Below are 144,179 nucleotides of genomic sequence, written 5' to 3'. Positions count from 1 at the left end.
TTAGGTGGTAGTGTGGGGGTTAAAATAAAATAAAAAAAAAGTGCTAAAAAAAATATATATAAACAGGGGACAAAAAAAACAAGAAATTCACACACACCATGGGTGCTAAGAAGAAAAAAAAAGAGAACAGGAGTCTCCATGGCCAAACTGGCCATTAACAGGTCCAGGCAGCGGGCCGTGGAGGGGGTCGTTAGGGCCGACTGCCTGCCCCTCTTCCGCGGTTACGTTAGAGCCCAGGTGTAAAAAAAAAATATAAATGAACTGGCTCCCCCTCACTGTTTTGATCACACAGCACTGCCCTTTGATGTGAAGGGCAGTGCTTGTCACTGGCCACCCGGGTGTTTTCCTATCTTCCTGGTGGTGGAAATTGAATAAAGATTGGTGCACTTTGTGTCTTCCACTGTGTCTCACACCTGCACGCACACACCATGAGTTCTGAGGATAAAATAAGCACTACCGCACTTAGGTGGTAGTGTGGGGGTTATAAGAAGAAAAAAAATAAATGAACTGGCTCCCCCTCACTGTTTTTGATCACACAGCACTGCCCTTTGATGTGAAGGGCAGTGCTTGTCACTGGCCACCCGGGTGTTTTCCTATCTTCCTGGTGGTGGAAATTGAATAAAGATTCGTGCACTTTGTGTCTCTCACTGTGTGTCCCACCTGCACACACACACCATGAGTGCTGGGGATAAAATAAGCACTACCGCATTTAGGTGGTAGTGTGGGGGTTAAATTAAAAAAATGAAAGTAAAAAAAAAATTTAAAAAAGGGAAGTGAAAAGAAAAAAAAAGAAAAAAATGAACTGGCTCCCCCTCACTGTTTTTGATCACACAGCACTGCCCTTTGATGTGAAGGGCAGTGCTTGTCACCGGCCACCCGGGTGTTTTCCTATCTTCCTGGTGGTGGAAATTGAATAAAGATTGGTGCACTTTGTGTCTTTCACTGTGTCTCACACCTGCACACACACGCACCAAAAAAATAAATAAATAAATAAATAAATTCCCCCCTGCCTCTCTGGGGAAGAGGCGCTGGCCCTTGGAGAAAAAAAAAAATAAATGAACTGGCTCCCCCTCACTGTTTTTGATCACACAGCACTGCCCTTTGATGTGAAAGGCAGTGCTTGTCACCGGCCACCCGGGTGTTTTCCTATCTTCCTGGTGGTGAAAATTGAATAATGATTGGTGCACTTTGTGTCTTCCACTGTGTCTCACACCTGCACACACACACCATGGATGCTGGGGATAAAATAAGCACTACCGCAGTTAGGTGGTAGTGTGGGGGTTAAAATAAAATAAAAAAAAAAGTGCTAAAAAAAATATATATAAACAGGGGACAAAAAAAACAAGAAATTCACACACACCATGGGTGCTAAGAAGAAAAAAAAAGAGAACAGGAGTCTCCCTGGCCAAACTGGCCATTAACAGGTCCAGGCAGCGGGCCGTGGAGGGGGTCGTTAGGGCCGACTGCCTGCCCCTCTTCCGCGGTTACGTTAGAGCCCAGGTGTAAAAAAAAAATATAAATGAACTGGCTCCCCCTCACTGTTTTGATCACACAGCACTGCCCTTTGATGTGAAGGGCAGTGCTTGTCACTGGCCACCCGGGTGTTTTCCTATCTTCCTGGTGGTGGAAATTGAATAAAGATTCGTGCACTTTGTGTCTCTCACTGTGTGTCCCACCTGCACACACACACCATGAGTGCTGGGGATAAAATAAGCACTACCGCATTTAGGTGGTAGTGTGGGGGTTAAATTAAAAAAATGAAAGTAAAAAAAAAATTTAAAAAAGGGAAGTGAAAAAAAGAAAAAAGAAAAAAAAAGAAAAAAATGAACTGGCTCCCCCTCACTGTTTTTGATCACACAGCACTGCCCTTTGATGTGAAGGGCAGTGTTTGTCACTGGCCACCCGGGTGTTTTCCTATCTTCCTAGTGGTGGAATTTGAAAAAAAAGAAAAGGAAAAAAAAAAAATCCCCCCCGGTCTCTCTGGGGAAGAGGCACCGGCCCTTGGAGGGGAGGGACTCTCCAGCAGCGCGCCGGTGGCGCTGCCTCTCTCCGGGGGACGAGCCAACGGTGCCTCTCGACTGTCCCGCACCGTGGCCCGATCTACCTGAACCCCCAGGGGCTACAGCAGGGTCTCCTGCTGCCTCAACTCCTCCGGCCCCTGGGGAGGACTTTAACAACCACACGGGTCACGGTTTGGGTCATCGAGCGGTGGAGGGGAGGAGGGTGTTATCCTCGCTCCTCCTCCCTCCCTCCCAGACTGTGTTTCCGGGGGCCTTGGCCCTGGGAAAAACAAAAAAGAAAAATAAATAAATGAACTGGCTCCCCCTCACTGTTTTTGATCACACAGCACTGCCCTTTGATGTGAAGGGCAGTGCTTGTCACTGGCCACCCGGGTGTTTTCCTATCTTCCTGGTGGTGGAAATTGAATAAAGATTTGTGCACTTTGTGTCTCTCACTGTGTCTCCCACCTGCACACACACACCATGGGTGCTGGGGATAAAATAAGCACTACCGCATTTAGGTGGTAGTGTGGGGGTTAAATTAAAAAAATGAAGAAACAAAAAAAATTAAAACAAGGGAAGTGAAAAAAAGAAAAAAAAGAAAAAAGAAAAAAAAATGAACTGGCTCCCCCTCACTGTTTTTGATCACACAGCACTGCCCTTTGATGTGTAGGGCAGTGTTTGTCACTGGCCACCCGGGTGTTTTCCTATCTTCCTGGTGGTGGAAATTGAATAAAGATTCGTGCACTTTGTGTCTCTCACTGTGTGTCCCACCTGCACACACACACCATGAGTGCTGGGGATAAAATAAGCACTACCGCATTTAGGTGGTAGTGTGGGGGTTAAATTAAAAAAATGAAAGTAAAAAAAAAATTTAAAAAAGGGAAGTGAAAAAAAGAAAAAAGAAAAAAAAAGAAAAAAATGAACTGGCTCCCCCTCACTGTTTTTGATCACACAGCACTGCCCTTTGATGTGAAGGGCAGTGTTTGTCACTGGCCACCCGGGTGTTTTCCTATCTTCCTAGTGGTGGAATTTGAAAAAAAAGAAAAGGAAAAAAAAAAAATCCCCCCCGGTCTCTCTGGGGAAGAGGCACCGGCCCTTGGAGGGGAGGGACTCTCCAGCAGCGCGCCGGTGGCGCTGCCTCTCTCCGGGGGACGAGCCAACGGTGCCTCTCGACTGTCCCGCACCGTGGCCCGATCTACCTGAACCCCCAGGGGCTACAGCAGGGTCTCCTGCTGCCTCAACTCCTCCGGCCCCTGGGGAGGACTTTAACAACCACACGGGTCACGGTTTGGGTCATCGAGCGGTGGAGGGGAGGAGGGTGTTATCCTCGCTCCTCCTCCCTCCCTCCCAGACTGTGTTTCCGGGGGCCTTGGCCCTGGGAAAAACAAAAAAGAAAAATAAATAAATGAACTGGCTCCCCCTCACTGTTTTTGATCACACAGCACTGCCCTTTGATGTGAAGGGCAGTGCTTGTCACTGGCCACCCGGGTGTTTTCCTATCTTCCTGGTGGTGGAAATTGAATAAAGATTTGTGCACTTTGTGTCTCTCACTGTGTCTCCCACCTGCACACACACACCATGGGTGCTGGGGATAAAATAAGCACTACCGCATTTAGGTGGTAGTGTGGGGGTTAAATTAAAAAAATGAAGAAACAAAAAAAATTAAAACAAGGGAAGTGAAAAAAAGAAAAAAAAGAAAAAAGAAAAAAAAATGAACTGGCTCCCCCTCACTGTTTTTGATCACACAGCACTGCCCTTTGATGTGAAGGGCAGTGTTTGTCACTGGCCACCCGGGTGTTTTCCTATCTTCCTGGTGGTGGAAATTGAATAAAGATTCGTGCATTTTGTGTCTTTCACTGTGTCTCACACCTGCACACACACACCATGGGTGCTGGGTGAAAAAATAAGCACTACTGCACTTAGGTGATAATGTGGGGGTTAAATTTAAAAAAAAAGATAAACAGGAGACACACAGCAAAAAAAAATAAAAAAAATAAAACCTGGAGAGCGCCGCAGGGAGTGGAGTGCATCATTTCTCCCTCCAATTCTATTTTGATTTAGTCCCTACCCTCCCCTTCACTGTTTTGATCACAAAAAAAAAATGAACTGGCTCCCCCTCACTGTTTTTGATCACACAGCACTGCCCTTTGATGTGAAGGGCAGTGTTTGTCACTGGCCACCCGGGTGTTTTCCTATCTTCCTGGTGGTGAAATTTGAATAAAGATTCGTGCACCTTGTGTCTCTCACTGTGTCTCACACCTGCGCACACACACCATGGGTGCTGGGGATAAAATAAGCACTACCGCACTTAGGTGGTAGTGTGGGGGTTAAAAAAAAAACACAAGAAGCACTGCCCTTTGATGTGAAGGGCAGTGTTTGTCACTGGCCACCCGGGTGTTTTCCTATCTTCCTGGTCGTGGAAATTGAATAAAGATTGGTGCACTTTGTGTCTTTCACTGTGTCTCACACCTGCACACACACACCATGGGTGCTGGGGAAAAGAATAAGCACTACCGCACTTAGGTGGTAGTGTGGGGGTTAAAAAAGAAAGGGGAAAGAAAAAGAAAAAAAAATAAGGAAAAAAAAATAAGGAAAAAATAAATAAATAAATGAACTGGGCTGTCCTAGAGGTTGCCGCAAGGTGTGGCAGGATAGCCCACTGGTCGGAGGTGCAATGGGATGGGTGAGAGCCCAATGGTACGTAGGGGCAGACCGAGAGCCAGAAGGCGGGTAGCCGTCCTCAGCGCTGTCATTCCGGACAGGTACCGGGGCGGGCTGCCCCAGAGGTGGTCGAAAGGTGCTGAGGGTGGTTAGTGAAGTTGGAAGGTGGGTAGGCCATCCTGACCACTGTCACCCCGGGGGGGTACCGGGGCGGGTTGCCCCAGAGGTGGTCGAAAGGTGTGTCAGGGCGGACCGAGAACAGGAAGGTGCATGGGGTGGATTGAGAACTGGAAGGTGGGTAGGGGGGCTGCCTGAGAGTGGTCGGAAGGTGGGAGGGGCGGGGTCTTGCTGGGTCTGTATTGTCTGCACTTTTTTGTACGTAACAGTACTGTCATTGCTGTTGTCTCTTTATATTTTTATGTGAAACTGGGATTTGAGGTTTGTCCTCATGTCCCTGTAAACTGTTTGAACAGTAGGGTTTGGGGCCTGGCTTTGCTGCTCCTCTCCCTTGTAAAATTGCTGTCTCTTGTATGCAGCTGTAAATGTAACTGTTTGTTGTAAACTGTTTTTGTAATTTTTTTAATAAAATTAAAAAAAACAGAAGATTGAAAAAAAAAATAAATGAACTGGCATAGCAGGCAGGGCAGCGGTAGACGTCCAGTACGTGGCCACCACCATCCGACGCCTTAAAACGGCGGTGCTCGGACCCGACGTAGTGCACCAGTTGGAGGACGCTCAGGTGTGCGGTGGGATCCCGTCCGCGCTCACCCCAGCCCGGCCGGAATTTCACATTGGCGCCAAGGTCCCGTACTTCCCGCGGGAGCCTGTGCCCCACAACCTGAGCCGCCTCCGAAATTTTAATTTTGTTTTGTTTAGGGAGGTGAAAAGGAGAGCCCTGTACCGACTGCTGCTGCACACCATCCACCTCTTCTCCCTCATCCAAATTTGAGAAAAGACATTCTGGCTATTGAGGGAGTGCAGCGTAGGTTCACGAGGTCAATTCCTGGAATGGCAGGATTATCCACTTGTCCACATTTCATGAACAAACATATTTTAAAAACCTGCAAACATAAGTCCTGATTAGCATCATTTTTTTTTGGAGTAGTAAATGTGGGCTGTATGCATCTATATCCACTGAATGTATGGAGAGAGCTGCTGACACACAACAGCAAGTTTTCAAAGACTCTGGAATTGGATGCAAGGGTGCATCGATTCTCGGATGCAGCCATTAGAATTCCTGGTGGAGGGAGTTTAGAGAGGGAGGGATGTCCTGCACCCATAGAGGAGAAAGGTCTCCACGACACTCGCCTAGCCCTCTCTCCTGCAGTAGCTGGTGCTGTTCTGCATGACCTAGTGTCTTCCTTCCATTCCTTTTGCAGACCAAGAGAGATCTTCAATAAGATGCACACGACCAATCCTTATGTCTCCTAAAAGATATTCAATTTTATAAAATGGTGGACTGAGAGTAGTGTGGATCTTGCAGCAACTTCTGAGATTCAGGCTTATTTCTAGATTTATGTCAAAATTTCTTACAGTTAACAAATATTTGGAGGGAGATAGACCAAGCAAGGCAGATAGCACTAGATTAGTTTGGGATGATAGTCGGCATGGACTGGTTGGTCCAAAAGGTCTGTTTCCATACTGTATGACTCCATGACTCAGTACAGTAGCATAACACTTAAAAGGATTCTTACAGAGGTTCCAAAATATATTTTGATAGAGTATTGGTGAAGATTTGATAAAATGTCCCAGAAATTCTTGTGATGTATGTTAAAGGTTTTGTTTAAAACTCCACCAGAAAAAGAATAGTACAAGGTGGCAGGCAACTATATTGTGCTCAAAATCCTCTGTAACAATTTGTTTCCTCTCAGTCAACTGGACACTGTTGTGTTACGAGCATTAGGTAGAGTGCTAGACGTCAAAACTTCCAGTTCATTTATTTATTTATTTTTTTCTTTTTTGCAGGTGTGAGACACAGTGAAAGACACAAAGTGCACCAATCTTTATTCAAACTCCACCACCAGGAAGATAGGAAAACACCCGGGTGGCCAGTGACAAACACTGCCCTTCACATCAAAGGGCAGTGCTGTGTGATCAAAACAGTGAGGGGGAGGGTAGGGACTAAATCAAAATAGAGTTGGAGGGAGAAATGATGCACTCCACTCCCTGCGGCGCCCACCTCTCCCTGAACAACTCCAGGGTGTTGGTGGACACCGCGTGCTCCTACTCCAAGGACACCCGGGCTCTAATGTAGCCGCGGAAGAGGGGCAGGCAGTCGGCCCTAACGACCCCCTCCACGGCCCGCTGCCTGGACCTGTTGATGGCCAGTTTGGCCAGGCCCATGAGCAGACCCACGAGGAGGTCTTCAGACCTGCCCTCCTTCCTCCGTACCAGGTGCCCAAAGATCAGGAGCGTGGGACTGAAGTGCAGCCAAAAACAGAGGAGAAGGTTTTTAAGGAAATCAAAAAGGGAGTGCAAACGCCCACACCCAATATATACGTGGTCCACGGACTCCACAGAGCCACAGAACAAGCAGTTGGGCTGGGAGTCCGTGAACCACCGCAATCTGCGGTTGCAGGGGACTGCTGCGTGCAGCACCCTCCACCCCAGATCCCCGAGAGAAAGGGGGAGGACTCCCGCGTAGAGAGCCCTCCACTGGGGATCCCCACCGCCCAGTGGCAAATGGGCACGCCAAGGCGTGTCCGGACGGTGGATGAGGGAGAAGAGGTGGACGGTGTGCAGCAGCAGTCTATACAGGGCCCTCCTTTTTATATCTTTGAAGGAGACAAAATTAAAATTTCGGAGGCGGCTCAGGTTGTGGGGCACAGGCTCCCGCGGGAAGTACAGGACCTTGGGGCCAATGTGGAATTCCGGCCGGGCTTGGGTGAGCGCGGACGGGATCCCACCGCACACCTGAGCGTCCTCCAACTGGTGCACTACGTCGGGTCCGAGCACTGCCGTTTTAAGGCGTCGGATGGCGGTGGCCACGTACTGGACGTCTACCGCTGCCCTGCCTGCTATGCCAGTTCACTTATTTTCTTTTTTTTTATTTCCACCACCAGGAATATAGGAAAACACCCGGGTGGTCAGTGACAAACACTGCCCTTCACATCAAGGGACAGTGCTGTGTGATCAAACAGTGAAGGGGAGGGAATTCCTTGTTAATTTTTTTTTTTCTTTTTTTTTGTGCGGTAGTGCTTATTTTATCCCCAGCACCCATGGTGTGTGTGTGCAGGTGTGAGACACAGTGAAAGACACAAAGTGCACGAATCTTTATTCAAATTCCACCACCAGGAAGATAGTTTTCTTTTGCTCTCTAAAATAATGGCAAGTTCTCTATTCTTTCATTCTCTCTTGTTTAGAACTCATCCCTGGAACCATTCTTAGAACCCTCTGTGCTTTCTGCAATGCCTTCACACTATTCCTAAAGTGTGATGTCCAGTTCTGGTCACAATACTCCAGTTGAGGCAAAACCAGTCTCATTATCATAGCCTCCCTGCTCTTGTGATTTGTGTCACTATTTATGAAACCCAGGATACTTTATTAACCATGCCCACAACTTGTTCTGTCACCTTCAATGACTCAAGCACATGGACAAGTAGGAGATTTTGCTCCTGGAACCTCTTTAGAACTGTATTCTTTCTGTTGTATTGTCTCTCTGATTTTCCTCCCAAAAACTAATACGTTCCTGGGTTGAATTTTACCTGCCACGTCTATCCATGTCACTGTCATTCACTCGCTCACTCCTCCCCTAGCTATTAGCGCTGTTGCTTAGTCCTAGTACTTGAAATCATTCCAACTAATGCATACTGTAAAATGGGCATTTATGTTTGTGTGAGAATTCCCACGTAAATTCCCATGTGACCTGCTTTAGACCAAGAGGGGTGATGTTCCACGCTGCTTTCTGTTTGGCAAAATTGACAGCCCGAGAAAAGTTGTAAACCAAGAGGAACAGTGCAGCCAAGAAGCGCCAGATTATTTTCCATACTCTTCTGAGAATGTCCTGCTTTAAAATTCAAGCTCGATTATTGTGAAACGTATTCACATAAAATCTATGAAATGCTTGAATTGGCGTATTAGGACGTTTGCAAAGTCGAGTGAGCTCATAGGTCAATGTGATTCATACTGCAAAACCCCACAACAGGGATTTAGTTGCAGCTCTGGACTGTGTGTGTGTGTTTGTGTTTTGCGCAAGCGCGTATCGCCTTGCTGTGAATGGGCTAACGCTGGGTCCTATCGCTGCTCGCGCCTTCCCCAGCCGGACAATGGGCTTTGATGGCTCGCGCGGGCCGCGTGCTCCGGGTCGCCCGCCTCTCGTGCTCTCTCTGTATCTAGTGGGATTCCTGGTAAGTTACATTGGGAGATGGTCATGTGACTGACTCCCTTGTGGCCCTGCTGGGTTGAGGATGTAGCATATTGCAGCGCTGTGTGAGCCTGTTCCAAGCTGCAAACAGGAAGTAGGTGTTTAAATATCGACTTTACCTCTCCCCTCACTCCAACGTACACATCGAGCAGTATCTTCCATTTCCTTCACCAGTACATTCTCTGCACTGCTGATAGCATTCAGTTTGTGTTAGTAAATCCCCACGATCTTGCGCCCCAAACGTTTTTATCTTTTCAGATGCTGGCCGATTTGTTTTTTAAAAGCACAGACATAACCACATTGTGATAGGGATCCTGGTAAAATATGTCCTGGTGCAGCCTTTCTTTCTGTCGGTCCCCAAACTTAATGAATGATGAAGGTTGATTTTAAAAATTCGAAGGGCATCTCGTGATGTTGAAATATTTTTAATACTCTGCTCATCTGTTCCGGTTATGATCTCATGTAACAAGATGAGAAGCTTTAAGTTGTACCCACCTTTTTGTGAAAAAAAATGAAAAAGCTAGGAAGTGGGTAAATAAAACTGGGAAAATTTGTAACGGCTCTGGTCTGGCTGAACATTTAGATGAATTGACAAGTAGGATTCTGAAAATTTAAAAAGTCATATTTCATCATTTAAAGTTTCAGTTTCATAAGGTGTTAAATCACCATTGGATGTGCAGGATTTGGAACCAAACAGAAAGTGCTAGGAAAACTTAGTAGGTCTTACGAAGCAGCTGTGGACAGAGAAATGTTAACATTTTGAATCATTGAAACTTACAGCATGGAAACAGACCTTTCAGTACAACTTGTCCATGCTGACCAGATATGCTAAATTAATCTAGTCCCATTTTCCAGCATGTGGCCCATATCCCTCTTAAACCCTTCCTATTCATATACCCATCCAGATGCCTTTAAAATGTTGTACCGGCCTCCACCACCTTCTTTGGCAGCTCATTCCATACACAGATCACTCTGCGTGAAAATGTTGCCTCTTAGATCTCTTTTAAACCTTTTACCTCTCACCTTAAACCTCAGTTCAAAACCTCCAACACTGGCAGTGTCCTTATAAATCTTTTCTGAACCCTTTCAAGTTTCATGGCGTCCTTTTTATAGCAGGGAAACCAGAACTGAATGCAGTATTTCAAAAGTGGTCTAACCAATGCATTGTCAAGTCATAACCTGACCTCCCAACTCCTATACTCAAACCACTGACCAATAAAGGCACCCATACTAAACACTTTCTTCACCACCCAGTCTACCTGCAACTCCACTTTTAAGGAACAATGAACCTGCACTCCAAGGACTCTTTATTCAACAAAACTCCCCACTTAAGTATATACTTCCTGCCCTGATTTGCTCTGCCAAAATGTCGTACCCCCCCCGCCCTCACATTTATTTAGATTAACTCCATCTGCCACTCATCGGCCTTTGTGATCACAGTCCTAGTATGACTTGGACTCTGTTCCGACTGGGTTTTAATAATTCTGATAAGGTCCATAGGACTGCTGTGTCGATTTCTATTTACATGGTTGTGTAGCCTGACTGTCCAACACTCAGTGACCAAAATAAATCTTCAAAAGGGTATTATGAAGGCTTCACTTGGGAATTTGATGTTGACATCAAGTCCTGGAAGAAGCTTGATTAGGGTCACTGAATAAGAACTGATGTGGAGTTCTGCAAAAGCAAGCATGTATCAGAGACAGAAGAAGAAAACAAAGGAAAAGAAATCCAGATCCTGTAACTTGTTCAAAAGTCAAGGAGTTGGTCATTCTCTTTAGGAAGTGGAAGGCACGCTCCTGTCAATACTAATGCTGAGGTGGAGTTAGTTGAGTGCCTTAAGTTCCCGGGAATGATGATCACCAATAATCTGCCCTGGGCCACCCACACTAACGCAGTTGTTAAGAAAGCACTATAGTTTCAGGATGCTAAAGAAATTCGACATGTCCCCAAGGACTCTTACCAATATTTACAGATGCACCATAGAAAGCATTTGATTTGGATGCATCACAGCTTGATTGGGAACCGCTGTTCCCAAGACCGCAATAAGCTCCCGAGATTTGTGAACACAGCCCAATCCATCATACAAATCTTCCATCCATTGACTTCACTTACAGTTTCCACAGCCTCAGGAAAGCAACCAACATAATCAAACATCCCTCCCATCCTGGTTATAGCCTGTTCCATCCTCTTCCATCAGGCAGGAGATATAAAAATTTGAATATGTGTACAAATATATTCAAGAACAGCTTCTTCCCCACTGTTGTCAGACTTTTGAATGTTAATACTGGTCTCTCTCTCTCTCTGTACCTTTTCTGTTGCTGTAACACTGTATTCTGCACGCTCTTCTGCTACCCTGATGTACTTTGTATGGTATGATCTGCTTGTGTAGCGCGCAAAAGAATACTTTTCACTGTATCTTGGTACATGTGACAATAAATCAGTCAATCAAGCAGACTTTGATTTATCCTACTGTATTTACAGCAGAATTGTCTGGGTGCAGATTTACCTTAGACATCATGAGCACTCATTGGAATCCCACTAATTGCATGAGATGATGATCGTGGTTAACTGCTTCAAAGGGTGAACAAGATTTACATTAACTTTTAAATTGCATTAATTAAAAATATTTTAATTATTTGAACCACAATAGTAACCTCTCACACTTGAAAACTATTTATCTGAATAGGAAGGGTTTGGAGGGATATGGGCCGGGTGCCGGCAGGTAGGACTAGATTGGGTTGGGATATCTGGTCGGCATGGATGGGTTGGACCGAAGGATCTGTTTCCATGCTGTACATCTCTATGACTCTATGACCTTCATGACATTCTGAACTGCTATTTTCTAGTGCCTTTGTGTAAAATCTTGTGAACAAACAGGCTGGCATTCCTATTTCTCTGTTCCTGTGGTCAGGATCAGATAATTTTTTGCAGTGGGGGCTCTTGCATTTCCTTTTCCAACTCCCATTCACTTTCATCCATTGCTACCTCGCTGTTAGAATGCTTGGCATTCTTGACACCAACTGCATTTTTCTTCCAGCAGAATCCTGCGCCATTGAATTCTGCACCTCTTTATTTTGCATTTTTAATATCTGAACAAATATTGCATCCCTGTAACTGGGCGGTCAGAATTTAACGTACAGTGAATAGTTAAGAAATGGAGCAGGAGTAGACCAAATGTGAGCTTATTGTTAGCTTCATGAAGCTGATCCTGGGTAAGGAGGGGCTGTTTTATGAGGAAATACCCAATGTTTTGGGTCTGTATTCATTGGAATTTAAAAGAATAAAAGTTGACCTTATTGAAACATAGAAGATTCTTACACAACTTAACATGGTAGACACGGAAGGGTTATTTCTCCTTGTGAGAGTCTAGTAGCAGAGGGCTCAATTTCAAAATATAGGCTCATCCATTTAAGACATATATGAGGAATTTCTTCTCTCAGAGTTTGGTGAATCTGTGGAATTCTTTACCACAGAGGGCTCCTGAGGCTGGGGTGCCAAGGGGTGCCAAGTCTGCTCAAGCTGAGATAGAGAGATTCTTAACTATTAAGGGAATCAAGGGGTCACTGGAAAAAGGCAGGGAAGTGGAGTTGAAGATTATCAGATCATCCATGATGTCATTTAATGGGAAAGCGGATCCAATGCGCTGAATGGCCTACTTCTGCTCCTAAGTTTTATGGTCTTACCATGATATATAAATTGCGGCCACAGAAACGGTTAAGCTTAACTGTTTCTTTTCCTCTTTATATCTTTTTCCATCTTATAATTCTTCCCATTTGTGGTCATGTTCTCATTCCACTTATAATGTTTCTAGCTGTGCTGAGCCTGTGGCTCTTGGCATCAATCCTTTCCACAGTCTGACACCCCATTCTGATTTCCTATTGTTCTAATACTATGAGAAAGTACACATGTTTAGAGTTAATATGACAAACTGATAAAAGCTTCCAGTTTGAGTTGGCAAAGTGCATCTGAATGTAAGCGAGTGACATCTTCCAAGAATGTTGTGTTGAGACAAACCAGTCCCCGCTATTTGTGAGAAAGGAGTAGACACGCATATTTGCAGGGTAGGGGAATGGGAACCCTGTATGTGCCAGAAAACAGGAGTCTTTTCAAGATTAACATCAAAGGTTTTATCATTTCTTACTCCATTTCCTTTACAGCATGCCACATGGTCTTGATGGTCAAATGTCCTCTTGTACTGCAGCGACATTATGACTATGTCTCTTGCAGGACAGCTGGCCAGATCGAGAGGCTAGTCAGCTGCCTGCCAAAGGGAGTAGGCCAAGTGAACACTTCCTAATAACCAGGAAACATTGCAGGTTTGTGGCAGAGCTTGAGGAATACAGTTTGTAGATGGGCACTGATTGCTGTTTGGTGGCATTGAGTGGGAGGGCTAGACTGGCCTGTCATGTCAGAAAAAAACATTTGAGGCAGCAAAGGAAAGTCCCCCTGTTTTAGTTTCATTAGCACCATTCACAACTGGATTTGACTATTTCAACCACTTTTGAGCTGCTGAACCCTTGTGATCAACGAATGTTACATTCAAGTCACTGCCACAGTCTGAGGAAGTGGCCATCATTAACTTGTTATAATCATGGCTGTACTTCTCCAAAGCAGGTTACTTAGACAGTCTCAACCCCAATGCATTAAAAATGGAAGGAGATGTGTTCACACTGAAGGTATCTTATTTTTGCAATTCTGTTCATTGTGGGCAATTCAAAATCTACCCAGTAATATTTTTATTTGCTTTAGCAGTCTTTCACCTCTAGGCTTTAGTATTTAAATTGAAACTTAAGGACAAAAGTAATTTTATTTAAAATATTCTTGATACTAATTTCTTAAGGATATCTTTAAGTTGTGAAAAGCTGAATGATGCACAGCGAATTAAATAAGTTTTGAAATATAATTGCCGTTGTCATGTAGAAAAATGAAGTAGATAATTTGCAAATGGCAAGTTTTCAAAATCAACAGTCAACTAATTAACAAAATTGTCAGTTTTTGTGATGTTGAATGCTTCATGTTGTTCTAGAAACTGCAGGAACTTTCTGGTTTTCTTTGAACAGTACTGTAGGATATTTTATATCCATTTAACTGCAGATCCTTTAGGTCTAATCTGAAAGACGACTCTTCTGACATTGTGGAACTCCCTGAGTACTATGCAAAAGTGTCAGCATAAATTACATTTCTAACTAAAATGTGAATGTTGCTATTGAATCAAAGTTGGCACTTCCACCCATGGTGCCTGACATGCTGAGCATTTGCTATTTTCTGTTTTGTCTTTTTATCATTAGCAGCATTTTACTTTGTGTACAACCTTTTCTTCCTATTTGTTTTTATTCCTTTTAATTCCTAACATTTAATAAATCCATTAGTGTTACTCAAATTGACTTTACCAGGACCTCTGCTTACAGCCCCATTAATGGCTAGGTATCAGTTCGGGATCAAAGAGTTCACACAGCCTACTTTGGAAAGCCAACTGCATAGATTTGTAGCAAGAATCTACTGGTATCAAGTAACGACAGTGGCATTTTGTTGTTAACTGTAGCTACAGGATATCTTACATAGGTTTCCCTATTGCAAATACCAATGTAAACTACTTGTCTCATATACACTTTAAATAATCTGTCTCAGGCACACCTGAGCTCCCTATACAATGATTTTACCATGCACACTGCAAGCTAACAACTCCTGAAAGGTAAAAGTCTATCATATTTTACCCAATAAGTTTAAAAATAATGTATGAAATGAGTCACTGCTATTGTTTATTGCTTCTGTTAATTTATGAAGTTATATAATTTGTTCACACTTTGTTCACTGTAACAAAAGTACCAAAGTGGGCGAGATGTTCAAACAAGTTGAAAGTTACAATTCATTCATCAAAGGATAAAAATATTATGTTATCAAGGAATGCAGTTTGACTTTATGTCCCTAATCTTAATTTCACGATGTATTGGGTGTGATGTGCCCAATACCATAATTCCAGCGCATCTGTCTGGCATTTTAATCCAGGCACCCTCTTATGATTTTCCTCCTAGGTTTGGTATTGAATGCACAGCAGCTGAAGTACTGCTGATCCATGTACTGCAATCTCAATTCTAACATTTAAAGTCCCAATTGAAAGATGGCATTTAGAGGAGTTAGAGATTTGGTTTGGAGTAAGCAATCATAAATTATTGCTTTTGGGCATTCAAAAGCATTACTCTGCTTTAATGCTCTGCGTGAAACGGTTTGCCAACTGATGACGATAAGCTGGTCCAGGAATTACATCATGATGATATTAGATGTAAGATCTGGGAGTCCAATCAGTAACCCTATTCTTTGCCCGTTACTATCATTTACACCATCTGAAACATATTCCCACCAATCGTAATGGCTGAGTCTTATTCTACTTTGGTACAACTGGAGCAAAACAAAAGCTTCTCAACGGCCAGTGCAGAGATCTGTGCAGCCTGAGACTACCACTGCTGAAGCCATTATGTAGGAGAGGTAGGAAAATGAGCTGTAACTTTTTGTAGTTGCACAATAGTATAGGTGTTAGAGAAAATTCAATTTGTTAAGTTTCCATTCTTTGGTAGAACTTTATTGAGTAGAATGGTGTAGTGGTAGAAGTGAAAGTGGGCAGTGGATGTGGTTTGTATACGGGTTCAGTACTGTAGCTAAGTGAAAGATATAGAATAAGGTCATATTTGGCAATCCAAGCTGACATGAGAGCAACCAGTACTGTAATGGAGTTGCTATCCTCCGCCTCCTTTTCCTCTTTTACCTCTCTTTTGGATTTATTCATAGTTGATGTGTACTCAATGCCTTGTTTTTTCTTCAGCTTCAGTCCACACTAATGCAGTGTTGAGCAGAGAGCAGCATGCCACAGTCATTTTAGAGGCCAGTAATAATGAGTTTTGAAGGTCATTTTCAGATCTGTACAAGCATGTGAAGATGTGAGCCCATCACCTGTTCAATGGCATATTTAGTTGTTATATGGCAAGTGTTGTAATGATTTGGGACCGCATTAGTCCTCATGGGTGTGATTAGGGGAACGGTGGTGTTGTGGTAATGTTAATGGACTAGTAATTTGGAGACCCTGTCAACACTCTGTGAGTCTAGGTACAAATCCCATCTTGGTACTTGTTGAAATTTATATCAGTTGATAACATCTGGAAATTTCAAAAGCAAGATCTCAGTAATGTTGATGATGAAACTATTCTAAATTGTCAATAAAAATTCTTTGGTTCACTAATATATTTCGGAAAGTAAATCTGCTAACCTCACCCGCGCTATATCTGGCTTGGTCTACCTGTAACTTGAGACCCACAACAATGTGGTTGACTCTTAACTATCCACTGAAATGGACTTGCAAGCCACTGAGTTCAAGGCTAGGTTGAAATGGCTAGCAGATGCTAAATTAAAAATTCTGAAGGGGTATCCTTTCATTCTTCACAGCCTCCCTTTGAAGCTGCTAGCCAGTCTGAAGAGGTCAGAAAGCTTGCGTTGCCTGAGGTTGAAATCCATGGAAATCTGCTTTATTCCTGTATTAACCTTTCCTTGTCATTACACACTAGTCGATGATGGTGTGGAAGCCCTTAAATTTGATAAATGTTCATAATTCATTTGGAGTTGCCACATATGTCCAATTTGATGACCTGAATTCATGCAGTGTGTCATCCTGATTGAGTGCATGTTTGTTCTGACTGTATCATCACACATGAATTTGGCTTAATTGTCAAATCTCACCAACATTTATCAATAGTCTACCTGATCTCTGTGAAACCAACTGGGAAATTCTGATATGTCCCTTGCAGTGCCCTAACCAAACAGTAACTGAACGATACAGCTCTAAGGGAATATCTGACATTCCAGTCAGTAATGTGAACAGTTCAGACTGTCTTTATTCTAATTCACTTTGAGTTCATGAAACGTTGCCAACCAGCTTTGGTCAGGTGATTCCTGTGGACATTTTAAGTTCGGGTTTTAAAAGGGGCCAAAATACTGTCAGTTCATGAAAGCTCGAGCTGGTAAATCAGCTGATAGAATTTAACATTTATTTTACATCATTCTGACCATGGGAAGTCACAGAAAGCCTGAGTGACTCGCAGTTGCACAATTAAATTTGAACATATGACCACTGTGAAACAATGAGCATTTAATTTTGTTTTATGGTCCTGCTTCACAACTACCTGATGAAGGAGCAGCACTCTGAAAGTTTGTGCTTCCAAATAAGCCTGAAGAACTATAACCTGGCATTGTGTGATTTTTAACATTTTTAAATTGGTATCCCAACTCTAAAAACAGGATTACACAAAATCTGCCAAATATTCCACAGTTAAAACCATGTTAACTTCCTCTTTCACAATTGAACTCACTTGCTGCCCAGTGTTCACATTCCCCACTATAAATAGATTCAAGGGATAACTGGATGTGTTTCTGTTGGAACAGACTAAGATGCAGGTTGACCCAATAAACGTATAACTGTCTTTTCTGGTGAGACTTGGGCACGCACAATTGCAATATGTAAGGAATTCCATTTGATTCCTTTATGGACACACTTTCTTTGGCTTGCTGGTTTTCAACATTTTTTGTCTGAAAGAAGATTTTTGTGAATGGCTCAAAACCAAATCCCATTCACCACCTTGGCCACAATGCTTAATAACTGGTTAACGTGATGCTGAATTCTTTACAATCTGCCTTGACTGTGTCTGTATTTGTCTTTATCAAGATACCACCTACTAATGTTATGAATTTTGTTTATATTTCTTAGGACTTGTTTGCTGTAAGTATGGTAGTTCCATTATTAAGTCGACACATCAAACTTCTTGGAGGAAGCTCAACAATAGCAGGACTAGTAGGTTGGTATTTTCTATTCAATTCCATCAGTGCATACAAATGTAAAGTATTCAGTTGATGATTATTAAGTTGAATTGTAGGGGTCAGTTAGCTCAGTTGGCTGGACGGCTGGTTTGTAATGCAGAGTGCGTTCCTGCATAGGCTGAGGTTACTAGAAGGAATCTTTCTCAATCTCATCCCTTGCTTGAGGTGTGATGACCCTCAGACGAAGCCACCACCACTCTAATGAGAGGGCAGCCCAATGGTCCAATAGGATGATGGCGATTTTACATTACAGAACAGAAAAGACCCTTAAACCCAGCGAATCTGGGCTAGGTCTTGTTATGCTGCATAAACTGATTATCCCTGGATTAATGAAGAGGACACTAATTACTTCAACAGTCCTGAGATTGGCCATGGCTCTTCCTGCTTTTCAGTGACATTGTATTTTTGAGTAGATCACTTATCAGTTCAGCACTGAGCTTAGTTGTGACACCCTTAAAATGATCAACTAAGAAACAATAGAATTCCTGCACTCAGAAATGAATATGAAGAAAATTTGAAAAAACAGAAGTTGTCAGTTCATATGCAGAAGATGGGATGGTGGGGTGGTGGTGGGGGTTGCGGAATGTAGGAGTAAATGATAGGTAGGGATAGAGCCCAAAGAGAGAGAGAGAGGAAAGGGTAATATGTGTTTGGTGGTGACATTTTCTTAGTTGCCATCAGTTCTGAAGAATGGTCATTAGACCCAAAACGTTAACTTTGATTTCTCTTCACCACCAGACACATATTCCCCTCCCCTCCCTTGGCCACCTTCCACAGGGACCATTCCCTCCGCGACACCCTGGTCCACTCTTCCTTCACTCCAGCGTGCCCCTGCGGCACCTTCTCCCGCAACTGTTGAATATGTAACACCTACCTATTTACTTCCTCCCACCTCATTATCCAAGGACCCAAACATACCTTCCAGGTGAAGCAGCACTTTATCTGCACTTCTCACAATCTCGCATCCGCTGCACTTAATGTGATCTCCTCTGCTTCGGGGAAATGAAGTGTAGAGTGGGTGACCACTTCACAGAACAATTACTTTCTGCCCGCAAAAACGACCCTGAGCATCCAGTTGCATGCCAATTCAACACACTGCTGTGTTTCCTGGCCAACATCTCTGTCTCAGGTTTGTTGCAATGTCCAGTAAAGCTCAGTGTAAGCTGGAAGAACAGCACCTCATTTTGCACTTGGGAACCCTGCAGCCTCTGGACTCAATATCGAGTTGAATAATTTTAGGTCCTGAACTCTCCATGTCCTTGCCCCTAATGCCACACACCAGACCTTGTTATCACATAGTCTGCCATTACACTCCACTTATTGTTAGGCACTGACAGTCTCCATTAACAGCTATACACCCTCCCAACCAGATTGTTATTGACTCCTTTGTCTGTCCAACTGTTCTTCTTTCTCTCTGTGCTCTATCCCTACCTATTGTTTAGCCCCTCACCCTATCTTCTGCATAAAAACCAACATTTTCCTAGCTACCATCAGTTCTGAGGAAGGGTCACTGGACTTGAAAGGTTAACTTTGATTTCTCTTCAAGGTGTTGTCAGGCCTGTTGAATTTTTGTAGCAACTTCTGTTTTTGTTTCTGATTTACAGCATTTGCAGTTCATTCAGTTTTTATTTTGCAAAGAAAATTTATTAGAAATATAACTGAACAGATCAACCGGCTTTGAAACCTGCTTTATTCACTGAACTATTTTGAGTATCTTATTTGCAGAGAGAGTAGATTTCCAGCTAGTAACTTACTTATTGCTTTTTATTCAGATGGTTGTAATAGTCTTAAGTTCAGGTAATATTTTTGTTACTTTGATTTTAGAGTTCTTGCACATTTCTTGGAATCAAGGTTGGTCAGCTGTATTTGAAATCTACTTTTGACTTGGTGATTTAACATTCTGTAGCAATGACAGCAGCTTTATGTTGGGAATTTTTCGCACCTATTTCCTGTTGATAACTCCAATTTCTTGTCCTCAGTGAGATAAAATTTCAAGTATCTGAAATTCAGCTTCATTTTTCCTAAGCATTTGTTAATCCTGTGCTGGTGAGGCTTTTATTTCAGTTTTAAATATAAATTTTGGTTAAACTTTTTTTCTAGGAGTCATTGGGCCTGCTTTTTAATTCTGAATAAATAAATGTGTTCTGAGTAAGTTAAAATCAGGTCTGAGGTGACTGCACAGAAAATTATTTTCTTCGGACTGTCTTTTCTGTAGAAATTTGTAACGTGCAACCTTTGTATATTTTGATCAGTCATTGATGGGTGTTCACCTAGAGAACTAGAATGTACAGAGAGTATTTGGTCCTAATCTCTACTAAAATTAAAGAGCATCTATAATTTTTCCCTTGACTAATTTTAGTCCGATTAGCTTGTTCATATGTAAGATATAATCATGATATTGATTGCTTTTAAGCTACTGTTAATGACTGTGATTTTTGTGGGGAAAAAAAGAGGGGCTGTAGTTTAAACCCAAATTTGACAGTTAAAATAATGGATGTTTGCAACTCTCATATTTGAATACCTGCAAGTAATCTAATTGCCGAAGTGGAACTTAATTAGCGCAGGTAAATTCAGCAATTAATTTCCTTAGAAGATATATAAGTAGAATTTCATTGAAGGGCTCCAATTGCACACTAATAGTGTCCCCACCTTCAAGTCCCAACTGTTCCAAAGGTATACAGTGCACTATCTGAGCAGGTTGATTAGAAAATATCTGAAATTCCATTGAGTGAGGGTCTCATGGTAAAATGGTACTGTCTCTACCTGTAGGCCTGAAGATCCAGCTTCAAGACCTATCTGCCCCAGATAAGTGTATAACAGATTGATAAAAATAGCTATAATTTAACTGACCTTCTAAATTAAATAATTTTTAACCAGGGTTACAGAGGACTCAACAGTAGCTTAATGGATGCAAGAAAAATTGAATGGCTGATCGAATGGTTTAATTCTGTGCTGCTCCTACACCTTATGGTCTACGAATATATTTTGTTTAATTCATTCACAAGATGAGAACATCATGGCCCTTCCCTAATTGCCTGGAGGGCAGCTAAGATTCAACTACATTGCTGTAGGTCTGGAGTCAGATGGAGTCCAGTCCAGTTGAGAACGGCTGTTAGGAGTCATAGAGATGTACAGCACAGAAACCCTTCGGTCCAACTCATCCATGCCGACCAGATATCCCAACCTAATCTAGTCCCATTTGCTAGCACCTGGCCCATATCCCTCTCAACCCTTCCTATTCATATACCCATCCAGATGCCTTTTAAATACTGTAACCTATTTAACAGCCTCCACCACTTCCTCTGGCAGCTCATTCCATACACGCACTACCCTCTGCGTGAAAAGGTTGCCTCTTAGGTCCCTTTTATATTTTTCCCCTCTCACCCTAAACCTATGCCCTCTAGTTCTGGATTCCCCCACCCCAGGTAAAAGCCTTTGTCTGTTTATCCTATCCATGCCCCTCATGATTTTCTAAGCCTCGATAAGGTCACTCCTCAGCCTTTGATGCTCCCCTTCCCGAAAGGAAATCAGTGAACCAGCTGGACTCATCTGACAATCAGCAATGGATTCATAGTCATCACTAGACTCTGAATTCCAAAGTTTTATTGAACTCAAATTCCACCATCTGCCATGGTGGGATTTGAAGTCAGCTCCCCAAAACATTACCTGCGTCTCTGCATTAACAGTCCAGTGATAACCCTACAAGTAAGGGCTTATAGGTCAAGAGGAGCAGGAGTGCCTCCTCCAGGTCTTGAAGCTATCCTCAAAATTTCCCTGTGTTCCAAACCAAAGTCAACTCCCCCCATCAATCCCAGCGTTCCATGATCTGACCAATATCTGATCCCTGTGACCCCCATCTAATCATAAATGTTCTGACTTCCATGTGCTCCTAATCTTTCTGAAATAACTCCACAGAGGCCAGTATCCCACCAACAAGTCACCCTTTATTTCCATGTGGAAACCCTGACTGGTGTAGCCTCTTCAGAGCCAGCTCTCAGAGTAAACAGAACCTTTGACACACCTGTTTATATGTATCAGCCAGGGCTCCCTGATTGGGACAGATTAACTACCCCAATCAGGGAGCTCACATTCTATGAGGTCTAGCTGGCTGACCTCATTACAATTACTGCATTCCAACCCCTTAAATTGGTTGGGAAATCATTTCAAAAAGATAGTGTCAGGTCCCACTTCTAGCTGCAACAGGACCTCAACTTCCCAGCGCCCTTATCCCCAGTTCCCACTTTCCTAACTCACAGTCGTTAGGGTTTGATAATAGCTGTCAACAGCCAAGATTGCTTTAAACCTAAGTGGGTGCATTTTTATTACAGGTTCTGTATATGGACTGCTGCAACTCTTTTCCAGTACTGTAATTGTAAGTATCACATCTCAGTTATTTTAAAATAGTTTTGAGCATTTTAGAGAATTTTAACAACGTTGCCTTTTTTACTTTCTCAGTCAAACAAAACTTTTCCTGCAAAAGTGATTTTATTGTTCATTAAGTCAAATGTCTTCTTACTATTGCCGATAGTAAGAAGGTTGTAACCAGGTTCCTATACAATTGAAGTAAGAGTTTGGTAGTTGTGTCCTCAAATCCTCTAATGATGAAGGCCAACATACCATTGGTATAATTGCCTGCTGCACCTGCATGTTCACTTTCAGTGACATTGGTGGGAAAGTATCCATGTCACTTCATACATCTACATTTTAAAAAAAATCTCTTAGCATTTAACAAGTATCCTGCACATCTCTTCTCCCTTCCAAAGTGGAAAACCTCACGTTTTCCCACATATTCCATCTGCCATCTTCGTGCCCACACCCATTATTGTCTGTCAGATCCCCTTGAAGCCATTCTGCATCTTCTTTGCACGAGACATTTCCAGCTAGTTTTGTGCCATGTGCAAACTTGAAAATGGTACATTTGGTTGCAAATCATTGATATGTGTTATGGAGAGCTGCGGCCGAAATATTGATCCTCTCAATACACCACTAGACACAACCTGCCATATGCGACAATAATTCATTTGTTCTTACTCTTGTTTTCTGTCTGTTAGTCGAACATTAATCCACACCTCCTATTTCACTTAATTTTGCTAAACAACCTCATGTAGGGGCCCTTGTCAAAAGCATTTTAAAAATCTAAGTCTCCTCCAATTGTCCCCAGTTTCATAGATACCTGTATCCAGCAATTCCGTTCATTGCATATGATATGAAGAAAAGTCTGGAGGCACTGTATGCTACAAAGGGTATGGAGTCCGACAACATTCCCACAAAGATACTGAAGACATGCTCTTGTAAGGTTGTGAATGGTTTTGAAAGCCCTTAATGTCTCAGCAAAAATAATTACATATTTATGTGGAAATATCAGTAGCCTATTTCAGTGTTCATCCTCAGTTCAATCATGGGCCAACCTCGATGTGTAGAGATGACTGGTGAGAGTTAAAAGGAAACCTTGGCTGAATATAAACCTGTTGTTACAAGTTGAATGCTTTCCTGGTTGTTGCCAGATAGCCTGGCACAGTCCACAGTGTGACCTTGGCATAGTACTGCTCATTATTGCACAGTACCATGCTGCAGCCTCAGTATGGAAGTGTGTTTTGAACAACCCCTGCGTTGAATTAGGAAGCAGCATTCTCGTCACTAATTTATTTTTGATTTTTAACATTTTTATTCACAAGTAACAAAACATTGCTCAGCATACCAATGAATGAACCCATTAATATAAGCTTTGTATGAGCTTCTCAAGATACCATAGCAATGCATTGAAGCTTGAGTTGTAACTGTCACTTTTCTTAATATTTGAAAATGATGTTACTGATCATAATATATTATTTGTTTCAAGCAAATGAGAATCAAATCATAGCTTGGACTGTTGACATCTAGCAACAACAATTGGTACACCAATTATTCACATGTTAGTGCTGGCATCTCAGTCTTGTCACAATAAGGGAGAAGGGAATTTGTTTTGGTTATATTTCACACATATTTCAGTTAGCATATTTTCATCCAATACTTCATGGAGTTAGATTCTTCATTGAGTTTCTCGTAATAGCAACTGTGTTTACCAGAGCAAAACTGCAGCCTTTGAATTCCTTCAGGAAGAAATGCTTGTAATGAACATATTAATTCGTCAGGAATCTATAACACCACATGTTCCATCTCTTCATGGTGTGTCAGCGAGCAGCTGTTTGAAGCAATGTTTGAAATTTGTCCTGCTGAAATAAATCATTTGGTTCAATGTGACATGTATCTTTAAATAGAATAGAATTGATTTCCAATTGGGAATGAGAATAAAACTGGTGCAATGCTTCCAGCTAAAGTAACTGTAAATTTGGTGAAGAATTGCTTTCAAGATGCCAGGCGCTTAATGGAATTAATCTTGCACTATTCTATAAAAGAAGTATAGGAGCAGCAATAGGCCATTCAGTCTGTTGAGCTACCCAACCATTTAATATGATCATAGTTAAAAATCTACTTCAATTCCTTCTCTCACTTTGTTATATGTCTTTGCCACTGGTGTTTAGAGTTGTCAGTCTCTAAACATATTCAATGACTGATCTTGCACAGCTACCAAAGGTAGAGAACTCCAAAGATTAACAACTGAGTAAAAATGATTTTCTCCTCATCTTGGTCATAAGTGGCTTTCCACTTATTTTAAATTATCCTGGACTTTCCATACAGGGGTAACATATTATGGCATTTACTCTATCTATCCCTTTTAGCATTTTAAATGTTTCAATGAGATCGTCTCTCATTTTTCAAAATTCTAGAGAATGCAGACCCACTTACACTAATGCCTCTAAATAGGTCTCTTCAACTATTCCAGGAATAAGTCTGGTGAACGTTCATTATACTTGGCAATATTTTTTCTGTCGTAAGGAAACCAGGACTACTTACTATACTCTAAATGCAGTCTAACCAGGTTCCTATACAATTGAAGTAAGAGTTTGGTAGTTGTGTTCTCAAATCCTCTAGTGATGAAGGCCAACATACATTGGTATAATTGCCTGCTGCACCTGCATGTTCACTTTCAGTGACATTGGTGGGAAAGCATCCATGTCATTCCATACATCTACATTTTTAAAAAAATCTCCTAGCATTTAACAAGTATCCTGCACATCTCTTCTCCCTTCCAAAGTGGAAAACCTCACGTTTTCCCACATATTCCATCTGCCATCTTTGTGCCCAGACCTATTATTGTCTGTCAGATCCCCTTGAAGCCATTCTGCATCTTCTTTGCACGAGACATTTCCACCTAGTTTTGTGCCATGTGCAAACTTGAAAATGGTACATTTGGTTGCAAATCATTGATATGTGTTATGGAGAGCTGCGGCCGAAATATTGATCCTCTCAATACACCACTAGACACAACCTGCCATATGCGACAATAATTCATTTGTTCTTACTCTTGTTTTCTGTCTGTTAGTCGAACATTAATCCACACCTCTTATTTCACTTAATTTTGCTAAACAACCTCATGTAGGGGCCCTTGTCAAAAGCATTTTAAAAATCTAAGTCTCCTCCAATTGTCCCCAGTTTCATAGATACCTGTATCCAGCAATTCCGTTCATTGCATATGATATGAAGAAAAGTCTGGAGGCACTGTGTGCTACAAAGGGTATGGAGTCCGACAACATTCCCACAAAGATACTGAAGACATGCTCCAGAACCTACCACATCACTCGCCAAGCTGTTCCAATACCCAACAATGTTGAAAACTGCCACGATATGTCCTATTCACAATAAAGCAGGACAAATCTAACCTGGTCAATTACCGCCTTATCAGTCTACTCTTGATTATCAGTAAAGTGATGGGAGGTGTAATCAACAATGCTATCAAGCTTCACTTGCTCAGCAATAGCCTGCTCATGATGCCTAGTTTGCGTTCTGCCAGGACCACTCAGCTTCTGTCATCATTACAGCCTTGGTTTAAACATGGACAAAAAGTGCATTTCATGATAAGCTTAGTTACACTTAAATAAAAACAAAATACAGAAATCTCAGCGGTTTATATTTCCTCCGATCTGATTTTTAATCACTATTGAACTTTCTTGGTTACGTTTTTAGATTTACAACAGTTTATGTTTGCGATATGGCATCGGCAACTATATTTTTTTTCCCAGACACATACAATTTTTATGTTAAATTGCTGCAAATCTAAACTCCGTCTGAGCCACCGTGGAGTCTTATCTTTAATGCGTTCCACAAATCTCGATGGATCATAGTCCGTAAAAACAATCAACCTTTGCCTGCATGCTTCTAGAATCAACTCATAGAATAGCCCTGTTCATCTCATGATAATCCCTCGAATATTCCTTTGACAGGGATGCATCAATCTTTTGTGCTTTACCAGTTAATTTATTTTGCATGGACATGTTCTGATCTGCTTTTGGCCACCTCATTTGTGTTGCTATCTTCTCAAATGGCATGAAAAATGCTTCCATATCTTTCTCTTTGAATTTTGGCAAAACTTGCACAACTCTAAACGTTTGCTGTCTGAACTGTGGATTATGACTTGAATTATCGTATTCCAGGTTTTCCCAAAAGCTCTGGCTTATCTTGCAGAAGTTGCAGAGATTTTAATTTAAATTCTCATTCCCTCTCCTTCACTTTTTCTGTCTTTTGTGTCCAATTGTGTCATTCCCATTTGCCTGAACTGCAACTCTTAGGATCAGAAGTAGGATATTCAGTCCTCAAAGCTGTTTGGCTATTCAAGGAGATCATAGCAGATCTGTGATCCAACTCCATCTACCTGCCTTTGGCCCATATCCGTTAATACTTTGCTAAACAATAATGTATCAATCACAGATTGAAAACTAACAACTGATCCTGCATCCGTTGTTGTTTGTGGAAGAGTGTTCCCAATATCTACCACCCTTTGTGTGTAGAAAGCTTCTTAACATATCTCTTGAACGGTTTGACCCTAATTCTTAGACAGTGCCCCTCGGTTCTAGAATTCCTAACCCAGTGGAAATAGTTTATTTTTAACTACACTGTCTTTTCCCATTAATATCTTGAAAACTTTGATCATATCACGCCCTAATCTTCTAAATTCAGAGAACTCCAGGTTCACCAATGCATCCAATGTACTCCCGGTACTACTTGCCCCCTCTATTTCCACTAAATTCAACGATTTCATTTCTAAATCTATAATGTTTGCCTTCTTAGTTTGCTCTAGCAACTTTATTTCCAATCTGCTGGCTAAAATCTGCTAATTTAGCTTTAGCCTACCCTGTAATTGTACCAGGAAAACATCTGACAAGTTCAAAAACCTTAAAAGGATTATTTTTAAATCTGAGTACAAACCTCATATCTGATTACCCAGTCCAAGTACCAAAGTCCAATTTCAGACCTACCTTGTCAAGATCCAGGACTTGAGCCCATGATTATGTTACAAAATAGAGACAGACACCCAAATCAAATCAACCCTTCTACGTCTGTATTTGCAACACAATAGAATTAAAACTTTTGAAGACCCTCAATAGTTACTCCAGTGGTTTCTAACCAGACTTTTGAATAACCAACCTCAGACTTTGCCAATAATTAATTCCAGACTCCAGTTTTGAATATTACACAAAAATTAACAATATATTAAATTATATAATACCTTTAGCTGAGAAAACATTAAACAAAACAGGAACCTAATTAATATCTATGTGTTAAATCAGGAACATTTGTTTTCAGTCCTCACTCACATAAAAGACAGACAGATGAGCAAACCCAGTTAAGGACAAATTAAAGAGAATAACTGAACTGGCCAGATTACTGAAATGTGTTTCGTGATGTGGACTCCTTTTTTTCAGATGTCAATCAGGTTACCTTTTCCTTTTGCACAGGTAAACTTAGTGTATACTTCTAAAGATATATAAAGGTATATTTCTAACTGAGTTTTCACCCCTTGAGCTTCCAAAAAGTGGTAAGGGAGCTTAGGCAGGGAGCTTTTAAAATCTTCATGCTATGTTATCAGCGGTCAAACTCTTGTCCTCAGTTCCAAACAAACTCCAACTCTGCCCCTCTCCCTGCTAGACTGACTATCTTTTCCCGTAGCCACAATTACCATTTAATATCTGCCATCTGTTTGAATGTATGGTCTCTCCCAGACTTGTTGAAACCAATTCCCAGGTACTGGCCTTGTTAATAGCCAACTTACGCTATCTGTTTAAATGCATTGCTCTTCCCATTTCTGTCGGAACCCTTTTAATCAAGAATCAGCCTGCAATTAACTTCCAGACCTGGCCTCACAAACAAGCCAAAACTTGTTTGGTCTGTTGTTTTCCTTTTAGCACAAGCTGTTTCCCAAAGTCCAAAGCTTATCTTCAGCTCACAAATCCAAGTTCACAGCTCCAAACTAAATTGATAAATGAATAAAAATTTTAAAACCCAGCAATGGCTCAATTATGTGGACTACAACCTTTTGTTGATCACCTTTCTCTGAGAATGTCCTGTGGATGCTTTGTGACATTTTTCACCCTGGAAACCAGCGCAGTAACATACCATCTTGGAGTCATTGTTACTGCCACAGAAATGCCTGTCTGATCCCCTGACTATTGCATCGTCTCTCACTATTGTTTGTAAACCACTCCAGTCCTTCAGATTGGATGAATCTTAGCCTTAACCTTTTCAGAATTAAAAGTTCCTACTGAAAAATCCAAGCCAGTGGACTAAAGAGTAGAAAAGTTACAAGTTTGCTGACGATACCACCATAGTACGCCAGACCTTAAACAAAGACGGGAAAGGGATAGAGCACTTTGGTCGCATGGTGTAAAGGCAACAATCTCTCCATCAACGTCAGCAAAACAAAGGATCTGATTATTGACTTCAGGAAGTGGAGTGGAGGGAAACCCTTGTCTGTATCAATGGAGCTGATGTGGAGATGGTCAAGAGCGTCAAGTTCTTAGGAGTAACGATCACCAACAGTCTGTCCTGATCCATCCATGTTATCACTCAAGTTAAAAAAACACACCAACGCCTCTACTTCCCTAGAAAGCTAAGGAAATTCGGCATTACCAAAATGACACTTACCGATTTTTATAGATGCACCATTGTCCGGATGCATCGCAACTTGGTATGGCAACTGCTGTGCATAAGAAAGCAAGAAATTATGGAGAGTGGTGAACACAACCCAAATTCATCGTGCAAGTCAGGCTTCCACCTATTGACCTATTCTATGCTTCTCACTGCTTTGGAAAAGGAGCCAATGCAATGAAAGATCCCGCCACCCTCCTCCATCAGACAGAAGATAGAAAAGTTGCAAATACATACCATCAAATTCCAGAACAGCTTCTTCCTGCTGTTATCAGACTTTGAACAGACCTCTCAAATATTAAAGTTGACTTATCTCTGCAACTTCTCTGTAGCTGTAACACTGTTATCTGCATTCTGTTCTGTTACTCTGATATGCTTATGTAAGATATGATCTGCCTGAATAGCATACTAACAGCACATTTCACTGTATCTCAGTACTTGTGATATCCATAAATCAATTCAAAATCAGAATTTGATTGATTCTCAGCCCATCAGAGAGTAAACATTGCCAGGCTTGAAGCCTCTGATAGGCCATTTTTCCAGAGTTAACATGGTGGGGATGAGGGTGGAGCGAAGGGGTTGTTCATTCAGTCCTGTTACCACGTATTTGCAGTTTTTAATTACTTAAACTCTGCTGAGGCTTGTGAATGGAGCCTGGCAAGGGTTTTCCAGTCTTCCTTCTGGTTCACTGCAGGCAAGATGGAAGTGGTGATTCAGATGTGTTTAGTTGCCGACTAGTAAACTCTCAACACAAAGTTCTGGGCAAAACTGCAGTCAGAACACCATGGGGATAAAAGCAGCTGTGAGCAGTCTTGTCAAGGGGCTCTCCCCCCTACATCTTCCACTCCTCCACATTCCCTCACACCCCCAAATCCCCTATGATATCCTGATTACTGTTTTACTGATGTTGATGTTCCATGGAAGATAAGTCTGTATGTTGTAAAGTTTTGAGCACTATGCTGACTCTTTGGTCATGTTTTGTCTTTTATTGAGCCATGAAGTGGCACAGTAGCTCAGTGATTTCCACTGCTGCCTAATAGTGTTATGGAACTGGGTTTGATTCCACCCTGAGGCAACTGTCCGTGTGGTGTTTGTGACCCTGTCTGCATGTGTTTCCTCTGGGTGCTGTGGTTTCCTTCCACAGTGCAAAGACATGCAGGTTAGGTGGATTGGCCATGCTTGGTTGCCCATAGTGTCTAGGAATGACTAGGCTAGGTGGATTAGCCATGGTAAATGCAGAGTTACAGGGATAGGATAGGGGGGTGGATCTAGGTGGGTTGCTTGTCGGAAGATCAGTATAGACTTGATTGGCTGAATGGCCTGCTTCCACACTTTAGGTATTCTATGACTCTATGATTCTAGGGATTCCTTCTAATAACTATATGGTCAGAAAGGAGTTGAAATCTCAGGGCATCAGATGGATCATGGGGATAGAATCCTCCTACTAAATACCACTTACTGCACCTCAGCTATTTCCTGATATCACATGGAGTGAATCGCATTGGTTTAAGTCAGGCATCCTTGATGCCAGGGACCTCAGGTTGAGGCCAGGATGAATTGTTCATTCAGTATTTATGGTTGAAGATGGATGCAATTACTTTGGATCACTGGTAGGTCTGGTCATGGGCAAAGTAACCCTTTAATGCAGCGTTGCCTCTATTTTACTTCTGAGTTCTGACCATTGTCAGGATAAGGTGTTGGGATTCCCCGTGTGTAAACATAAAAAACAGATTTTGTATTCACTGTGACAGTGTGGTGTAGTATTTTCAGTCTGCCCAAGCTTTTAAACAATTTTGGAGATTTGAATCAAGACACTGTTTTAGTTTCTTTCTTCAATGTTTTCTTTTATTTCTGCTTTTGTTGGTTTTTCTTAAATTCTGGTATTTTGTATCTAAGATGGCACTGGAGAATGGTGCAAAATTAAAAATCATACAACATCAGGTTATAGTCCAACAGGTTTATTTGGAAGCACTAGCTTTCTGAGTGCTGCTCCTTCATCAGGTGGTTGTGACAACCACTTGATGCGTTCTGAAAGCTAGTGCTTGCAAATAAACCTGTTGGACTATAACCTGGTGTTGTGTGATTTTTAATTTTATACATCCCAGTCCAACACCAGCATTTCTAAATCTGGAGAATGGTAACTTTTCATTGTACTCCTGTATTCTTGTACATGAGTACACATGATGATAAATCTGATTCTAATTCTAACTTTGTAAATAAGTTTCAGATCCATTCAAGGCTTTATGCTAAATGATGAATGTTCTTGGTTCTGGATTACATATAGTATTTCAAAGCCCCTGTACCAAACCCCAAATATTTGCTGCTTTCAGGCCTTTAATCTTATCTCATTTGGAGCTTTAGCTGAATTAATGAAGGTTACAGTCTAATTTGATCAAGCCATTCTTTCTCATCCTGGTGTACAGAAATTACTAGGGTATTCATTGATCTCTATATTAATTCTGTAGTATCTATTATGTTTTTTCTTAGTTTCTCCAAGGAAGGTAATTTCTTCATTTGCTGGTTCTTTGATTTCTTGGATGATGACCTTTGGTGGCTTTTGCCTCTGCTTTTGAGGATAAAAGTTCCTTGGAGTGACCTATTGATTTAAAATTGTTGACTTTTCCACAAGCATGACAGCCTGTGATATAGGCAGTAAGCTCTTTGAGCTGCTGGAACCTTTTTCCAACTGTAGTGGCAACATGACAAGCTGATATCTGGCATGCTCTCTTGATGCTTCCCTGGGTGCTATTGAGGCACACTTTCATTTTTGCAGCCAGTGTACTGAATAGACTAAAACGCTTCTTCCAATCTATTTGGAGTCCAAAGGATTCAATGCTTTTTAAGACTTGTAGATCTCAGCCTGTCTCAACAACTGACATTAAGCCTTCTTAGAGTATAGGAAGTCCAGGAGAGTTTCACCAAAAACTCTGACCACTATGTTGTCCCTGATCAAGTTGTCTTTTAGCATTCTGTAATTGTAATAACTGCCAAATAGTAGAGATCATAATGAAGTAGTTAATGTCTTCCCTAGAGATTAGCCTACTCCTGTTTACAAACTAAACAATCAAAAACACCATTTAGGCTCCCATAGGTCTCCTTATCTTGCCCACAATGCTGCCCATTGCATGCAACAATATACTGACCTAATCTTTTGATTTTTTGCTATTTCAATGATACATAAATGACTTTCTCCAACTTTATCATTTTTGTTTTACTTGTGTTACGCAATGTTTTCAAACGGTTTTGGAAGTGGCAAGGTTGAATCCACCTTGAACTGAATTTTCTTTTTGTGTACCTCCTTTGCTAGTCACTAGATGGTGACTGTTTTCTAAGGTTTTCCCTGTGTGTTTGTCAGGAGCTTGCCGTGGGGTTTCACTTGCTGTCCTGACTGTGCTGCCCTCTGCTCCTTAATGAGAACAGTGTTTGCCTAACTACTGTGCTGAGACTCCTCATGAAATTGAATACCTCCATCCCATTTCCTGTTACCCTTTATTCGCCTAAGAGAACACTTCCAACTTCATTAATCCATCTATGTAATGGAAGTTTCTCATTTCTTGGACTGTTCTCATGAACTTTTATTGTACCTTTTCTATTCCCTTCACACCCTTCCCAAGGTGTGGTACCCAGAACTGAATGCGAACTTAAGTTGAGGCTGAACCATTGTTTTGTTCAGGTTTAGCATAACTTTATCTTGATTCAAACTTTAAATTATCTCACTGTATATAGAGGCCATAAATGGCAGACTCCAATTTTGTATCTTTTGTTTAAAAAGTGCTGTAATCTGTGTCTGTGTTGTGTGCAACCTAATGTACAATCTAATGCTTGCTCTATATGCGATGGAATTAATCATTGATATGGCTTTTTATATTTTTAAAATTAAATTGGCAAACAAAATAGAGCTGCAACTTTATTCATTCAAGGGATGAAGGCATCGCTGCCTTGGCCAGCATTTATTGCCGATCCCAGATTGTCCAGAGGACAGTTAAGAGTCAACCGCATTGCTTACAACCAGGCAAAACGTTTCTACTGATGCTAAAATTATGATAGAATTACCAACTGCTGTTTTTGATAAATAATTTTTGAAGATATTTATCTTGTTTATTTTTCCATTTCAGTGTTTAAAAGCACAGCTATGCCGCATTCAGATAATGTAAACCCTCAGTGAACCAGCAGAGGGCTCCAATTATCTAGATTTGACCTACCATTGTCTTCTGTCAAATGGAACAATAATCTTTATAATTGTATTCGAGAAGTGAAGCCAAATTGCTGAAAGGAGTATTTTGGATACCATTTGTTAACATTGTCAGCTAAGAAATTTGAAGAACAATAATTTTGTTGTTTCTATTTAATGCCCCAATTAAATGCTGCCATCCATGATGACAGGAAGAACTCTTTTCTTAATTTATCGACTCATGGGGTCTGGGCATCATTGGCTAGGCAACATCCTAGTGCCTATCCCAATTACTCTTGAGAAGGTGGTGGTGACCTTCATTCTAGAACTAATGCAGTCGCTGTGGTGTTAGGAATGGATTTCCAGAACTTTGATCCAATGACAGTGAATGAACGGCGATACGGTTTCAAGCCAGGGTGTATGGTGGTGTTTCCCATTCATTTGCTGCGCTGTGTCCTTCTAGGTGGCAGATGCCACAGGTTTGAAAGGTGCTGTTTAAGGAGTGTTGGTGAATTGTTGCAGTGCATCGTGTGGATGTTATACAGTGCTGCCATTATGCGTTGGTAGTGGAAGATGATTAGATTCTGTCTTAGGGATATGTCACTGACTGGCATTTGTGTGCATGAACTCTTATTAGTGAAATAGCCACGTGGTGATTTTTGCAACCAATCCCAGGGGTAGGATTCTTGACTGTGTAAAGCCACATACAAAGTCCGGATATCATCATGGTTAAAGTATAAGATCATAATAAAAATTACAAAGTTACTTTTTTTTTAATCTAGGGTTCTTGGAGCGATGTTATCGGAAGATGGAATGTATTATTAATTACAATCATACTTAGTGGATTTAGCTACGGTCTACTTGGCATCTCTAGTAGCATCCCATTGCTAATACTGGCAAGGATTGCCACTGGTAAGCATGTAACCTGAATAGTCTTTTGACAGGTTTGAAAATACATTTGACTTGATAAGCTGTATGTGAGTCTCACTACCTTGTGGGTGAGGTGAAAAGTAGTTTTGAACTGCCTGTTTCTGGAAAGATTTTAATCTTTTTAATGTCATATTTGTGGTGCCTTGTGGTAAAGATGTGACTTGGTTTCAATTAGACATTGTACATCTATTTTAAACATTGCACATTGCTTGTGATTTTTCTGTTGATGTCAATTTTGTTCATCTGCAACCAGTGAGTTGAAGTTAGATAGTCTTGTTTACAAGGTGAAAATTACTGGTACTTTTGGGATAAAAATTCTGAAGCTTAATTACCAATGAATAGTTTTGAAGTATAGTCACTTATAATTTAAGCTAATTTGCCCACAGCAAGCTATGATGCCCAGAGCTATACACAGGACTCCATATGTGGTCTGACAAGTGATTTATATAGCTATAGCAAAACTTCCCCTTTTTTTTCCCCTGGATATTTATAAAGGATAGGATTCCATTTGGTTTTATCATTGTTTTTGTACTTCTACATTTTAATGGTGTGTGTTCGTGGACCCTGACATACCTTTGGTCTTCCATTGTTTTTACCATTTTATTAACATTTGGATTTCCTAATACTCTCAGAGAAAAAGGTGAGATACTTGCCAAGCCCCTGACTTGTGCTAAATGCAGGTAATTGATTTGGTTTGCCCTGCTTTTTGATTTGTGGGCCAAGACATAGCTGATGACTTTCCACTTTGTCAGATAGCCACCGGTATTGTTAGCTGTGCTGGAATAGCATGATGTCATATTGAGTCAATGGAATTGATTGAAAGCAGGTAAAGTTGTCATAATGCCAGAGGAGAAAGATGACAAATAGATAATTATTTAACCTGAGGTTCACTACGCCTCAGATGAGAGGCGAGATTGAGAAGTGGGACCTTTATTGGCAACTTCAGCTGGTGCAAAAATTGAACCTGTGCTGTTGGCATCACTCTGCGTCACAAACGGCCATCCAGATAACTGAGCTAACCATTTCTAAACCAAAAGCAAGGTAATGCTTTTCAGTATTTGCTCTGTCAGATTATAAAATTCTTACAAAACAAGAAAGTCTCATTATCCGTCCAGGAGGAACTCCAGTCACCTGCTCTCTGACACTTTTAAAAATGTGACTCCAGGAAGGCTGACAAGTCAATCATTAAATCCCTTCATACACACAGACCAAAGCCCATATGCCACTTGTTCAAAATCCAAACTCTGAAATAAATTAAATTAGTATATATAAATCATCACAATGTCCTCTTGATCTGGAATCTTATTGTTTCAGAAAACTGAGTTGATAGTGTCTGACCTTATTAGAACCACTGTGTCTGTTAAACATGTAAAAGCTAATATATAATAACCTAGATACAGTTATTTGTTGTCCTTCCTTTCTTCAGTTTGAGATATCTGTATTTAATTTTGCTTTGTGTTCAAAATGCATGAAAGGAGTAATGAAAGTGATTAATAATTACAAGAGTATTCACTGTGTCCTATGCATTATGGTGTGTGGTGTTATTTTGTTTGTGTTCCCAAGTCACACTCCACCCAGCACTGCTGCTGGATCTCAGGTAATGTGTTCAAGGCAAATCACAGCTGCTAGCGTTCCTAATTGAAATTATCAAGTGCAATTCTGTCCGTGCATTAATATCTCCTTAATCTCTTTAATTGATTTATTTGTTCTGTACTTTCAGGTATTTTCAAACATACTCAATCTATCCTGAAAGCTCTTCTGTCAGACCTGATTCCTGAACATGAACGCCCCAATGTGATGGGAAGGTTTAGTGCAGCTTCTAGTGTGGGCTTCATTCTGGGCCCTGTACTTAGTGGATATCTTGTTGAGCTGGATGGAGGCTTCTACACCACTTCCTTCATTTGCTGCTTCATTTTCTTTGTAAATGCAGGTGTGTCTCCTCTACAGAATATTGGTATGTTCATGAGTATGTGTAATTAAATATTATGAACCCAGCTGATGATAATACTGGACAACCCTGATCCAGAGTGAAAGCTGGCTTGACAAAGTTTTTTTTTCTTTGTATTTAACATAAAGGTCAATCACTGGACATATTCACAAGAGGCTTTCAATGCATGTTTTTACAAAAAGAACATCAAAGTTTGTTAAAACAAAAGAGAGTCAACCTATTTTACACTTGATGAGAACTATTAGAATAATCTAATTACAAATGTCAGAAAGAAGGATACATCCCTTTTCTCCTAATACCCTTAAAGACTTTCAAACCTCAATGAAGAGTAGCTCCTACCACCCCACTAAAGCTTCTTAGAGTCATAGAGATGTACAGCATGGAAACAGACCCTTCGGTCCAACCCGTCCATGCCGACCAGATATCCCAACCCAATCTAGTCCTACCTGCCAGCACCTGGCCCATATCCCTCCAAACCCTTCCTATTTATATGCCCATCCAAATGCCTCTTAAATGTTTTAATTGTACCAGCGTCCACCACATCCTCTGGCAGCTCATTCCATACACGTACCACCCTCTGCATGAAAACGTTGCCCCTTAGGTCTCTTTTATATCTTTCCCCTCTCACCCTAAACCTATGCCCTCTAGTTCTGGACTCCCCGATCCCAGGGAAAAGACTTTGCCTATTTATCCTATCCATGCCCCTCATAATTTTGTAAACCTCTATAAGGTCACCCCTCAGCCTCCAACGCTCCAGGGAAAACAGCCCCAGGCTGTTAAGCTTCTCCCTGTAGCTCAGATCCTCCAACTCTGGCAACATCATTGTAAATCTTTCTGAACCCTTTCAAGTTTTACAACATCTTTCCGATAGGAAGGAGACCAGAATTGCACACAATATTCCAACAGTGGCCTCACCAATGTCCTGTGCAGCCACAACATGACCTCCCAACTCCTGTATTCAATACTCTGACCAATAAAGGAAAGCATACCAAACGCCTTCTTCACTATCCTATCTACCTGCGACTCCACTTTCAAGGAGCTATGAACCTGGACTCCAACGTCTCTTTGTTCAGCAATAGTCCCTAGGACCTTACCATTAAGTGTATAAGTCCTGCTAAGATTTGCTTTCCCAAAATGCAGCACCTCACATTTATCTGAATTAAACTCCATCTGTCACTTCTCAGCCCATTGGCCCATCTGGTCCAGATCCTGTTGTAATCTGAGGTATTCTTGCTTAGCTGTAATCTGTTTTCTATCATCCAATTCATTTAAATATGATACATTTCCTATAATAATACCAATACAAACAGGATATATTGGTGTCAGTTTTCTAGTAGCTGAACAATATCAGATTTGAAACGATAAATCCTCTTTTATTATAAGGCTCAGCTCTATTAATCCAGCTTCTACATTGACTTCGAAGCAGTGTTTCGCTCAACCTACTCAAAGTCAGGATCCAGAACATTCTCAAAGCAACTATTGACAGACTGAAACCCCTCCCATAATAGCTTGCTTTGACTTCATCAATGTTTGACTCAGGGTAAGCTTGGAGCTGCCAAACCCTTATTGACTGCTTGGTTTGAGCCTTCCACCTTCTCGCCTAATCTGTTATCAGACTTTATTCTTGGAATCTCAGAGTTGTTACCTGCCTTAATCTTGCCTTGACCTGACCTTCCCATAATGTTCACTCCTTGTTCACCAGCTTGTGCTATGGTCCCTGTCACCATGAGGTACTTAGGGAATAATGTAGACATATACATTGTAGTTAAATACCATTATCAGAGATTGTATTGCATTGTGTGGTGTAGACTTTTTTTTAAACGATGTTTTATTATTATAGGTGTTGTCTGGAGGTTACCGTACAAAGCATGGCTGTATACTCCAATGAAAGAACTGCACTTAACAACAGAAGTGAATTGTGAGACCAAGTGCACTACTTCACAAAAGGAAAAAGTTAAAAATAGCACTACTGAACCAATGGTTACAACAACCAATGGAGTTACAAGACACAAAGCATCAAGTTCTGTCTGGAATCAGTGTATGTTGGTGGGAGAAAATATAAAAAGATTAATTTATTCTAATCTGTGGGATGTTTTCCTGGTAAGATTTCTTATGGCTCTAGCTAATCTTCTGTATTACAGCAATTTTTTTCTTGCTGTTGAAGAAAGATTTAACGTGCCACCCAGACTAATAGGATATCTCATCAGCTACGGTGGAATAATTGGAGCCCTATCAGGTTTGATAGCTGGTTCTGTCATCAGATTCTATCATCGCAAAATGATCTTACTGCTGTTACATTCAGGCATCCTCACATGCTGCATGATGGTGATGTACTCTGTTGCAGCTTCCATACAGGTAGTTGTACTGTGCTCAACTGTTTTAGGGTTTTCAACCACTATTGGCCGTGTGTGCATCACTGACATGGAACTGAGCCAAGGCGGGCAACAGGCTAGAGGGACGATGATAGGAGCTGGACAATCAGTCACTGCTATTGCACGTATACTTGCCCCATTGTTTTCTGGGATTGTTCAGGAATTCAGTGTGTGCGGTCCACCAAGACTTGGTGCTGCCTTAGCTTTAATGGCCATCCTCCTTATGGCATCGACACATTCAAAACTCAATAAACCCACAGAGGCTAAAGTGAAGTTACATTAAGGGATTGCAGAACATATCATGAAGTAATGTGACCTTTTTGAAAAAAACCGTCAAAAGATGTAATATTTCATTTACTTTATAAAATTGGATGATGTTTTTTATTCCTTGTTTTCCTTGGTATTAAAGCAAGGTGCATTCTACTTCCATTGATGCTGGTGTCTCTGCTACCTCTCGGGCAGGAGTTTTGATAGTGGACGTCAGCAAGCAGTGTTGCCATGATGGTGAGAACAGATTATCGCAATTAAAAACAAAGTGCTGGAGAAACTCAACAGGTCTGGCAGCATCTGTGGACAGAAAAACGGAGTCTCAAGTCCAACATGACTCTTCTTCAACCTGACCTAATCTTGACCACAAATTCTCCACCACTCTCCTTCCTACCGCCAAGTCCCACTTTAATTTGATCAGGAGTGAGGATGCTTGCTGATTTTACCCTCTGAAAGCTGCAAGTTCTGAAGCTTGTTTTAGTGTCTTAACTATTGGCTTAACCCATCAGAAAACTCAACAGAGAGCTGGGAATCAAACCATTAATGTCATGGTTTTAATGGCTAAGTTGCACACCACATAAGTTTTCTGAGTCACTCAGGGGAGGGGAGATTCCCCCAGATGCAGTGCAAAGACAGACATGTAATGTGAGGTATGGGGGTGCACTATGCAAAAAGCCTGTTTCGGTGCTCCAGCACTTTGTTCCAGGTGTTTTGAAAAAAAAAATTAAAGCAAAAAACCCTCCAGCCCACAAACCTCCACTTTACAAGCCCTGTCCATGCTAAATTATGCCACCACCTTGGTTCCACTTACTTCTGTCGCCCTTTCTAGTTCCTATGTCAACTTATTGCCAAACACCCCCTGGTGTACACTGCTTGCCAATTCACCCAGTGTTAACTATAGGCAGACTAGGTAGTGAAAATAAATAATATTCTTGAGCATCCATTGAGCTTTAAAAAAACTTCTCAATTTCAATAATAACTTTACTACATTTAACTTCCTTTAACCCTTATGAAAATAAGCATTTGTGTTTTATAAAATCTCAGATCATAATCTTTGTAAACTCATAGAACTGTCAAACTGTGAACCAGCTGGCATACCATTGTGATAATAATTGGTTTTGAAATCAGTCATAGAGCACTAATCTAATGAAGATCATCTAGTTTATGTCAACGGATAGCGTTTGCTATTTCACTTCACTTCAGACAGATTTTTCAAATATTTATGGGGAAGATTTAAATCTCTTGACAACTTCCTTGAGAACACCCTTCACAGCACCAATTAGCTTGACAATTCCAATGTGTTTATCCACTAACTATCCAAAGGATACTTACCCTCTCCTAAAGGACACTTGACTTCTCCCAGAGGTGTCTGGGTTCCATATTCAAAAGGATATTTTGTCTGCGTAGGTTTCCTTCAGGTGCTCCGGTTACCTCCCACAATCTAAAGATGTGCAGGTTAGGTGAATTGGCCATGCTAAATTGCCCATAGTGTTCAGGGATGTGTAGGTTAGATGCATTAGTCAGAGGTAAATGTCGAGTTTTAGGGTAGGGGAATGGGTTACTCTTTGGAGGGTCGGTGTGGACTTGTTGGGCCACATGGCCTGTTTCCACACTTTAGGGATTCTATGATTCTCTGATTCTGGTTACCTAATAACCAAGCCAGCGGTGTATCACTTCTATTAGACAGTGGATGCATGTGGATGACTGATAAAGACATTCAAAGAGCTTCTGATAGTCAGCATCTTGTTGCACAGTTGAAGAACATGTATGTAGGGAGGATACTCAATCACCCACTGCTCACTACACTATATCTCAACAAGGGGCATTGCCTTTAGAAGACAGAAATTTGCACAATGAATATTTATTACTTTCTGATATATTTGAATTTTACGTATTGTCTGTACTTCCTGTATTTATAAAATGGCAACAACTGTGTTAGTTTTATTTTGTAACGTAAGTATGAGAAATCTATTTATTGTGTCAACACTATGTTTCCGAACTGAAGAATAAATCCTCATTTATATGTTGTCACATCCCAAAGACACTTGTTACTCATTGGGTTCGACTTTTTGCGAAGAGTAATCACTATTGCATAAATAAGGTGGCTCTTCTGGCAGTATATTCCAAAGTATCATCCATTTTGCAAATCTTGCTCTATATCTCTTAATTTTCACTGTCTGTCCACACTATCTCTTCAACCACAAGACATCTCATTTAACTGTTTACCATACCAATTCTGGTCTTGCTGTTGTATAATTCCTTAGCCCTGCTAACATTGGGCCTAAGGTATTACTAGATTCTGGATTAGTGGTGCTGGAAGAGCACAGCAATTCAGGCAGCATCCGAGGAGCAGTAAAATCGACGTTTTGGGCAAAAGCCCTTTACCTAGTTTTTACCTAAGGTATTACTACCCACCCAGCCAGCCATCCACCCTCTCACCCCCACACTTCCTGAGATCTGAACTTTTGCTTGCTCACACCTAAACTGCTCATTTCAATGAGCTTTTACCACTCACTCTTCACTGCCCTGCATCACATCTGTTTAGTATTTTTCTCTGACAAAACCATAACTGAGAAGATTTATTTTCAACAGTTCATCAGAATTTTGTTTCTTTGTCCTGTCATCACCAGAAACCTTCTCCCCATTGGTCTCACACCTTATTACTTACCTCACCCTAGCCCATCCTTCTACCTCGGTTTAGATCAGAGTGGCGCTGGAAAAAGCACAGTAGGTCAGGCAGTATCCAATGAGCAGGAAATTCGACATTTTGGGCAAAAGCCCTTCATCAGGAATAGAGGCAGGAAGCCTCCAGGGTGGAGAGATAAATGGGGGGGGGGGGGGGGGGGGTGATGATGCTGGGAAGAGGGTAGCAAAGAGTACAATAGGTGAATGGGAGTGGGGATGGAGGAGATAGGTCAGAGGGGAAGGTGGAGTGGATAGGTGGAAGGGAGATTGGCAGGTAGGACAGGTCATGAGGATGGTGCTGAGTTGGAAGGTTGGAACTGAGGTAAGGTAGGGGGCAGGGAAATGAGGAAACTGGTGAAACCTTCTACCTCGAGCAACCCTTTCTTTCCTGCAGTATTATAGAGTCATAGCATCACAAAGCCCGGCAACAAACCCTTCTGCCCAACCAGTCCATGCCAAACATACTCCTAAACTAAACTAATCCTACATGGCCCATGTCCCTCCAAACCTTTCCTATTCATGTGCATAGCCAAATGTCTTTTAAACAATGTAATTGTATCCACATCCACCACTTCCTCAAGAAGTTCATTTCACACATAAAATATCCTTTGTGTAAAATATTTGTCCCTCATGTCATTTTTAAATCTCTCTCCTCTCCTCCTTAAAATTGTGCCTCTTTGTCTTGAAACCCCCCCATCCTAAGGAAAAGACAACTACCATTCACTGTCTACAGCCCTCAATATTTTATAAACTTATATAAAATCTTCTGTCAACCTCCTACACTCCAGTGAAAGAAGTCTGAGCCTATCTAGCCTTTCTTTATAACTCAAACCTTCCATACCCAGCAACATCCTCCCCGAACCCTCTCAAGTTTAACAATATCCTTCCTATAACTGGGTGACCAGAACTGGATACGGTATTCCAGAACAGGCCTCACCAATGTCCTGTACAACCTCAACATGACTTCCTAACTCCTATGCTCAAAGGACTGAGCAATGAAGGCAAGCATGCCTTCTTAACCACCCTGTATATTTGTGACACAAACTTCATATGTACCTGAACTCCTAGGTCCCTCTGTTCTACAACAATTCTCAAGGCCCTACCATTAAATGTATAAATGTACATTGTTTCGACATTCCTTACACTGGGGGAGGGCTGTTGCTGGTTAGCTCAGTTGACATGACAGGAATCACATGGCTCAAATTAGTATCAGCAACATGGTTCAATCCCTGTTCTGGCTGAGGTAGATTCAGGACCGTTCTTCCTCACCGTATCTAATGGAAACCATAGTATTTTGCTATAGTTGCAAAAAGCATTGTATAACTCCCAAGGCATTTATTTTGTATTTTAAGATATCTATCACATCTTTAATGGATGAAAAACATTGTTTCCTTTAACTATAAAGTATCATATTTGTTTTTGATTTAGTTTCTTTTTGAAGGGTTAAGAAATTTTCAAAATAGCCAGTTTGATACATAACCAAAGGTTACACTGGAAATTTTCCACAATTTTCATAGCATTCCCTAAAGCAGAAAAATAGACCTATTCAAATATTAGCATTCTGAGGATATTCAGAGCCAACAAGGTGATAAATGAAGTATAAAGTAGATCAGTTGAGATCATTCAATTTGTTAATAAGAGTAGATTTTTTTTAAAAGGTGTCAACTGTTGATGTTAAGAGAAACTTGGGTCTACTTGCACCAAAAAATAATGTTAACCTACAGGGGGCAGCAAGCAATTGGGTAAGTAAATGACGTTTTAGCGAGGGGATCCAAGTACAAAAGTGAGAAAGTCTTGTTACAATTGGTGCAGAGCTTTGGTGACAACTGAAGAAGTACTGTGTGCAGCTTAGGTGTCTGTACTTATAAAGCATATAGTTCCTTTGGAAGTGAGAGAGGTTCATTGATTGATTTCTGATGTGAAATGATTGTCCTTTAATGATAGACCAGGCTGTGGACTTCGAAATTTTGAGAGATGATCTCAGTGAAACATGCAAGCTTCTGAAAAGTTTGGAAGCCAGTTGTTTTCACTTATCTGGTAATCTTGAACATAGTTGAGAGTGTGGTGCTGGAAAAGCACAGCAGGTCAGGCAGCATCTGAGGAGTAGGGGAATCGACATTTCGGGTATAAGCCCTTCATCAGGAATGAGGCTTGTGGTCTCCCCTTAGCCCCTGGCCTGATGGAGGGCTTATGCCCGAAACGTCGATTCTCCTGCTCCTCGGATGCTGCCTGACTTGCTGTGCTTTTCCAGCACCATACTCATGGCTCTATCTCCAACATCTGCAGTCCTCACTTTCTCCTGATCTTGAATATAGTCATGGACTAAAGTGAAAAGTTCACTTCTTTAGGATTGGGATGAGAAGAAATGTGAATTTTCTACCACAGAAGATTGCAGATGCTCCAATTGTTGAGTATATTCAAGATAGGATAGAAAGCTTTGTGGTGTCTCAGAAATTAAGACATATTGATAGTGCAAGGGAAACTGAACTTGAAGCAAATGATCAGCCCTGATCTTACTGAATGAAAGTAAAGGCTACAGCAGCCAGAAGATTTACTCCTGCTCCTATTGTTATGTCCTTACTTAAATTTCCAATCACTGAATCTTTATAGAATTGTATTGCCTTGGGGGAAAAAGCAAATTGGCACTAAATTGAATTTTATTTTTACAAAACTTGCCCAAGCTATTTGAATGTCTCATTCTTTTAAGGGGTAAAGTTGCCATAGTCTACCAGACCATAGGCTGCTCTCTTGTTAAAGAGAGACAACTGGTCATGATCTAACAATAGCATCACCACACCTCAGGCAAGAGGAGAGTTGAAATCAAGAGTCCTTCATGGTAACCTCAGCCAGCCATTGGCATCACTCACCAGCCATTCAGCCACCTGAGCTAACTGGGTAATGTTGCTCAATTCCTGTCAGAACATTATACAGTAGTGTTTACAAAAGGAATGTGAAAGTACTGGTTATTTGAATTTGGCTTGGCAGTTGTTCACATATTATCGAGTAATTTTTTTTGTAAAACTTGGTTTTCAATCTTATCTTTAAATATCTTGTAAGTTATTGATATGTTCATTGAGGCTAATAAAACTGCTATCTGAATTAACTAATTTTTTGGGATGCAATTGAAAGTTTCAGTGGTTTACTGCCCAAGGTTTGATGAATTGCTGCATTATATATCGTTAGTGCATCCTATCACAACACTGGCAGTGGCAGGACAAGAAGAAATCAAATTGGTTCATTAGAGCATTAATCAATCGTTCGCATTATTGTGGATTGTGTCAAGTTCTCTGAGATTTGTTGTGGCTGAAACCAGCCAGGTAGTTTAAGGGAGGTCCATTGCCTCAATTAAGTTGAGCCATGCAAATACTACAAGGGTGAGAGGTCAGGAAAGGAGGTCCAGAAAATGTCACCTCTTCCTTATGGTGGTGGCTTATCATTCTCTGTATGATATTGTTACAACTAGTCCAGTTAAGCTTCTAGTTGATAGTGAAACCAGAATATTAATGATGGGTATCTGTGATGGTGTAACAATTAGAAGTGGTTGGACATTGTTTTAATAGATATGATTACTGGCACTCTTGACAGACAGTAGGTAGCTAACATTTGTGCCGCATAAGTCAGGGTATTGACTCAGCCACGGTATTTCCAAATGAGTTAAAGAGTCAAATATTGTATAGTTGTGGTGAATATTCCCAATGAGGATACGGCATGGGAAAAGACACTAAAAATAAAACAGCTGGAAATAGATACCCCAAGGGTGCAATTATAAGGAATCTGGTGAAACAATGGTCAGTCTATGATAATTGTAGCTACATCCCCCTGTACAAAACCAGATTTCATTCGCTGCATTAATTTTCTTATTGCTTTGCTTGTTAGGGCTGTTTACAATCAACTTCTGCCTTATATTGAAGCTATTTAATCTGGCTACCCCTCTCCAGTACCACACTTCTATAGTGACTAACCCTTTCCTTGGCCACTTTTGATTACTCCTCTCTATCCACCTAGTGTCCATTTCTGGACCAAGGTTGTGATGAGGTCAGATGCCAGATGCTTGTAATTAAATTTTAAATAGGCATGAGGCAGCCTGGTATTAATAAGTAACTGTTACTTGCACTATTGATTATACCTTCCATTCCATTGCTAATTTAAGCAGGCCAATGGCATGGTAATTGGCTGCATTAAATTTGACCTGACACCCATGCAATTTTCCATGTCATTCCATAACCGTCAGTATCATACTGGTGAGTTTAGATGTGCAGGGTTTCAGCATTATGGCTATGCTGTTGCTCTAGGGAGCTCTTGTGGCACAGTAGTACATAGGAACATGAGAACGAGGTGCAGGAGTAGGCTATCTGACCCTTTGAGCCTGTTCCACCGTTCTGTAAGATCATGGCTGATCTTTTGTTGCCTCAGCTCCACTTACCTGCCCTTTCACCATAATTTTTTGAACAGTAAGGAAATTAAGGATTATCTACCTTAGCTTTAAGTACATTCAATAAGGAAGCCTCAACCACTTCACTGGGCAAGGAATTCCACAGATTCACAACCCTCTGGGTGAAGAAGTTCCTTCTTAATTCAGTCCTAAATCTGTTCCCCCTAATTTTGAGGCTTTGCCCTCTTGTCCTAGTTTCACCCACCAGTGGAATCATCCTCTGTACTTTTATCTATTCCCTTCATAATTTTATATATTTTATTAGACTCCCCCCTCATTCTTCCAAAAGCCAATGAATATAATCCCAGTCGACTCAGTCTCTCCTCTTAAGCCAACACCCCTCAACTCCAGAGTCAACCTAGTGAACTTCCTCTGCACCCCCTTTAGTGCCAGTACATCCTTTCTCAAATAAGGAGAGCAAATTGCACCCAGTACTCCAGGTGTGGCCTCACCAGCACCCTATACAGCTGTACCATAACCTCCCTGCTTTGAAACTCAATCCCTTTAGCAATGAAGGACAAAGTTCCATTTGCCTTCCTAATTACCTGTTGCACCTGCAGACCAACCTTATGTGATTCACATGCAAGGATATCCAGGTCCCTCTGCACAGCAACATCCTGTAATGTTTTACCATTCAAATGATAGACCTTTTTACTGTTAGTCCTACCAAAATGGATGATTTCACATTTATTAACATTGTACTCTATCTTCCAACCTTTGCCCACTCAGTTGAAGTATCTGTGTCCCTCTGCAAAGTTTCACAGTCCTCTGCACACTTTGCTCTATCACTCATCTTAGTGTTATCCGCAAACGTTGATGCACTACACATGGTGCCCATCTCCAAATCATTTATGTAAATTGTGAATAATTGCAGTCCCAACTGATCCCTGAGGCACACCACTAATCACTGATCACCAACCAAAAAAATCACTCATTTATCCCCACTCTTTGCTTCCTGTTATCCATGCTAACACATTACCCATAACACCATGCATCTTTATCTTATGCAGCAGCCTTTTGTGCGGTACCTTGTCGAATGTCTTTTGGAAATCTAGATACACATCTACTGGGTCCCTGTTGTCCACCGCGCTCCTAATGTCTTCTTTGAATTCCAGTTATTAGTCAAACATGACCTGCCTTTCATGAACCCATACTGCAGCTGCCTATTGGGACAATTTATATCTAGATGTCTTGCTATTTCTTTCAGTGCCCCCACTCTGAGCCATTTGGCCTGGGATCAAGTCCCCCCGCTACAGAGATGTGAAATAACATTTCTGAATAGGTTGATTAGAAAAGAGATCCAAGCCCGTCCTCTGTTGAACAGACGCAGGTACTTTTCATCCTGGCCTGTTGATAGAGATTGTAGGAGCAGTTAGCAACGGTTAAGATACTGCTAGACCTGCTGGGTTTCATTAGCAATTTTTGTTTTTTAGAGATCACCTGTATGTGTAATTTTGTTTAACATGCTACTTTTGGCTGAAGAAACTCACCACTTTTACACTGAGTCTTTTACACTCACAATGGTTTTTACCATATTTAAGGAAGGGGATATTCATGAAGGATCCTTTCATTAAGTGTCTGATTGTGCACAACTTTTTTGAACTGAATGTCATTGGGTTTACAAAAGCACCAGTTTTGTGGCTCGTGACATTTCTTCTCTATTTCAATCCGAATTTCAAAGGGGACAAGGGTGCAGTGGTTTTGTCCCTACCCCAGGGCTAGAAGGCCCAGGTTAAGTCTGAGCTGCTGCAGGGGCATGGTAAGGTGCCCAAAAAGGTTGATGGTTGAATTATTTCCAGAAAATTATTTTTCATCAAATAGCTATTAAAAAGGGATTAAAAATTGCATTTCCTGCTTGTTAGTGAGTCAGGTTGCTGAGGGGATGGTCACTACTCAACAGAAATTGCTGGATCTTTCTAGGCTTTCGTTTACCAAACTAATAAAATTAATGGTTCTCCCAATAGCAATTGCCTCAAAGTCACAAAGCTTACCAGCTGCAAAGGTGTATAGATTCCATGAAAGGGCTTGTGACACAGTGGTAGTATTCCTAGCTCTGAACCAGAAGGCTTGGGTTCAAGTCTCACCTGCTCCAGAGGGATCATGACACATCTGTGCAGGTTGATTTAACATTATCTACATTCCTGGTTAAATACTACAGGCTGGAAAATAAACAAAGTTTCAGAATTACTCTGAGAAGTTCCAGTGCTGAAAAACTAGTTAAAGAAGAAAACTGCTTTAAAATGAATTTACTTTATGAAATACATTCACGTTGATGTTGCAAAGTCAGATAACTAATAATTAAAATGTAGATTGCGGCTTTAAGTTACTCTGGTAATTAATAACATTTGTATTCACAGAACTGACAATTCAAACTTGTATTTTTATTAATACAAAATTTAGTTAATTTTGTTTTGGTTAATTACGTATCAAATATGACAGCCAAGACTAGCAATCAACCTGCAACATGAAACAAATACTCCTATAATAAGGAAATATTAGCAAACTGTTTTTGTCTCTTAAAGCTTAATTTCAACATCAATTGTTTTATTCAGTTCTGGGATGTGGGCATCACAGGTTGGGCCAGCAGTTCTTGCCTTTCCTAGCTGCCTCAGGTGATGGTGGTGAGCTGTCTTCTTGAAACACGACAGTCCATGTGTTGCAGCTGGACCCACAATAACATTGGAGGAATTCCAGAATTCACTAGCCCCCAATTGCTACTGAGCCGGCTTTGCAGTGTTCAGGTTTTAGCTGTGTCAGTTCAGTGCCTAAGATAATAAACAGATGCTCACTCTCTTTTTCCTTTCTAGCAGTTGATGTAACTGAATGGCTTGCTAGGCCATGTCAGCAGGCAGGTAAGAGTCATCCATATTGCCATGAACATGGAGTCACATATCAGCCAGAGCATGTAAGTACATCAGTTTTCTTCCCTAAAGGTTAGTGAACCAGATATGTTTTTCTGACAATCAACATTAGTCTGTTAGTTACAGATTTAGCACCAGAATGGGTGTTACCTGTGTCTGTGGATTTATAATCAAGCAATAATACCAGAAACTAACCACCTTCCCACACAAGGCTAAATCTCGTTGATGGTAAAAAGCATTTCAAACCTGGTAGGACATATGCAGAAAGAAGTTTGAGCTACAGACTTCATACAATATGAGCAATATTTGGACAGTTGCAGATTGTATTACATAATCCCAGAGGGTTCAGCCTGACAGTGAATGGCCATTGGAGGTTCCAGGAGTAAAAACTGAAATCCCTGGTGGGCAACAGAAAACTTCTCAAAAACAAAATGTGCATTTCCAATGTTGTAAAGCTAGAATTAAGCAAAGTAGGTGGAGCTCAAATTACATTGAGTTGATATAGCAGGTGGACCTCACCTACAGCGACAGTTGGAAAACAAAGCAAAGCAATCTGAGGTCACAGACTGCAAATGCCATAAGGCCAGAATTATAGTGACAATGGGGTGGTTCGAAAGCCTGAGCAAACTAGATCTAACAGCTGGAGGAAGTTGGGACACAAATTAGGTTGTAAAAGAAAAGTAAATGTTTTCTTAAACATAGGCAAATCTACTACAAAGTAACATTTACTTAACTGCAGACAGTGGGACTCATCCAGGAAAATACTGTAAATACACAACCTGCCAGTCTCTTTGTTCCCTGCTTCCATTTAATCAAAGTGGTGCACGATAAAGGAATTGTACATTGGACCTGTAAAGTGATGTGACAAAATCATGTGCATGTCCACTAGGGATTTCAACTTCATACACGGAACCTTCAATGGCCATTTGCTGTCAGATTGAACCTCCCTCTGAGATCATCTACACCTAATACAATTTATAACTGTCCAAATGTTGCTCAGATCATAGTAAGTCTGTAGCTCATACTTGCTTCTGAATGTCTCCTACCAGTTTTGAAATGCTTTTTACCGACGACTGGATTTGGCCTTGTGGAGTCTTGCAATGATCTTGAAAATTCATCTCTTTCAGTTGCTGTCAGTCTGCACGAGCAACTTCCACTGTTAGTTGTACGATGAAATGATGTCCACTGCTGACACTATGTTGCACGATGGATACTCAATAGCCTTCATCTAGTTGGAAATTTCATCTTGTAGATTTTGTGATTTTATAAACATCAGAACTTTAATAACTGTATGTGGATTGAAAGAATAAACTGCTACACCGAAAGGGACCAGCAATAACTCTGTCTGGAATAAGCTATTATATAGGGGATTGAAAACAATTAGCCATGCCTGGAAAGCAAAGGAGGTGGTAAGGGTACATAAACAAAACTATTCGACATCTGGTTGAGGATTTATGTCACTAGGACAAATGACTGCCCTGTAGAAGAATTTAAGAAGTTAATTCAAAATAGGTTAGGTCTTCAAACAGACAGTTAAGGCTAAATGTAACAAGGAACAGAAGAGTTACTTCTGATAAGGAAGCAAGCTGCAGACTCAATGGCCAGAAATGTAATCAATATTTTAGATGAAAGAATCTAAATCACTAATAACCATGGACCTGAAGGACAAAAAAACTAAGAATTCAACATCAAAAATTTCATCAGCAGAACTTCGAAAAACACTTCACAAGGATCAAAGCCTGGACTAAATTCCACCTTTAATCAGGTAATAGATGAATTAAGTTGTGCTGCTTAACTTGCTTACTTGAGGGATCTTACTTTGGATGCTACACACAATAAATTTTAAATAAATGTTTCAGTATTTGATTGAGAGATTTCTTCATAAGTAGCCGAATTAAAAAGGAAGCTTATGGTGATTTACCCACAATAATTTGATGCCACCATCCTCTTCCTGGCTGATGCACAGCATCTGGCTGATCTCGCACAGTGGAGGAAAGCAACTTGGTAGACTGAGAACAGCCTGTTACCTTCAGCAAGATAATGATTGGTCAGAATGACATTACGTACAAGTTACATTTGGCTTGGTAGTTTTTGTAACAAAGTCTGTGAGGGAGACATCAGTGTTAGCTGTTACTTCTTGAAGGTCCAAAGATCTTCTCCCACCAAGTCCGACTTGATTTAAGGGATTAATGCTGAGGTGTGCATTCAAAGCCTAGCACACTTCTATGCAATGGGATTGGAAAGTACTGAATAGGATGCTGGAAGGAATTTAAATTGAGGAACGAATCCTAGTTGAGCAAAGTAGAGATACACAAAGTATGTGAGAAGATAATGGTCATAATATTGCTGGAGGATTCCAGATGGATAATTAATTAGTGTGTTTGTATTAAAAAAGAGATCAAATTATCCTTCATTTCCTCAAGCCAACAACTTCATAGTCAACATTGATTCAACCAGAAGTACTTCTCTCCAAATTAAAGACCGTGGATTTATATCCCACTTAAAAACCCATGTACCAAAAATCCAGGCTACCTCTCCAGTGCAGCACTGAGAGATTGGTGCACTGTTGGAGATGGTGTCTTCTTGTTGAAACATTGATTTATAGCCCTGCTTTCTCACAGATGTTAAAAATGTGCCAAAACGTTTGTCCCTCTAAAAAGTTGCTGTCACAATATCCTGTCTGATATTTGTTATTCAATTAACATAAATAAAAATAGCATAGTCATCATCACTTTGCTAATTATAGGACCTTGCTTTAGGCAAAATGGCTGCAGTATTTCCGACATAACTATAGTAACTAGTTTAAAAATACCTTATTGGCTGTAAAGCACTTTTGAATGCCCAGAGATCATAAGCAATTCTATATAAATTCAAATCTTCATTTCTTTATTTGTTAAAAAGCAACATTTCATTTGAAAATTAAAACCATTAACAAGGACCAGTTCGACAAAGTAAAACTCACCAAATGGGTGAAGACATGCCCAGACCACATTTTTACTGGTGCTTGCAAAGCATCCTACGCTATTTGAATAATTAGTAGTGTCAACAAGTACACAAAGACTGAGGCTGTCTTGACAAAATAAAAAAGTAATTTGGATTAATTTAGGAGCAAAAGTCCATGGCCACTTAATTCTGAAAGACTCCATGAATTTCTTTTAATTAATGTTAAATTACTTAATGCAAATAACTGATTTGATTTCTGGAGGTCTGGTGAACAGGATGTACATATGTCACCTTTCTGTGAAATCACTTTGGTTTTCTTATCAAAGGATCATTAACTTCAGTGTCTTCCTCACATGCACTTTCAGCTCTCCAGTTATCTGGTGAAAATTCCACAAATCCTTGCCTACTTCTTCTGTGTTCATTATAATGAAGGTCCAGATTATCAGATGTTGTCCTTGGCTTGAGTGCAGGTCTTCTTCTGCTATCATTTCTGCTGCCTACTCCGCCACCATCATAGCCAAAAGAATTAGGCTTTTGACTTCTATCATTCTCCCTGTGAACTTCATTCTTCCACTCCATTCCACATGCCTCTTGATGACGAGGTGATGGTCTCAATTTGGATTGCGAAAGATTATCTAACTGCAAGGAATCAGTTTCTAAATTGCTGTCTTCTCCCACTGAAGATAAGAAAAGAGAAATTTTCTCAATCATTTAAAAATTGATTTTAAAATTACATTATTAGAATAGAGTGAATTTAGACTGAAGTATTCTTTATTTAAAAAATTGTATTTGGAGAGTGCATTTAAGAAACTGCAATGAATCATATAATAGTCTGGATTTTGCATAATAAATAATTGACCTATCCAGTGTTTACTGTTTAAACAGACTTTTTTCAAATTGTGTATTTATGATTGTGGACTGAAATGAGTAGAGGACTGTTATATAAACAAAGGATTGTGGATAAGATTACTGCACTTTTAAAAAGCAAGTTACATGACACTAATCATAAGGTGCGGATTTTTGAACTGATACTTGTTCAAGTAATGGGAAGAGGTTACAACAGTCAAGATGGATCAGGGCATGTATGCGAAGGGAGATTTGGGTTGGCAAGATTAGTGTGGGGAATGGTGATCGGGTGTCAATGATCAAGGCCTTCTGCCTGCCAGCAGCTAAGATTGGTAGCTGAGCTGCTTGCGGTTGTGAACATTTGGTCAGAAAGCACTGAACCACCAAAAAGGAACAAGCTGTTCTTCCTTCTACAGGAAAATAGCCATAACAAGCCTGAGGAAATTTATTTCCAATCAGGTGCTGCGATCAGTGGCTTTTAATGAATAAGCCAGAGACTGTGAACAATTCCTCCTGCAAGCAACTGAAAGGAAGATTAAGGAAAGCAAATCCTGATAAGAAACCAGAATCACAGCAGACAGGGACCACCAAACCACCTTTGAAGGGGAAAATCCAAAATTCAATTGAGAGAAGCAAGATACAGCAGCCACAAGCTCTCATGATTTTTATAAGTCACCAGTTGAGTGCGTGCATGTGTAAAGGTATGTGGCCTAACCTCATCAGTATCATGTGATAGCTGAGCACAATAGTAGGTGCTCAGATTGGTAAAAGTTTAAAATGCAGTAACTTGACAGAGTTCTGACCATGCCCTTGATGCTTGTGCACACTCAAGTACTGAGTTGATTGGTTTAACAGTATTAACTATTTAGGTGCTATTTGACAGTCTATGTAACTGTTTTTGTATGAAAATCTCTGCATTCTATTGTTGCTTGTGCATAACCTTCACAGAGATGCTTGCTCTCGTGTGTACTTGATAACTTCAGGCAATTTCCCTTTCTTTGTTTTGCATTATTAATTCCCCGGACTCACTCAAAGGAGCTTTAGTAGTTTCTGTTACTCTTTTTTTATTCAAATAAGTATAGAAATTCTTACCATTTTTATATCATTAGCTAATTTCCTCACATACTCTTTTTTTTCTGCTTCTTTACTGTCATTTTAGTTATTCTTGGCTGGTTCTTCAAATTTGCCCAATCTTCTCACCTACCATTAATCTTTGCAGATTTTTTACAATATTTCTTTCAATTTAATACTGCCCTTAATTATTGAGCTACAGATGGTGCAACCTTCTCACTGGGATAAATTTTTACTGAGATTTATTCAGTGTGCCCTCAGATGTCTGCCACAGGAACTAGACTGACCTACCTTTTAAGCTAGCTTTCCATTTCACCTTATTCAGCTCAGCCTTCATAGCATCATAGTTAATTTTACTTAGTTTTCAAATACTAGTCATGCACTCACACTTGTTTTCAGAGTGATCATCAGTTCAATCGTGTTGTGATCACCTTCACTTAGAGGCTCCTCTACCAGGAACTTCTTGATGAATCCTACTCATTGCACATTACCAGGTCCAGAACTAACTACTCCTCAGTTGACTCTAGAACGTGCTGCTCTAAGAAATTGTCCCAGAATGCTACAAACTAATTTTCCAGACTGTCTCTGCCAATTCAATTCTCTCAATTGTCATGTAGATTAAAGTCACCCATTATTATTACTACAATATGTTTCTAACATGCTCAATTTGCTTTTTACTGCATCTTATAGTATAATTACTGTTAAGGGGCCTGTAAATAACTTCTACAAGTGACCTTTGCTATTTCTCATCTGTATAAATGATTGTATATCATGATCTTTCAAGTGAAGGTAAGATCTCAGTACTGAATCAGTGCCACCCTTAATCAACCACCTCACCATCTTTTTCTAGCTCCCTGTCAAATATTGCCTTTGGTCATTGACAACTGGTCAACACTCTACAGACCAATCAGCTACTTGTTACTAATTGAATCTTCCTGGCTCCAGCTTGACTGCAGTAACTTCTCCCACAACTTGAATGAGCAACTGTGTAAACAGAACCTTGTAACAAATACACTATTAATTCAACCTTCAGCACCCAGCTTTTGGTCACCTTTCACCCATGAGGTTGTCCATCAGGTCATACATATGTATCTCAAACTGTGTTAACAAGGCATCCCTTTTGGTACCAATGCTGCAAGAAAAAGACTCATTCATTCTCAAGACCTCAAAACTGACAGAGTCTTCATTTTGCACAGCATTATTTCTCCCTTTCACATCTCATCAAGTTTGGTATTGATTATAAAACGTTTTCATTCATTTCAAAACCTCATTTCCCGATTTTAAATTCTTTCATGGGAATGTGAATGTCACTGCCAAGTCCAAAATTCTTATCCAACCTTAATTGCCCTTGAGAAAGTGTAAATTTATCAAAAGAATTTCTGACCTTTTAACATTGTTTTTCTGAGGTAAGGGGCAGATGATGGAAACCAAAGTGGTACCATATCCATAAACTGCTTGTCCCTTTACTTGACTAAAATTCTAGTTTTTTTTTCAAGAGGCTGCCACATAGTATGTTCATCCACAGAAAAATGACCTTATTAAATTTAGACATCAGTCCTGTGAGTGCAGAATACCTTGGACATTAGCATATACCTGATGGCAAATAAAGCTTGTAGGCATCGATGTTTTAAAAAAAGGTTTTTTTCCCCAATTGTAATTAGTTATCCTTTAACTTCCAGTGACAACAAACTCTACTTCTCTACCATCTCTACGCTGTCACTGCAGATGCTGGTTTCTCTATTACAAAGTAAAGACACAACGCTGAAAATAGCTTATTACAATGCAGCAAATATTACCTGTGAAAGCAACGTTTTTCTTTCTGGGCCGAGTAGTAGTCCTGGCATTTTGAGGCTGTGAAAATGGACTATTCTTTACAGCACCCGACTGTGGACAAAGAGAGGAACATGTGAATGTCCACAACCAGGCAGCCTCACAGCACAAGTTCATACTTGCCAAACAATTTGATTTTGTAAAAAAAAAAAGAAACAAACTCTGGTGTTACTTTAAAAAATAATCAACATTCAGTGTATGGTTTGATTTGGTTTATTCATTGTCACGTGTATCTTGTTAGAAAATAGAGTGAAGTGTTGTATAGTGTCGTCACTCTCCAGCACCTTCTCAAAATACAGAAAAATAAACCAAAACATCGAACGTAAAGGCAGAAAAATGAAGAAATAAAGGAAGTGTCCAGCTTTACAGTCCTTGTTAAGTGTTGAGTCACAGGCCTTAGGCCTGACTGCCAGATAAGAGTTCCTTTCACCTTGTGGCCCCCCCGGAACAAAAAGGTGCCATTCTTCCATGCCAACTCACCTCCACTGACATAATTGGCACCATCGCCATGACAAAACTGGAATAAAAACAATGCAGAAATAAAAAAACAAAGCCAAAAGAAATGAAAAAATGTCCAGATATGAAAGTCCTATTGAAGTCTTATCTCCATGCAGGCACCCAGCTAAGCCACAGCCTGGAGTGTTGGGAGGAGATGAGTGTTTGCTGCTGCCCATTCTGTAACTACTTGTGCCTCAACTGGCTCATGGAACTTGCTTGGGCAGGAACTGTCACTAATGCCTCACTAAAGCAAAATACTTTAAACAAAAGGGAAAGAAAGAAATGGTAAAAGTAAAAAGAAAGAAGAGACAAAAAAAAAAGCAGATGGAATCTAACGAGCTTAGGAGCTCAAACTCAACACTGCTTCTCAGCCGCCATCTTAATAGTGTTGAGAGAAAGAAGGAAGGTTGAAACTGGAATTTTCTCCTTTCACTCATCTCCAATTGTATCTGCTGGCAGAACAAGGGGGAGCCAATTGAAACTTCAAATTTAAATTTTAAAACATCCATCCTGAAGTTTATTTGTTAAACCAAAACCCTAAGAGTAAGGTAGCAGGGGCTATCCCTTGTAAACGTTACAGCAAATAAATCTCCCCTATACTGAATTTGAGGTTGAAATCAGATGAATAATGTTCTTTTTTTCAAAAATGAGAGCAAGAAATGTTTTTAATCTTGCCTCCTACATACTTCCTGCTAATATCCCCTCATTTCTCCCCACAGATTGTCATTAGCACTTGGATAAATTGCTTATGTTCACTTGAACACTCTTTTCCTCTACCCCCAAAAGATTATAAATGCATAGATTCCAAAACCATACATTGTGCTTACTTTGTTAAACTGCTCAATATTTAGACTACCACATGCCAAAACTAGTACTAGTATCATACAGTTTCTGAAATAATACCAATCATACCAGACAGTTCAATGTAATACATTCACGTTCTACATTCAGTGCCAGGATAATGAACAAAGCTGTGGAAAGTTTCGGGAATTACCTGTTTGGCTCTTGTTGTTTTCCGCATACTTTCCCGTAGACTTCCGTGTCGTCGTATTAGAATTTCTTTAACCTGATTCTCATTGGTGTCTCTTGGCAGACTGTGCCTGTTGTATGATGGTGTCTGTGATTAAACAATTTTAATAGTATATGAACGCAAATATTCATCAATGCAAATACTAGAAGAAGTGTTTGTCTAAAATGTTTCAAGTACAGGGAGCAGTGGATGATAGGGCAGCAGCATTCTCAACACACTCCATCCTTTCAGTACTGCTGTAATTCTTTCATGAGCTGCATTCAGGAAATGTTAATACAAGATTACATGTTTTTTTTTACAGAAAATATACTAATTTTCATGCATTGTAGGCGAAACTTATATTTTCAGCTAGAAGAACATGCTGTGAAATTCAACATTGTGAGGCGTTTCAAGCTGATACACATAAGTCATATTTAGCTATATTTTAAAAAATTGCTCAGCACTTTTTCCACGAATTGTCTCTTTTCAGATGTGCACTTTGAACTATAGAAAAGAAGTGCTAATCTTTCAATGATTTAATAGGGTTTAAATCTCTATCACCCACAGCATCTTGAAATTATAATACATGGGCTATTAAGTTTTAATTCCATCAAGGATTAATACCAGAAAATTACTTGGAAGTAAACACCTTTAAATGAGTCAGGATGTGGTTTTAAAATGGCTGCAGAAGCCACGATACCTACATATAAAATAAATTTCAAATGCAATACCACCACCCTGGAAAATAACTAATTGTCAGCTAAAAGTAACCATCTCCAGAAGATATCCAGCTTGGCTGCAAACTCATTAGAGCTTCAAGACCAACATTAGAACATATAATTATTTTAACTTATTCACTTCAACTTTCATCCAACTCTTCCTAAAAATTGTTCAATTTTCTTGCATGCTCGTGTTTCTCTTTCTCTCACACTCAAGATTCAGATAGATTTAACCTTTTAACACTGTTTATACTTTTAAACGAGTGAGTCACAATAACAAGCTCACTTCCTGCTAACTGAAGAGATATAATTGGCTTGTTTCATCATAAGTCTGTGCACGATGAAATATATAACCAAATTGGGAAAAACACATCTTTTTAAAAATTCAAAATTACAATCTCCGGAATGAAAGGGGAGGAATTTATTCCCCACCCCCCACATTTGACTGTAATAATGATACATGCAGCTTAATTTATCTAGTGGAATTAACACAGCTGAGCCACAGTTTCCACAGATAAAAGTCAGCTACATATTCCACTCGGTGGACTAACAAGTTTCAGCCAAAAATAAAAGTATTAGATCATAAGATATAGGAGGAGAATGAGGCCATTCGGCCCATTGAATCTGCTCCACGATTTGATCGTGGCTTGGGTGTTTCTCAACTCCATTCTCCCACTTTTTCTTCACAACCCTTAATTCCCTTACCAATCATTAAGAACCTATCTCTGTCTTAAGTACACTCAATAAGTTGGATTCCACAGCCTTCTGCGCCAATGAATTCCATATATTCATCACCTCTGGCTGGAGATATTCCTCCTCCAAAGGGTCATGCCTCCACTTCAAGCCTGTGCACTTTGGTGCTTGTCTCTCCTACAAGTGGAAACATCTTGTTCACATCCACTCTATTCAGGCCTCTCAGTATTCTGTAAGTTGCAGTGAAATCCCCTCCCCATCCTTCAAAACTCCATTGAGTACAGACCCAGAGTTCTCATCCATTCTTCATATAACAAGTTCTGGTGTTCTGGCCCTCTTGAAATGAATGCTAAAATTGCATTCGCCTTCCTAATTGCTAACTGAATCTGTATGTTAACCTTAGGAGAATCCTGAACTAGGACTCCCAAGGCCCTTTGTGCTTCAGATTTCTGTAGCCTTTCCTTATTTAGAAAATAGTCTACACCTCTATTTTTCCTGCCCAAGTGCGTAACACCTCATGCTTTCCCACACTGTATTCAATCTGCTACTTCCTTGCTTACTCTCTTGGCCTGTCCAAGTCCTTCTGCAATCTCCTTGCTTCCTGAACACTACCTGTCCTTCACCAATCTTTGTGTCACCTACAAACTTAGCAACAATGCCCTCAGTTCCTTCATCAAATTTGTTAATGTATAACTTGAACAGTTGTGGTCCCAACACTGACCCCTGTGAAACTCCATTCGTCACCATCTGCCATCCTGAAAAAGATCCCTTTGTCACCACTCTCTGCCTTCTGCCAGTCAGCCAATCCTCTATATGTGCCAGTATCTTGCCCCTAAAATCATGGGTTCTTGTCTTATTTAGCGTCCATGTGTGGCACCTTGTCAAAGGCCTTCTGGAAATCAAAATAGATCACATCCACTGGCTTCACTTGTGTAACTTGCTTATTACCACAAAGCATTCTAAACAGATTTGTCAGGCACGACCTCCCCCGATGAAGCCGTGCTGAGGCACCCGACGTACCATGCGCTTCCAAGTACTCTGCAATCTCATCCTTAATAATGTACTTTACAACCTTCCAAATGACTGGCCCATAATTTCCTGCCTTCTCCTTCTCGTAAACAGGAATGTTATGTTAGCCATTTTCTACTCCTCTGGGATCCTCTCTGACTCCAGTGATTCTTGAAAGGTCACCACCAATGCCTTCACTATCTCCTTCAGAACCTTTGGATGCAGTCCATCTGGTCTAGGTGATTCATCCACCTTCAGACCTTGTAGCTTCCCCAACATCTTCTCCTTAGTAATGGCCATGAGACTCATGTGTGGCCTCTGACTCTCTTGAAGTTCTGATATGCTATTGGTGTCTTCCATTGTGAAGACTCATATTTAGTTCCTCCATCATTTCTTTGTTCCCCATTTCTACTTCTCCAGCCTCATTTTCCAACAGTCCAATGTCCACTCTTGCCTTTCTCTTATCCATTATGTAACTTAAAACTCTTGCAATGTTCTTTTACATTACTAGGTAGCTTACCTTCATAATTCATTTTCTACCCCTTTTATAGTTCTTCTCCACTATTAGAGATAGAGATGTACAGAATGGAGATGTACAGAATGGAAACAGACCCTTCAGTCCAACCCGTCCATGCTGACCAGATATCCCAACACAATCTAGTCCCACCTGCCAGCACCCGGCTCATATCCCTCCAAACCCTTCCTATTCATATACCCATCCAAATGCCTCTTCAATGTTGCAATTATACCAGCCTCCACCACTTCCTATGGCAGCTCATTCCATACACATACCACCCTCTGCGTGAAAACGGTGCCCCTTAGGTATCTTTCCCCTCTCACCCTAAACCTATGCCCTCTAGTTCTGGACTCCCTGACCATAGGGAAAAGACTTTGCCTATTTATCCTATCCATGCCCCTCATAATTTTTTAAACCTCTATAAGGTCACCCCTCAGCCTCCGGCGCTCCAGTGAAAAAAGCCCCAGCCTGTTCAGCCTCTCCCTGTAGCTCAGATCCTCCAACCCTGGCAACATCCTTGTAAATCTTTTCTGAACCCTTTCAAGTTTCACAACATCTTTCTGATAGGAAGGAGACCAGAATTGCACGCAATATTCCAACAGTAGCCTAACCAATGTCCTGTACAGCCGCAACATGAACTCCCAAGTCCTGTACTCAATACTCTGACCAATAAAGGAAAGCATACCAAACGCCTTCTTCACTATCCTATCTACCTGCGACTCCACTTTCAAGGAGCTATGAACCTGCACGCCAAGGTCTCTTTGTTCAGCAACACTCCCTAGGACCTTACCATTAAGTGTCTAAGTCCTGCTAAGATTTGTTTTCCCAAAATGCAGCACCTCGCATTTATCTGAATTAAACTCCATCTGCCACTTCTCAGCCCATTGGCCAATCTGGTCCAGATCCTGTTGTAATCGGAGGTAACCCTCTTCGCTGACCACTACACCTCCAATTTTGGTATCATCTGCAAACTTACTAACTGTACCTCTTATGCTCGCATCCAAAGCATTTATGTAAATGACAAAAAGTAGAGGGCCCAGCACCGATCCTTGTGGCACTCCACTGGTCACAGGCCTCCAGTCTGAAAAACAACCCTCCACCACCACCCTCTGTCTTCTACCTTTGAGCCAGTTCTGTATCCAAATGGCTAGTTCTCCCTGTATCCCATGAGATCTAACCTTGCTAATCAGTCTCCCATGGGCTTCATAATCTTCCAGCTTCCCACTAATCTTCACCACACTGAATGCTTTTTTTTAGCTTTTATGCTGACCTTGACTTCCCTAGTCAGCTACGGTTGCCTTGTTACAAGCTTTTTTTCCCTTGTTTCCTATACTGCATGCATTTAGGTACAGCATCCTCAGTCTTGTGTTGACGCTCTCCTCATAGTTGTCCCCTTATCTGCTGTGCCTGAAGTTAGAGTATGGAAAGGCTCAGAGATGTATGTCCTATTACTTGCTCTGGAATCTTTAATAACCTCTGCTAAGCCCTCCTGCCTCCTGTTTTCCCAAATGTTCCATGCAACCGAATCCTGACCCCTCCCCCCCCCACTCCTACACACTATTTAATTTAAAGTCCGATCCTCAGGCCCGGTAATGCAATTCACCGGGATTCTGGTCCCAGCATAATTCAGGCAGAATCCATTCACTCGAGCAGCTCCCTGCTTCCCCTATACTGATGAAAATGTCTCATGAATTCAAACCGGTTTCTCCCGCACCAATCTTTGAGTCAGGCGCTGTCCTCTTTAATCTTGTCGACCATCTGTCTATTTGCTCATGGGGAGGGTAGTCCAGAGATCATCATCTTCTCGGTTTGCTTTTTAAAATGTAGCCCCCAGCCACTCATTCTCTGAGCAGAACCCTTTTCCTCTTTCTAACCTATATCGTTGGTACCTACGTGAACCTCAACAACTGGATCCTTACCCTCCCACTCCAAGTTCCTCTGCAGCCCAGATGAGATATCCTGAACCCAAGCTGGCAACACAGCCTTTGAGACCCACAATTCTGTTCACAGAGAATGGTGTCTGTTCCCCCTGACTAAACTATCTCCAATTACAACTACATTTTTCTTTTTCTGCCCTCTCTTAAATGGCTCCCTGTACCAAAGTGCTATATTCGGTTTGCTCATCCTCCCTACAACCCCAACTCTCATCCACATAGAAAGCAAGAATCTCAAACCTATTGGACAAGTTCAAGGGCTGAGGATCCTTCAGCACAACCTCCTGGATTCCTCTACTTGCCTCTTGCAGCAGTGCTCCCTGATCGAATTCGAGCTAGTTATTCTGAGAGGTGTGACAGCTTCCTGCAACACAGTGTCCAGCTACCTCTCCCCACACCCTGATGTATCATAGTTTTCAAAGCTCAGAGGCCAGTTCATCAACTCTGAACCAGAGTTCTTCAAGCTACCAACACTTGCCACAGATGTGGTCACGATGAATTACAATGGAGTCCAACAGCTCCCACATCATGCAGATACAGTACCTGGCCCTATATCTCTATTTTAATAACTTAGTTCTTAATTTGACTTCAAAAATTTCCTACTGGTCTTTTCATTTGTAACCTGTAAATACTTTTTTTTTCATAAACCTTCAATCTGCAAGTAACCTATAATAGATCCTACTGGACCAAATTCCCACACTGCCTTGAACTATATACTCCCTCAATCTCTCCTTTCTGACTGTGAACAGCTTACTTAGAGTAGTCATTAGGATACCCATTCCTCTATTTTGTTCTTCTTCCTAATTCTATCTACCGGTCTCCTTTTCATTTCCTCTCCTCACTCCTCCCCGATATTTTAGGTTTCTCTTAAATACTTATTTTCTCCATCCTTGATGCACCACTCATTTTATTCTAGCTACATTGAAGAGTTTGAAATCAATTATCAGTCAGGGCCTAGCACCTCAAGCATAATCTTAAACAAGTAACATGCCAGGGTTTTGAAAATTCCCAGCATATGCAATACGGTTTGAACTGCCAGCATTTATATTTGGATGATTAAAACTTGTTTTTGTTTAAATTGCCTTAACAATCAATAATATTGTTCCATTGCACAGGTTGTGTGCGCAATCATGTTGTGAATTCTCATTATCTGGATTATTAGATATTTTCTTTAGATTTTTTTTCTCTTGTGAACTGCATATCAAATTTGCCCTGGAAAATCTCTACTACAAAACTCAAATACTGGGCTTAATACCCAAGAGGTTGAAAGTAAAGAACTACAATGCTGGAGTCTTTGAAAGGGAAGAGGCTGGAATTGCAGAAATGAATTTCAAGGGTGTGGGCGGGGGTTTGATGAAAGGGAGGCTTTGTTTAATGAATGCAATACACTGAAATAAAACACATTCTCTGAAATAGCAAAGAATTGATTTTACCCAACCAGATATTAAAACGTCACTGGGACATAAATTGTGTCTTATGTCAAATCCAAATCATTCTTAAATTGATAGGTTTTCTGGTATCTATTGATATTATGATTGAATTATAATATGAAGGCCAAAACTGTTTTTAGGATGTCCTGGAATAAGTTAAATTTTACTTTAGACTATTCTCAAACTAAAGGGACTGGAGCAGTAAAAACACAGGAACCATACCTTCTCCAAGTTATTTAGTCACTTAGCAGCCTTACTTGGAGATAATTTTACTTCATAGCAAGTAAAATTCTAGATTTTTTTTCCCAGCAGTCAAGAAATGCAGGAAGTCAAGAAGAAAATGTCTAGCTTCCTTCAGACATCAGTGGGGAATCAATACAATAATGTCCAGCATTGTCCAAATGTAATGAAAATTTGGTAGTTTTACTGCAAGATTGTGTTGTATTCAGTGAGAATGATCATGGAAATAATTTAAATAATTGTTGCCTCATTAGTATTGTGGAATACAGAAAGAACATAGGTTTTTGGGATGTAGCACGGTAACATTGACTTAAATATCTAATTATGCTTCCCATAAAACAAGAACACTGACAAAATCCCCACATTTTAACAACCCTCAGCAGTTAAAAAATTAAGCTTTTGCCACAGGTCTCTGATAATATCTCAATGGGAGAGCATGAGATTTATTGTTAAATCTGAATTTTAAAGACATTTCATTTAACGTTAAGTAAGCCATTGGAGTTTGTCCATCTTACCCTCTGTCTTATTTGATATAAATTTTTAGCCAAGATATCTTTGATTTTCTTCAGCTCATCAGGGGAGACATTGTTTATTTTTTGTGGTTTCTTATTTCTGCAAATTAAAAAAAAAAGACATATCAAAACCAAACAAAAATAACTTGCATTTATACAGTGTTTTAAATGTAAAGACGTATGAAGGCCTTTACAGGGAGTTATGGAGCAAAACTTAACACCAACGTACACATGGAGCTGTTAGGCTGGATGACCATTGCTTTGATGAAACATAAGGTTTTAAGAAGCATTGTGATGAAATTCAAAAACAAGATAGAGGTATCAGGTTATGGGAAAAGACAGGAAAGTGAAGTTAAGCATCAGATCAGCCATGATCTTGTTGAATGGCAGAACTGACTCAAATGGGTCAAATGGCTTCCTTCTGCACCAATGAGGAGAAAGTGAGGACTGCAGATGCTGGAGATCAGAGCTGAAAATGTGTTGCTGGAAAAGCGCAGCAGGTCAGGCAGCATCCAAGGAACAGGAGAATCGACGTTTCGGGCATAAGCCCTTCTTCAGGATTCCTGAAGAAGGGCTTATGCCCGAAACGTCGATTCTCCTGTTCCTTGGATGCTGCCTGACCTGCTGTGCTTTTCCAGCAACACATTTTCAGCTCCTTCTGCACCTATGTCTTACAGCCTCAGGTACATGGAGGGAAATCTAAAGCTCAAGATCATGGTAGCTAAAAGCACCATTGTCATTGATATGAATAAAGTCAAAAATGTTTAAGAAGCCAGAAATTGAATGAGACTGAGGAGCTGTATGGGACCTAGGAAACTTGGTAGGCTGAAGGAGTTTGGGAGAAGATGAAGTGAATTGCAAACAGATCATTTAAGAAAATGATAAAGCTTGCTTGACCAGGTACTCTGGACAAAATATGTAAATGGATCTTGGGGTGAATCAAACATAGTTATCGATGTTTCAGCAAACCCCGACTTGACAGATAGATAACAGAAATCTAATCAGAATAATCAAGTCTAGAATTAACAAAGGTTTAGATGTGGGTTTCAGAGATGTAGACAAAGAGTGCAAGTGAAAATAAAGGGAATGTGAATGTAATGAAAAATAAAAATTCTGAAATTGAGGACTTTAATACTTCCACCCTAAGACTCAAAACTCCTAACATTCAAACTTAGAACTGATCAACCCTGTACCTATTCATTAGATATCTGTTTTAAAACAATGTAGTGCTTTTAATGTGCATGCTCCAGTGCCACTGCTATTCATTCACTGAATTTGCACACAGCTTGAGCCATGACCACATCAAATCCAAAATGTTCAAGACAATGTCTATTTCTAATTCCCCTGTTCCTGTTTAGGAAATTTTGATGCAACTTATTAACCAACATGAAAGCAACATTTTACTTACAGCAGGGAAGCAGATGACGACACTTTACTGAGTTGTCCAGATTCAGCCAATTCAATCGCCTGTTTCAATTCCAGCTTCTTATAAAGAGCAACAATACCGGACTTTGGCTCTTTATCCCTGATCAAAAGCTTTGACAAATAGTTACGATTGAACTTCTTGGCCCTGAAAATAAAGCCAGAGATGTTTTTTAGTGCGGAAGTTGAAGAATAACGAACTGCAGTATATCCTAGAAGGAATCAGTTGGACATATTTGTATAATAGATCTACATCAAAAAAATCTCCCCTTATTGTCTTCTATGTTACCACAGACTGTCCTTTTCACCAAACTACATTTCTTTCAGAGTGAATTTGTAAAACAAAAAATGCACAAAACAGGGCAGTGGAGCTTTCAGAGTAGAATGTTTCTGCACAAAATATTCTAAAGACTACACAGCTTTTTTCAGACAATCAATTTAAGAGTGGTATCATTGTCTTCTCTTGCACGTTTAAGAACGTAGGTATTGTGATAAAGGTTTATAACATATTCTCATCATTTGGGGATTTGTTATTTAAAGCAAAAGTAAGTAGAATTTTGGGTTTAGTTCTATAAAGGTGACTTTTGTTTTAAAAAAAATTAGAAAATAATTTTTGAACAATGAGTTCAATCATCATTTCTAAGAAAGAACGCGACCTAAGCAGAATGATTTGATCAGCATGTGGGGAACTAATTGTTGAATGTTTACTAGGTTGTGTTTTAATCATCTACAAACAGTTGGTCAGGGGCCACTAACAGGATAAATGCAGAGGTACAGAAGTCATACCAGTAGAAGGACTATTTGTTAGTTCCTAGACCTCCCCAGGCTGAGAGCAGGAAAGAAACCTTCCAGCCAGAACGGAAAAGAAGTCTTAAACTGTTTCCGTAGTCTAAGGAAAAGAGTCAGTGAGTTAACCTGTCTTTGTCTCTCTTTGGGAGAGGCAGGAAGAAGCATAGAGTAAAAGTTAGTTAAGAAATTAAAGAGTAAAGTTAGCAGTAATATTTCATTCATTTCTTTATATAAAGTTGTCACATCCTGTTAAATCCAATTGAAATCCAATCTGCCAAGACACGGTTTTATGATTGCAGTTGACACTAACACTGGGCAAATCAATTTCCACAGTGAAAGCTGGCTTGGTAGCAATTAAGTTTTATTTTTACAGTTTGGTTGCCATTATGGTCAGACACTGTACACATTTGCCTGAGGCTGCCAATGTCCTTTTAACTGAAGAACACAAGTCTATTATACAAAAGAAAAAAGCCCAAAGAATACATATACATAAAATAAAATGATAATTTAGGAAGTTTGTGGCACAAGCAGCACAAAGAAAACTTTAATCCTATCCCCAACAATGCTGGCAACCCCTTCTATCACTTTACTCATGATCAAAAGTAGCCAGGGTCAGATTTCTCTTGTTTTTTGTGTGTATAGGACATAGCGGGACAATTTTCTACATTGTAAGGTAGTTGCCAGTGTTGTAGCTGTACTGGAAAAGCTTAGCTAAGGGTGTGGCAAGTTCTGGAGCACAAGTCTTCAGTACTATTGCCTCAGAATGTTGTCAGAGTCCATAACCTTTGCAATACCCAATGCCTCCAATCATTTCTTGATATCATGTGAAATGCCTCAAAGTGGCTGAAGATTGGTAGCTGTGATGTTGGGGCCTCTGGAAGAGTCAGAGATGGATCATTCACTCGGCACTTCTGTCTGAAGATTTGGAGATGGCGGTGTTGGACTGGGGTGTACAAAATTAAAAATCACACAACACCAGGTTATAGTCCAACAGGTTTAGTTGGAAGCACTAGCTTTCGGAGCGTCAGGTGGTTGAGCAGCACTCCGAAAGCTAGTGCTTCCATTATAAACCTGTTGGACTATAACTTGGTGTTGTGTGATTTTTAACTCTGAAGATTGTTGCAAATGCTTCAGCTTTATCTTTTGCACTGATGCACTGGACTATCCTATCTTTGAGGATGGGTATATTTGTAGCACCTCCTCCTCTGGTGAGTTGTTCAATTGTCCAGCACCATTCATGGCTGGGTGTGGCTGGACTTCAGACCTTTTATCTGAACCATTGGTTGTGAAATCACTGAGCTCTGTCACTTGCAGCTTTTGCTTAGCGCACAAATCTATTTTGTAGCTTCACCAGGTTGACACCATTTTTAGATCTGCCTGGTTCTGGTCTGGCATTCTTCATTGAACCAGTGTTGATCCCCTGACTTAATGATAATGGTTGAATGGAAGATATGCCAAGCCATGATATTGAAGATTGCGTTGGAGTATGATTCTGCTGCTGTCGATGGCCCACAGAACCTCATGGATGCCCAGTCCTGAGATGCTGGATCTGTTCAAAGCCTGTACCATTCAGTAAGGTGATAATATCACACATGATGCAAGGTATTCTCAATGCGAAGGCAGGACCTTTTCTCCACAAGATTTGTACAATGCTCACTTTCTGATACTGTCATGAACAGATACATCTGCAGCAGCATGGGTAAGGATGAGGTCAAGTAGATAAATCCTTCTTGTTGCTTACTTCACCACCTACCGTAGGCCCAGTCTAGCAGCTGTGTGCTTTAGGACACGACCAGTTTCATCAGTACTGCTGCTGTCAAGCCACTGTTGGTGGTGGACATTGAAATCCACTGCCAAAATACATTCTGCACCCTTACCATCCTCAGTGCTTCCTCCAAAATGTGTTCAACATGGAGGGAGTACTGATTCATCAGTCGAGAGAGTATGTGCAATGTTTCTTTGCTCATATTTAACTTGATTTCATGATGTCCACAGTCAATTTTGACAACTCCCAGGGCAACTCCCTCCTGACAGTACAACACTGTGCCAGTACCTCTGTTGGGACTGACCTGCCAGTGGGACAGGACATACCCAAGGATGGAGATGGTGGTGTCTGGGACATAGTCATACTCACAGAATCATACCTTCCAAACAATGTCAGCCTGTTGCTTGACTAGTCTTTGTTGCTTGACAGCTTTGGGGCTAGCCCCCAGATGTTAGTAAGGAGGACCTAATAGAGTCAACAGAGATTTTGTTGCTGTTGTTGTTTCCAGTGCCTAGGTCGATACCAAGAGATCCATCCAGTTGAATTTCTTTGTTGCAATTGCATAGTGGTGGGTACAACTGAATGGCAAGCCTGGCTATTTTAGAGGGCAGTTGGAAGTCAACCACACTGTTGTGTGTCTGGAGTCACATGAAGGCTAGACCGGGGAAGGACAGCAGATTTTCCCCAAAACATGACAGTGGTTACATGGTCATCATTAGGCTTTTAATTCCAGGCTTTTCTCTGCCATGGTGCGATTCAATCCCAGTTCTCCAGAACATTACCAGAGTCTCAGGATTAATAGAAAATGAGGTCTGCAGATGCTGGAGATCAGAGATGGAAATGTGTTGCTGGAGAAGCGCAGCAGGTCAGGCAGCATCTAGGGAACAGGAGAATCGACGTTTCGGGCATTAGCCCTTCTTCAGGAATGAGGAAAGTTTGTCCAGCAGGCTAAGATAAAAGATAGGGAGGAGGGACTTGGGGGAGGGGCGTCGGAAATGTGATAGGTGGAAAAAGGTCAAGGTGAGGGTGATAGGACAGATTGGGGTGGGGGCGGAGAGGTCGGGAAGAAGATTGCAGGTTAGGGAGGCGGTGCTGAATTTGATGGATTTGACTGAGACAGGCTGGGGGGAGGGGAAATGAGGAAACTGGTGAAATCCGAGTTCATCCCTTGTGGTTGGAGGGTTCCTAGCCGGAAGATGAGGCATTCTTCCTCCAACCGTCGTTTCGCTGTGGTCTGACGATGGAGGAGTCCAAAGACCTGCATATCCTTGGTGGAGTGGGAGGGGGAATTGAAATGTTGAACTACAGGGTGGTTGGGTTGGTTGGTCCGGGTGTCCCAGAGGTGTTCTCTGAAACGCTCCTCAAGTAGGCGGCCTGTCTCCCCAATATAGAGGAGGCCGGCGGCCTGTCTCCCCAATATAGAGGAGGCCGGCGGCCTGTCTCCCCAATATAGAGGAGGCCTCTATTTCCCTCCCCTCCCCTATCAGCATTCCGTAAAGACCACTCCCTCCGTGACTCCCTCGTCAGATCCACACCCCCCACCAACCCAACCTCCACTCCCGGCACCTTCCCCTGCAACCGCAGGAGGTGCAAGACTTGCGCCCACACCTCCCCTCTCACCTCCCTCCAAGGCCCCAAAGGAAACTTCCATATCTGCCACAGATTCACCTGTACCTCCACACATATCATCTATTGCATCCTCTGTACCCGATGTGGCCTTCACTCGAAGATTAATGAAGGAAAAACACGTCAAATGCGGGTTTACAGAGAAATGAAAACTGCAGGTACTGGACATCTGAAAATACAAACAAAGTACTCAAGAATCCCAACAGTGAGGCAGGATTTATGAAGAGAGAAACAGAGCTAACATTTGATTCAAATATGACTCTTCCTCAAAATGGAAAAGGGACAGATGGAAAATTGCTGGGACTTATATTGGAGAATATAGGGAGAGGCATGGTGGAACAGACCGGAAGGAGGTTAGAGGGTGAGGGCGATTAGAGATCTCCCATTCTCACTGCCTCGTTTATTCCAATAGTCCTACTTTTCAGAGTGGTGGCTCCAATGTGACATTTCTTCCTGATGAGAGTCCCACACCCAATAATTGTACTGGACAAGGTCCTCAACTTTGACCCCCACAGTTCCCTCACTCCTTCCTGAGGGATGCAATAAAATTCTCATTGTCTTCACTTTCTGCCCCACCAGATTCTGTATTCAAAGGATTATTCTCCACCAATTTCAGGAGTATACCACCACCAAGTACATTTTTCCTCTTTCTCCTCTCGACATTTTGAAACGTAGAAACTAAGACCATGAGTAGGCCATTCATCCCTTCAAACCTATTCCATCATTTAATATGACCCTCTACCTCAATGCCATACACCCACTTTTTCACATATGCCCCAATCCTCTTCAAATTTTCATTTAAACATTTTTTAGGTGTTTCTCTCTTTCTTGAATGTATTCAATGACTTAGCCTCCACACAGTCTTCTCTGAGAATTCCACAAGTTCAGTACCCTTTTGAGTGAAGGAAGTTTTCCTCATCTCAGTCCTAAATGGTCTACCCCATGTCTTGACAACATGACTCCTGGTTATAGACTCCCCACACAGTCAAAGCATCCTAACTCCATATAATCTGTCCAGTCCTTAGAAGTTTATACGTTTCAATCAGGTCCCCCATCCTTCTAAACTCTAACAATACAGGCCCAGTTGAACCAATCTCTCCTCATACGACAGTCCTGCTATCTCTTGTACCATGTTGGTGAACCTCTGCTGCACTCATTACCTTCATGACATAGATCATTCCTTCCATGACACAGCTTGGTCCACTCATCTATCACTTGTACACATCCCCCCTCCCAAGACATCTTGTGCAATCACTAGAAGTATAACATGCCCTTTCATCTCCTCTCTCTTCATTTTCCAACGTCCCAAACACATCTTTCAGATGAGACAGTGATTTACTTGTACTAGTCTGTTGTATTTGTTGCTCACAATGCAGTATCCTTTACGTTTAGGGAGACTAAACGCACACTCAACCACTTTGTGAAACACTTGCCCCTCAGTCCACAAGCATAACTTTCTAGTTGCTTGGCATTTTAATACATCAACATGCTCACATTTCCAACACAGTGTTCGAGTGAAGCCCATTGTGGGCTATAAGCAAAGCTGACCCATGCTCTACTACTAACACAGTCTTCTGCCATTACTATTCCCTCTTGTCCCATGACATCTATTATTTCTAATCTCCCTCACTCTCCAACCTCCAATTCTGTTCCACTTGCTGCTCCCCACTTTTCTCTGCAGTACCAAATGTATCACTTTAAAATTGAAGAGAGAGGTTGCAAAGAGTCATATTGGGCCTGAAATGTTAACACTTTCTCTCTCTCGCTCTCTCTCTCTCTCTCTCTCTTTCTCTACCAACCTGCTGAGTTTCTCTAGTACTTTGTTTTTATAGTAAAAAAAAAATGGTCATCATATAGATTTTTTTAAAATTCATTTCTGGGATGTGGGCATCACTGGCTGGCCAGCATTTATTGCCCGTCCCTAGTTGACCTTGAGAAGGTGGTGGTGAGCTGTCTTCTTGAACTGCTGCAGTCCATCTGCTGTGGGTTGACCCATAATGCCAGAATTTTGACCCAGCGACAGTGAACTAATAGCAATATATTTCCAAGTCAGGATGGTGAGAGGCTTAGAGGAGAACTTGAAGGTCGTGGTGTTCCCATATATCTGCTGCCCTTGTTCTTCAAGATGGAAGCAGTCAGGAATTTAGAAAGTGCTCTTGAAAGATCTAATGGTGGATTACTGCAGTGCATCTTGTAGACTGTACACACTGCTGCAAAAGACTGTTAGTGGTGGAGGGAGCGGATTCTAGTAGATGTAGTGCCAATCAAGTGGTTCCAGATGGTGTCAAGCTTCTTTAGTATTGTTGGAACTGAACCCTTCCCGGCAAGTGGGGAGTATTCCATCACATTCCTGACTTGTGCCTTGTGGATGGTGGATAAGCTTTAGGGAGTCAGGAGGTGAGTTACTCACTGCAGTATTCCTAGCCTCTGACATGTTGTTGTGGCCAGTGTGTTTGTGTGATGAGTCCAGTAGAGTTCCTGGTCAATGGTAACCCCAGGATGTTGATAGTGGAGGATTAATAATGGTCATACCATTGAATGTCAAGGGATGGTGGTTAGATTATCCCTTATTAGAGGTGATTACCACCTAGCATTTGTGGTGTTTATGTTATTTGCCACTTGTCAGTCCAAGTCTGGATATTGTCCAGATCTTGTTGCAATTGAACATGGACTGCTTCAGTATCTGAGAAGTCACAAATGGTGCTGAACATTGTGCAATCATCAGCGAACATCCCCACTCCTGACCAGATGATACAAGGAAGTTCATTGATGAAGCAGCTGAAGATAGTTGGGGCTAGGACATTACCGTGAGAAACTCTGCAGAGATGTCCTGAGGCTGAGATGACTGACATTTAATAACCCCGACCAACTTCCAATGTGCCAGGTATGACTCCAATAATTGGACAGTTTGTCCTTGATACCTACTGAGTCCAGTTTTGCCAGGGCTCTTTGATGTGGCATTGATGTCAAGGACTATCACTCTCCTCCCACCTCTGGAATTCACCTCTTTTGTCCATGTTTGAACCAAGGCTGTAATGAGGTCAGAAGCTAAGTGGCCCTGGCGGAATCCAAACTGGGTATCACTGAGCAGGTGCCTGCTTGATAGCACTATTAATGACAACTTCCATCACTTTACTGGTGATTGAGATTAGGCTGATGGGTTGGAAATTGTCTGGTTGGATTTATCCTGCTTTTTATGTACAGAACATACCTGGGCAATTTTCCACATTGTCGAGTAGATGCCAGTGCTGTAACTGTACAGCTTGGAACAGCTTGGCTAGGGGAGTGGCACGTTCTGGAGCATAAGTCTTCAGTACTATTGCCGGAGTGTTGTTAGGGCCATAGCCTTTGCCGTGTTGAGTGTCTCCAACCATTTCTTGATATCACGTGGAGTGAATCGAATTGGTTGAAGACTGGTATCTGTAATGCTGGGGATCACTGAGAAGGCGGAGATAGATCATTCACACAAGTATTGCTTTAGAATACCCTACTCTTTAGGGGTGTTTACCTTCTGAAAGATTATCATTTTTAGTGTGGCCCTCTTAACATAACACAAACTGCTTAGGAACCAATGACATTAGCAATCATGTTGTAATTTTCTGTTTTGGGCTCTAGTTCACTTATATCATGTGATGCCTGTTTTAAACAGTTAACAAAGCCTACAAAACCCATAGAGCGAAAGGCTACTTTTGTTCTTCCTATTACGGAAATTCTCTGAAGAGCCTTGAAGATATAATCAATTATCTAATTATTTTAAATGAGACATTGTAATACTATACTGCCAGACCCAGTGTGCAAGAAGTTTAGCATGATTCTAATTTGAAAGATTCCCTGTCTGTAGTTATAAAAAAAAAGGTAGATCTGATATTCACTTTGGAAACATTCATTTCATTTTTCTTTTCTTTGGTAATTCAAACATTCATAAACCTGTTTCAAAGCTGGCTACAATAATCAATATTAGGTTATACTGGTTTATGGAGAAAGTGAGGTCTGCAGATGCTGGAGATCAGAGCTGAAAATGTGTTGCTGGAAAAGCGCAGCAGGTCAGGCAGCAACCAGGGAACAGGAGAATCGACGTTTCGGGCATAAGCCCTTCCTGAAGAAGGACTTATGCCCGAAACGTCGATTCTCCTGTTCCCTGTATACTGGTTTATGGAATCTTCAATTTTGACTTCAGAAAACTCCCTCATTAAGACATCAATAGTCATCCCTTGTCACTGGAAGGAACATCACTTGCAAACTCACCTTTGAATCACATCATTCCGATTCACAATTATATTTCCTTTCTTTCTCTGTCACTGGGTAAAATTGGAACTCCCTTTCTAACAATACAGAGGGCATTGCTGCACCAGATGGACTACAGCAGGTCAATCCAATGACTCATCACCATCTTCCAGAGCACAATTAGGGATGGACATCAAACACTGGTTTGCCAGCAATGCCTACATCCCATGAAAAGAGTAACAATGCAAACCCTTTTAATACCCAGTGCTGAAATGGTCAGTTCTAAAACTAGATGATAAATTCATTAATAACTCTTTGAGGGATTCAGTTTTAATATTCAGGTTCTGTAGACCATCAAAAGAATTGAAAAGGAAATCTGTGAAAACGGTGAATTTAACTTTTGAGATTCAGTTATCAACTTAAGTGATTACCTCAAATGAGAAGTAAAATAATCTTTCTATTTGATGACCTTTAAAAATTGATGTATCAAACTTGAAAACCAGTTGAAAATGTTCACTTTTCATCCAGCCATAAAATCCCTTTAAAGGCTCTAAGGTAAAGTACGGAACAAAGTTCACTGAAGAACCCGTATCATTTATCTAACTCCAACATTAATTATTAACTTCTAGCCAACAACAATGTGGCATAGCACCCTGTGTTCATAAGAACAGAGGTATCAAAGCACCTATACTTAGTTGGGGTTTTGCTAACAAAACAAAAATAGCATTTCAAGAATAACTGTTTTTTTCTTTAAAACAAAAACAAATGAGATGGCTCCTTCCTCACAACCACAGTTAGTCTGAGTTTAGAGAGAAAGTTATTCCTGCACTGGTGGTTAACTGAACTCTAATTTGACAACCATGACATTAAATGTCTGAGTAAAGAAACATGGCTTGCTCAAGCCATCACATTCTCTAATTATTGAAGACAGTGAAAAGAAAGGTGCTGGACCACCTTGTACATGAGAAAACTCCAAGTGTATTTATGTTTTTAAAAAACTAATGCAAAATATTAATTCCACATTTTATGATAATTAGGGAATCTTTTTGTGCAGTTTGCACAAATTTAGATGTCTGTTGGAAAGTGGCTGTAACTGAACAGAACTGGCATTGAATCACAAGTTACAACGCAGAGATAGCACCAATCATTATACATTTAACTTTCCTGTACATACAAAAAAAGGGTTATGCATACCAGAGTTTGTGTGGTCTACCTGACTACTGGGTGGAGGAAAATATACACCATGGGTCAAATCGGTTGACTTGACATCCAAGGGATTGGAAGATGGGATAAGGTACTTCGTGACTCATGGACATCACCAGAGGCACAAACATATTATGTTTATAATTTGCCGTTGGATTTGGTAACACACACTGGCCAACAATTAATCAACGTCAGTCTTACAAAAACTTACATTTATCTTGTTACCAAGCTAACTGATTATGCTTCCAGGTTGCCCAATGAGTAAGTAATCAGAGACATTTAAATTTATTACTAAAACTTAGATGCAAAACAAATTCATACTTGTCTCTCCAGTAGTAGTGACTCCACTGTCCACAGATATCCTCAACCCCAGCCAACAGATGGTCAAAAAACTAGACACAAAAAAGACATTTTAGATGTATTTTCTGCTTTTAGATTTTCCACCAAGAATTTGAAGGTCAAAAGTGATCAGTTTTCTATGCTGAGATGACCAGGTCTGATATCATGAAACTTCTGAAAGATGAGACGTTCCACTTGGCATGTAATCTATGGCAGCAATATTGGTCTTAAACAGGTTTTCCATTTCTCAATGAAATACTTTTTTTAGATTTCACCAAATTTCAGACTTCAATATAATATTTCAGGAGTCTGTGGAGAATAGAATGGATTTTGAGAAAGCTGGAAAATGTTATCAGGTTTCAAGACAGTGAAAGAAATGAGGATGTCAGCAGCAGATGGTGTGGGAAATATTAGGATTATGTAATAGAAACAAGGTCATAAGAGAAGATGATATAGAAACAGAAGTAGGCTATTCAACCCATTCAGCTTGTTCCACCACTCAATGACATCATCGCTAATCTGATAATCCTCAAATTTATTTTCCTGCCTTTGCCCCATAATTCACGATTTCCTTACTGATTAATAATCTATTTCAGCCTTGAATATACTTAAAGACTCAGCCTCGGCAGCGCTCTGCAGAAAAGAATTCGAGAGATTCTCCACCTTTTAGAGAAGAAATTCTTCTTCATCTTTGTTTTAAATGCGTGAGCTCTTATCCAGAGATTATGCCTCTGGTCCTAGACTCTACCACAAGTGAAACAACTTTCTGCATTTACCCTTCAAGTCCCCAAAGAATCTTATATATTTTAATAAGGTAATGGTATTCTTCTAAACTCCAGTGTGCACACGCACAATCTATTCAACCTCTTCATAAGACAGTCTCTTCATTTCCAGGATCAACCTAATGAACCTTCTTGGGACTGCCTCAGTTGGTGGAATATCATTCCTAGATAAGGAGACAAACCTATTCACATATTCCAACTGTGGTATAACCAGTGCTTTATATAATTTTAGTAAGATTTCCCTATCCTTATACTCAATTTCCTTTCAAATAAAGGCCAATATTCTATTTGCCTTTTCAATTCCCTGCTGATTGGATGATAGTTTTTGGAATTCATGGACGACAAAGAGATCTTGGTGTACATGTTCTTAGTTCCTTGAAAGTAGAGTCGCAGGTAGATAGGGTAGTGAAGAAGGTGTTTGGTATACTTTCCTTTATTGGTCAGAGTATTGAGTAATGAAGTTGGGAGCTCATATTGCATTGGTTAGGTCACTTTTGGAATATTGTATTCAGTTCTGGTCTCCCTGCTAAAGGAAGGAATGTTCTGAAACTTCAAAGGGTTCAGAAAAGATTGACAAGGATATTGCCAGGGTTGGAGAGGCTGAATAGGTTGGGGCCATTTTCTTTAGAGTGTTGGAGGCTGAGGGGGGACTTTATAGAAGTTTATAAAAATCATGAGAGGCATGGATAGGATGAGTAGACAAGGTCTTTTCTCCAGGATGGGGGGAGTCCAAATCTGGACAGTATAGATTTAAGGTTAGAGGGGAAACATTTAAAAGGGATCAAAGGGACAACTTGTCCACACAGAGTGGTGCTGTAGGCTGGTACAATTACAACATTTAAAAGGTGTCTGAGTGGGTACATGTACAGCAAGGGTTTAGAGGGATATGGGCGAAATGCTGGCAATGGGACTAGATTAAATTTAGGATATCTCGTCGGCATGGACAAGTTGGACCGAAGGGTCTGTTTTCATGCTGTACAGCTCTATGACTCTACAACTCCCCTAAATCCCTCAAAGTGCAGAAAGCTACAGCAAATTCTCCATTTAGAAACATATTTTGCTCCTCTATTCTTCCTGCCAAAGTGTACAACTTCATATTTCCCCAAATTACATTCCATCTACTAAGTTTTTGCCCACTCTCTTAATCGGTCTGTATTTCCACTGCAGTGTTTTGTGGCCTTACCACTTACCTTCCCATCTGTTTTTGTGTCATCACCAAACTCGGTGATTACAGATTTACTTTCCTCATCCAAGTCATTAATATATTGCAAATAATGGTGGCCCCAAGGCTGATCCCTGTAGCCCACAACTAGTTGCAGTTTGCCATCCAAAAATGCCTCCCTTATCCCAATTCTCAATCCTCTATGTATATTAAAATACTATTTCCAAAACCAGGGACTCATCTTAGTCAGTAGCTTAATGTGCAGACCTTATCACCCACCTGTGAAAATCCAGATATGTTAGATCCACTGTTTCTTAATTATCCATCGTTACTTGTAACTGCCTCAAGGAATTCTACTAATTTGGTCAGACAAGACTACCCCTGCATGAGGCCATGCTGGCTGTTCTTGAACATGTAGTTATTTTTAAGTGTTCTGATATTACATTATTTTCTAATATTTTCCCATTAACAGACATTAAGCTACTTGGCCCATAGATACCTGTTTTTGTGTTGTTCCCTTTTCAAATAAAAGGTGTTACATTGGCAGTTTTCAAATCCTCTGGGACTTGTCCAGAATCGAAGGAACTTTGGAAGATTACTAACAGTGCAGATACTATCTCGCCACTTCATTTAATATTCTAGAATACAACGCAACAGGACCAGGGTATTTATTGGTCTCTAGCCTCATTAGTTCCTCTAGTTCTATTTTCCCAGTGATAATTATTGTATGTTTCCTTTCCTCTTTTTGCTCCTTGATAATTTAATATTTCTGTAATACTGTTAACGCCATCTACTATTAAGAATGATGAAAAGTATTTATTAACTCATCTGTCATTTCCTCATTCTCATTATTATTTCCCCAACCTTGTTTACTAAAAGGCTTTTGTTCACTTTTGCCTTGTTTCATTTTCATATAATTAAGGACGCTCTTGCTGTTTATATTACTTACAATTTTACCTTTAAAGTTCATCTTCTTGCCCTTTATTATTGTTTGGTTATCTTTGCTGGTTTTTCACACTTTCCCAACCCTCTAGATTACAAATTGTAAGGATTAGTGGATATTTTCTTTTCCTTCAATTTGATGCTAACCTTAATTTCCCTAATTGACTTTGCCCATCCTAGAATGTTGCTTTTTCATTTGGGGTACATCTTTGTTGAGAGTCAAACTGTTCTCTTCAACATCTGAGATAGTTCTTAAACCATCTTTGCTGTTAAATTCCTTTCGAATTCAGTTCCAGCCACCTCTGTCTTTGTTGCTTTATAACTACCCTTATTCAAGTTTAACACAGTTGTATCTGACTAAAGTTTCTTCATTTCAAAGAGAATATTAAATTCTACCCTGTCTACCACTGGTTCCTAGGGAATCTTTTACTCTAAAATCCTTTTGAAATCAACTTGTTTACATTTTACTAGAACTAATAACTTGGTTGGATTCACAACATACTGTTCTGGGAAACTAACCTGAAAACATTCTATGAATACTTCCTCATATCTCTTACTTCTGCCAATCTGACATTTCCAATCTACCTGAAGATTAAAGTCACCCATAATTAATGTCCTGGTTTGTTTACATGGCCTCATTATCTCCTGTTTTATTCTCTTTTCTACGCAATATACAGCAAATCTCCTTCCAGTGTTTTCTTCCCCTTGTTAATACTAACTTCACTCATATGTATTCTACATCTTCCAATCTAAGATAATTTCTTGCTATCGCATTTATTCCATCCTTGCCACCCTTTCCTTCTACTTTTCCATTCAAATAGTCTCCTGCTTTGAATATTGCGTGCCCAGCTTTGAACTCCCAGTACCCATGTCTCCACAATAGCTGATCACTCCCACTAGTGTGTATGTGTACTGTTAACTTATTTTGTTCCAAATACTTGGAAGATGATTTTTGTGATGGACACAACGTGTGGTGAACATTGAGTTCCAAATCAAATGAAGCAAGATTTCAAGCAGTAAGATTCCACAGTGGAAGAGGGCAGAGACTGGCATCAGTCATGCGTAGAACATTTGAGGAAGCCAAGAGGCATCCAGATTTGTGTGGCAAACAAGCAAGAGATTGCAAGAGATATTCTCATGTTAGTTGATAACACCACTAAAAGGTATTAGGTAAATGAAGAGGAAAAATCCGGGATGAATTCCCAGTGATAGTACAGGTGAACATGTTCATGTTAAAAAAAAAGTCATACATAAGCGTTAAATAATACAGGTCCTGCATTACGGAAGTAGACACTGGTGCAGAAACACTGTGGGAAGGTGATGTGTTAAACAATATTGGAGGCCGAAGAGAGGTCAAGGAAGATAATTTCTCTAGCACTTCTCTTTTCCCTGTTTCCACAATAATTTCTATTCCCAAATAGTAGCAACAACTGATATTCATCAAGGGTTTACCTCTTTCATTTGTTATTTGTAAGCAGATTCAGTTTCCACATGTATGCTGACACCATCCAAGTCTCATCACACATTGATCAGCTGCTCAACTCTCTTGATGTTACTTGTTCAGTGCCAGCACTAATTCGGCTCAAACACTATGGATTCTAACCCACAACAGTTACTTAAATGCAAGATTGTTACAAAGTCAAACAACATAATTGGGACACTTACCCGAATGTGAATCTCTTCACTGACAGTTGGCTGCTTTTTATTCGTCTTTTTGACATCCAGAAAATTAACCAATGGGCGAATAGTCATTCCCTAAAAGATCAACAGTGAGCATTTACTTTCAAAAAATAGAGGCACATACATATTTAGGATTTCAGGTCAAAATAAAAAGCAGGTGGGTTGATTTTTGGAATATTAAGAAGTCTGAGGAGATGGCACAAAAGAGAAGTTACAGTCTGGGGCAGTTCAGCCGTGACGTTGTAGAACAGTAAGTCAAGTACCGACTCTCCAAAGAGCACCCTATTTAGACCCATCACCCCACCCTCTGTAACCCCGCATTTCCCATGGCTAATGCACCAAGTCTGCACATCTTTGGACTATGGGTGGAAACCAGGCACCCAGAGGAATCCCATGTAGACACATGGTGAGAATGTGCAAATGCCACACAGACAGTCCTGTAGATTAAAAAAAACTCGTGTTTTTGTAGATAAAATGACAATTTGGTGTGCTGATTTTATATTTTTCTGAGGACAACTAAAATTAGCTCTTATATTTCAAACATTTGCTTATTTTATCCCCACAGCTACCTCGCCACACAACCTTTTCAAAGTTGACAGGTAGTCTACATATTTCTAATTTTTGCAGTTATCTCATCTTGACCAATATTAACACTTTAAAAGAAATAGAAAGGTCATTGACATTTCAGTACTTTCCACTGCGTCAGGTAATGATGTCAGCATGTGCAAAATATGTGGGTAAAGGGGGGAAGCTGTGTTCAAAATCACCAAGCAAGTACGAAAGTGGCGAATGGATAGCAGGTTGAATAGGACAAATATTTCTTTTGTGGAGTGGGCGGAGGTTGAGGGGTGACCTTATAGAAGTTTATAAAATCAGAAAATGCATGGATAGGGTAAATAGACAAGGTATTGTCCTGGGATGAAGGGGGTAGGCCAGGGGGAGTCCAGAACTAGAAGGCATAGATTTAGGGTGAGAGGGGAAAAGATTTAAAAGGGACCTAAGGATCAATGTTTTCACACAGAGGGTGGTGTATGTCTGGGATGAGCTGCCAAAGGAAGTTATGGAGGCTGGTACAATAACAATGTTTAAAAGGCATCTGAATATGCAAATGAATAGAAAGGGTCCAGAGAGATATGGGCCAATTGCTGGCAAACGGGGCTAGATTAATTTAGGTTATCTGGTCAGCATGGACGAGTTGGACCAAAGGGTCTGTTTCTGTGCTAAACATCTTTATGACTCTATGACGCTATGACTCGTCCAGGTGATGAATTGATCTGTGGTTTCCAAGAGCCATAAATGGGCAGTTACAGCTGAATTTCTAGTTGAAATCCACCACCACAAATTTAGCATAAATTAGCAATCGTGTAGAAAACAACTGGAATATTGTTTTTTTATGCATCACAATTTTACACGGTCAAAAGCATTTGAGAGGATGTACATGAGATTCACTAGAATGGTAACAGGGATGAGGTATTTTAATATTTGTTCATGGAATATGGGTATTGGTGACTTGGCCAGCATTTATTACCCATTCCTAATTGTCCTGGGGAAAAATGATGGTAAGTCACTTCTTGAATTGCTGCAATCTTTGAGGTGTAGAATGCCTACTGCTTTTTGGAAAGGAGTTCCAGAATTTTGACCTGACGAAGACAGAACAGCAATATATTCCAAGTCAAGATGATGTTGGAGAGGAACTTGCAGGTGGTGTTCTCACGTGCCTGTTGCCCTTATCGTTATAGGTTGTAGCGGTCACATGTATGGAAGATACTGTTAAAGGAGCCTCAGTGAGTCATTGCAGTGCATCTTGTAAATGGCTCATACTGCTTCCACTGTGCACGGATGGGAAAACAGAGTGAATGTTGAAGGTGGTAGATGGTGTGCCAATCACGCAGGCTGCTTTATTCTGGATGGTTTTAAGCTTTTGAGTGTTATTGCAGCCATCAAGCAAGTGGAAAATATTGCACTGGACTCCTGACTTGAGCCTTGCACATGGTAGACAGGCATGGGGGGAGCAAAGGGACAGTCACTCACTGCAGCATTCTTAGAATTTGACCTGCTCTTGTAATCACAGCATTTATATTGTTGGTCCTGATCAGTTTCTGATCAATCTCCAGGATGTTGATAGTGGGAAATTAAGCAATGGTAATGGCATTGAGTGCAAAGGAAAAGTAATCAGAATCTCTCAGAGGTGGTGATTGCCACAACACGTGTGGCACAAATGTTACTTGCCACTTATCAACCTAAGCCAGATATTGTCCAGGTCCAGCTGCATATCGACACGAACTGTATCAGTATCTAAGGAGTCATGAATGGATTGAATATTTTTCACTTATAATTATGCATCACCATTCTGACCGTATAATGGAAGAAAAGGTTTCTGATGAAGCAGCTGAAGATTGTTGGGCCTAGCTAACTACTCTGAGGAACTCATGTAGAGATGTCCTGATGCGGAGATGACTGACCTCCAACAACTATCTTCCTTTGTATTACGTATGACTCTATAAAGATTTTTCAACTCATTCCCATTGACACCAGTATTACACAGGGCTCCTTGAATGTCGTACTCTGCCTAATGGTGCCTTGATTCAAGGGGAGTCACAATTATGGTGCTGGAAAAGCACAGCAGGTCAGGCGGCATCTGAGGTGCAGGACAATTGAAGCAGGAAGGGCTCTGATGAAGGGCTTATGCCCGAAATATCGATTCTCCTACTCTTCGGATGCTGCCTGACCTGCTGCGCTTGTGCAGCACCACATTCTTGACTCTGATCCCAACATCTGCAGTCCCCACTTTCTTCCAGTTGATTCAAGTGGAGTCATTCTCACTCCCTTCTTGGGTTCAGTTTTTTTTTAAAGTCCACATTTGTACTAAGGCTGTAATGAGTCCAAGAGTTGAGTTGCCCCAGTACAGCTTGAACTGAGCATCAGTGAGCAAGTTATTCCTTTGCAAATGCTCCTTGACAGTATTGTTGACCACTTCTTCCAACATTTGCTGTTGATCAAGAATAAGGGGTTAGGACAATTCTAACCTGGTCAATCCCCCTCTTATTGTGGACATAACATAAATGGGCTGTTTTTCATGTTGTCAGATCGATGTCAGTGTTGTAACTGTACTGGAATAGCTTGGAGAGGGGCCCAGCTAGTCCTTCTACCAATACCATCATGGGCAGATGCATCTGGAATAGTAGGATAGTTGAGGTCGAAGGCAAGACGATGTTTCTCTTTTGTTGGCTCCCTGACCACTTGCTGCAGACCCTGTTTAACAGCTATGTTCTTTAAGACATGGCCTGCTTTGTCAGTTGCAATGCTACTGAGTCACTCCTGGTGATAAGCACAAAAGTTCCCCACTCAAAGTACTGCTTCCTCCAGTTGGTCTAACTCTCTACCAACTGTGTATCACTGTGTCCCCACCACTAGTGGGTCTGCCCAGCCAGTGGAGCAGGATGGTAATGGTGATATAAAGGCAAAGTACTGCAGATGCTAAAAATCCAAAACAAACACAGAGAATGTTGAGAAACTCAGCAGGTCTAGCAGCATCTGAGAAGAGGGCAACATAATTAATGTTCCAAGTCCAGTAATGATTTCTTCACGTTATGGTGATGTCTGTAAGGCACAATTCGGAGAGTATGACTACATCAGGCTGTTCCTTCACTATTTAATGAAATGCATGTTAATAAGAAGGACTTTACAGGATTGACAGGGTTGGGTTTGCTGTTGTCATTTCCAGTGCTGTCAGGTTTCAGTCCTCTCTTTGGCTTTATTAGCAGTTTGGTACAACTGAGTGGCTTCTTAAGTCATTTCAGAGGGCAGTTAAGCATCAGCCTTGTCGCTAAGAGTTGGAGGTCACATGTGGATCAGAATGGGTAAGGAGGAATATCTCATTTCCTAAAAGGACATTAGTGAAAATTAATTGTTATTGAAGCAGTCCTCCTTATAACAGAGGAGTGAGGGACATAGCATGTAATTGAGAAGGCGGATGAATCCCACTTAGAACCTTGGGGAATACCAGTTAACAGGAGTATCCTGTAGTTACAGGTAGACAAATAATGGAACTAGGTTAGAGTAGTACCACACTGCTGGATTATATTGGAGAGGCATTGGAAGACAGTGCAGTCAACTCTGTCAAAGCCTGCAGACTGCTCAAAAAGGATAGCGAGGGATGGTTTGCCTTAGATCAAGGTTACAAATTATATTCTTTGTTACTTGGGAAGGTACTTATGTTTGTTACTAACTGGAATGAAAGATTTCACCAAACAATACACTTGAAAAAATAAATAACATTTAGACATCAGATTGTCTAAAACAACTACAATAAGAGTTGGCCAAAATGGTTTATGAAAGCCAAATCGTAACAGAATTTTATGTCCAATTGAGAACTTGAAGTACTTCTCCAGCCCTCTCTACATTCAAGGAAAATTCAAATCTCTAACTCAGAGTCTTCGTGAATAGACTTTGCAAAAAAGCATGCAATTTAAATAAACTCAATATTTTGAAGCTGGTCAATTATTGCACATTAAGGACTTGTAATAAAGTTGTTATTGTATTAATAAGCATATTAATAACTAAGTTCTAATTTCAAGTGGAGAACAAAGTTTTGTAACAGATATTTCAACAACCAAGACATATAAGTAGATAGTTTTAACCTGAATAAACACAGTGAAGAATATGACCACGATGGTTGATGTGATGAACAAATGCTTTCGAGGAAAGATATGAGAAGGAAGCAGGAACACAAGCGAGAAGCAAATTGCCCCGCGCAGCCCTCCATAGGCAATGATAAATTGATCCTTGCGGGTGATAATCAATTTCCGAAATCTGTTAATGATCTGCGTTAGCACAATAACACCTGAAATTAAAAAGGAATTGGTTAAAAATTGGCAACCATGTATATCTATCAAAGGGTGATATCACTCGCTAATGGTCTTCTTTGAAACTACATGCAAATCACTGGCATACAAGCCCATTGTTATTTGTATTGTCCTTTCCCAAACAAGGTTTGCTCAATGTTTCTATAAAGAGCTGAACACAATGAAATTGCAGATTGCTCTGGCCTATACAAGACAAAATTAATTGATGTTATTCACAGTGCATCCACAAGACAGCGGAGAGACCAGCTTTGTTATATAGTGAATGGAACTTGGGCAAAATCAAGACGAATACATATATGTAAATCTAAGAAAGGTGAGAACATTCTTGTATTTGGCTTCAGTGCACTGGACACTGCAAAACTAAACAACGTTCCACAAAAGGAGGATGGGCCAAAATCAGGGCTGTAAGAGATGCTCCTTTTCTGAGGTCTTTTCAGTGTTGAGGCTGATTTCTTCAAATTCTAGGGGCAGTAACTACTTTTTTATATGCTGTTGCATTGTTCGGGAATTTTGGGAAAAATAAAATCAAAACAACAGCACTTTAAAATGGAAGAGGCAAAGCAGTGATGACGAGGCAATTGAAACAAGCAGAGAAGTAAACCTGCACAGCTGTCTGACCCAGCAGTGAACCCTCACTGCTGACTGCCTCTGCTGTTTGGTTTCAAGTATCTCTGGACATAGGAGTTCATCTAAGAAAAATAAATAAACAGCGAAGATCATGTTGCAGCTGTACAGGATGTTGGTTAGACCACTTTTGGAATACTGCATGCAACTCTGTCTCCCTGCCATAGGGAAGGATATTGTGAAACGTGAAAGGGTTCAAAAAAGATGTACAAGGATGTTGCCAGGGTTGGAGGGTTTGAGCTACAGAGAGAGGCTGAATAGGCTGGGGCTGTTTTCCCTGGAGTGTCGGAGGATGAGGGGTGACCTTATAGAGGTTCATAAAATCATGAGGGGAATGGATAGGATAAATAGACAAAGTCTCTTCCCTAGGGTGGGGTAGTCCAAAACTAGAGGGCATAGGTTTAGTATAAGGGGAAAAATTCAAAAGGGACTTAAGGGACAACTTTTTCATGCAGAGAATGGCTTACGTATGGAATGAGCTACCAAAGGAAGTGGTTGAGACCAGCAGAATTACAATTTTTAAAAGGCATCTAGATGTGTGTATGAATAGGAAAAGATCAGAGCGATATGGACCAAATGCTGGCAAATGGGACTAGATTTATTTAGGATACCTGGTTGGCATGGACAAATTGGACTAAAGGGTCTTTTTCCATGCCAAACACTCTCTGACTCAATGTAAAATATTTATAAGTACGCACAGTTTTCCTTGCATTGATTTACATTAAATAACCACATTCTTTCACAATCATACCTGTTCTTCCTATACTCAAACTCAAATATTCTTATTTATGTGCGTAAAGCCAAAAAGTAAAAACTCCTGCACACAGACTGACAATCTAAAGGTTTAGAAAATGAACAATTGTTTACCTAGTGCTCGCCAAATCAAACAGAACAATAGAGTGAAGCAAACAAATGCCCAATTCCATTCGTGGGTATTCGTAATTGTTGATACACCAAGGAAGATGAATATAAGAGTTTCACTGACACTACTCCACATCTTCATGAAATACTTGATCGTGGTGCTAGATTTCATTGAAATATTTTCTTCCACATAGTACTTCATGCTCATTGAGCAGGCTATCAATCTGAAGAGGAAGGATTTTATTAATTCGTTTTCAAATAATATCACACAGGCATCAACTCTGGAGATAGCTTCTTCTAAGGCGATGACGACCTATCCCCTTCCCATTTAATGACAGATTTTCTCAGCCCCAGTAATTTGACAGATACAAATCACAATTTTCATGTTGCACTACTCCATGTACAATTTAAGACTTCTTTCTACAGAGTGACATCAACAATGTAGACTCAGTTCCTGCATATGTTGAGCTTACCTCGAAGGACTTTCCTGCTCCACCTTGCAATTTACTTGAGGTGTGGTGCCCCTCAGATTAAACCACCAGCAGCTGACTCTCTGTAATGCGAACACAGTCCTATGGTCTGGTAGGACAACAGAGACTTTACTTACTTACTTGGTGCTGAGCTGGCTAATTGTAGCCTAAGGTGCTGCAGAAGAAATGGAATTGGAAAGATTTTCTATGGACTTGGTTTGACTTTTAAAATCAATTCCAATTTTCAGATGAGGCATATGTTTTAAATTAATAGTTTGAATTTAAAATTTAATACAACATATCTCTTTCCTTTTAATTTTGTTTCATCTGTACCACCTTTGCAGATTTTGACCCGGTACACAACAAGCATCAAATGCATTCATCTCAGTTATGATGTCCAGTCATTTCATAACATTTGTGTCATGACGTAACCATAGCAAGAGTCTCCAAATTATTTCTGGAAGTTATAGTTGTGCCACACATGATGACTTTCCTTTTTTTTCTCTCCACAATTCAAGAATCACCTGCTTTTGCACCAGTTGATAAGATAGTCAGCCTAATTTTACTTATTCTGAAGTAGTTTACCTTTTCCTCCTAACAGCCTTTCAAGTATCAAGAGTTCGATAAAACAATGAATGCAATTAAGAAAATGGTCATGTGGAGTCAGAATCATGGAGATGTACAGCACAGAAACAGACCCTTCGATCCAACTCATCTATGCCAACCAGATATCCCATATAAATCACTTAAAGCAAAACCTAATGGCTACATAAATGTTATGTTTTGTCATGATTTATCTTTTTTAAAAAATATGCACACTGGTTTTACTTGAAAACAATTTGGCAAGTGTAGTAATTGAAACCAGATGACTGCAGAGAATATGAATCCTATAATTGAGGCTGTAAATGTGGTTCAGTCAGGCAGCCCTGGTTATCATAAAAGAATGAATGTCAAGGATATTGAGGGCTGAATGCCAGAGGCAGTGAGAGGCGGTTCTATTTTCAACTGATTTGTAAATAAAGGGTGAATGGTGATGGGGTGCCAGCCTCTGAAAAGTGCCCCTTGTTCTATTCTCCCTTAAGTTATCCTGCCAATTTACCAGCACAAACTAAGTTCCATTTACCCATCTGTTTGGTCCTACATTGCCACGCAATACCACACAATTCTCAGCCTCATTTTGAAATCCCTTCATGACACCACTCCTTCCCATGTCCCATATATTTGCACTCCATCAACTCTGCTCTTGGTTATTCCAAGACTTTAATCATTTCATCATTGTCAGCTAATATAGCAAGAAACGAAACCCTGGAATTTTCCCTCTCAACCTCTCGTGCTCTCTACTTCCACATAAGTGGAATTGTCTGGCCAAGCTTTCTAATCACATGCTGTAACTTTTCAAGTATCGAGATGTCAAATCCTCCAATGAAATTCTGTGGGCATTTTATTACAGCATGAGATAAATACAACATTTTCTTGTTAACTGGAAATGAGATCAAGAAAACAAAGCTGGTTTGGTATCTGACCATGGAAGATTCAAAGCAAGGTTTTTAAGTAAACAAATATACAGTGAACATGGCCTTTATTTTTTACTTTAAGAATTTTATGGGTCTTGTAGAGGCAACACAATTTAAAAGTTGCATTCTCAAACATTTAAGTGTGCTGACTTAAATGTGTGTTGAATATTTTCTCCTCCCCTTAAACCCACTTCCAAACCAGCGCTAAATCTGAAACCTAGGTTGATCCTAATGTACAGTCCTTCAGAGAAGATGTTAAACCAAGAACTAATCTACCTTCAGAATTCAATGAAAATTTGTAGAAGGAAAGTGAAGATGTCTGTTGTGTTTGGATCAAAGTTATCCTTTGCCTAACATAAAAACACAATTTGTCAGGCCATTATCACATTGCCTATGGAACTCCGCTGTGCAGAAAATGGCTGCAATGTTTATGCTATGATTGTGATGAAAAAAAAAAGAAATGATTTGGTGTAAAATGTTTTGGGACGCCAAGAGGACATGAAAAGGCATTGTGTAAACCCAAGTCTCTCACTGATACTATTAACGTTGTTTTTCAGATTATTGCTCAGAGAAGAATTTTGCATAAAATGGCTCCCTGTCTTTTCTCTGTGCAGATACACTTAATTTGCTGACTGCCACGTACTATTCTTGTTGCAGATATCCAAGATTTGCAATTTGCCAAGTATCTTATTCAGCTGCAAAGTGTATAAAAATTGTCAATATCAAAATAACTTCAGTACAAAGAGCTGGAATTCACTGGACAGGACACGTTCCGTTTAGAATATGGTTCATTCAAAAGGAGTTTTCACGCATTAAATAGCTGGTCCCCCACAGGTGGATGAAATTTTTAAAAATTGTCTCCTTTAGACACACAGGCCCACCTGTGTCAATAACAGAAAACTGCAAGTCATGGGAAACATAGGAAAATGTCCTTGCTTACAAAAACATGTTTCCTGGCACAATGGTTGTTGCTGTGCTGCAGACAAAATGTCATTTAAAGTTATCTTACCCAAGACTGACCATATTTGGGTAGATTTAGCTGAATATGACTTAGTAAGGTATCAAACTCCTACAGAGCTTTTGGATGGTTTACATGTGGTAAGCCAATATGTTTTTTTAAAAAGCAGTTAATTCTCCACAATGGACAGATTTTGCATCATCTGTGGGAGCAGCAGGTCGAATAACCACATACCTTTCTTGTTCTACACTCTTGCTCTGAATTATAAGCTAAGTTGTTGCAGAGGAAAAGGTGTACGTTAGCAGTTTTTACCACCCATGGATCTCGTAGCACCTTTATCTTTCAAATGGGTACGCGAGGAAAAAAATATTGTTAATGTGTTGTTTTGCTCCTAATAACGCAGAAAAATTTTCACTGAAAAATACTTAAACTAATAAATGAATTACAGAGTATTTTCTTTATCAACAAGCATTACAATTTTCAGTGCAGGCATAGCTCAGAATGAGGTACAAACTTGATGAAACTACCACAAGATTACCTGTTTTTTAAACAGCAGAAGCAACATTCTACAGCAGATTCTGCCACATCTAGTTATTAATCAAGTGGACAACTAAACAACAGGATAAAGTGATGGTTGCTGCATGAATTTTTCTTTCCTCAATGATAGGGAAGCTCAGCCTATTAGTGCAAAAGACATTCCTGACACTGCTTCCATACCAGAAATGCTAAGTGAATGACCCAGCTCAGCTTCCTTCTGAGCTCCAGAGCAACATGAATACAAAGTTCGGCCAACTACACTCACTCCTAGTAATATTAAGGAACGGAATAAGGGCACTGGATAGGGAAAAAGGCTATGCGTCTCAACATGTATGTAGTGTCAAACACTTTGTCAAAAAAAATTCCTGGATATGGGCAACAATGCAAAGCATTTGTTTTACACCACAATTGTCTCTGAGAGGGTGATGATGATGACCTGCCTTCTTAGAACCAGTTCATTACAGTACGGTTGAGAGAATTCCAGGATTTTGACCCAGTGACAATGAAGGAATAGCAATAGATTTCTAAGTCAGGATAGTATGAGACGACAGTAGAGAGAGTGTGGTGCTGGAAAAGCACAGCAGGTCAGTCAGCATCCGAGAAGCTTCAGATAAAGGGCTTCCGCATGAAACATCGATTCTCCTGCTCCTCGGATGCTACCTGACCTGCTGTGCTTTTCCAGCACCACACTCTCAACTCTGATCTCCAGCCCTCACTTTCTACTAATGAGACTACAGTGGAACTTGCAAGAGGCTATATTCAAATCAAAGAAGCAGGCCATTCAGCCCATTGAGTTCACACTACCCCTCCAGACAGTATCCCACCCAGACCCATCCCCCTACCCTATTCCTGTAACTCTGCATTTCCCATGAATAACCCACCTAGCTTGCACGTCCCCGCGCATTCTGGGCAATTTAGCATGGCCAATCCATCTAACCTGCTCATCGTTGGACTGTGGGAGGAAACCAGAGCGCTCAGAGGAAACCTGCACAAACACAGGGAGGATGTACAAACTCCACCCAGTCACTTGAGGCTGGAATTGAACCCGGGTCCCTGGCACTATGAGGCAGCAGTGCTAACCACAGAACCATTGTGCCACCCACATGTTTTACACTCACTTGTTTTGTCTAGATTTGGAGATGCCGGTGTTGGACTGGGGTGTACAAAGTTAAAAAATCTCACAACACCAGGTTATAGTCGAACAGGTTTAATTGGAAGCACACTAGCTTTCAGAGCGACGCTCCTTCATCAGGTGATAGTGGAGGGCTCGATCGTAACACAGAATTTATAGCAAAAATTTACAGTGTGATGTAACTGAAATTTTACATTGAAAAACTGATTATCTGTTAAGCCTTTCATCTGTTAGAATACAGTGATAGTTTCACTTCTTTCATGTGTACTTCCAATTAACCCTGTTGGACCATAATCTGTTGTTGTGATTTTTAACTTTGTTTTTTCTAGATTCAATAGCTGCAAAATTGGAAGTTGCTGTTGAAGTAGCCTGGACAAATTGAACCATGTGAATGTACAAACTGCTGTCACACTGCAGTACTGTACTGATAGAGGGAATGAGTGTGTGTGTAAAGGTGACCAATGATGCAGCATTTACATGTGCAGCTTTTTCCTGGATGATGTCAAGACAGCATGGTTGAAGCTGGACTCATCTACATAAAACAGAGGGCATTCCATCACATCCCAGACTTGTATATTTGGGAGAACGGATGGGTCTGGGGAGTCAGTCGGTGAGTTTCTTGTCACAGAATTTCTGGTCAATGCAACTCCACCCCTCCCCCAACAGCCCCATCTCCCCAGGATGTTGATAGTAGTGGATTCAGCAATGGCAACGTTACTGAATGTCAAGTTAGGATCGTCATTGTTGTGCACTGTGTTGCCAATAATATCCATCGTTGTTTTACACTTACTTGCCAATAATACTCATCAGCCCAAATCTAAATCTTGTTCAGGTATTGCTACATGTGGCATGAACTACTTAATTACCTGAACACTTTGCAAACATCAGTGCACATTATCAGATGGGAAGGTCTTTGACTAAGCAGCTGCAAGTGACAGAACCTAGGACAATGAACTGAGTAACCAGGGCTGTTGTGGCACACACACTGGCAGTGCACCTACCCCTGGACCTAGAGGCTGGACCCACCTGCTCCAGAGATGTGCAATAATAACATCTCTGAACAGATTAATTGTAAAAGTAGGTTAAATAAAAAGTAATCAATTGGAGAACGCGTGCTGGTGGTTAATACATGAAAAAAAATAGTATGGGTGGTTCAGTGGTGGAGAAAAGAAACAAATCAGTTGTATGCAACAACACTCCTGGATATAAAAATGTAAAGTGAGGAACTCCGACAGTGAAGACCAGGTTCTGAAATGATTGACCTCTAACAATCATTATTATCTTCCTTTATGCTTCGTATGATTCAAGCCACTGCAGGGGAGCACCTGATTGCTGTCGACTTTGATTACTGAGGATCATTGATGCTCTGCTCAGTCAAACAATACTTTAATATCAACAGCAATCACTCTCTATTAAATTCTACTTGATTCATAAATACTGACTATGTATACATAGTTGGATCAGGCACAACTCAGCACCTCATTGTTATAAATTAAGAGTTCAGAAATCTTAAGTAAAAGTGCCCCATACCCTCAAAACACACAAGAACAACTGACCCACTGCCACTGGCCCACCTTCTCCCAGTAGCCTCCTACAGTAGTCCCCCCCCCGCCCCGTACCTCCGGGGGATATGTTCCAGGACCTACCGCAGAAGTCTGAAACCACAGATAGTACTGAACCCACTCATTCAAACGGGAATGTTACCACCTCCCCGGCAGCCCCCGGCTCCTGGTTCGGGAATGTTTCATGTAATATTTCCTAGTGAAACTGCGGAAGCTGATTTTGCAGATACAGCAGTCGCCCTGTACATTTTTCCTTCGTAGAAAGCAATCTAAAGCCTCTACTTAATTGGTCTATGCCACATTCGCAAGCAGAACAGTCCAGATCCTAACCACCTGCTGCATAAAAAGCTTTCTTGTGTTACCATTGGCAAACAAAACAAAAATCATGTTAAATATATGCCCTCTTGCCTTAGATACATCCAACAAGGGGAAAAATAAAGATTATCCTCATATCTGTTCTGCCTGGATCCCACACAATTTTGAAAGCACAGATACCTGTCTTCAATATGTTTGTTAAGTCCACACGATAGTGAGAAACAGTTACATAGAAATACTGAAGATAGGAGCTAGGAGAGACCATTTGGCCCTTCGAGCCTGCTCCACCATTCATCATGATCATAGCTGATTGTCCAACTCAATAGTCTAATCCTGCTTTCTCCCCATAACCTTTGATCCCATTTGGCCTACGTACTATATCTAGCTGTCTCTTGAATACATTCAATGTTTTGACATCAACTACTTCATGTGGTAATGAATTCCACAGCCTCACCATTCTCTGAGTGAAGAAATGTCTCTTCATCTCTATCCTAAACGGTCCACCCTGAATCCTCAGACTGTGACCCCTGGTTTTGGACACACCCACAATCGGGAACATCCTCCCTGCATCTACCCTGCCTCGTCCCGATAGAATTTTATAAGTCTCTGAGATCACCCCTCATTCATCTGAACTCCAGTGAAAACAATCCTAACCTAGTCAATCTCTCCTCATAAGTCAATCCCACCATCCCCAGAATCATCCTGGTAAACCTTCACTGCACTCCCTCGAGAGCAAGAGTGTCCTTCCTCTGAAAAGGAGACCAAAACTGCATACAATATTCTAGGTGTGAACTCATCAAGGCCCTGTTTAACTGCACCAACACATCCCTGCCACTGGAAACCTCTCGCAATGAAGACCAATATACTGTTTGCCTTCTTTCTGCATGCTGCACCTATTTGCTCACCTTCAGCGACTGCTGCACAAGGACACCCAGGTCCCACTGCATATTCCCCTTTCTCAATTTACAGCCATTCAGGTAGTAACCTGTATTCTTGTTTGTGCTTCCAAAGTGAATGACCTCACATTTATCCAAATTATACTGCATCAGACATTGATTTGCCCACTCACCCAACCTGTCCAGCTCATGCTGAAGCATCTCTGCATCCTCGTCACAGTTTTCCCTCCCAACTTAGTACCATCTGCAAACTTTGAGATGTTACGTTTAGTTCCCTCATTCAAATTATCAATTTATATTATGAAAAGCTAGGGTCCAAGCCCAATCCCTATGGCACTCCCACTATTTACTGTCTACCAATTTGAAAAGGATCTTTGTTTCCTCTCTGCCAACCAGTTTCTATCCACCTCAATACACTTCCCCCAATCTCATGAACTTTAATCTTGCACAATAATCTTTTATGCGGGATTTCGTCAAACGTTGTCTGAAAGTCCAAACAGATCACATCGACTGGCTCCCCCTTGTCAACTCTACTCGTTACATCCTCATAGAATTCCAACAGATTTGTCAAGCATGATCTCCCCTTCATAAATTCATGCTGACTCTGTCTTGATTCTGCCACTGCTTTCTAAATACTCCGATATAAAATCTTTGATAATGGACTTGAGAATTTTTTCCTCATTACCAATGTTAGGCTTGCTGGTCTATAATTCCCTGGTTTCTCTCTACCGCCCTGTTTTTCCCCCACAGTTGACCAAAATGAACACAGTAGCAGTTACCCAAGCCAGAAACCTAGCTGGACCCAACACAGAAATACTCTGACGACAAGAAAACAATAAAGGAATGGTTGTTCTATGGCAAGCGCATCAGCTCTCAACTCCCCTAAACCATGGTAGACTGGTTAGCAAGATTAGATCACACAGAATCCAAAGAGACCTGGCCATTTGGATATAAAATTGGGTTGAAGGTAGGAGACAGAGGGTGGTGTGGGAGAGCTTTTTCCCAGACTGGAGACTTGTGACCAGAGGTGTGCCACAAGGATCAGTGTTAGGTTCCTTGTTTTCTGTCATTTATATAAGTAATGTGGATGTGAATGTCGGAGGATTAGTTAGTAAGTTTGCAGATGACACCAAAGTTGGTGGGATAGCGGACAGTGCAGAAGGTTATGTCAAAGTAGAAGGAGACCTTAATCAGATGGGCTGAGGATTGGCAGACGGATTTGTTTAGATAAATGTGAGCTGTTGGATTTTGGTAAGGCAAAGCAGGGGAGGACTTATACATTTAATGGTCGCATCTTTGGAGTGTTGCCAAACAAAGAGACCTTAGGGTGCAGGTTCATAGTTCCTTGAAGGTGGAATGGTCAGTTGACAGGATAGTGAAAGTGGTGTTCGGTACCATTTTTGGTCACTTCATGAAGTATAAGAGCTGGGAGGTCATGCTGCGGCTGTATAGGTCATTGGTGAGGACCCTTTTGTAATATTGCATTCAATTCTGGACTCCCTTCTTTAAGAGAGATGTTGCTGAACTTGAAAAGAGGCAGAAACAATTTTCAAGGATGTTGCTGGGGTTGGAAACTGGAGCTACAGGGAGAGGCTGAAAAGGCTGGGGCTGTTTTCCCTGGAATGTCCCAGATTGAGGAGTGACTTCATAGGAGGTTTATAAAATCATGAGGGGCATGGATAGGGTGAATAGCTAAGGTCTTTTTCCCAGGGTATGGGAGTTCAAAACTAGAGGGCATGGGTTGAAGGTGAGAGGGGAAAGAGACAAGGACCTGAGGGATAACGTTTTCATGCAGACGGTGTTGCATACATAGAATGAGCTGCCAGATGAAGTGGTGGAAGCTGGCACAATTCCTACATTTAAAAGACATCTGGATGGGTGCATGAATAAAGTCATAGAGAGGTGCAGCACAGAAACAGACCCATTGGTCCAACTTGTCCATGCCGATCGGATATCCTAAATTAATCTGGTCCCATTTGCCAGCCCCATATCCCTCTCAACCCATCCAAATGTCTTTCAAAATGTTGTAATTGTATCAGCCTCCACCACTGCATCTAGCAGCTCATTCCATACATGCACATCCCTCTGCATGAAAAGTTTCCCTTTTCCCCACTCACCTTAAACCTACGCTCTCTAGTTCTGGACACCCCCACCCCAGGGAAAAGACCATGTCTATTTACCCTATCCATGCCTCTAATGATTTTATAAACCTCTATAAATGTCACCCTCAGCCTCCAATAGTCCAGGGAAAACAGCCCCAGTCTATTCGACCTCTCTTTATAGCTCAAACCCTTCAACCCTGGCAACATCCTTGCAAATGTTTCCTGAACCCTTTCAGGTTTCACAACATCCTTCCTATAGCAGGGAGACCAGAATTCCATGCAGTATTCCAAAAGTGACCTAAACCCAATGTCCTATACATCCACACATGACCTCCCAACTCCTATACTCAATGCACTGACCAATAAAGGCAAGCATACCAAATGCCTTCTTCACTATCCTATCTACCCGTAACTCCACTTTCAGGGAACTATGAACCTGCACTCCAAGGTCTCTTTGTTCTGCAACATTCTCCAGGAGCTTATCATAAAGTATTTAAGTCCTGCCCTGATTTGTATTTCCAAAATGCAGCACTTCACATTCATCTAAACAAAATTCCATCTTCCTTGGCCAATAGTCCCATCTGACCAAGACCCCACTATACTCTGAGGTACCCTTCTTCGCTGTCCACCACATCTCAAATTTTGATGTCATCTGCAAACTTATTAACCACATCTCCAATAGTCATATTCAAATCATTTATATAAAATGACAAAAAGCAGTCGACCCAGCACCGATCCTTGTGGCACACCACTGGTCACCAGCCTTCAAGTCTGAAAAGTTACCCTCAACACCACCCTCTGTCTTCTACTGTCAAGCCAGCTCTATCTAAATAGCTAGTTCTCCCTCTGTTCTATGTGAGCTAATCTTGCTAACCAGTCCACCAGGAGGAACTTTGTTGAACACCTTACTGAAGTCCATACAGATCAAGTCCACTGCTCTGCCCTCATCAATCCTCTTTGCTATTTCTTCAAAAAAAAAGCTCAAGTTTGTGAGACATGATTTCCCACGCACAAAACGATGTGATTATCCCTGATCAATCCTTGCCTTTTCAAATACATGTAAATCCTATGATTCCCTCCAACAACTTGTCCTAACCACCTTTCTTAAATAGTGGCACCATGTTAGCCACCCTACAGTCTTCCGGCACTTCATCCATGGCTATTAATGATACAAATATCTCAGCAAGGGGCCGAGCAATCACTTCCCTAGCTTTCCAGCATTCTAGGGTACACATGATCAGGTTCTGGGATTTATCCACTTTTATGCTTTTTAAGATGCACAGCATCACCTCTGGAATATGGATATTTTTCCAAGATGTCGCTAATTAATTCCCCTCATTCTCTATCTTCCATAATCCTTTTCCACAGTAAGCATTTATGCAAAATACTTGTTTAGTATTTCCGACATCTCCTGCAGTTATACACATAGGTAGCCATGCTGATCTTTAAGAGGCTCTATTCTCTCCCTAGTTACCCTTTTATCCTTGATGTATTTGCAGAATCCTTTTGGATTTTCCTTAACCTATTTGCCAAAGCTATCTCCTGTCCCCTTTTTGCTCTCCTGATTTCCCTCTTAAGTACACTCCTACTGCCTTTATACTCCTCTAGGGATTCACTCAATCTCTGCCGTCAAGACTTCACATATGCTTCCTTTTTATTCTTAACTAAAATCTCAATTTCTCTAGTCATCCTGCATTCCCTACCAGCCTTGCCTTTCACCTAACAGGAATATAGTCTCTCGACTCTCATTATCTCATTGTTGAAAGCTTCCCGTTTTCCAGCTGTCCCTTTAGCTGCAAACATCTGCCCTCAACAACTTTTGAAAGTTCTTGCCTAATACTAGCAAAATTGACCTACCTCCAATTTAGAAGTTTAACTTTTAGATCCAGTCTATCCTTTTCAATTACTATTCTAAAATTAATAGCATTACGGTCATTCGTTCCAAAGCACTCCTCCACTGCCACCTCAGTCACCTGCCCTGCCTTATTTCCCAAGAATAGGTCACATTTTCTCTAATAGCTATATTCATATAAGGGATTTAGAGGGATATGGGCCAAATCCTGGCAAATGGGACTAGCTTAATTTAGGATATCTGGTCGGCATGGACGAGTTGGACCAAAAGGTCTGTTTCTGTGCTGTACAACTCTAACTCTGTCCACCAATTATTAGGCACAAATCAGGATTGTGATCAAATATTCTTCATTTGTCTGGATTAGTGCAGCTCCAACACTCAAGAAGTGTGACAACATGCAAAATAAAGTATCCTTCTTCATCGGCATCCCATCCACCACCATCAACATTCATTCCCTCCACCATCAATTCTCCCTGGCTGTAGTCTCTACCAGGTTTTATCAACATCTTATAATATGTAACCTCTGCCACCTGGAAGAACAAAGGCACCAGGTAATTGGAATGAGGTGCAAGAAAGCACCAAGCACACATTTCCTTCCCAATACTTCCCAGACTGATCTGAAAATATATCAATGCTTCATTATTGCGGGGTTGAAATCCTGGAACTTCCCAACAGCAGCAGAGTTTACATCCACAGACTGCAGCGGTTCAATAGGGCAGCTGTACATCACCTTTTCAGGCACAGCCAGGGATAGTCATTGAATGTTGCCTTTATAAGCAATCCCCACATTTCATTATTCCAGAAAAGACTGACTTTCATCATCCTTCACACAAGCAACACCAATTTCTGCTTAAGAAAGAAACAACAAAACCTTTACAGCCCAGGAACAGGCCCTTCGGCCCTCCAAGCCTGAGCTGATCCAAATGTACTGTCTAAACCTATCGGTCAATTCCTAAGCATTTGTATCCCTCTGCTCCCCCCCCTACTCTAGCATCTGTCCAGACGCATCTTAAATGAATCTACTGTGCCTGCCTCTACCACCTCTTCTGGCAACGCATTCCAAGCACCCATCACCCTCTGAAAAGTTGACGTTTCAGGCAAAAGCCCTTTAATCGAGATAAAGGGATTTTGCCCGAAACGTCGATTTTCCTGCTCCTTAGATGCTGCCTGACCTGCTGTGCTTTTCCAGCACCACTCTAACCTTGACTCTGATCCGCTGTCCTCACTTTCACCTCATTCCAATTACTGGCCTAGCGAAGTTTTTCTGTAGGTGTTTTCATAAGTACTGGTGACCTGTACAATACACAGTACTCCAAATGCGGTCTCATCTCACCTATTTCAACATGAGCAGCATTGCAATCACTTAAGGTTACTTTCTCACGATCACATGTTTGAGATATAAAACAGTGTGTTTGTGGAAACCACAACATTATCCAATGGTGGGAAGCTGACTGTTCAGAGCTTCCCTTTAAGACACAGATAATGAAGAGGAGAAAACCTGCTTTACTACACTAGCGTTTTCATATGCGTGCTGTACCCATTCACCTCAGCAGCAAAGATTCTTTAGTAACACGCCCTGTCAACCACTCTTCCTCCCTTTCTCCAATGTAAATTAAATTGTCAGTAAGCCAGGAGGTTCAGGAAACGGTTTGTGGTTTTTGTTTTTAAGCCTGATGTCAGAATCAAGCACAGGCTGAAATTCTGCAAGTTTCATTTCTGAGAAATTTAATAAAAGGCAGGGGGACCTTTTAGAAAACAGTCCTTCAAGAAGGGTTTTTTCCTCCAAAACCACAACTCAGTATCTAACAGGAAATCCAATTGACTTACAATTTGCATCACTATTGGCTAGTGGTCAATAATTAAAACCATAGATTTGTAACTAGGTGAGGAATCAGTAACGCGTAAAAGAGACCTACGGGGCAACTTTTGCACGCAGAGGATGGTACGTGTATGGAATGAGTTGCCAGTGGATGTAGTGGAGGCTGGTACAATTGCAACATTTAAGAGGCATTTGGATGGGTATATGAATAGGAAGAATTTGGAGGGATATGGGCCTGGTGCTGGCAGGTGGGACGAGATTGGGTTGGGATATCGGGTCGGCGTGGGCGGGTTGGACCGAAGGGTCTGTTTCCATGCTGTACATCTCTGACTCTACGACAAGCGGGCGAGTTAACAAAATCAATTATTTGCTTATGTAGCACCAATATTTTAAATGAAAATTTTCCCATAAAGTAATGTATATACAATATCAATGGACGAACATTTTAATTGAAAAAAATAATATTCATCTTAAATAGTGGTTTAATACAGGCAAAATGGAAGGCAACAAAATGGGCAAATACTTGAGTATTAAAGGGTCTCTCCTATATACAAGAGAAGTTCTAGAAGTGCTTCACAGACAAGCAGATAAAACAGAGGGAATTCAAATTGGTTCCAAAAGATTGTTCCTTTTATTTTATAAACACGACAAACAAAGGTGGAGATCAAGGTCCATAAACAGCAAAACCAAAGCAATTAAAAGTCTCTGCCAAAAAGTTATGTAATAGGGGAAACTATAAGAGGCCAACTCAGAAACAAAGTCTTCTTGACGACAGTTTCAAACTGCATTCAATTTTCAGCCCCCAATTGGGGAGGGCCTTAAAAAAGGACCTTTGAAGGTTTTGGGGAGCAGAGAAATCAACATGGATCAGATGTGTGTGGTAGGCAGAGAGGATTTTAAAATAGCATTTTCATGTTACATTACCGTCTATAGAAGATGGGAAACCCAAAAAGGGGATCACTTGTACACATTACCTTCAGTTTGTACACAGTAAAAGAGCATCGAATACCGAAGCAAAGGAGGTTATATTAAGCCAGTATCAAACATTATTTTTAGCTTCAAATGGAATATTGCACTCAGTTGTATGCACCAATCTTCAAAGAAAAATATCAAGACTTTTCATTGCAGGTAAGATTAGAGTACAGCACCAGGGATGAGAAATCTCAGTTACATAGAGAGGAGAGGAGAAGTGGGTCGGTGTTTCTTGGAGAAAAGGCACCAAATGGCTCAGGGAGATTCAGAAATATTCGAAACCATGAAGGTTCTGAACAGAGGACATGACAATGGAAGGATGTGAGGAGAGGTTGCCGAAACCCAGATTGTTTTCACTGGTAAACGGAGGCTGAGGGGTGACCTGATAGAGATCAGATATACATACAGTAGATGGTCAGAGGCTTTTTTCCCCCATGAGGATGGAAAGGTCAACTACAAGAGGGCACAGATTCAAGGTGAGGGGGGCAGGTTTGGGGAGAAATGTGTGGAAAATCTTTCATAGAGAAGATTGGGGGTATATGGAATGCATTGCCAATGGAGGTGGGGGAGCAGGTACGTTAGCAACGTTTAAGGTCTATCTTGATAGACACATTCACTGGAGGTGAACAGTGGGAGAGAAATCACGTATGGGCTATAAGAAGCAGGTCTAATTTAAGAAATAAGAATTGGTGTAAGTATGATGAGCAAAAGAGCCTGTTCCTGTTTATTGTGCTTTGTTCTTTGTAAGTTGGAGGGGATTCTGACAGACAGGATTTACGTGCATTTGGAAAGGCGAGGACTGATGAGGAATAGTCAACATGGCATTGGGTGTGGGAAATCATGTCCCATTAATTTGATTTAGTTTTTTTGAAGAGGTGACAAAGAAGACTGATGAAGGCAGAGTGGTAGACATTATCTACATGGACATTAGCTAAGCATTCAACAAAGTTCCACATGGTAGAATGATAGTGGTTTCGAGTTAGGAGACAGGGAGGTGGTAGTAGAGGGTTGTTTTTTGAACTGGAGATCTCTGACTAGTGGTGTGTCCCAAGATTCGGTGCTGGATCCACTGCCTTTCATCAGTTATATAAATGATTTGGATATGAATATAGAAGTTTTGGACACTGAAGAAGATTATCTCACGAGTACAATGGGGCCTTGATCAGATAGGCCAATGGGCTGAGGAGAGGCAGATGGGAGTTGAATTTAGATAAATATGGAGGTGTTGCATGTTGGTGAGGCAAATCAGGGCTGCACGATAATATAGTTAATGGTATGGCCGTGGGGAGTGTTGCCAAACAAAGAGACCTAGGAGTGCAGGTGCATAGCTCTTTGAAAATGGAGTCGCAGATAGACAGGACGTGAAGGCGGCATTTGCCATGCTTGCCTTCATTGGTTGGAGCACTGAGTATCAGAGTTAGGACTTCATGCGGCAGTTATACAATACATTGGGGAGGCCACTTTTCGAATACTACGTACAATTCTGGTCACCTTTCTACAGGAAGGATGTTGTTAAACTTGAGAGGGTGCAGAAACTATTTACAAGGATGTAGCCAGGACTGGAGGGTTTGAGCTGTAGGGAAAAGGTAATTAGGTTGAGGCTTTTTTTAAAACCTGCAGCGTCAGAAGCTGAGGAATGACTTTATAGAAGTTTATAAAATAATGAGTGGCATGGATAGGGTGAATAGCCAAGGTTTTTTCCTAAGGTGGGAGAGTCTAAAACTAGAGGGTGTAAGTTTAAGGTGAGTGGGGAAAGATTTAAAAAGGACCGGAGGAGAACCTTTTTCACCCAGAGATGGTGTATACACGCAATGAGCTACCAGGAGAATTGGTGGGAACAGATATAATTACAACATGTAAAAGGCTTCTGGATGGATACATGAATATAAAGGGTTGAAGAGTGATATAGGCCAAATGTTGGCAAACAGGACTAGGTCAGATTGAGATGTCTGGTTAGCATGGGCAAGTTAAATTAAAGGGTTTGTTTCCATGCTGTATGACTGTATAACACAGGTTAACGTAACAGCAAAAGCAGCAACGCGACAGCAGGACAAGCTTTCCCAAAGAAGCAATGGTCAAGATCTGGAATACCTGAGAAAGTGGCAGGGGCAGGTTCAAGTCACGTCTTTAAATAGGGCTTTGGAATTTTATCTGATAAAGGTAGAATCTGGATTAAGATTACACAGGAGAATCACCCTCATTGATTGCTGGTTAGGAGATCCAACACAGCCACAATGGTCCAAGAGGTCTCCATTTGTCTGTAATCATTGTACAATTCTGTGCACTTGGTTTTCTTATGTCACATGGACCAAAACGTTTAGCTCAATGTTAGATGTAATAGCCTGTTGGAATATTAAACACGATGAATGCAAATTGTTCTGTGGAAAGAAGTTGCTAGATTTCAGCTACTATAAGTACTGTAAACCTTCTGGCTGCTTTGATTGCAGCTTCCAGACCATTCTGGTGGAAGTTTGCAAGAGCAAACAGCATTGAACTTCTTGATTAGATCAGGTATTCTGTACAAAGATTGGAGGACTCTACATTCCAGTTGTGAAAGCAATCTAAAAAGAGCACCATGCAAAAAATCCAAAAGTTGCATTTTTTATGCATGTTACATATGCACAGGATCAGACCAAATTTGTATGATACTCCCCCTGAAATTGCAAAGCATCACATTCGTGGACATCATTCACACGCTGCATTTAAACAGGCCATCTTAATAAAACTTGCATCTTAAAATAGTTCAAAATGTTCCCATCACCCCGAAATACTGCATGATTTAAGTAAATGGATGACTTCCTGGAGCCTTTAGCCACATCACTGAACTTGCTCAGCTTACTCCTTTTCTGGGCAATTCATTTTCATGAACAGCTCACTGCAAACTGATTGAAAGAGGAAATGAAAAGTTAACAAAATGGGCTCTGCAAAGTGTGCAGATGCAGTGACAGGCTTCACAATTACAGTTACATTGGATTGGAAAGGAGGAGGCTGATCAAATGGCTAATGACAAAACTGAGAAAAAAACAAATGCAAGCATTAGATTTCAGAGTTAGGAAAAGTGCCAGTGAAGCAGAATTTGAAACTGGTTATGTTTTGTTGTTCTTCCTTCAAAGGAGAAGTGAGCCAATTTCATCACCTAGAGTATCTGGCAAAGTTGTGATGGATGAGGTAGATTGGCATTAGCTGCAAATGGGACAGCATGCCACTTACAGTTGAGTTTATTCAGGGTTTCTCTCCTAGAATCTTCTTTCTGCCCAAGATATTTGCTTGCTCTCACAGAAGGCTGCAATTTTTTTTTTAATAAAATCTGATTGGGTCCAGTGCAGCAATCCTGGGCAAACACCTCCCAGGACCCTCGGTTGACATCAAAAGTCCTTGCCTTTAGCGTATTCACACAGCACTTCCTGTGGTCACTATGACAGTGTATCCCAGACCAGACCAACAACAGCATCTGTGTTACTTCAAGTTCACATACTATTTGTTAAAGGCAAACTTATAAACAAACGTGTCACAACAAGGTCCCACAAGAGAAACAAAGTGCTGGGGTAGGGTACCTGTTCTGGCAGCATTATTGGAGAGAGAATTGAAATGTTAACTGTTTCACCCCACAGATGCTGTCAGACTGAAGAGTTTCCAGCATTTTATGTTTTTAATTCCAGATTTCATAGAACATAGAAAAATACAGCGCAGCACAGGCCCTTTGGCCCTCGATGTTGCGCCGATCCAAGCCCACCTAACCTACACTAGCCCACTATCCTCCAGTATCTTCAGTATCTTCTGTATTTTGCATGACAATGCCTACTTGCTCGGTTTTAAATGATATTGGTTTTATATCACGTATTGGTTAGTAGCAACAGGAGACTACTTAAGAGCCCCCCCCCCTTGTCCTCACCTACCACCCCACCAGTCTCCGCATCCAATGCATCATCCTTAAACACTTCCGCCAATTCCAACTAGAGCCCACCACCAAGAACATCTTCCCCTCCCACTCCCACTCCTCGCCGCCTTCCGCAAGGACCGTCCCCTTCGACAGTCCTTGGTTTGCGCCACTATTCCCAAGAACAACCCCCCCACCCCTCGCCGATCCCCAAGGTACCTTCCCCTGCAACCGGAAAAGATGCAAAACCTGCCAGTACACCACCACCCTCAACTCCATCCAGGACCCCAAACAGTACTTCCAGGTGAGACAGAGGTTCACCTGCCTTTCCTCCAACCGAGTTTACTGCATCAGGTGCTCCTGATGTGGTCTTCTTTATATCGGGGAGACTGAACGTAAGCTCAGGGAACGTTTGCTGAGCATCGCAGCCGGGCCTAATCAGACCTCCCAGTCACTGCTCATTTCAATTCCTTTCCCATTCCCTTTCCAACATGACCATCCTTGGCCTCCTCCATTGCCACCGGCCCTCCCCCCTCCCTTCCGTTCCACCTAGCCACCAATCGGATTCATTCTTCCCACTGACCAACCAGGTCGTACCCTCGACCTGTCTTCACCTAGCCCCACTTCACCACCCTGCCCTGCCTCCCCCTTTATCTGCAGCTCCCCCTACACCCACCTACACCCAACCCCCCGTCCTGAAGGGTTATACCCGAAACATCAACTTCTCCACCTCCTGATGCTGCTGGACTTGCTGTGTTCTTCCAGTCTCCTGCTGGTCGACTTTGAACAGGGAATTATATTTTTGTGGCGCTTGAACAAGCAGACAGGTTTCAGCCCTGCCGGAATTCCAAAAGACAGTACAGATACTGGAAAAAAAAAGAGAGGGGAAAAATCAAAGAAAGGGGCAAAAGAGAGAAACAAAATGTAAATGGTAAGCTTTACAGAGAGTTAAACAATTGCTGAAAGAAGAAGGACCATGAAATGTGCAAGGCTCGGGTTCAATTCCAGCCTCGGTGACTGTCGTGTGGAGTTTGCATATTCTCCGTGTCTGCGTGGGTTTCCTCCGGGTGCTCTGGTTTCTTCCCACATTCCAAAGATGCGCAGGATAGGTGAATTGACTATGCTAAATTGTCCAGAGTGTTCAGGGAGGTGTATTAGACGGAGTAAATGCAGTGCAATAGGTTAGGGGAATGGGTCAGTTGTTGTGTCACATGGCCCTTGTCCACACTATAGGGGTTCTTCTTCTCTGAAAAATTAAGCCAACTTTTTTTTCCCCAAAATTTGGAATAAAAGAAATGTGCAGTTCCATTTCAGGCACAAGATCAAGAATGTAAACTGTCAAAAATCCAGGAAGAGTGCTTAAGCAAAATACACACAGACAAATGTAAAAATATTTTGCACTGTTTAATTCATAATATAATACTATTTCCAGATATCTTTCTGCAAAAGGAGACAGTTGCAATGCAGACAGTTTCTTTGATTTTTGATGATTTGATTGTATTGCTTTAAAACAGACAATAGACATGATGGAACACTATTTAGAATAACTATAGATTGCTGCTTAGCAAGGACATTAACAGTAAGCATGGGTTAACTGAAAGAAAGACTGACCAATTAGAAACCTAAAATCAGAAAGCAGGGTCTCTTTTTAAAACACCTGTAGAAACAGCTAACAAAATGAGTATTGATCATATAGAAAGTTTGTGGGGAGTTAATAATGGGAACAAAAAGAGAATCACAGGTATTTTGCATCAGTTGTAACTATAGATGACACAAGTAACATCCCAGAAATAGCTATAAGTCCAGAAGTTGAAGGAAAAAAGGAACATTAAAAACACTACAAAATCAGAGATATGGCACTGAGCTAATTATTGGTGCTGGATGCTAACAAGTTCCCCCAGGCCATGATGGACATCCTCCTGAGCTCGAGAAAGAAATAGCAAGTAAGATAATGTGTTGGTTTTAATTTTCCAAAACTCCTTAGATTTAGGGAAGGTTCCATTAGCACAGAAATAACAAGTGTATTTTCTTTACCTAATAAAGTCATCACAGTCTTACCAAACCATAGAGCTGCTCTCCCATGAGAGAGAGTCATGAGATACAGTCATAGAGTCATAGAGATGTACAGCAAGGAAACAGACCCTTCAATCCAACTTGTCCATGTCGACCAGATATCCTAACCTAATCTAGTCCCATTTGCCAGCACTTGGCCCATATTCCTCTAAACCCTTCCATTCATATACCTATCCAGATGCTTTTTAAATGTTGCAACTGTACCAGCCTCCACCACTTCCTCTGGCAGCTCATTCCATACACGCACCACCTTGTGTGAAAAAATGTTGCCCCTTAGGTCCCTTTTAAAATGCTTCCCCTCTCACACTAAACTTATGCTCTGACTGGTGCTGCTTTAAACTGAGGGTAACCATGCCTCAGATGAGGGGAGAGGTTGAGGAGGAGAGTTCTTTGTGGTCACCTTAGCCATTTCAGGAATTGAACCCACACTTTTGGCATCACTCTGCATCACAAAACAACCATTCAGCCAACTGAGCTAACTGATCCCCAAGGGACACAGACAACAGGAAACTACAGTCCTGTAAGTATGAGTGCCATAGGGAAAAATGTTAGAAACTACTATATAAAACATTACAGCAAACGTTTAGAGAAGGCATTTGAGATAAATCCAAAAGAATCAACAGTTTTGTAAGAGGGAAATCATGTTCACCCAACATATTGGGAGCTCTTTGAGATGGTAATATGCTGTGGATAAATGGATGTACTATACTTCAATTTCCAGAGGCAATTTTATGCCAGAGTGCATGAAGAAATCCCCAAACAGCATGGTATTCTCTTCTATACTTTCAGGTTTAAATTCGGATTTTTTTAAAAAGGACAACCTTGCCGGACTCAAAGTGACAGATATTGAATCACATGACGGTTTCTATAGAAACAACCTGATCATCCCTTCAATGTATAGGCATTCCAACTGAAGCAGACATAACAGACTTTGAGTTGTGTGTGTTGCTGGAAAAGCACAGCAGGTCAGGCAGCATTCGAGGAGCGGGGAAATCGACGTTTCAGGCCGGAGTCCTTCATCAGAAATTTGTGATGAAGGGCTCCTGCCCGAAACGTCGATTCTCTTGCTCCTTGAATGCTGCCTGACCTGCTGTGCTTTTCCAGCAACACACTCTTGACTCTGATCTCCAGTATCTGCAGACCTCACTGTCTCCATAACAAACTTGGAGACCATCTGTCTACTCCCACCCAGCTCTTGACAAGGAAAACCAAACGTCTAATGCTAAAATGAGCACTAATGCTTTTACAGTTGTTATCTCATTACCTCAGAGCACAGTAATGGCAGAGATAAAACTATCTTGTTGGCTTCCAATTAGCAAGCTGTGCCTTCAGTACTGAAAATGCCTAACTTTATCACATAAGTGAAGTCAAATTTTGCTGATATTACTTCAAATGTACTGTTCTGGAATTTTATGTCGGTTGTTTTCTTAAAATTCATGAGAAGAGCAGTTCCCAGTCTATGCTCCATCTTTCTCTCTCTTCCCCCAAAAGGCTCCTTTCCAGAGAGAATCTTGGATTTTTCTTGTGAAACTTAAATTCCCTGAGCACAGGCAAGGTTGCTGTACCTATGAAATGTCCTCTAAGTAACTCCCAGTTCCCAGGAGAAGAACTGGGAATATATCAGTCAACCGGCAGATTCCCAATTGGACTGTGATTCACTGAACACAAGTCCTGTAAACCAACTTTTTTTAAAAATTGTTACTTTGAATTCTTGTGCATGAATGAAGTAGCAAAGCAATTCCACACACTGACTGCTTTGTTAATAAACCTACTTTTTGTTTCTAATCTTCAAAGGATTTTGCTTTGGGCTTACTTCAAAAGTTGGAATCCAAAAAAGAAAAAAAATAAAGATTTTGGGACTATCTTTATGGCTACCTCAGTAAGGGATGGGAGTTAAAAGGAAAATAAATAATTTGAACTATACCTCACAGTCTCAGGTCTATGGCACGATCAACAATAATAATTTAAATTTATCCGATCACTCTTTGGTACACGACAGTGCCACATCAAAGGTAATTGCAGAGAATAGAAGCTCATGGTGTAGAATGTAACGTACTGAAATGAGTCGAAGACTGCCTACTATTTCCAGTAATCAAGCCGTAAACAGGTAATTTTTCTGGTTGGCAAGCGAAGTTGGAACTGGACTGCAGGGGCTCAAGAAGGTAGCTCAACCCCAACCTGCTCAGGGGCAACTAGGGATGGGCCCAGCTAGTGATTCCAAGATCCCACGCGTGAATAATATAAAATGGTAACAAGTCATATCTCACAGGAATCAATGTTGCAACCCCAAATTTTTACAAAGTATACAAAATGCTCAGATGAAGAGACTGAAGGAATTATGCCAAATTTCCTGCTTACATGAAGACATGTAGGATCATTATTATGAAAAAAAGAATATAAAGGGAGTTACAAAGGGATACGGATAGGTTAAGTGAATGGGCAAAGATCTGGAAAATGGAGTATAATGTGGGCAAATGTGAAATTGTCCATTTCGGGAGGAGGAGTGAAAAACAAAAAAAAAAAGACAGCGCTGAGGTGCAGAGGGAACGGACTATCTCAGGGCGTGAACCACAAAAATTTAGCATGCAGGTACAGCAGATAATTAGGAAAGCAAATAGAATTTTTTATGCTATACAGAGCACTTCTGGATTCTGCAAAGAATTGCTATTTAATGAAGGATGCAAACGCATTGGATACTGTTCAGAGAAGGCATATGGGCCTAATATCTCAAAGGGTGGATTGTCTTATGAGGAAGGGTTGATTAAGCTTGACTTGTATACACCAGTGTTTAGATGATTAAGGTGCAACTGGAAACATGGATGCAGAGGTGGGGTGTTGACAGAGTGGAGATGGAAAGAATGTTTCCTCTTTTTGGAGGACCTAGAACTATGGGTCACTGTATAAAAATAAGTAGACAGAGAAGAAGAACACTAAGGGTTGTGAGTCATGGGAATTCTCAATGAAGAGGCTGTGGAAGCAGAGTCTCTGAATATTTTTAAGGCAGAGGTGGATTGATTTTTGATAAGCAAGGGCCTGTAAGGCTATCAGGGGTAGAAGGAGAATGTGGATAAAATCAGATCAACTGTGATCTTATTGAACACCAGAGTATACGCAAGGGATCGGGTAATCTACTCCTGCTCCTAGTCTGTATATTCATATTACAATATATAAAAAGGTATGGGTAAATTCAGAAGCACAGATAGTGTAACACGCTAGTTGTATTTAAGACTGCACCTTTAAACCGTACTATTTAATAATTACATTTTTTGCACTTCTTCCAAAGACAATAAAAACTATAACTTAATCGAACAAAAAGATCTTTCCTAGGTAGGTAGCCTCAACATTAGGCAGCGATAGTAATAAAAGGTCAGCTCTACCATTGACATTCACATTCCAAAACCTAACTGAAAATTCTTTTTGTAGTAAAGCCAGACACAAACATTCCTGATGAAGGGCTTTGTCCGAAATGTTGATTTTCCTGCTCCTCAGATGCTGCCTGACCTGCTGTGCTTTTCCAGCACCCCACTCTCGACACTGATCTCGAGCATCTGCAGTCCTCACTTCCTCCTCATAAAATTTTCTCCCCTAAGTTACATTTTGTTTCTACACCCACCCAACAGAAATGCTCTTTCCACAGAAATCTGCTTCTATGAAAAAGCATGATCAGACTACTTCAATTCCAAAGTTGTGACAGCATTGTTCACAAGGTGTTTTTCTGTAATATCTCTAAAGTTTTAAGAGATGGGGGAGAAACAAGTGTTTTACATCCTCCTGAGGATAGACACAGAGCTTGTAATACCAAACTGAGTGAGCAGACAAGTGTGTTCCCTAACAGTCCAAATGCATTCTCCTTTCCTACCATTTTGAAACTTGAAGTTCCCACCCCACACCACAATTCATACAATCAAAATGCTGCTCAAATTAAATTTTTAAACATCTACCATTAGAACGCATACTGTCTTCACAAAATGTATTCAAGAATTGTTTGCATGGCAGGATTAAATCAAAACTCTTCCCACCGTGTAAGTTAATGATCATATATATGTGAACAACTAAAACTACTTTCATCAAAATTGATTTAATGAAATCAATACTACTATCACCTGGCTACTGGGAATAGCAGGATCCAGTACCAACCAGTTTTTCTTCCAACACTGAAGAAAATCTAAGTGGTTTCTGGGCAGATTTTCTAAGGAATCATATTGTTTCATAACAGTATTCAACCTGTTAATGCCAGTACAGGTACATTAAAATTGTTTGAAGTTATTTAATTTTAATTTTAAAGCTTCTTCAAGGTACACACAGCATCAGGAATTATAAAGCTGCTATCCAACAGTCATTCTAATGCAGAGACATACTCTTCAAGGGTGAGCAGTGTGAAATTAGAGTCAAATAACCTGGAGAGCAAAACTCTTTACAGTACTGCAGCAGAGTTACTCAGTTCCACAGACAATTACACAGACACCTATAAAAATGTGACAGATGGGGAGTTAGGATGCATTTGGTCAGTTATGTTCTCCCAACTGGTGGTTGTCCAAAACTCTGCTGGTGGCTTCAATTACTGTTGAAAGTCCTATTCATACATCGACTTTGTATCAAATCCCTTTCCAGCAATGAACAGATTTTGAAATTCCCACCTTTGTTTTCAAAACCCTCAAATAGCTTACCCCAAATGTTCCGACCCTACAACCTTCAGAGGTACATGCATTCATGTTAATCTGGCCTCCTGAGCGCTTCAAATATTAATAGTTCTACTACTGGTGACCATGCCTTCAGTTGCATTGGTGTCAAAGTTGGGAATTTTCTCCATATGCTTCATCATCTCACCTTCCCCATTTATGATTTACAAAGCATTTGGTTGTCTGACTTAATATGTGGTTCACTGTCTTATTTTGTTTGATATTGTTCCAATGAAGCTCTTTTAGACATTTTATTACGTTAATGGTGCCAGTTGTCAATGAATAGGTCAGTTCAACTGAACCAAAGGACATATCGCTACCGAACACCAGACGTGTCCTTGTGATGCAGGCCTGGCTCCAACAGAAACCTCTCTGTTGAGTGCACAAAGATCCCTTTAGTCATTTCCAGGAAATAAACAATCCCTCAAGTCAGAAGGAAAAAATTCCCTTCATATCTGGATTGCAAAAGTGACCGACATGTATAATATAGTAATCTTGCTGCAAGAGACCAGGAGGAAATAAAACAGAAAGAAAATGCTTCAGAACAACATTTTCATTATTTTATCAATTGAATGAGTGTACAGTTTTTTTAAACAAAGCAAAAACTTTGAAACTAGTACTTCCTTGCTACCAAAATAACATTGATCCATTGATCTGCTGGCCAAAGTTCATCAAGAGGACATTACTTGAAAACAAACTGATCCTTCATTCAGTAGAGAAACTGTGCATACTCACGCCATGATTCCAGACAATCGGAACATTTCTGCTGTCAGGTAGCAGAGGTAACTGTACAGGAAGACAAACAATGGCTCGATTATACGAACATTCTGAGTAAAGCGGGTGGTGAAAGCTGCAACAAATCCATAAATAATCCCAACTATTATGCCACCAATGCCCACCACGAAAAACTGGGCAATTCCAGCAAAGATATCAACTGTTAGAATATCACGCATCTGGCAGAAAGACTTGAATATGTGGTACAGAGCCTAAAGGGAGCAAAAGAAAAAGGATTATTAAATCAAACAGCTAAATGGAATAGCTGGATTGTTTCAAGGACAGGAAATTACCTTCCACATTCACAAACTCAAATTATGGTGAATTCCTACAACAGAGATACTGAAATACTGTCTCATGCCCATATAATCAGTCTTTTCTAGAAAAATAAATTTGCTGTTTGATTTCTGATATGATCCATTCCAAAGTACATTAAATTGAACTATTCAACATCACTTCAATCTTTTCCACCCCATCCTCCACAATTATGTTTCTTCAAATCACAGAACAATGCTATTCAGGAGGCAATTCAGTCCACTAGGTCAGACTTGAAAGAGTGGGTCCACTCTTTCAACCGCAACCTAGTTAATCCTACTCCCCTATTTGTTCCATTTACCATTTCAACATTTTCATTGAATCCCTACAGTGTGAAAACAGGCCATTATGCCCAACAAGTCCACACCAACCCTCTGAAGAGTATCCCACCCAGACCCATTCCCCTACCCTATTACTTTACATTACCCCTGACTAACATACCTAACTTACATATCTCCGAACACTATGGGCGATTTAGCATTACCAAGTCACCTAATCTGCACACCTTTGGACTGTGGGAAGAAACCGGAACACCCAGAGGAAACCCATAAAACCCATGCAGACACGGGGAGAATGTGCAAACTCCACACAGTCACCAGAGTCTGCAATCGAACCGGGTCCCTGTGAGGCAGCAGTGCTAACCACTGAGCCACCATGCAGCCCTGAAGAAATTCAATATTTATCCAACTCCCTAAGATTACTATTGAATATATATCCAAATATCCAAAATCTATATCCAAGTTAGGTAGCACATTCCAAACACAACTAGCCATTAGAGTTACGCCCCCTCTGGTTCATTCACCAAATCACCTTCTCTCTGCTCCAAGGCCAACAAAGTTTTTGGAACTTAAAAAAAATCAAAAACAATGTTACTTTAAACAGGAGGAGAGTGGTGATTGTTTGAGTGGGACCCAAAGGGAGATAATGAGAAAAGAGATAAGTCTGTGGCTGGTACAGTTCAGAAGAGGAGCAAGTCAAATAGTCAAGGCAAGCAGAGAATGAGATAAGATTGATTAATTAAACTGCATTTATTTCAAAGCAAGAGGCCAGACAGCTAAGGCAGAAGAACTCATGGCATGGTTGTGAACATGGGACTAGGATACCATAGCGATTACAGAAACGTAGCTAAGGGAAGGGCAGAACTGGCAGTTCAATGTTCCAGTGTACAGAAGCTATAGGATTGACAGAAATGAGGGTCAAGAGGGGAGGGGGATGTAGCATGTTTGGTTTGAAATAACATTATGGCTATACTTCAGGAGGATATTCCTGGGAGTACTTCCAGTGAAGTTATTTGGAACTGAGAAATAAGAAAGGGATAATCACCTTATTGGGATTATACTATAGACCTGCAAAATATCAATAAGTGCAGTCCATATTTGAAAGACAAAAAAATGACTGACAAGAGATAGACAGGATTAGATATCTGCTCCAGCAGGATGAAACATAATGGTACCTTTGGACAGGATTACGCCAAGGTGAATGGGAGGCCCTACAAGCAATCATCCGAGATAGTTCGATAAGAGGATATCTAAGGACAGACACAAGCTCGTGAAAATACGACATGTGATTGATTCCAGCCTCATTAATAAAAGGGATATTATCCCATTAGGTGAACAGTGCCCATTAGAATAACGAGTGTAAGTCTCAGTCCGTGAACCAGTCAGCTTAACTCCTTATGAAAACAGCTAAAAGTTATTTTATAGTAATCAGTTGTTTCTTTGAAGTTATTCAGAATACTAAGAAATAGGTTCTAAAGGTTCTTCAGATAATCAGAGATAGATTTCAACATAATTATATAGATACACGTATAACCAAAGTATAATAGAAGCACGAGGGGAAAAACATTTATACCTAGATGTGAAAGTTATTCAGTCTAAGGAACCATTCACCATCTCTAAAAATACGCTTAGCACGTCCTAAACAAAATAGATTGCTTGTAACTTATTAGTAGCAAGTGCTAACAGTAGAAGTAGCTGTATAACTTAAAACCTTATAACTAACATAACAAATTAATATCATAAATCTTATAGCAGTTACCTAATTCCAACTGTCTTTTGTATTTTGTTACATACATAATTGGGACAGTGGAAAATATATGAGAGGAATAACAGAATTTGGTAAACATAGCACAAGGAATACAATGACTAACAGATTCAAGCAGTCTTTAGAAATAGGCAAGTCTGGAACGGACCTGAAGGAGTATAACCAGTAACCTTGGAATGTGAACTATTAGGATGCATAGAAAGATCCCAAGGCTTGTCGATTACAATGTCTGATAAAACACCATGAGATCACAGGAACCTGGGGCTGTCCCTAGGAATGCCCATCATTGATTCGGTGTTTCACAGGATTAGGTATCTTGAATAAGGGGGAAGGACACAGTAACCAAGCTGCATGTGATTTTACAGAACATGTATAAAAATGTTGTATTCCACTGTAAAAATCAGAGTGTGACATTGATCTCTCTTCCGATCTGAGCTATAGATTAAGGGAATTACTGGGTTCTCATGTCGAGGCCAGATTCGGGGAAGATCTTTGGCCCTCTCCCTGCATTAATCAGTTGTTAATTGAATAATAATCTGCCACTCACCTGAGTCTTTGTCCTTAGTTTTTTTTGGGGGGGTGGATTATGCTCCTCTAGTCAGCAGGAAATTGAGAAGCAAATTTATAATGAGGTCTCAAATATCTGTAAGAATGATAGGGTTATAATGGTAGGGGATTTTAACTTTCCAAGTATAGATTGGCGCTGCCATTAAGGGCTTGGAGGGACAAGTTTTCTTTAAAAAAAAGAGTATGCAACAAAATTTTCTTATTCATGTGTGGATGTACCTAATGTAGAAGGAGCAAAAGGAAATAGGGCACAGCAAGTGACTGAGGTGTCAGTGGAGCAGCACTTTGGAGTCAATGATCCTAATTCTATTAGTTTTAAATAGTTATAAAGAAAGATAGATCTGATCTAAAAATTGCAGTCCTAAATTGGAGTAAGGCTAATTTTGACAGTACTGGACAAGAACTTTCAAATGTTGATTGGGGGGGGAAATGTTGCAGATAAAGAGATAGCTGAAAAGTGTGAGGCCTTCAAGAATGAGATAATGAAAAGTCCAGAGGCAGTGTTTTCCTGTTATTGTGATGTACACGGCTGAGAAGTGTAGGGAATGCTGGATGACAAGTGAAATTGATGCTCTGGCCAAGAAGATTAAGGAAGCATAGGTCAGGTATCTACAGCAGGAATCGAATGAATCCCTCAAGGAGTATAAGAGCAGTAGGCGTATACTCAAGAGGGAGATCAAGAGGGCAAAAAAGGGGACATGAGATCACTTCAGCAAATAAGGTTAAGGAGAATCCAAAGAGATTCTACAAATTCTTCCAAAAAGCCTTTGATAAGGTGCCTCACGGGAGGCTGCTGAGTAAGGTGAGGGCCCATGGTGTTCAAGGTGAGCTACTGTCATGGATTGCGTATTGGCTGTCTGACAGAAGACAAAGTTGGGATAAATGGTTCTTTTTCAGAATGGCAACTGGTGACAAGTGGTGTCCTGCAGAGTTTAGTGTTGAGGCCGCAGCTGTTCATTTTATGTATTATTGATCTGGATGAAGGGACTGGGGGCATTCTACTAAAGTTTGCTGATGATACAAAGTTAGGTGGACAAGCAGGTAGTACTGAGGTGGTGGGAAGGCTGCAGAAAGATTTAGACAGTTTAGAAGAGAGGTCCAGGATATGGCTGATGAAATTTAACGTGAGCAAATGCGAGGTCTTGTACTTTGGAAAAAAGAATGGACTATTTTCTAAACGGTGAGAAAATTCATAAAGCCAAAGTACAAAGGGATCTGGGAGTGCTAGTTCAGGATTCTCTAAAGGTTGACTTGCAGGTTGAGTCTGTGATTAAGAAAGTGAATGTAATGTTGTCATTTATCTCAAGATGGTTGGAATATAAAAGCAGGGATGTACTTCTGAGACTTTATAAAGCTCTAATTAGGCCCCATTTAGAATCCTGTGTCCCATTTTGGGCCCCACACCTCAGGAAGGACATACTGGCACTGGAGCGTGTCCAGCCGAGATTCACACGGATGATCCCTGAAATGGTAGGCCTAACATACGATGAACGGCTGAGGATCCTGGGATTGTATTCAATAGAGTTTAGAAGGTTATGGGGAGATCGAATAGAAACGTACAAGATAATGCATGGCTTAGAAAGGGTGAACTCTGGGAAGTTGTTCCTTCAGGCGGAGAAGGAACAGCCTTAGAATTAGAACAGAAATGAGGAGATATTTCTTCAACCAGAGAATGGTGGGCCTGTGGAATTCATTGCCACGGAGTACAATGGAGGCCAGGACGTTAAATGTCTTCAAGGTAGAGATTGATAAATTCTTGATCTCACAAGGAATTAAGGGATACGGGGAGAGTGCGGGTAAGTGGAGTTGGTGGGCGGAATGGCCTTACTTCCACTCCTATGTCTTATGGTCTTATGCATGAAGAGCAAAAGAGTAACTAGGGAAGAGAACAGTACCCCTTAAAGATCAACAAGGCTGCAGAATCACAGGGGGTGGGGTGAGATACTAAATGAGTACTTCCCATCAACATTTACTGTGGATAAGAATAAGGGAGCTAGAGAAATAAACAGTGATGTTTAGAAAAAAGTGTCCATAATACAGAGATGGTGGTGCTGGAGGTCTTAAAATGCATAAAGGTGGATAAATCCTTGAAACTTGATCAGGTGTATCCCAGAACTCTGTGGGAAGCTAGGGAAGTGATTGCTGGGCCCCTTGCTGAGATTTTTATCATTGATAGCCACAGGTGAGCTGCCAGAAGACTAGAGGTTGGCTAACATGGTGCCATTATTTAAGAAAGGTGGTAAGGAAAAGCCAGGAAACTATAGGCCGGTGAGCCTGACATCAGTGGTGGGTGAATTGTTGGAGGGGATTCAGAGGGTCATTTTACATGCATTTGGAAAGGCAGAGACTGATTAAAGACAGTCAACATTGCTTTGTGCATGGGAGATCATGTCTCACTAACTTGATTGAGTTTTTTGAAAAGGTGACAAGGAAGATTGAGGAATTCAGAATGGTAGATGCTGTCTATATGGACTTCAGCAAGGCATTCGACAAGGTTCCACATGGTAGACTGGTTAGTGAGATTACATTACATGGAATCTAAGGAGAGCTAGTTATTTGGATACAAAATTGGCAGGAAGGTAGGAGACAGAGGGTGGTCGTGGAGGGTTGCTTTTCAGACTGGAGGCCTGTGACCAATGTGCTGCAAGGATCAGTGTTGGGTCCACTGCTTTTTCACATTTTTACAAATGATTTGGATATGAATATAAAGAATGGTTAGTAAGTTTGCAGATAACACCAAAATTGGTGGTACAATGGACAGTGTGGAAGGTTATCTCTAAGTATAACTAGACCTTGATCAGATGGGCCAATGTGCCAAGGAGTGGAGTTTAATTTAGAGAAATGTGAGGCTCTGCATTTTGGAAAGGCAAATCAAGGCAAGACTTATGCATGTAATGGTATGGTCCTGAGTAGTGTTGCTGAACAAAGAGACCTTGGGGTGCAGTTTCACAGTTCTTTGAACATGGAGTCACAGATTGACAGGATAGTGATGGTGGTGTTTGGTGCGCTTGCCTTTATTGGTTAGTGCATTGAGAATAAGAGTTGGGATGTCATGCTGCAGCTGTACAGGACATAGGTCAGGCCACTTTTGCAATACCACATTCATTTCTGGTCTCCCTGCTATAGGAAAGATGGTGTTAAACTTGAAAGGGCACAGAAAAGATCGACAAGGATGTTACTGGGATTGGACGGTTTAAGCTATAGGTGTAATGTTAAAAGATTAAATGGGACTCTCTCTCTGGATATTAATGTAATATTAAAGAGTTAAACTGCACTGAGTGAACATTCTGGAAGCAGGCGGGACGACATTCATTCAGGAATGTGAATGACCCCCACTCCAATCAGATAGTCATTTGCTAATACTCCTCCTTTTATCAAATTAAACTATCATTCAAACTCTTCCATTCAGAAATGCTTTCTAGCCATCCCCCGAAACTAGGTATGTCGCACCTGCACTGTCTTGGGGAATCACTGAGTCAGGAAATCATTTGCATAACGATTCCCCAGGATTAGAGCATTAGTATTTCCATTATCTCAGAGGATGATTGCATCATACCACTGTACCTGGGGTAACATGTGACTGAGGCTGGGAGTTGTCTTGAGTGGCATGTGACTATAGGGGGAGTGGCCAGAGTGCTTGTAAGCATGGTCAACTGACCTGCATAAAGGGAATGTGTTTTCTTTGTTCACGGCCTCTTTGATTCAACTTTACACACCTGCAAAGTAGGTCAAACGGGGTCACCTAGCTTGTATAAGCTTTAATAAACTTTAACTGTTTGCCGAAGTTGGCGTGTGCAAATTGCATCTAGTGTGTGAAACTTCGGGAAAAGAACCATACATAGGGAGAGGCTGAATAGGCTGGGATTATTTTCTTGGAGCATTGGAGGCTAAAGGATGACCTTGTAGAGCTTTATAAAATTATAAGGGACATGGATAGGGGTGAATAATCAAGATCTTTTTCCCCAAGGTGCAGGAGTCCAAAGCTAGAAGGCGTAGGTTTGAAGGGAGATGGGAAAGTTAGAAGACACCAAAGGGCCAACATGTTCAATTAGAGGGTGCAGCGTGTATGGAACGAGCTGCCAGAGGAAGTGATGGAGGCTGGTACAACTACAACATTTAACAGGCATCTGGATGGGTATATGAATAGGAAGGGATAAAGGGATATCAGCCAGATGCTAGCGAACGGGACTAATTTGGGATATCTGGTTTGCACAAGTTGGACCGAATGGTCTGTTTTCATGTTGTATGACTCTACGAATATTCAAGTGCTAATCTACATCATTATACAGCCAAACTGGCATAATGGCTATCAGATCACACATTTCCATTTGTACCATGAGTTTGTCGGTTTTGTTTGGAGTGCTATTTGCATTCAGAGTTTTTTTTCCCCTTTTATTAATTTTATAACATCTAAAATGTATCTGTTGATTTACTTGTAGATTTGTACTCACCATCCCTTCCTGGCACAGCTTATCTTTTTCCATTTTGATACCTTTCTCTTGCCTTGCCTCTACGCTTTAATTTACCACATCTACCCAAATTTGATATCTTTGCCTACTGTTTTTAAACTCCTTTTCCTCCCTAGCTCTGCAGCTTGTTCGAGCAGCAGTTCAAGATCTTCTGTAGGACTGGTTTTTCATGCCCCACAAACTTGACACTACCTCTCCCGCACCAGTCTTTCAGTCGCATATTAATTTCCAATCTTATTTATCTTCTACCTATTTGCAATGGATCAGGGAATAGTCCCATGATAATTGCTACAGAATTCCTATAGTTTGTCCATCAAGTCCACATTGACCCTCCAAAGCATATCCCACCCAGACCCACCCCATCCCTGGGACCCTACATTTCTCATGATTAATCCACTTAACCAGGACACTATGGGCAATTTAGCATGGCCAATCCATCTAACCTGCACACCTTTGGACTGTGGGAAGAAACCAGGGCGCCTAGAGGAAACCCGCACAGACGAGGGAGACTGTGCAAAGTCCACACAGACAGTGTGGATGCTAGTATCGAATCCAGATTCCTGTCACTGTAAGGTAGCAGTCTTAACCACTGAGCCACCCAATGTATTTGAGATTTTGCTTATCAATTTGGTATCTATATGCTTATAAACTATGGCAAAAAAAAATTGCCTTCAGCCTGAAGTCAGTGGTCTGGGGCTACTGAGGAGATTTGTTTGAAAGTTAAAAATTGAGATTGTGTAGGGCTTGAAAGTGATCAGCACAAAGTGGCAAGAGAATTAGCCAAAATAACACTTCTAATGAATGAAGTAAGCGGAAGAAAATGGTGGACAAAAGAACACAACAGTGGAAATTCATAGCAAATGAAATATTGAATTATGTAAGTTTATCCCATCCTCAAGATTCAGGAAGGAAGTCTAGTATGTTAATAAAAATCAAGAGAACGAGTCAAAGAGGATGAAGAGGAAGATGGTGATTGAAGAACTTTATTCTGTGTTAGATCATAAATTTGGTTATGTGGTTTTAAATGATTCTATACTGTTTACACAGTAGGGTAACACTGTCATTTTTGATTTTGCCTGAGGGCAACAGACAATTCTTATCCTGTGATTAAATAAAGATTTTGTATAACATGCAAAAGGGAGCACAGAGAAATGTTAAGAATGCAAGGAATGTGCATAAACATCAAGCCAAATGGAATTAAGTAGCATTGATATTCTTGTAATTTTGAACTTTGTTTATTGGAATGCAAATATGTAACAATTAACTTTCACCTCTACTACTTCATGGCGATTTTTACTAACTGATAAGCTAGCACTGGATTAAGTGTATCAACTTCAACCCAGCACCAGAAATGATTACCTCATAATCCAATGTAGCACAAACAATGCTGCTGGCAGTTTCAGATCTGCTCAAGTAACCTCAAGATCAACAGATAATATCTTTGCCTCAGTTTAGTATGCAGGATAGGCTACATGGCTGGATTTCATTGTCAAAAAAATTCATTATTGATTCTCATGTAACAGATAAAAGGCACAACAGAGAAGTATGTTTCCATGCAACTGCACTATGAGCTTCAGAAAAAGTGACCAAACTACATGTGGACAAACAAAGTTATTTTATACCTCATTTACACTGGTCTGTTAACTAAAAAGGCTTCACAAAATGCTGAGTCATTTCCCCTTGCCGAGAATTTAAAATACTGAAAAGTAAATTAAAGTCACAATTAGACTAAATTAGTCACAACTTACTCAAACTTTGCTTTAAAAGAAAAATGATTTTTGAATTAACAAAATGTAAGGCAGAGGGAATTTTGTGTGAAAATATGAAATTAATAGTGATACTGAGAAGCTGGCACATATAAAACATATTACTTTGAGTAATACTTAGGACTTGGCTCATTGTGTACTGTCACCTAGCAACAGCAGCTTTCTTCACATGCTGCTTCCAAAGCTCACATTGTCTGGCTAGCTCAAACTGAAAAATAAAAAGTTTCCTCAAGACTGAAACAGCCAGCAGTTTCAAAACGTTAAAGAGAAAAGGTTTGATATTTAATCTCAGTTCAGTTGGCATGGATGTTGCCAAACAGGATGCCTAGAAATTTGAATTCATAAGTTGTTTCTGTTATCTATAGTCAAAGAATTCCTTCACTGTTTCAAACAATCAGAATTACGCTCAAAACATCTAAACTCAAGGAACACACTTGTCCACAAGTGTGGACAACCTCTCCTCACAATTTAACCTTCGAATCCCCAGTGTGATTCTGATTAATCTCCACTACATGATAGGATACCTAAAATGGACAGATCACATATGACCAATGTTTTGAATGCTAAAGCTAATTTCCACAGCTCTATTCTAGTTTTGGAGAGAAAAATATCAACTTTCTATCTTCTTTTTGTGATTACTGTATTAGCAAATTCCTTTGCTCCTCAGAATTTACTAGTTACTTATCATCAAGAAAACATTGTATCCAAATGTGTGTATTCCTATTTCTCCACAATGAATTCCACTTGCCACAATTTTGTCCTCTTCCTTAATCTGCATGTTCAACATAATTTCTTACCTACAGCATGGAAACAGACCCTTCACTCCAATTCGTCCATGTCAAGTCAGATATCCTAAATTAATCAAATCCCATTTGCCAGCACTTGGCCCATATCCCTCCAAACACTTCCTATTCATATACCCATCCAGATGCCTTTTAAGTGTTGTAATTGTACCAGCCTCCACCACTTCCTCTGGCAGCTCATTCCATACACACACCACTCTGAAAAAGTTACACCTTAGGTCCCTTTCATATCTTTCTCCTCTCACCTGAGACCTATGCCCGCTAACTTTGGACTCTCCTACCCTGGGAAAAAGACCTTGACTATTCACCCGATAAATGCCACCTCTATAAAGATCACCCCTCAAAATCCGATGCTCCAGGAAAATAGCTCCAGCCTATTCAGCCTCTCCCTATAGCTCAAACCCTCCAATCCCAGCAACATCTTTGTAAATATTTTCTGTGCCCTCTCAGATTTAACAATATCTTTCCGATAGCAAGGGTACCTTGCCATATCCAACTTTGTGTATTTCAATATTTTCTTAGAGGAGGATGTAGTGGTGCGTCATGTCAAAATAAATGACAGGAGTCAAGTCACAGTAACAAAGAATGTAGGTGTAGAACTTTCAATTACCATTGCAACAGATTCAACCAAATGGTCTTTTTTTTTTAAAAAAAAAGAGACCAACTTACCTATATGTTGGAATTTTGGCAATAAATGTAGCCAAGCCTGGCTTATCCTGAATGGGTCCATCTGAGGAAACCAGTGGGAAGTCCATTCAGTGCGGAAGTAGCATTGCAAGTCAAGACACAGCCTATTGTTATAGCAATTGCTACTGTATTAAAGGGAATCACCATTTGTAGTGAATGAGGAAATGTAGTGTAAGAGTGTTAGAGAAAAGTATGGTTGGGGGCAGTGAAGTGATGAGTGCTTGGGTTGGGGTAGGACGGGTGTGGTGGCGGAGCAACTCCATAAAGGTGTCAAGAGGGGCCCCACTAGTGAGTCAGTGTTCAGTTAAATAAATGATCTAAGAGTTACAGTAAGTTGTAATCCTATAACATTTCCTGGGCAAATATTAAGCTCATGTGAGGCCTGAGCCTCCCTTAGGTCAGTGTCAAAACACTTGCCATGGGATTTGTGAAGTAGAACAGTGGAGTTATCCCTGACATCTAGAGTAATATTAACCTTATTAACAACATAAAACAGATCATCTGGTCATTATCACACTGCTTTTGTGGGGAGGGAGGCATGGAGGTACTGGGAGCTCACTGTGTCTAAATTGGTTGCCACAATTCTACATTCTAACAGGGACCATACTTCAGATGTACTACATTGATAGCAAGCGCTTTGTGATTTCCTAACACCATGAAAAGTGCAAACAAATGCACATTCATTTTATTTCAAAAGTATACACACAAAAGGAACACTACTTACCACAGTGACAGCATCATTCAGCAACGACTCTCCGAACACCAATATATGGAGTTGTTCATTTACGTGGATTTCTTCAAAGACGGCTAGAACTGCAACAGGGTCCACAGCAGAGATCAGGCTTCCAAACAACAGGGTCTGGAACAGGGTGATGTCACTCAAATCAAAAGCCTGCACCTGGCAAATTCCATATAGTGACACAGCGATACCAATTATATTCCAGAGGGTTCCGACCACTGCATACCACAAGATAGTTCCGATATTATCGAAGAAAGGCCTGCTGGGCATAAAGTAACCAGCATCAAGCACTATGGGAGGCAGTAAGTACAAGAAAAATACATCTGTGCTCATAACAGGAGGAGATCTCTCTTTAGCTCCAAAGATGATTCCTCCAAGTAACAACCCAATGATAATCAGCAGGCAGCTCTCTGGCACAACTGTAGCGAGTTTATGATACAGATGGAACCCTGGAAGAAGGCAGAATATTAACATTAGCTATGAAAAAATAAAGCAAACGATGAATACACCTGATAATTAACAGTCTGGCCAACAATATTTTAGCCATAGGCAAAATACTAATTCTTGAAATCTGAAATGTAAACAGTAAATGCCAAAAATACTGAGGCAGTTTGGACAGCAATTGTGAACAGAGAAACAAAACGTTAGCATTTTAGAGTGATAACCTTTCATCAGCACTTATTTCAAATATGTAGGGATCTGGCACAACACTAAAAGACAGTGACAAGACCTCAAATCATTACAAAAGAACAGAAATGTCTTCTACAAATCATACATATAATGCTAATAAATACAGCCTGAAGTTGCACCTCAAGGTTTGGCCTTATTGATAGTTAAACCTAAAACAAAACAGTTCAAGCATTTTGTCTGTACATGCAAAACAAGTCATGTTCAATGTTCTCCACTATTGTAAGGTTCACTCGATTAAATGTTTGTTCTTAATTCACAGCTTCAAAAGAAACAAAAATAGACCATCTCAGGAACTGATACAGTATGGAGTAATTTTTAATGCACGGTGGCTCACAGTGCCAGGGTCTCAGGGTCGATTCCAGCCGTGGGCACCTGTCTGTGTGCAATTTGCACATTCCCCCAGTGTCTGCGTGGGTTTCCTCCGGGTACTCCGGTTTCCTCCCATATTCCAAAGATGTAAAGGTCAGGTGAATTCTCCATGCTAAATTGTCCATAGTTGTTAGGTGTATTAGTCGGGGGTGGGGGTACTCTTTGGAGGGTCAGTGTGGACTTGTTGGGCCGAAGGGCCTGTTTCCACACTGTAGGGAATCTAATCTAATCTAATCTAATCTCATTAATTTCCTAAGAGTCATTACCAAAAAAGTGATACACAACATTTACATTTAAATGCAACAACCTTCGCAATTGACATCAAAATTTTGCAAATAAATACATAAATTCATTTTTAATTTCTTAATGTGATGTAGACATTGTAGGTTAGGCAGTATTTACTGCCCAGTCACTATTGTTCTGGAGATGGTGGTGGTGAGCTGCCTTCTGAAACCACTGCAATCCTCGGGATGTTAGGACACCAACAACGCTGTTAGGAAAGCAGCTCCAGGATTATATTCCAACAACCATGAAGAATCAGTAATATGGTTCCAAGTCAGGATGGTGAGAAGTTTGGAAGGGAACTTGAAGGTGGTGGTGTTCACTTACATCTGCTGCCCTTGTCCAAATAGATGGTAGAGTTTCCGGTTTATTTTAGATTAGATTACTTACAGTGTGGAAACACGCCCTTTAGCCCAACAAGTCCACACCAACCCACCCAGACCCTTTCCCCTACATTTACCCCTTCACCTAACACTACAGGTAATTACCATGGCCAATTCACCTAACCTGCACATCTTTGGACTGTGGGAGGAAACCGGAGCACCCGGAGGAAACCCATGCAGACACAGGGAGAATATGCAAACTCCACACAGACAGGAATTAAACCCAGGTCTCTGGCGTTGCGAGGCAGCAGTGCTAACCACTGTACCACCATGCCGTTTTGGAAGGTGCCAAATGAGGAGCCTTGGTGAATTACTGTTGTGCATCTTGTAGATGGTACACAGAGTTACAACTGTGTACTTTGGTGAAGACATGAATGCTTTAAGTTGGTGGATGGAGTGGAGTGGAAATCAAGTGGGATGATTTGTCCTGGTTGATTTTTAGTCCCAAATCCTTATTCCACTACTTAAAAGATAGATTTGCGTAGCTCTAGTAGTAAATGTGGTCCACAGCCAACCAGAAATTATCTATGAGAATAAATACAGATGATTCAGTGTTGCTGTGGAAGTCTCGTAAAATATAATAAATCTTATGGATTCAATGTTTATGAGCATTAAAATCTTACAGTACAGCAACGGTAATAATGTCAAGTGACACTTTATATGCTCCTAATTCCTGAATCAGCTTAAATTACATTTATTCCAAAGCTTGGGCCCAGCCAACTACTAATGGAAAACAAAGGATAGTGTCTTTAAAAATCTCAAAACCCTACTTGTATCATGTTTGTTTTCACAAATAGATGTAACAAGGTCCCTTTGAATATTCAAAGAGCAGAGTCTTTTTTTGCTTAGGCCATAATTTTGGTACACTCACAAATAATGTACTTGAAGAAACAGAATACTACAAAATTATATATAATTTTTGTTTATTGAAGTAGATATACAATTTACTATGAAATATTCTACAGTAGACAGAATAAAACAAAAACTGTCAGCAACATATGGAACACATTGTTTCGGGGGACATAGGTGAATTTTGTAGAATGGGGTGCAAGTATCATTTTGAAACTCAATCTCAGTTCTGCAGGCACTAAGAGGGGCCAGGAATTTGGAGGATGGGGGGGGAATGGATAAAACAAAACCTATAATCTTTGCAAGGCCACTATTGCAAACCTCACAGAGGCAGTAAAAACTGTCTTATGGAGGATCAGGTTTCTCTTCTACCCTTAGGTATCCTATAAAAACCATCACAAACTTGCCACCCACCCCAAGAATAAACTCTTTGATATAGTTTTGCAACATTTCCAGAAGTCATTTCTAGTTTCTGGAGAACTTCAGAATGATTTCCCAGTTTTGCAAATGGACTGAGGCCAACCGAAACCACTGATGAAATGAAGCCTCATGAGAACATTGTACGACAGTATTATTTATACAAAGGCGGCAGTTCTGAAAATCAGTTTTATTATCGTTATCTGATCATCTTTATATGTAAGCAGCTTTTAAATTGAATCCCAGAAATACTACAAGCAAACAGTGTAATATTTACCAAGTACGTAAATATTTTGTAATGTACAGTCATTAAAACTAGCACATACAACATTCTTTTTACTACAATCATTTGTGAGGATGCAGGTAGGGTAATCGGTTTATTCAACCTCTAGATACTCCTGTCTTACTTCTGTCTAGCCCTATGTTTAAAAGAAATCTTTATTATTTCTCATGTTCCATTTTCCTTCTTCGCAATTTGCCTGATTCTTTGAGCTTTCCCTACTTTTTGCCATTTCCCCCTAACCTTGCCCCGCCAAAGGCTTTTAAATCTAATTGCCCGCATTTTATTGAATTAGGTTTCTACTCTGATTGGCAAATACAAAGTCAGTTCTTCTATAATGCAATTCTTGTGCAACCCCGCATTATAGAAAAATCTAGATTTAGAAACAGTGCTCTCCCCTGAAACAATGTACTCTATATGTTGCTGACAGTTTTTGTTTTATTCTATCTACTGTAGGATGTTTCATAGAAAATCGTATATCTTCTTCAATAAACAAAAATTATATGATTAATTTTGTAGCATTCTGTTTCTTTAGATACAGTATTTGTGAGTAATCACGTTACAGCCAACACATATTTTAAAGGTTTGCGCTTTAGAAACAAATAGTGTCCCCAATTTGTCAAACACATTACAACAAATGCCTGACCGCGGTGGTGGGCGAGTTGTTGGAGGGAATTCTGAGGGAAGGATGTACATGTATTTGGAAAGGCAAGGACTGATTCGGGATAGTCAACATGGCTTTGTGCATGGGAAATCATATCTCACAAACTTGAGTGAGTTTTTTGAAGAAGTAACGAAGAAGATTGATGAAGGCAGAGCAGTAGATGTGATCTATATGGACTTCAGTAAGGTGTTCAACAAGGTTCCCCATGGGAGACTGATTAGCAAGGTTAGATCTCATGGAATACAGGGAGAACTAGCCATTTGGATACAGAACTGGCTCAAAGGTAGAAGACAGAGGGTGGTGGTGGAGGGTTGTTTTTTCAGACTGGAGGCCTGTGACCAGTGGAGTGCCACAAGGATCGGTGCTGGGCCCTCCACATTTTGTCATTTACATAAATGATTTGGATGCGAGCATAAGAGGTACAGTTAGTAAGTTTGCAGATGACACCAAAATTGGAGGTGTAGTGGACAGTGAAGAGGGTTACCTCAAATTACAACAGGATCTGGACCAGATGGGCCAACGGGCTGAGAAGTGGCAGATGGAGTTTAATTCAGATAAATGCGAGATGCTGCATTTTGGGAAAGCAAATCTTAGCAGGACTTATACACTTAATGGTAAGGTCCTGTTGAACAAAGAGACCTTGGAGCGCAGGTTCGTAGCTCCTTGAAAGTGGAGTCGCAGGTAGATAGGTAGAGAAGGCGGCGTTTGGTATACTTTCCTTTATTGGTCAGAGTATTGAGTACAGGAGTTGGGAGGTCATGTTGCAGCTGTACAGGACATTGGTTAGGCTACTGTTGGAATATTGTGTGCAAGTCTGGTCTCCTTGCTATCGGAAAGATGTTGTGAAACTTGAAAGGGTTCAGAAAAGATTTACAAGGATGTTGCCAGGGTTGGAGGGTCTGAGCTACAAGGAGAGGCTGAACAGGCTGGGGCTGTTTTCCCTGGAGCGCCCGAGGCTGAGGGGTGACCTTAGAGGTTTACAAAATTATGAGGGGCATAGATAGGATAAATAGACAAAGTTAGCACTGCTGCCTCACAGCGCCAGAGACCCGGGTTCAATTCCCACCTCAGGCGACTGACTGTGTGGAGTTTGCACATTCTCCCAGTGTCTGCGTGGGTTTCCTCCGGGTGCTCCGGTTTCCTCCCACAGTCCAAAGATGTGCAGGTCAGGTGAATTGGCCATGCTAAATTGCCCGTAGTGTTAGGCAAGGGATAAATGTAGGAGTATAGGTAGATTGCGCTTCGGCGGGTCGGTGTGGACTTGTTGGGCCGAAGGGCCTGTTTCCACACTAAGTAATCTAATTCTAATCTAATCTTTTCCCTGGGGTCAGGGAGTCCAGAACTAGAGGGCATAGGTTTAGGGTGAGAGGGGAAAGATATAAAAGAGCTGCTCCTTTGTCACGTAGCTAGTGGGGCAGGACATTAGGACACAATTTGTAGCAAAAGATCATAGTGTCATACTGTTTCCAGAGAAATTAGGAGCAGAGTAATTTACATTTAGTCTTGCCCCCGGTCAAATTAGCAGTAAGACAGCAGCTAACAATTATTAGCAAATTTTGAACATACAGACATTTTTTCACTGGAGTGCAGAAGGTTGAGAGGTGACCTCAAAGTAGTTTTAAAATCACGAAGGGCATAGATAAGCTTGGGATAAGACAGGCATCTTTTCCCTCAGGTGGGGAATTAAAGGATAGGGGACATATTTTTAAAAGTGCGAGGAGAAAGATTTTTTTAAAAAAACCATGAGGGGCAACTTTTAAAAATGAGTGTGGTTCTTGTGTGGAATGACCTTCCAGAGAAAGTGGTGGTTGTGGGTACAGTTACAATGTTTGAAAGATATTTAGATAGGTACAGGAATAAGAGATGCTTGGAGGGATATGGGCCAAGTGCAGGTAGATAGGACTATTAAGTTTGGATTATGGTCAGCATAGATTGGTTGAACCAAAGGGTCTGCTTCAGTGCTGTATAACTCTATACACTTCCAATATAAACACACTCTGAACTAAGAGTCAGAGCCTCTAATACTGAGAAATAGCACAAGGAATAAGGTTCTCCTTGCAACTTGAACATTTGAAACTTGATATACCATATCAATACAAAAGTAGAACTTTGTATGGATGTGAAACCTGCAATGCAAATGGAGCATGAAGAAACTTGACTTCCTGCCAATTTCCATTCAGATTAATAAATCAAGATTCCATCATACTTGAAAGATAGTAAGTGACAAAGAGATACCGGTCTCATCAATCCAAACTTTCTCAACAGCAGTTGAGCCCCATTTTTACTGCTGTTGATTTTTCCCCACCCAGATTTATGGGCTGCATGATGGTTCAATATTTAGCACTTCTGCCACACAGTGCCAGGAAGCCAGGTTTGATTCTAATCTTTGGCGTTTGTGTGGAGTTTGGACATTGCCCCAGTGTCTGCGTAGGTTTCCTCTGGATGCTCCGGCTTCCTCCCACAGTCTAAAACCATGCAGGTTACGTGGATTGGCCATGCTAAAGTTTCCCATATAGTGTCCAGGGATGTGCAGGTTACATGGATTAGCCACGCGAAACGCAGGGTTATGGGAGTGGGTCTGGGTGGGATACTCTTTGAAGAGGAGAAAGTGAGGTCTGCAGATGCTGGAGATCAGAGCAGAACCCCACTGGCCCTCACCTACCACCCCACCAATCTCCATGTCCAGCGCATCATCCGCCGTCATTTCCGCCACCTCCAAACGGACCCCACCACCAAGGATATATTTCCCTCCCCTCCCCTATCAGCATTCCGTAAAGACCACTCCCTGCGTGACTCCCTCGTCAGGTCCACACCCCCCACCAACCCAACCTCCACTCCCGGCACCTTCCCCTGCAACCGCAGGAGGTACAAGACTTGCGCCCACACCTCCCCCCTCAACTCCCTCCAAGGCCCCAAAGGAAACTTCCATATCCGCCACAGATTCACCTGCACCTCCACACACATCATCTATTGCATCTTCTGCACCCGATGTGGCCTCCTCTATATTGGGGAGACAGGCCGGCTACTTGCGGAGCGTTTCAGAGAACACCTCTGGGACACCCAGACCAACCAACCCAACCACCCTGTGGCTCAACATTTCAATTCCCCCTCCCACTCCACCAAGGATATGCAGGTCTTTGGACTCCTCCATCGCCAGACCACAACAAAACGACGGTTGGAGGAAGAGCGCCTCATCTTCCGCCTAGGAACCCTCCAACCACAAGGGATGAACTCGGATTTCACCAGTTTCCTCATTTCCCCTCCCCCCACCTTGTCTCTGTCAAATCCATCGAATTCAGCACCGCCTTCCTAACCTGCAATCTTCTTCCCGACCTCTCCGCCCCCACCCCAGTCTGACCTATCACCCTCACCTTGACCTCTTTCCACCTATCACATTTCCGACGCCCCTCCCCCAAGTCCCTCCTCCCTACCTTTTATCTTAGCCTGCTGGACAAACTTTCCTCATTCCTGAAGAAGGGCTTATGCCCGAAACGTCGATTCTCCTGTTCCCTGGATGCTGCCTGACCTGGTGCGCTTTTCCAGCAACACATTTTCTACTCTTTGAAGAGTCAGCACGTACCAGATGGACTGCACAAAAGGAATTCTATGATACTATAACCCAGAACTGAGAGGAGACAACACTCCTAAAAGACTGGACACTTTTCTCTGGGAAAGAAAGGCTGAGATTGTTGTGGGGGAAATCACCAGTCTCGGAGTCAGAATCGAGATTCAATGACAGAGTTTATTGTACAAAGAAACCGGAGCGCCAGGGAGAGAGAATTAGACGTCTGGCAGCACGACTGTCAGCTGCGAGGCTTCTCTCACCCTAGGAGCATGTTGCAATATTTTATACATATATTTCATGGTGTAATGGTCCAGATATTGAGTCTTTGTTTGTGCAGCATGGTTTGTTACAGAAAACACTAGAGTCATTGTCAGTTTCAGTTTCAGAGGAATGTTCAGTCTGTGTGGGTGTCTGTGTGCGCGTCTGTGTGTATCTGTGTCCGTGTGCATGTGAGAATGTGTGCGTGTGTGGGAGTGTCTGTGTGTGTGTGTAGTGCAATGGTGATCACACTGCAAATTTTTGCTATAAATGCTGTGTTACGATCGAGCCCTCCACAATCATCTGATGAAGGAGCGTCGCTCCGAAAGCTAGTGTGCTTCCGATTAAACCTGTTGGATTATAACCTGGTGTTGTGTGATTTTTAACTTTGTACACCCCAGTCCAACACCAGCATCTCCGAATCATTGTCAGTTCCAGCAGCTATGCTGAAATCCATTGCTGCAGTAATTGGTCGTTATCATTCTGAGAAGAAAGATTGTTTACCGTAACTGCAAATCTAAGGTATTAACACTTGTATACAAGTAGTCTCAGGTAGTTAACATTTCTATTGAAGGTGGTGGCAGTAGATGTTACTGATGTATATTCTCTCCCCCACTCGCCTTAAACTAATTATCTATGTTCTGCGTCTATTGTGCTGGTATCCTGTTGACCTTAGGCAGTACTTTGCTGTATTTTTCCATGCAATGGCTCAGTGGCCATCTAGTTTGTGTGTGCCCCATGTCAGCATGCCCTGTGTCAACTCCCACTTCAAACTCGAGAAAAACATGTAAAAATTAACTAGGATTTAAAATGAGATTATCACTAATAAATCCAAACAAAATAAAACTGACAAGAAGCCTTTCTCAGAGATGGTGGACCTAGCTGACATGGAATTGTCAAAGGGCAAAGATGCAATTCAAGGACAGATAGCCAAGTGAAGGTGAAAGAAAAAAGTATTTGTTTTGAGTTGGCAAGATGAATGAAATGTGGAAAGACACAGCCACCAGCAGAGACTGAATAACCCATTCCCATGCTGTAAATGGTATTTAAACCTTTAAAGGGGTAAGTTCCTGCAGCAAATATTCTCCCCTACAATGCCAGGTACAATATGATGAAGTTATCTTACCACAATATTACTATCATTGGCGCCCCCATTATCAACATCCCAAGAGCTAACACTGGAACTGAACTGAATTCGCATAAAAAGCCATGGCTACCAGAGCAGATCAGAGGCTAAAATTTTGTGGTGAGCAACTCCATTCCTAAATCCAAAGCCTGTCCATGATCCACAAGCACAAGTCAAGTGAGATGGAATTTCCCTCGTTTGCCTGGATGACTGCAATTACCAACAACATTCAAATGACATCTCGGATGATGCAGCCATCTTGTTTGACACCACAGCCACACCTTAAACATTCACTTCCTCCATCACCAATGTACAGTGGTGGCAATGTGCCCCACTTACAACATGGACGGCTGTAATTGACAAAGGTTGCTTCAATATAATCTTTCAAACTCACAAACTCTACAGTCTAGAAGCACAACAGCAGAAGATACACAGGAACACCACCATCTGCAAGTTCCACTCAAAGCTACACATAGTCTTGACTTGGAACTTATCAGCCTTCCTTCACGGTCACTGGATCAAGGTCCTGGAGCTCCCTATCTAACATTATAGGTGCACATACACAGACTGCAGTAGCTCAAGAAGGCAGCTCACCACCAGCACCTTGCAAGGGCAATGAGCAATAAATGCTGGCCCAGCTAGAGACACCCACATTCACTGAAAAAGAAATGTGGCACAGGCCATTTGGCCCATCAGGTTCACAGCAACCCTTGCAGAGCATCACACCCAGACTCAACTCTCTACCCAGACTCATCTCTCTACCCTCTTCCTGTAACCCTGCATTTCCCATAATCCACCCAGCCTACACATCCCTGAACACTATGGGCAATTTAGCATGGCCAACCCACCTAATCTGTACATCTTTGGACTGTGGGAGGAAACTGGAGCACGTGGAGGAAACCCACGCAGACACGGGGAGAATGTACAAACTCCACAGAGACACTCACCCCAAACTTTCTTTTTTAAAAATGTCTTGAAGAAATCCTATCTGGGCATCCTTGCTTGCAACGTATAAGATAGACAACATTGGCTGAGTCACATTGTACTTTGCTCAAAAACTGCATGCATTCATGTAAAACTCCATTATCTCACTTTTTAGATTAGAATCAATCTAAACATCATGGCATAGCCAGAGAAAGCAGGGGACTAACACCTTCAACATAATATCTAGCTATCACCATTGTTAACAGCTAACCTGAGAATGCAACTTTTTTAAAAAAAGGTTTTGTGATTTACACATGAAAGAAGTGAAACTATCATGGTATTCTAACAGATGAAAGGCTTAACAGACCATCAATTTTTCAATGTATAATTTCAGTTACATCACACTGTAAATTTTTGCTATAAATTCTGTGTGTTAGGATTGAGCCCTCCACAATCACCTGATGAAGGAGCGACGCTCCGAAAGCTAGTGTGCTTCCAATTAAACCTGTTGGACTATAACCTGGTGTTGTGTGATTTTTAACTTTGTACACCCCAGTCCAACACTGGCATCTCTAAATCTTAAATCAACATGGTATCAAGTCAAACAGGAGCAGGGAAACCTCTTGCTGAATAAACCTACCACTGCAGCTTCCTCCCCTCCGCCAGCTGATGAATTAGTATCCCACTTTGTTGAATGACATACTGAGGGTAGCAAGGGCAGAGAATGTATCTAACGTGGGCACCATCGTGAGGGGCTCACTACTGAAGAAACCAGAAAGGATTTTCCTGCTGGACTGGAGCTGTGGCAGATGTTGAGAAGGTAAAGCTCAGGACATCATAGTCTTACCAGACGACAGGAATGCTCTCTCATTAGAGAGACAATTGTTGGTTGTTTAATTGGAGAGAGCTCCAGGACCTTGTTCCAGTGGCTGTAAAGGAATGGTGATAAGTTCCAAGTCAAGACTGTGTATAACTTAGAGTGGAACTTGCAGATGGTGGTGTTCCTGTGTATCATCTGCTATTGTGCTTCAGGACTGTAAAGTTTGAGAGTTTGAAAGATGAGACTCAAGCAACCCTTGTAAATTACAGCAGTACATATTGTAGATGGGACACACTGCCACCACTATATATTGGTGATAGAGGATGTGAACGTTCAGGCAAGGGGTAATTTGAAAATGAGAGTCTTTCATGGTAACCTCAGCCAGCGCTGAATTGAAGCCATGCTACTGGTATCACTCTGCATTGCAAACCAGCCATCCAGCCAACTGAGCTAACTGACCCCCAATGTGATGAGAACACTAAGAAGGGAACAAAAATAACATGAACTTGTTCTCAATATCCCTTAGGCAGACAGCTCTGTTTAGCATGTATCCTATGTTATAGCTCCTCTAAGCGTGCATTCATTCCTAGTCATGTCAATGCTGTGAGATCTTTTAGGCTGACTGGAGAAAGCAGAACATGAACCTATTGTTTAACATCTTATGGGTGGCACAATGGCTCAGTGGTTAGCACTGCTGCCTCACAGTACCAGGGTCCCAGGTTTGATTCCAGCCTTGGGCAACTGTCTGTGTGGATTTGCACATTCTCCCAGTGTCTGCGTGGGTTTCCTCCGGGTGCTCCGGTTTCCTCCCACAATCCAAAGATGTGCAGGTCAGGTGAATTGGCCATGTCAAATTGCCCGTAGTGTTAGGTACATTAGTCAGAGGGAGATGGGTTTGGGTGGGTTACATTTCGGAGGGTCAGTGTGGACTGGTAGGGCCGAAGGACCGGTTTCCACACTGTAGGGAATCTAATCTTATCCAAAAGCACCTCTGAAAGCAGGGCCAAATTGCACAGTTTTGGTGTAACTTTACAAAATTCTGAAGTAACTGCAGCAGGATTTAGAGTCAGATGTACAGCATGGAAACAGACCCTTTGGTCCAACCCGTCCATGCTGACCAGATATCCCAAGGTAAAAACAAGGACTGCAGATGCTGGAAACCAGATTCGAGATTAGAGTGGTGCTGGAAAAACACAGCAGTTCAGGCAGCATCTGAGGAGCAGGAAAATCAATGTTTTGGGCAAAAGCCCTTCATCAGGGTTTCCTGATGAAGGGCTTTTGCCTGAAACACCGATTTTTCCTGCTCCTCAGATGCTGCCTGAACTGCTGTGCTTTTCCAGCACCACTCTAATCTAGGACCAGATATCCCAACGCAATCTAGTCCCACCTGCCAACACCCGGCTCATACCCCTCCAAATTTCTTTGCTGTTTCATCTCAAATCCATTGTTATCAAAGATAACATGACATTACATTTTGATCTGCTTGCTGTACGTCTGTTAATTTGCTTCTGAACAGTCACTGGAACCAAAACGTTAACTCTGCTTTCGCTCCACAGATGCTGCCAGACTTGCTGATTTTTCAATAACTTTTGTTTTGCTACAATGTACTAACTTTACCATCTAGCTTTGTATCATCAATTTGCACAGTTCATTCAGTCTCCTTATCCATGTCATTGACATAGATTTGGGGGCCGAGATCCATTGTTTTGCTAAACATTCAACCTGAGCCATGGTGTAATTGAGTAGAGAGCTGGTACCTTCTGGGAATTGGGATATACAAAACAGGAGGGGGTTAAAAAAAAAAGGACTAAAGACAAAAGAGGGATTAATTAGAGTAAGTGTGGCTGAGCCAAAGCTGCAAGCCTTTGGAACGATTGGAGTGAGTTAAATAGCATGGTTAAACTGCACAAAACTATCACACCCAAACCAAATGTTGACAATTGTGTAGAACAAAAGTAGTAATGATAAAGAACCTTCTTCCTGTTGCTTGCCTAAATACAAATTCGAACAATGGCAATTGCTTATGGTTTGTGAAATGGACTGATGCCAAGTGAAACCACTGTTAAAACATGATCAAGTGCATAGTACACAAATCTGATAAGAATAAGGTAATAAAATAGGTGACTGAGTAATTTCTGTTGTAACTTTAATTCTCCAAAATAAAAAAGGTCTTTTCTATGTAGTGATTCACGATTGTAGAAAAACTACACAACAAATAGAGGCCATTTGGTCCATTGTGTCTATACCAGCTGAACAAATTAGCCATCTATTCTTAACCCACTTCCCAGCACAAGTATATCATCTTGTAGGTTAGACAGTTTCAGGTGAATTTTCAGATTCCTTTTAAATGAGTTGACAGTTTTCACCTTACCACCAACAAGGCAGTAAATTCCATACATTCACCATCCAATGGGTGAACAAAAAAAAAGTGTTCCCTTGTTCTCTCTAACCATTCTATCAATTATTTTAAAATCGCACCCTATTGTGGTTGACATCTCTGATTATGGAAATAGGTCTTCCCTGCTCACTCTATCCAAGTTTCTTACTATTTTGTACACTTCGATTAAGTCACCTCTCCTTCTCCTATGTCCTTAAGGAAACATAGCTTATCCAATCATTCCACATAGTTGCAAGTTTCAAGCCCTCGTAACCTCCTTGTAAATTTTCTCTGTACTGACTCTCGAATAATTATGCCCTCCTTTGATTTGACTACCAAAACTAGATACAAAACTTCAGCTGTAGCAGTTTTTTATCGTTCCAGCACTAAGTTGTTGCTTTTGTATTCAACACTTCACCTACTGAAGGATGATATCGCATAGGCCTTATTTACCAGTTTAATTACTGGTCCCATATGCCTCAGAGAACCATGGACATGAACTCAATGATCTCTTACTTCCTCTACCCCTCAAAATACCCTCCCTGCTTTACGTGCTCCCCACCAAATGCAGAACCTCGCACTTCTCTGGATTGATTTCTATTTGTCATTTTTCTGCGCACTCTGCCAGACCATCAATATTATCCTGTATTTGAGAGCCACCCTCTTCAACACTAACTATTTTGTCAATTTTAATATTGTCCACAAATTTCCAATCATGGCTCCCACATTTAAGTCTAAGTCATTAATATATTGCACAAACAACAAGGGTCTCAACACTGAGTTCTGTGGTACACCACTGGAAACCATTTTCCATTCACACAAACCTCTGTCAACACAATCAATTTAGAATACAATTCATCACATTCTCCTGTATCCCATAGGCTTCAATTTTTTCCGAGCATTAGGCAAACTTCATAGATTCCCTACAGTGTGAAGCAGGCTACTCAGCCCATCAAGCTCACACTAACCCTCCAAAAGACCATCCCACCTATACTTCTTCCCCCACAAACCTATCCGTGTAACCCTGCATTTTCCATGGCAACCCACCTCGCCTGCATATCCCTGGACACTACAGTCAATTTCCCATGGCCAATTCACCTAACATCTTTGGGCTGTGGGAGTAAACCGGTGCAGGCACAAGAAGAATGTGCAAATTCCAGATGGACAGTCACTCGAGGCTGGAATTCAACATAGGTCCCTGGCGTTGTGGGGCAGCAGTGCTAACCACTGAGCCACCATGCTGCCCTACAGCTTAAATGTTTAACAGACTACATAAAATATAATGTTATTTCAAGCATGAAGTGCGACACTGTCACAAGACAAAACATATGTACTTTATATTCTCCCTCTCTGTTCACATCATACCCCAGGATCTGCTGGAGGTAAATGATCTCCTGTGATTGAATAGTAAATTATTATGTTCCCAAGAGGTATTTCTCATAGTTTTGAGTGTAAACCATATTAAATTGAAGAATAGTTTAAAGGGGAATAAAAGTGCAGAAGTCATTTTCTAGACATACTGTACAAAATGTCTCTTCAGAACAGTATTTCCAGCCACAAGTCAAAATGATACAGCCAGTGCGTGAATGGAGAGTTAATGTGTTTCTCACTTTTAGCCTAACAGCAACATGAAAAGGAGAGCCTCATGGTCCCAATTTAAAGCTTGTGAGCACCTCGAGAGGTTAAGCTTCGAAGAATGTAGCATGCAGGCACACTGGTGTGTGGACATTCATGGCATGGCATTTGAGAATCAAACTCCAATCCGTTGACAAAATTCTCACTTTGGATGCCAGAGGCTAAATGGTACAGACTAATGGAAGAAACTCTGACAAAAGAGTTGGAATGGAGCCCAATGGTAGCTTGGTTTAAGTCCATCATCCATGCAGCAACCACTGTAACCAAGCCAATGCCAGACCTGGCACTTGTTTTTGAATCAATTCACAGGATGAGAGCATAATCACAGTTAAGAATCAACCATATTACTGTGGGTCTCAAGTCACATGTCAGCCAGACAGATAAGGATAGCAGATTTCTTTCCCTAAAGGATTTTAGTGAACCAGATGGGCTTTTACAGCAATTAACAGTGGCTTACATGGTTGCCACTGGCTACTATCTATTTCCAGATTTTTATTCAATTTAACCTTCACCATTTCCTATGATGGGATTTGAACCTATATCCTCAGAGCAATAGCATGGGATTCAGGATTACTAGCCCAGTGACATTATCACTACACAACTGCTTCTCTGTGAAGCCAGCCAGACAGGCATGGAAGAGGACCACGATATATTTGGGAAGTCCAGGATCTTCGGAATATTTGAGTAGTTCGCACCCTGGAGAGGACATCTCCTTAAGTGACTACAAATTAACAAATTCTTCACTCATGAGACCTTAATTTAAGATAACTAAGTTCAAGACACCTTGGTAAAAAGAACCACATGTTATCTTTGAACAATTGTGTTAACCAGGAATGGCATGTTTCCAGCCTCCAACACAGTGTTGAGAACAGCAGAATTTATGAGGTACTTATGCATTAAAGTGTTTCTATTTTGCCTTGCATTAAAAAGTACGGCCAAGAACTGGGTAGCAGAGAGTTGAAAAGATGGTGAAAACATAGCAAACTTACAGGCACATTAGATTTAGTAGTCACTGAGACTGAGGCCCAAGTCAAATGCAAGTTTCCATTATTTGATGCAAAAAAAAAGGACATTTGTTCTTACAGAGCACTGATTCGGATTTGGTGACAGAGCCCAAATAATTGATGCTGTGACAATCACAGGAAAATAATCTTCTCTATTAGTCACCATGCAAAATGCTGATGAGAATGCCTTCTCTGTTTGAAGAGATAGGACTTGTAAACATTTAAGGTCAAGAAATCACCAGAGACTGCCTTACTGTTGGAAGCCATTTTAGGGATACTCCGAAAATTCACAGAAATGATTTTCAAATGATTTTGGAAGACCCATCTTAGTATGACAGGGACAGTAGAACATTCTAAAAAGACAGAGGGAGTTTGAGATTTAATATACAAGGCTACGTATCTGCCAAGAGTGGCCTAACTCACAAATATTGATACCAAGCATTTTTAGTTACTTATTTAGTTAAAAGTACTTTTTGCATTATAAGTTTATGTTAATTTAAAAGTCTTAAAATGTAAAACTCTTGTGCATTCTTGAACAATCATAACACTAGGAACAATTCATTAGTTTTATTGACAGATCAACTGATTTTTTTCCTAAACTGGGAAAGCTTTGGGATAGGCTGCTGCTCAAACTTTCCATCACGAGTCCTCCTGAGAAAGGCTGAAAAACCTGGAATAAATCCAATTACAAAAGTCAGAACTAGGAGACATTAGAACCATTTAGTTGCATGAATTACTATACCTTCTCCATTTAGCTAGCATAAGTTACCATCTTCTCTCCAATATCTCACACTGACTCCCCTCTGCTCCTGTACCAATCTCCCGAGGTCCAAACTCTACCATACTCTCCATCACCTGAAAAATCTTCCCTCACATGCACGTCTTAACACTTAACACCATTATCTCTGCATGGCCTGAACACTGCCTACTCACTTTAGAATCATGGATATGTACAGCATGGAAACAGGCCCCAAGGTCCAACTTGTCTTGCCAACCAGATATCCTAAAATTAATGTAGTCCCGCTTTCCAATATTTGTCCCATACCCCTATACTTGCTTAGGGCACATCCACACTGCATATATGCGGCAAGTTCTATAGCTAATAAAAGGTCAATAAAACAAGCAATAATCCCCCTTAATAAGCAATTTTCCCGTCCAACAGGAATCTTGCCTCAATTCCCAGAATTTAGTTTAAAAAATGTAGCACGTTGTTCCCAATAACAATGAACTTTTCACATGATTCTGCCCTACTGCTACCATAGTACAGGCCCCAATACGATTCCTTCCTTTGCCCAGTGTGCTTGGGTTATTTTGAGAGATAAGCATTTATATTTTAAAATGACAAACCAGGTGCATTAACCACTTTCACATCTTTTCTTCATCTAAATGAAATGACTTAGATTTGGATGTGCAAAGCACAATTTCAAAAATTTGCTGATGACACCAAACTTGGAACAATTATGAACTTTGGGAAGGATATTAATAAAGTGCAAAGGACAAACAGGCAAGTGGACATGCGGGAGATATCATTTTAGACATTAAAGTGTGAACAGATACATTTTTCTGGAGGAATGAGAGGAACCAATGTAAACCAAACAGTACAACTATAACAGGCATGGAGGAGCAGAGGAAGATGGATTGAAGGTAGCAGGGCAGACTTAGAACATGGTTGAACAAAGCAGACAGAATCCAGGGCTCTATGAAAAGGTGAATATTGTTTAGGAAATCAGCTATCCTGAGCCAATTTAGCCTACATCTGACTCTAAATGCACAGTGTGGCTAAGTGTGCTCTCTAAAATGGTCTTCTCAGTATGATACAAAGTGCGACAGAAAAGTTGAAAATAAATCAACAAATAAATACAGTAAGTAAAATTAGATGGATCACCTCACATTGATGGGCAACAAAAAGGACCAATTTCATTCAGTCAACCCTGTATAATCTTCCCAATTGGGTGCTCATGCAAAAATTTGGAAGGTGGGCCCCACAGATTAATCATGTGACAGACTGGCAAAAATCATACCTTACAATGTCCCCAGTTATGTCCTGTCCCACTGACAGGTCACACCCATCAGAGATGGCAGCCCAGTGGTGTACAGTTTGGAACAAGTTGCCTTGGAAGTGTCAAGTCTTCAATGAATGCATGAGGAGGTGCTAATGGGGGAGTGAGGAAGTATTAGGAGTGATGGAGGAGTGGACCAGGGGGTCACAGAAGGAACAGCTCCTGTGGAATGTTGACTGGGGCAGGGAGGAACTGTTTGGTGATGGCATCCTCACAGAGGCTGATCCTTTGAAGCTGAAGACTGTTGTGGTGGAAAGTGAGGACAAGGGAAACACTAGCATCACCCTGGGAAGGAGGAGAAGGGGTGTGCATAGAAGTCCATGGCAGATAAAGTTGAACAGGGAGTATTTATTGTGGATCCCCTCAGCTAAATTCATGTTAGATTAATGGTTCAAGGTCTATGATTTTAATTCAGGGCAGTATTGCAGGAGTTCCTCAGGATAGTGTCTGAGGCCCAACCAACTTCAGCTACTTATGATGGAGTGCAAGTCATTGATTAAGTCAGAAGTGAGGGTTTTTTATAGTATGCAGTTGGGTTTGTGTTGCCCCTTTAAGAAAGTGAGTCAAGTGACCTGGAGGCAGGGGTAGGGGAAGAATCTAACATGAAATTAGCTGAGAGGATCCACAATAAATATTCTGTTCAACTTTACCCACCATGCTGTTCTATTTATGGTTATGGTGAACCACAAACTGCTGGCAGTTGCAGAGTTCAGTATCAACTTGAAACTTCTCGGATGCTGAAGCAGTCTGTATTCATATGCAGCAAAACCTCGACAATATCCAGGCTTTAGTAGAATGGTGAACCCAGTGTGGCTTACAAGATCATGCCTTGAATGGACGACTTCATCTGACTAAATAAAAACTGAAAAAAACTACAGATGCTGTAAATCAGAACCAAAACCATAAATGGCTGGAAAAGCTCAGCAGGTCTGGTTGCATCTGTGGACAGAAATCAGAGTTAATCTTTCAGGTCCAGTGACCCTTCCTCAGAACAGAGCTCTCGACCCAAAACATTAACTGATTTTTCTCCACAAATGCTGCCAGACCTGCCAAGTGCTTGCAGCAATATTGGTTTTTATCTTTTGGTTTAAGCTGACCTACCATTCAGTTTATTGTCCAAACTGATGCTGAATGACTTTGTCACAAGACGACCTGTAATTAAGCTTCTAAAGCATGGAAGCCCAGGATTGTACAAATTATTCAAAAGTTCAATTTGGTTTACTTGGATTTTTATATTAAAATCAGTCCATTACATTGTTTATTCTATGAAATATTAACCAATCACAAAATGTACTAATTGTCACATTGGAATTGGTAAAAGAAAATGTCTTGATTTGTGAAGAAGACAGAGATCTTTTATGCTCTGTTTATCAGAGTTTGCTAGCTGCAACCATCACTTTGACATTAATGTTTACAATCCCTCTACATATCCATATCGGAGTACAATAATATCCGGGCTCTTCATCCCATCCAATATGTGGAGGTGCCAGTGTTGGACAAAATTAAAACAAAATTTAAAAAAAAAATCACAAGACCAGGTTGTAAGCCAACAGGTTTATTTGGAAGTACAAGTTTTTCGAGCACTGCTCCATCATCTGGGAGGTAGTGGGGCACTCCTGACTCAGTGTCCCTCCAAAAACTAGTGCTTCCAAATAAACCTGTTGGACCGTAACCTGGTGTTTTGTGATTTTTTTAAAACTTATCCTATTCAATACCGCACTCTTGATTTTCGGAAGAATTTCTAAGTTAATGGAAGAGCTGGCAGTATGGTTGGTGCCCTCACTGCTGATGCCATCCTGATTTCCCTCGATGTCTGGATTACTGTGACAGATCCTGTTGCATTTTCTAAGATTCCCTGTTCATCTATTTACCTTCCTGTAACTAAAGTCATTTATTTCTTTAATTTCCCACAATAGTGCAACCTTTTGTGTCATGGGAATAGTCCTTCTGTCATTTAGCCACCATTGGCTTTCCACTTCAGCACTTGCAATATTTATTTTCCAGCTCTTTTGTTTGGATCGTTCCCCTCCCTCATGCTCTGCACATTCTAAAAGTGCTGTTAACATCTTCCATTCCTAAGACCGACACCCCAAATCTCATATTTTGTTATACTGAGAAATGAACAGTTGCCACCTTTACTGCAGGGTGATGCTAACATTATCACTTCAGATTTCCAACATAAATATATTATTTTTTGTAGTTAAACAAGTGTTCTCCCTGAATCCATAGTCTAGAACTTCAAAAGATCAATTCTAATGGTGATCATGGTGTTATATTAAAAAACAAAATTAAGCATTCTTATGGTAAAACAATCCAAAGCCTCCTTTTGAAAATACACACAATGCTGTAGCGTTTCTTATAGAATTTTGGGATGCTAAGGTTTCAAAAACATTCACTTCATTTGCATGCAACTGTTCCCTTTGCAAATTTCCTGGAATAGAATTCACTTTGGCTTACCTGAGGAGAAGTTATATTTAAACGAAAACAAAACAGGTAGATTTATGGATAGCTAATGGAAACTGAGTATGCAATTTAACCTGCTTACATGGGGATCCTCAGTTAACATTAAAAGGGATCAACAATGTAACAGGGAGGTAATGTACTGAATTAAATCACACGGTAAATATGCGCCTTCCTACCGTGATGTCAGCTTCTGATATTGCAGACTTACCAATTTTAGCTAAGGACGCCAATAAGATCCAGAGGGTGATCTCAAAGGGAATCTGCACATGGTAATAATCCAGAGAAAACACACTGAGACGTTCTTCCTGATTTGTAAAACTTCTGGAAAGGTGAATTTTGGAAGAATCTGGATGCCGGTTACCACCTTCTACTTCCTGACCATAGAGAGTCGATTCGTTTCTAAAAGTGGCCTCAGTATTGTTTAAAAGTGTAACAAGCAAAATAAAATATCCAGGTAGAGACAAACGGCAAAGCCCCCGGATAGCCCGGGAGCCACCACCGGCCATAGCCATAGTAACTGTTTAAAAAAACCACTGCTTTATCACATCGTATCAGGCCAGTTACTGCACATTATTTTACCAAGGGTTCTGAGCTTCAGAGTCAGTACACGATCTGATCAAACCTTCTGGGCCTCACACAAGCTGTTTTGATCTGCTGAACCGGTTCAACAGGTGGAACAACTTGCACCGACCAATGAACGTGTTCACCGGTGACTTCCCAGCTCCAATGATACCTGATCGTCCCAGACTGTGTGTACCAGCAAAATCAAGTTCTGTCTGGAACATACAGCAACCTCAATCTGGGCGATGCAGAACCAATTAACAATCTTTGTTATTGCATCCCTGCCGGGGAAGATCTTGCATACCACTCCCTTAATTACCTTGAATAAGTTTCAACTTGGATGACTCAGTTTCGCCCTCAGGTATTCCTCAAATAGCTTGTGGCGGCAGAAACTGCTCCTGGAAAAGTAAATGCTCGTAAGAG

The 144,179-nt window shown here is 40.9% G+C and overlaps 2 protein-coding genes across 3 annotated transcripts; one reads left to right on the top strand and one right to left on the bottom strand.

Annotated features, from left to right (window-relative positions):
* The first annotated feature begins 8,888 nt into the window (after positions 1–8,888).
* Positions 8,889–38,734, top strand: slc67a2 (solute carrier family 67 member 2). 2 transcript variants are annotated; one of them, XM_043691736.2, is made up of 7 exons: positions 8,889–9,010; positions 17,777–17,864; positions 22,215–22,258; positions 23,048–23,182; positions 33,862–33,991; positions 35,730–35,939; positions 37,798–38,734. In XM_043691736.2, exons 1-7 carry the CDS (start codon positions 8,930–8,932, stop codon positions 38,610–38,612), a joined length of 1,503 nt encoding a protein of 500 aa, XP_043547671.2. In that variant the 5' UTR covers positions 8,889–8,929; the 3' UTR covers positions 38,613–38,734. The 2 variants fall into 2 exon arrangements, with proteins under 2 accessions (XP_043547671.2, XP_043547673.2); XM_043691738.2 differs by lacking the exon at positions 23,048–23,182.
* A 12,700-nt stretch (positions 38,735–51,434) lies between these two features.
* slc9a2 (solute carrier family 9 member 2) lies at positions 51,435–143,922 on the bottom strand. Its single transcript, XM_043691732.2, has 12 exons — positions 143,404–143,922; positions 123,015–123,478; positions 111,602–111,852; positions 86,115–86,332; positions 84,399–84,601; positions 79,744–79,833; positions 75,175–75,245; positions 65,233–65,394; positions 63,828–63,924; positions 56,757–56,879; positions 55,231–55,318; positions 51,435–52,194 (listed from the first exon to the last, which is right to left on the bottom strand). The coding sequence occupies exons 1-12, from the start codon at positions 143,705–143,707 to the stop codon at positions 51,821–51,823; spliced, it is 2,445 nt and encodes an 814-aa protein (XP_043547667.1). The 5' UTR covers positions 143,708–143,922; the 3' UTR covers positions 51,435–51,820.
* Between the last annotated feature and the right edge of the window lie 257 nt (positions 143,923–144,179).

The sequence above is a fragment of the Chiloscyllium plagiosum genome, unplaced genomic scaffold (assembly GCF_037043375.1).
Source record: "Chiloscyllium plagiosum isolate Xiang-an unplaced genomic scaffold, Cpla_swu_hap1 HiC_scaffold_6, whole genome shotgun sequence".
NCBI classification, from domain to species: domain Eukaryota; kingdom Metazoa; phylum Chordata; class Chondrichthyes; order Orectolobiformes; family Hemiscylliidae; genus Chiloscyllium; species Chiloscyllium plagiosum.
The sequence above is the reverse complement of the archived record's forward strand: the minus strand, read 5'-3'. Positions and strand labels throughout refer to the sequence as shown.

Bases quoted from the DNA above. Each gene is read 5' to 3' on its own strand.
- slc67a2 (XM_043691736.2), top strand. From the start codon at position 8,930: ATGGGCTTTGATGGCTCGCGCGGGCCGCGTGCTCCGGGTCGCCCGCCT. The intron at 17,865-22,214 runs GTTGGTATTTTC...TTTTTATTACAG, and splicing joins AACAATAGCAGGACTAGTAG to GTTCTGTATATGGACTGCTG. The intron at 22,259-23,047 runs GTAAGTATCACA...AATTGTCCCCAG, and splicing joins TCTTTTCCAGTACTGTAATT to TTTCATAGATACCTGTATCC.
- slc9a2 (XM_043691732.2), bottom strand. From the start codon at position 143,707: ATGGCTATGGCCGGTGGTGGCTCCCGGGCTATCCGGGGGCTTTGCCGT. The intron at 111,853-123,014 runs GTAAGTAGTGTT...TGCTCCCTTTAG, and splicing joins TGAATGATGCTGTCACTGTG to GCTCTGTACCACATATTCAA. The intron at 84,602-86,114 runs GTAAACAATTGT...TTTTAATTTCAG, and splicing joins TTTGATTTGGCGAGCACTAG to GTGTTATTGTGCTAACGCAG.